At 36.0% G+C, this 115,473-nt stretch overlaps 4 protein-coding genes and 1 long non-coding RNA gene across 8 annotated transcripts in view; 2 read left to right on the forward strand and 3 right to left on the reverse strand.

Annotated features, from left to right (window-relative positions):
• Positions 1-13,687: 13,687 nt before the first annotated feature.
• On the reverse strand, positions 13,688-36,672 carry LOC140153066 (leptin receptor overlapping transcript-like 1). Of its 2 annotated transcripts, none has more exons than XM_072175681.1 (5): positions 36,586-36,670; positions 21,170-21,246; positions 19,453-19,645; positions 18,622-18,734; positions 13,688-14,627 (listed from the first exon to the last, which is right to left on the reverse strand). In XM_072175681.1, exons 1-5 carry the CDS (start codon positions 36,601-36,603, stop codon positions 14,621-14,623), a joined length of 408 nt encoding a protein of 135 aa, XP_072031782.1. In that variant the 5' UTR covers positions 36,604-36,670; the 3' UTR covers positions 13,688-14,620. The 2 variants fall into 2 exon arrangements, with proteins under 2 accessions (XP_072031782.1, XP_072031773.1); XM_072175672.1 differs by lacking the exon at positions 13,688-14,627 and adding an exon at positions 15,150-15,197 and having other exon boundaries at positions 36,586-36,672.
• On the reverse strand, positions 28,570-35,800 carry LOC140153056 (uncharacterized). Of its 2 annotated transcripts, none has more exons than XR_011859062.1 (5): positions 35,670-35,800; positions 32,588-32,719; positions 31,721-31,830; positions 31,246-31,344; positions 28,570-30,195 (listed from the first exon to the last, which is right to left on the reverse strand). It is a non-coding gene; the product is annotated as an uncharacterized lncRNA (long non-coding RNA). The 2 variants fall into 2 exon arrangements; XR_011859065.1 differs by lacking the exon at positions 35,670-35,800 and adding an exon at positions 35,382-35,423.
• A 566-nt stretch (positions 36,673-37,238) lies between the features above and the next one.
• Positions 37,239-63,394, forward strand: LOC140153076 (transitional endoplasmic reticulum ATPase-like). The gene is given in 18 exon segments (XM_072175694.1): positions 37,239-37,361; positions 46,612-46,717; positions 47,041-47,213; positions 47,703-47,783; positions 48,398-48,590; positions 49,658-49,789; positions 51,334-51,436; positions 51,679-51,812; positions 52,143-52,278; positions 53,034-53,146; positions 53,845-54,009; positions 57,660-57,689; positions 57,691-57,996; positions 58,217-58,395; positions 58,622-58,751; positions 59,218-59,376; positions 59,833-59,990; positions 60,732-63,394. Coding segments are annotated over 18 exon segments (2,430 nt in total). The 5' UTR covers positions 37,239-37,347; the 3' UTR covers positions 60,850-63,394.
• Positions 63,395-71,857: 8,463 nt separating this feature from the next.
• Positions 71,858-101,988, reverse strand: LOC140153085 (ceramide glucosyltransferase-like). 2 transcript variants are annotated; one of them, XM_072175706.1, is made up of 10 exons: positions 101,653-101,988; positions 94,986-95,127; positions 94,151-94,253; positions 93,228-93,248; positions 87,642-87,743; positions 81,582-81,694; positions 79,338-79,516; positions 78,712-78,798; positions 77,679-77,868; positions 71,858-76,718 (listed from the first exon to the last, which is right to left on the reverse strand). In XM_072175706.1, the coding sequence occupies exons 1-10, from the start codon at positions 101,766-101,768 to the stop codon at positions 76,554-76,556; spliced, it is 1,218 nt and encodes a 405-aa protein (XP_072031807.1). In that variant the 5' UTR covers positions 101,769-101,988; the 3' UTR covers positions 71,858-76,553. The 2 variants fall into 2 exon arrangements, with proteins under 2 accessions (XP_072031807.1, XP_072031815.1); XM_072175714.1 differs by lacking the exon at positions 93,228-93,248.
• Positions 101,989-110,261: 8,273 nt separating this feature from the next.
• LOC140166926 (ceramide glucosyltransferase-like) overlaps positions 110,262-115,473 on the forward strand; it is a 9,106-nt gene continuing 3,894 nt past the window's right edge. The window contains exons 1-4 of the mRNA XM_072190413.1: positions 110,262-110,752; positions 113,375-113,516; positions 113,863-113,965; positions 115,346-115,447. Coding sequence (XP_072046514.1) covers positions 110,562-110,752; positions 113,375-113,516; positions 113,863-113,965; positions 115,346-115,447 — 538 coding nt within the window. The 5' untranslated portion in view covers positions 110,262-110,561. The remainder of the gene's footprint in view (positions 110,753-113,374; positions 113,517-113,862; positions 113,966-115,345; positions 115,448-115,473) is intronic.

Below are 115,473 nucleotides of genomic sequence, written 5' to 3' on the forward strand. Positions count from 1 at the left end.
GATGGAAAATACGGAGTAAAATCTCACGCATCGTCAAAATAAGTTAAAAGGGCCTCGTACTGCTCTTCGTCCATGGGCCCCAAGGCTTTTGCTACACCCATGTGTGTTTAACAGGTGTACGCACACACAACATGCACTTCAGAACCTCTTTGTGAGATGACCATGCAATTGGTCATTAAAGATGTTACCAAAAATAGTTACCGGTAGTCCAGCCATATTCAAGATCAAAGGTCAACACAGAGACCTAAGTCAAAATTTCAAGCATTCAGAAAAGAAAAGGTATAGTTTGTCCTATCCTATATAGCTGTGATATCCCATTGCCATTCTTGAGTTATTGTAAAAAAGGTCAAAGCTGGGAGAAGGTCAGTTTTTAAGCCACACAGGGGTCACAAATTAAAAATCAAAAATGCTTTGATTTCAACGCAAATTGTCCCAAATTGCTCATGAAAGAAATAAAATTAGAGGCCATTTTGGTTGAAATTGGAGTGTTTTTAATATTTGCCCCCTGTGTGGCCAAAAAAACTGACTACCACCAAGTGAATTTGTTCAATTACTTCATGTAGTTCAGTTGGAAGAAGGGGCTATGGTGCACAATTGGAACTACTTTTAATTGACATCTGTAGATGCATAGAAAATGATAAGCTACGCTTTCCTATAATTATATTCCTTATTTTAGTTTATTTTATGACGAACAATTTGAGACCATTTTCATTGAAATCGAAATACTTTTAGTTTTTGACCCCTGTGTGGCCAAAAAAACTGAGCCCCCTCCCCCATTTTGACCTTTCTGCTTATAACTCAAGAACGGCATGTCGCAGCTGTCAAACTATCTTTTCTGAATCGTTATGACTAGAGAGAGAGGCATACTTTGGCATGGTTTTTGACAACTTGTGATCAACCCTATTGTATGAAAGTTGACCCCTGGGCAGGCCGGGGGGTGGGCAAGCAATTTTTGGCAGATCGAGAGAGTGGAGCAAGCAATTTTTGGTAAGCCGAGGGAGGGAAAGCAATTTTGGCACCCCATTTGAAAATTTTACCGCTCCAGGAGCTCATAATTATTCACAGCCCCTCAGCTAAATTCCCTAAATTATATTAATTCTTTTAAAACCATTTCAGAGGGTATACGGTATCTTAGTTATATAATTATACCCCATAGCTATAAAATTATTAGTGACCCAATTTTACAGGTCTTTTGGGGTAATTTCTGAGAGGGTCTTAGTTGAAATTTATACCTTAAACCCTTAGCTATAAACTAAGGATCCTAATTTTAAACAATTAGAGGTCATTCACATACTACACTCCAGGAAAAAAATAGTTGGCACACTTGCGCTAAACAATGGAAATGTGTGCCCTATCAAAATTGGAGAGGCGAGTGAAACATGCATGCAGAGATATACCGTACCAAAAGACAGGCAAAGTGTGCCAACCTTTTTTTCCTGGATTGTAGTTATACCCCATATAGCTATAAACATAAGACCGATCATCCCCACCCATTGTAGTGTCTTGGGTCTATACTATACTTGACACCCACAGCTAGACACCCAAATAAATGTAGACCTTTATATAGCACTTAATTTACAGTAATTATTTTGCTGTCACTCTGTATGTCACACCAGTTTCATGATTACCCTCAAAATGCCCATTTGTCACCTGGGTGGACAAATGGTGAAGTGGGAAATAAGATCAAGTACCTTGCCCAAGGAAACTATAGATGAATCCAACGAGCCAAGTGATGGTCAGGATTAAGTCGATAGCTGGGGGCCATCCGCACCAAACAAGCTTAATTCGTTTGGATTGCGATCCAAGACCACTTTCGCGAGTGCATCGGAGGATGTAGCACTTGCGCCGCGTCACAGGAGCGGTAAACGCTGCACGCCTGTGATACTGGCGTCGCGTAAAATGGATGGAAGGCCCCAGCTATGGCCGCCAGTGAGGTGTACGAACGTGTCAAGTTGGATTTGTGTATACATTGGCACCGACAGGGTTCAAACCCACAACCTTATGATCAATAAAACTTGCTGGAACCATAAAGCCACCATGCAAACTCTTCACCCAATATATTTAAATCGTTTTAAAGCCATAATGTATGATTTCGGTCAAAATGTTGTTATTATTTGCCAAAATATAATATACTAGATTTCGTGGTTCTCGGGTTGTGCGGTTCTCGTAATAGGCCTATCTCTAATTGCCCAACACCCGTTACCCATATAGCTGCCCTGACCTATTAAACCACTATTATAGGCCTCGCCGTCTCTCAATGATCAAGATCCAACTTGACACAACTCTGTTTTGTAGCTGTTACGCTTACTTCGATACCATAATCTGGAAACCCATCGTTCGCCTCTTCCAAGCTCTGAGTGTCCTGCTACTACGTTGGAGGACCACGAAAATACTCCGAAATTAATATTTAGATTGGATGTAGGCCGTTACTAAAGTAATAAAATCAATCGGGAGAAATGTCAACCCAATAAGGCCTAATATTACGGGTTATAGGCCTTACCTGATTATCTTATTAACAGATTATTTTTATCATAATGTTAAGTTCGTAGAAAGAGGACTAGCTTTATTTTACTATCTCACTCTTGAACATGGTCACTGCAAACCTTCATGCACCAGTCACAATTTTTCTTGATACCTTTTATGTCAACAAAATTAAAGTCTTCCGATTGCTCCATGAGCCACTCTTCAGTGAAGGCTCACCAGCAAACCTGATATTATGAAGGTAGGACTTAAAATTCTAAAAGAGGTTTTACTAACTGGAGGTCATGCCTGGACCGTCGTGAATTGCAGCTTGACAAAATGAGAAAAGGGTACAAGATACAATCAGAGAACAGTCCCATTCCTACCACCAATGCAACCTTCTTTACTTGATGGCTTGCATCAATTTTGCTATCAAAATTGTATGATATATGCCTATGATTGTACTTTCATTTGGCAAATGATCTGTCATCAAGACTCTCCCTGAATCTCAGAAAACAGCGATGAAGTACTTCCACTATGAAGATCGAGTAATGATCTTCTTAGGGTGGGAGATCCAGGTGCTTCCACCGAATGGACTCATATTTCCAGTGATTAATGTATGTCATCACCTTTAGCCAAATATAGGTGAAACTGGTCTCGGTCTTCATTCTAAGTTTATAGAAGGTGTGGACCTGATTATGTCAACTGGTATCAATTGTGTGCATGAATATTCTGGAACTCCATGTAGAAGACACCCTGGAATACCCAAATGTTAATGGATTTATGTTGAAAACACTTTCATCAGAGATGTCATATTTTGTGGCTATCTCATTTTTCTTGTTTGGTTCTTTATTCATTATCAATGCCACTGTACTAGCACATATATCATTAGTAGTGACATCAGCAGGTCTTTTGAACCTGGGATGATCTTCAAGGATGCTCATTCCATGCTCGAAGAACCATTTTGTTGCTGTTGAATACCGTGGACTTCATTACCATTTACAGCAACTGTACATTGTTAAATTTCATTTGAGTATTCACCACCGTCGGGAGGAATTTCCATGATGACCCTGTATTCACATCTGGTAGCAACTGTGAATTCATGGAGGTTGGCTTCCTCTGACGAGTGTCCTGCCCATATACAGTGATGCAAAAATCTAATATCTTTGCAGTAATGTTTTGAAGGAACAAGCTTTCAAATGAGACCAAATTCAATACCGTACGACACAGTAGCATACCGAGTTCTACAAACTTCTTGACCGCCCCTCATATAGTAATTAACTTAATTAAGAACTTCAGGCATTAGTCTTTCACATGGTATTTTAGTACACCACTGGACATCACAATAGTGCATTGCATGGTTATGGAGCAACTCACACGTTTTTGATTTAACACAATTATTTTATTTTATATTATTATATGAAGAGCTTTGTTGCAAAACCCCTTTCATCCACTTGAGCAATTTTGAGAAAACATCAAAAAAGTACTGATATGGGGGTTTGCAACAAAAGCAGTTTTTGGCGGGATGTTTGGGTAGTTCGTCTCAGGGTAGGATGAGCATCCCGCTTTTGTTGAAAACCCCCTTATATCAACGACTTTTTTGATGATTTTTTGATGTATTCTCAAAATTGCTCAAGTGGATGTAAGGGGTTTTGCAACAAAGCTCTTCATATATTCAAATATTATACTCTTATGATTGACAGAAATAAAAACACAACTGATGCCCCCCCCCCCCATTAAAAAACATAGACAAGACTGCATTGACTTTTAACACAAAATCTATGTGCTAAATAATTTATTGTTCATGAGTCTGATGATAGTTTCACATCACTAAATAACATAACATTCAGCTAGGAAGTTTTACATTGCATATTTTATACAGTGTTAATGTTACTTTAAATGAACAATTCAACCACTATCAAAAATTGCACTTTTGAAATGATTATGTTAAAAACAATAATAGTGGTATGGTACTCAGCTACAAGTATTAACAAAAACAAAAGATAGTTTGCTTTTCCTCCACAACTTTTTTAGAATTGGCTTGGTCGGTCAGGATTTTTTTATAAATTGTTTTTAAAGGTCATAGCCAAAACATGACTGTATGCCTTTAATTAGCTTAATAAATCGCCCAAATAGTTGTGAATTAGGATATTTCTCTGATACCACTTCATTCATGTTTAGAAGTGTGTAGAAACTGTAAAAAAGCATTTCAGGATGTCAAAAATGTTGAAAGAAAAAACTATTTTCTGGAATTTCCAAAATTAGGGTTGTATTCATTTGTACTTTAGAACAAAAAAATTCCCGATTTTCCAAATTAGGGTCGGTCGGTGGAAGACAAGCAAACATTTTTTTTTTTTTGGCCTAGCATCATGTGCTTAAAGATGCTGTTTGTTGTATGTGCTCATAATCACCACTTCTGGGGTTTGTGTGTTTTTAACATCCAATCTGGGATACCTATCCGGGATATCCTCAGTTAGCAGAACTCATGCCAAATGTTTGCTAAAGATTTTGTGAGACTGACATTTTGTCCCCGCTTGCATGATTAAAAGACACACACATATCCCCGGTTGACACATAATTTGGGTAGGGGTGTGTGTGTGATGTACTGTACTCTGTGTGGTGTAGATGTGTTGAGAGGGCTGTGTCTGTGAGGGTTGTAGGGGTGGGGTGGGGTACAGGTGGTGATGCTGTTTAATTTGATATTGTTAAAGTTAAAGAATTGTTCCAGAGTCTCGACTTTTTTAGAAAGCACATAATTTCTTTCTGTAAAAAAATGTGTTCCAACATAATGAAGATTTTCAAGATGAACATAATCATTTTGCTACATTCTGTTCTTAACTTAATACTAATTATACAAATACATTGCTTTGTAAATACACAGGGTGGACAATGAACCTATCTTAAACTGTTTGTACATTCTGTACAAGTGTACATAATTAGTTTTATATCTCTCATTAGAAGCAACATTTATTAAATTTTGGCTAACACTTCTGTGTTTTAATGTTAATCATAATATCTTTCTAGCTTTAAAATGAATAAGTCACAGTATTTCATCATCAATACACTTTCAGTTTATTTGTCCATTGTACCACCCTGAATATGCTGATACAAACATATCGATAAATCACACATATTACAAAATTATGATACAATACATATTTATGCATACATTATGTACAAAAAAGATTATATTTCCAAGATAATTATATGTACAAAATGACGATAAGAAATGATTACATGTAGTAGCTGGAAGTGGAGCATGCAATCTAGTTTGGGCTAAATTCTTCACTTTTTAAGATCAATTCCCTTTTCAACACTGCACATCTTATATTTTGCAAAAAATCAGTGGGAACATCATCATTAGGCTAATGAAAGTTGATGTTAAGTTTCCTGTCCCATATGTGACATAATCCAGGGGAATGAGTCACATGTCGGCAAATTTCAATAAGAAGTTTTTTACATCATTTTCTTGCAGTTTATGAATACTTCATTTTGATGCAAACCCCATCAGAATGAATCGGACATCTCGTTACTGAGTTATGAGCAATTTATCAATGGCTGAAAACAATATAAAACAAAAGAATTTGAACACTGTTTTTCTCTAAATCAATATTAGCGACATTCGACTCATTCCCCTTGATCATGTCACATATATTTGCTGAGTAAGGAAGCAACTCTATTGTGTTTTAATGGCAAGTGAGCTACTACTTATCACGCTCCAGTCAGAATATCTTTCACAAGAGTTATCGTCTTGGGAAATGGGTGTTCCAAAGACATTTCTACAATACACATACAACAAATGTTGTCATGTTTAAATTTAGCACTCTGGTACAGGGTGTATCAAAACAATTGGTACCCATTAATTGTGATGTTTATTGAAAAGCATGCCTCTACCACACACAATATTGGATACTCCTGAAATGTCCAGAATGTATAGTTTATGACATGTTTTACAATTAATCTACAAATTATTTGGATCTTATGTTCAGCCCTCGAATTAACCCACGGCACCGACGGCATATTGCCGTGGGTGCCCACCCCATTGCCGCAATGCGCTCAAAATATGTCCTTTACCGACGGAAGTCACTTGCCGTGCCCCTAAATGAAGTTGCCGTGGGTGCCCTAGCCGGCCACACACCGACATCGCCTGGCTAATAATTATTTGGTGCAGCAGAGACATTAAAATGAATACACGGGATCGATACACGTGAATTGCTATGCACGATTTTGATATCAGACGAAAATCTTCGGATACTGGGTTAGAAAATGATGAATATCTCCGTAAATGAATTTTTCTCAAGAAACCAGATGTGGTCTCATACACTTGAAAATACGTGTTGAACAGATATTATAGTCGTTAGCGTGCGCTTTGAAAATTGGCCGTGCGCTTTGAACTCAAAATTTGACCAAAACTCTCAATTTTATATTGCGTTGGTCCTGTAGGCCTATGGACTACAGCGCGCAGCACGCTATAGCGGCACTCACTCAAGTGGAGACAGTATATTAACCATTGACCGCAATGTCGTATACAAGCTTGCTCAGTTACAGCTGTTTCATCGCTGTTTCGAGTCAGTTTTGCAGCTCAGAACTAGGGATCGCAAAATTTAAGTAAATTAAACTGTTGATTTTTGATTGATTTGTATTATTTAATTAGGTTTTTTGAGCAAGCAGGTTAGTTTTATTGTAAAGGTTGAGAGTCGAATTTTACTTTGGTGTCGAATTCAGCTGACAGCAATGCATGATCTATTCGCCCTTCTCAAATTTTCAACAGTTGCCTTGATGCCCTTTTGAAATATTACAAATTGCCGTGCTGCCTTGCCTTTTCAGTGAAAATCCAAGGCAATTATCAACTTGCCCTAAAAAAGTTGCTGTGTATGCCCCTTCAGATCCTTAATTCGAGGGCTGCTTATGTTGAATTTTGATGTATCGGGCTCATCCATTACCAATGAAAACTGATGGGTACCAATCATTTTGATACAGCTTGTATCATCCATTCACTTTGATAAAGATGTCAATTAAACTTCCCACAAAAGGAACTATGTTTAATGATTTATGCAGGACTATAAAACCCAAACCAAATTCACATACCAAACTTGCAGCTCATAACAACATACTATGCATGTAGGTGGGTGCAGTCTCATAGCATGATACTATTATACTTTTTAATTCCATGAGTTGTTTTATAACTTTATAAACATTTTGTGCCCAGTTTAGGCCTTGAAATTAGCCAGAATTACATTTTACATTTCAATGTGATATGGGAGAAGTCAAGGGTACAAGCATCTGCATCTTCTAGACTAATTGTATTTGAACTATTTTAACAGAAAAGTATGAATGACCACCACTGGTCAATTTAAAATGGTGCTGCTTTATGTTTTGAATCCAATTTTGCTGGCAAAATGAATATTGACTGATTAAAGGAGTATTTTGTGATCCTATTATCCTCTTTTTATGACATTTTCCAGAAGATATCAAAGAAAAAAAGAATTTTTGCATTTGGTGTGAAAAAAGCATTGGTATAAATTAAAGTTTGTTCATCTTATATAAGGTGGAAAAAATAAGACTCTTAACGCTGTGTACTGATAAAGAATGGCGCCCGGGAATGGCCTGCACGAAGTTGCTAGTTATGCGTTGGGCAATGTGTGACTGGCGCATGCATATGTGATTTTACGCAAGCGTGAGTTGGGACTTTAAGCTGAATAATTTTCACCTTATATAAGCCGAACTTAAGTTACAAGCAGTCCTTTCCATCCACATAAGTCATGTTCACAGGTGTTTTCCTAACAGAACCATACTGGACTGCAGCAGAAGATGATTAATGTACCTCACTCTCAACATCGGCATAAGTCTAGAATTAGAATTGGGATTGTAGAACACCATTTTCTTACAGGCATATTACAGTGCGGCTCCCCCATTATTTTTATACAGGGGAAAGAAGAATTACGCATCGCACACTAGCACATTTAAACATGAACTTACAAATGGAAACATAACATGCATAGGCAGATATACCAGAGAAAAAACTCCGGACATACCTGCCTGTGCGGGGACTTGAACCCCAGACCTCTCACTTGTCGGGCGAGCGCTCTTACCACTGAGCTACACAGACTGTCCCTGATAAACAGGACTCAAGTCTGGTACTTATGGATATGAGCAGTCAAGGGTGAACAGTACAAACAACACATTACGTACCAGTGTACGAGATGCAGTGTTAAGCATCATTAATTTGATCTTGTGCGCTAGTTGTAATGTTTGAACGTTTCCATGTTCCAGTGTATGATGCGTAAGCCTCTTCCTCTGTTTGCATTATTTTTAGTTTTGATGTTTTCAAACACAAGATTAATGCTTCAATGCATGGATACAAGCTAGGTGATTCAAGGTGAACAATCATAGAAGAATAAAGTACTTGGCATCTTCATAATATGACTTAATGACTTAATTAAAAGTTTCTCAAAACTCTTGTGTATTTCTTTGGAAAAAATATGGACCACCTTTGTACACCAATTCAACAAGTTTGTGTTATGAGTGTAAGTAAAAATTTGTTTTTAATTATGTTCCTATTTGACATGAAATGGTGGGCACACAGTTACAAATAGTTTTGTGTATTTTTTAGGGTTTAGTTTGGAATTTATAGCTATTTATTGACCTCGCTCATATGTGACACGATCAAGGGAAATGAGTCGGATGTCGCTAATATTGATTTTGAGATATTGGGAAAGAAAGTGTTCAAATTCTTTTTTTTTTCTATTGTTTTCAGTGATTGATAAATTGATGTAACTTCGCAACGAAAAGTCATATCAACATGGGGTTTTCAGTTTCTAAAAGCTATAAATGTCCTCTTTAGACACATGTGTAAAACTCATTTTCGACCAGGGTCGACATGTGACTCATTCCCCTTGATCATGTCACATATGTGCAACAACATCAATGAAAATAAATTTTGATTACAACATGGTGAAGAAGTAAACATTTGTCCTGCACACTACAACCAGAAAAAGTAAAAGTAATCAGTTTCACAAAGGTTATTACTCGGTGTTGCATAGTGCTATATGTTCCTTACCTGGGATTTGAACCCTCATTTCTAAATCTCTATGCCGACACTCTACCATCTGAGCTAACAAGAATATGTAAACACTCAAAATTCCAAATGATAGTTATCTTGCTTCTCTGATGGTAAGTGCCAAGAATTGGTTTCTTCGAACAGATTCATCACTATTTCGCGTATTCATTATTAAAGTTTATTCTTGTGTAAAATCTAAACTTACTATTTTTATAGTATTGATTAATCTTTAATTGACAGTAAAGATTTATCATTTGTTTCACTTCCTTGATAGCTCAGTTGCCACAGATCCAGAGGTTCATATACGCTGGTCAACAAAAGCTGTTCAGTCCTTCACCATGTCAAGTGAAATAATGTGATATAATATTTTACAAGATTTCTTTTTAAGCAGTAGTCCTTGTGTGTACACACACAACGTCAAGTGTGTCCACAGGGCCCTTGTGCATATTAATACGTGCTGGGTGGTATGCAGTATGCTTAATATGTAAAAAGAAATAGGCAAAAAATTATAACTCAAACCTTCAGTAAAATTATATACTAATTTACATGAGGGAATAACAACTCAGAATAACACAAGATGGCAAGATTTACAACTCCCAAGTCATAATATGAGGGTCATTCAAAATGTTCTACCTCCACCCTAATCTAAACTTATGCATTAAAAAATCCTTTTTTATTACTGATCATCTTGCTGTTTGGTTACACATTTGATGTTGCTTTAGTTACTATCTGTTAGCATTTATAATCATAACACTTGCATATCAAGCTAATTTCATGGAAGGGATATACACACATTTTTATGTAAATGTTTTAAGATTTTTGACCACTTTTGATGTATCAAATTTTATTTTGGATTCCAAACAAAATCCAAAACAGTGGAAATGATGTAAATTTTAATAAAACATTTGTATAACAGGGAATTAAATGCAAATGTAATATTTCCAAGGGAGTGTGTAAATTTCAAATGGAATACCTCACTGTTGGCAGATTCCTTACCTGGTCCAACACCCCGGCCCCCGCACTCAGGGGGGAAAAAACACCCTTTTTTTAGCGATTTCGCGAATTATTTGCTTTTCGACAATACCCCTATTTTCGCTAAAACGCAAATGATATTTCTAATATACCCTTTTCTGACAGAAACGCGTAGGCTGCTTGATGAAAATTTTTCAATTTCCCGAACACGTGGTTTTGAAAAAACACCCCTTTTTTGTGTCTTTCGCGAATCGTGTTTCTTCATCTGAAAACGCCCCTTATTTCGCGAAATATTCGACGAGCATGAACACCCGCGGATGCACAGAGTGCGTCTTCTTGCCCTAGATCCCAAACCATACACATAAATATTATACAACTTCCCACCACAATGGCTAGATATATGACACAATTACAAACATGCCCTTGAAGATAACATGATGGATATCAGACAATGAATTGTAAATATCATTGATAATTAAGGTAGGTGTGTCTAGTAGAGTGACTGTTTCCTTGCAGTGCACTGAGACTTTGAATGGTGCTTGCAATATCATACTATTCCAGATCCAAAAATATAAACTTGAAATTGAAAGGGAATTTTGCTTTTCTAAATAACGATACAAAGAAATTTTGGGAAATATTCCTATCTTTATTAAAAATTCTTAAATTTCATTGGAAATAAACATCTTTTCCAGGTCTGCAGGTATATGTCAGTTGCTATGCTTATTAATTGGACTATTATAAAATACAATGAACATTACAAATAATGTTCAAAGTTGACAGTAGATTTCAATATGTGGAACTAGAGCTGTGCATTACGCACCCATCTCAAATAAACACACAGCCAAATGTAGCAACATGCATTAGATAGAAAATCAACACAGAAGATAACACCACCACTTGAAACGTTTCAATATATGAGTTAGAGCGTAAATTGTCATCAGAGAAAAATGTTCCTCTTCATCTTAGAGAACAAACCAAATGGCAGACAAAGCCCTATCAGGATTACTATTGCAATTTTGTTATATGGCTGACACCCTCCCTCCCAGTCAAAAAATTACATGGTTTTATTAAAGTAACTTAATATTCAACTGCTTCTCCCTGACCAAACTAGTTTCAATCACTGGGCTCCGTCAACCTTTTGGTTTGTTCTCTTACAAGTACCCATTTTAAGGTGCATATCAACCTTTTTTTTAATAACATAACAGAAAACATCCCCACAGTGAAGATAGGTACATGATAATTATCCAAACATTATTTTAAGAATAATACAAGACAAGTATAAGATTGTCTGTAATCCAAATATGAATCAATACATGCAACTCCATACAAAATTAATACAAAACATTGCATTAAAAGAATACAAACACAGGTTTGTGATTTATCGTTTAAAAGTAAATAAAACATCTTTTCAATTAACTCTGAACAGAACCTCACATAATCCAACAAAATCCAAAATAAGATTGTGTGATATCATTACAGGGTGCACTTAAATAACTTTAATAGAAGAATCACCAGCAATGAGCTATTGATCATCACCAACCAATAGATTCTTTTTTTTTTGTGACCAAATGTACGAACCAGTTAATTGGTTAAAATGATTGCTCATTACTAGAAATTTTGCCCAAGCAAGAAGTACCTGACATGTTCATTTTTGTCAATATCTCAAGGAATCCAGCATACCAATCAGGCTTTTGATTCATGAGATGAAATACACAAACTCATTTTCTGTTTTAATTCATAGCTTCATGAACCAAAAGCCATAGAATTTTCACTTGTATATTGATTATATTCTATGTTGTATGCATGTGTCACAAAAACTTATTTATTTGACACCACTAAACCATTCAGCAGTTCACTATATTGAACAACACATATTTATCCTCAATATCATATTGACATGATTTTTTTATTTTTGTAAGGTAATGTGGGGTCCAAAACATTCAAAAGTTTTCAATTATGAATATGAATTGTTAAAAAACAATCAGGTCTGCTCTTAATTGAAGTCCTTGGAATATTTATCATTACATGCATGTCACTTTTCACAAATGCTGTGAAGTTTAAAACATAAATTGCCAGTGCCCCTTTAACACACGGTACCTTGCAAATGTTACTGATGTATTTTCAAAAGGATTCATAACCTGTAAAACTGTTAAAAGTGAAGAGATAAAAAGAACATTGCTTAAATAACATTGTCTGTACTTCAACATCATCGTAGTCAATCACTATAAAACAATATCGGTTTACAGATTGTAGCAAATAATAATAAATGGTACTTCCATTTAAAAATGCTCTGACAAAAGTAACTACAAACCATATTCCTTAAATTGCACAGAATCAACGAGGTCTGCTCTTTAAGTACCATGCCTGTTTTCTAAAGTTGTGGTTTTAGATTTTACAATTGACAGAAGTAGGTCTGATATTACTCAAGACAAAGAACATGTCATTCAAGTTTGAAAGTTTAGCATTCTGTTTGAGAAAGAGAAGTAGATTTTCAACAAGAAATTTGAAATATTGTATATAGGCCTGGTATTACCTGTTATGTTACGTCAGTGTATACCTGTTGTGTTAATAAGGAAAACAGACAAAATATTGCTATTAAGGATTAATTTTCAGATTTAAAAATCTAAAATAGGTATGTCCATTGAAGAAACAGCTTAAGTATATGTATAGAAATATTTACATGGCAAGTTGATGAGGCAAATGATCCAGAAATATCTATTGCAATGGCGTGCCGACTGAGGGGAGGAAGCAAGTTCTTCCCTGGCTCAAAATACCGGGACAAAATTGACCAAAATTTGTGATGTGCATCTTTTTTTTGGCCTGGTTTAGAACACAATATCTTCATGTTGGCACATTTTAGCATTAAAATTGCAATCTCAGTCAGGTCATTTTGCTACAGGGTCCATGGGAAGATTTTGCAATTTTGCATCCCTTGGTAATTTTGCCTGGCACGCCACTGATCTACTGTTTGAAAAAGACATTAGATTTATAAAATGGACAAATGGGCAAAAATTGTAATTCAAGGACCTAAATTTAACCTTGAAGAATTCAGTTGTTAGGAGTGTATAATTTAGAGTTACTATAGACTGTATCAAGACATTATTTTGGTCACTTCATGATATATCAACCATGCAAACATTTACTGATATCATTCAACCCAGACAAACCATACACAATTATTTTACCTGTTTTGCCTTAGTAACACAACAGAATATTTTGATCTCTACAAAAAAACAACAACATTTCATTGATCAACAAGTGCATTCTGAGTTATGGCCAGACACAATATATGTTATGGACTTTCAGGCAATTGTGTTCTTCAGTTTTATCAACATCTTTGGGCCAAACAGGTGATCCACTGATGCTGTAAAGGATTTTCTTGTAACATAAAGAGCCTCTGTTAACTCAAAACTCATTATGCACGGCAAGGAACCTCTAACTTGAATCATTAACACCTACCGTTTCCCTCACATAATAATTATTATATTAATATCTGTACATGCATTTGATGCAAAATCGTTCATAATATTTGGAACATGCAAATTTATAGAACCTCACACAGTGGGTGATAGGTTTAAAAATAATCCCAGGTGGAAACACGTAAGTCTTCAAATGACCATGCTCAAGCTCCTGTAGGCAAATGTTATATAGTTGCACCTGACTTGAACACAAGTTGAGTTGGGTGAGTCCTGCTGAATTTCACATAATGCTAGTAAATTACATCCGAATCACATAGTACAGTCGAACACTTACAGAGTCACATGCAATGACTCAAGAAAGTGGATAAGTTCAGGATGAGTTTCATACCAGGCTTGGCAGTGAGTCACATCACAAAGTCAATTTACAATTTACAAAGTGAGTCACAATGGGCCACTCAGGTACAATCTCACATTGAGCGAAAGATAGGTCAGAGATACTATTCACTTAATCCACAGCCACCAAAATAAATGTGAAAATGACAGATGCTTTACAAAAAGTATATAGTTAGCCCATGTAAAATCCAAGTTATTTGCACAAAATGTGTCCTTCATGCTCAACGTGCTGGGTACACTAGCCTAGCGTTGAAGTCTTGGCATGGAAAAATACAAGTGTGTATTACACTACTGGATGCTGGAGATGTGGCAGAGACTAGCTCCTACAAATTGGAGATACAAAATTGTTGTGTAATCAGGTTTAAGTAGTTTGCATAGTGAATGCACAATTGACAACATCCGTCTAATCAAAATAAGCAACTAATGATTGGATGAGTTAGTGCCGCACTGAGTTATTAAGTTGCAGTGGATTTGAGCAGCCATGCTAGTTGGCAAACATGATGATGGTTAGTAGTGAGATGATGCTGATGTGAGTTTTACGGAGTTTTCTGTTCATCATTATAGCTATGTTAGCAAACCTATAATGATATTATTTTTATTTACTTTACAATGTTGTTGGCAGCAATTAAGTAGTTATAGAAGTTATCAGTTACTGGTGATGAGATGAAAGTGCTGCTGATCGATGACCTACTTCTGAATCACTCACAGATATACTGTGAAAGCTTCACCTCCAGTCAGTGTTATCGTTTTATTTAATTGCTATACTTTATCCCTTGGTGTATTTTATGATCCATGCTGATATATGTTATATACACCCATGCTCCAATTAATGTACCATTGGTCCCATTAATGTTAGTCAGGTTAGAAAGCCAGTTGAACTTTATCATAACTCCCTGTTATAACAAATTGAGATTTGTTTCTTTATTCTTTACAATATCATAAGCAGTAAAGTATTATTGCAACAGGCCATGCATATAATAGTGCACTGCAGTGCAGGCAAAACATGCGCAAAATAGACACACATTCTTGGCAAATCATAATCAAATAAGAAATATGAAAATAAATAAAAACACTCCCAGAATTTTGACAATTTGTATACAGGTACATCAAGAATAGTATGTTATAGAATACCAGTTCAACTGTGTACAGTGTACAGATCTTTTCAATGTTCTTCAATAGGCAATAAAAAAGGAAACATTGTTCTCATGGCTGTTCTCAAATCACTCAACTCTTTTTAAATTTGTAGCCTGAGCAGTAATACTTGAAAAATAAGTCAAAAGTCACTTATTGCAATCCAACTTGCAGTTCAATAGTGTAATACAATTGATTTTAATCACCAAATTACATTTCAAGTGTTTTTCTTGAACAGATCACTGCAGATGGTATTAAATCAAACTTAAATTATTTTAATGCAGTTGCAACATATTTGTGTATCCCAAACTAAGTCAGAGTACAGTTAGATGATGCTATATCATGCAAGAAAAACTAAAAACCAAAACCCAAATGGCAGAGAGATTCAATGTCACAGGAATACTCAAACAGTGGGAGGAATTCAAGAAAACATAAAAGAGGCACCACACTTTAAAATACACATGCATACATGTATGCAGGCCATGCAGGGAGTTTTAGGGTATATTTAGATCAATAACAGTATAATTTAGGATTTCAATTTGATGCGATAAGTAACTTAGAATAATAACACAATACTATATACTTTACTATTATAATGTCAGAAAAGTTCAGCCTTAAGGGTACTACACCCCCTGATAAATTGTGTGACTAACTTTGCATTTTTCTCAAAAAATAACTACACACTGGTAACAAAAGTTATGTATATTATATAGGCAAGGAATCAAATTACTTTGCTGAAATTTCAGCGATTCAAGACAAGTGGTTCATAAATGTTAAGAGATGAGGTACATTCTAGCGGTACCTCTTTTCTTATCATAAATAATGTACCGCTTGTCTTGAGTCACTGAAATTCCAGTGTAGTAACTGGATTCCTTGCCCTTATAATATACATAACTTTTGTTACCAGTGTGTTATTATTTTTTGAGAAAATGCAAAAATAGTCATAAATTTATCAAGGGGTGTAGTATTACCACCTTATTGAAGACTATGTCCAAATTAGTAGTGATCAAATTATATGAATGGTAAAACAGCCAATTATGATACAATTCAGAAAAAAAAAATTTGTCGTGTTACAAATGTCTTGTGATATTGATGTGATTTTTGATGTTACAATGTTAGCATTTTCTGTTCCACTCATACATGTATACAGTATTGTCAGCTCATCTTCAAAAAGCATATGATAAATGTACCATATGTTTATATCCATCTGATTTTCTTTTAACTTCCACAAACTCATAAAAATAAAAAGTAATGTGCATTTTATAAACTAGTACGCGGAGCAAAATAGTAGCTAAAGAATTGACACTCAACAAGTAAAACATCAACATAAAATTATGTGATATACTTAATAAGTAATTATTTGCCAAAATGTTTTTTAATCTTTACTTGAGCACTACATCTTTTATGGGTTTTTTTTCCTGAATTAATGAATATGTGTTTTAAATACATGTATGACAACAAAATAATTATAAAAGGTAAATGCATATATACAAGTTGCCATGAAATAAATATTTTTTATATGTAACATGATCTGGTCCTTGGAAGCCAAAGAAGGCATTTTTGAAAATTGAGTTACTATAATTATCACCTTATACAAACATTAGGCTATCATATACTGAAAATACCAAAGGTATAGAGCATACCTGGTTCTAAAGTTACGAAATTTTGTGATGTCTATTTCTTATGTATTTTATTGTTTTTTACTCCATATTTTTGCCTCTATCTTAATTTCAAATTTGCTGCTTTTGGCCTCCATGGAGATCATGTCAGACATGATTTATGTACACAATATTGTGATTTGCAGTATTATTTAGATGATGTATATGTACAGTATATAATACAAAGTTGGAAAATGTCTCTAATCAGGGATGCCAATAAAAAAAATTACAAGGTCAACCAGATTTGCTTTAATGCAGTCAAAGGGACATAGGCCCCTTAAACGTAACTCATAATGTCAGAATTACACCCAACTGAAACTAATTTTTGAAATACCATGTTTTCAAAATTTTGGAAACTGATTGTCACAAATAGATAGCATGAATCAAAATTGATTCATGTAAATGTTATCAGTTGCTAAAGCAGTAAATTTGCAAATATCACATGATTTTCAACAAGTTTATTCAAGCACTCTGTGACAAACTGAGATCATTGTTAAATTCTGGTTCTCTTTTGGGCTGTTGGACAATTTTCTTATTTTAATATCTAAGTGAAGTTTGTAACAATATTAATTTCTTTAGGTTATTGGTATACTCTCCATTTTATTCTTTCCATCAAGTCGGTCTAGGAAGAAAATCTTTCATCCAAGCAAAGATGATAATTTTATTCCTTACCGGACTCAAGGGAAGGAATAAAATTGCTATCACTAGAAACAATATGTGACCATTTCTATATGTTTTTTGTTTTGAAACAAGCTGGCTGATGTTGTAAAGATAAAGACTAGTAATGACATAGTAGTGCCTTTCTCTTTACTTTATTATGTTTAAGTTCTTGTTATGTGAACTACACTAAGGCACTGTACAGTACAAATTAGCATATTTGTTGAATATATTAAGAAGAGTCCTTTAATATAGTTACATGACTGAATATCGCCATAAAATACATCATGGGCATTTTCCTTGATGCTACAATTTGTTTGACAGCATTAAAATAATTGGCTTTAATGTTAAATTTACTCCAAACTGAATTTGGTGGGGGATAAAAATATCATCAACCCAATTTTAAGTAATCATGTTTACGAGTTGGTTTAATCAATATAGGATTTGTGACACTATCATGCACCTATCACAGTATCTTTGGAACACTATGCCCATTAAAATGTTAAAAATCTACATATTGGCCAAATTATTCAATTTATTTTTAAATTTTGGTCCTCTTACTTTCATCCTTCCCCTGCTTGCCAACTACTGGTGCCGATAATGCTATGTGTACAAATGTACTTATTTAGCAACAAATTGAATATTTCTGAGGTTTCAATAATTCAGCTGTTGGGATTCAATGGACGGTAAAAGTGGCATGAATTTAGGATGGCTGTTTAGTAAACAGTCATCATTATATCAGCTGCATACTTCAATAGAATGCCTGATTTTAAGTAATTTTAGTACTGAAACAAATTATAACATACATTATTTAATAGATTTATATTCCAACTTAAATCAAACAAGTACATCTTCTTTCTATTTTCCTCACCAGACTTGGAATTCAAAATCATCATTTCTGTTGAAGATCATAAAGAATATCAGGATTGTTATGAAACACCATGTGTTGCCAGCTAAAACTAACACACACGCTCCCCATTGAATCTGAAATGAAGAAAACAAAAGCAATGATTGTAATAAATACAAACACAAAAGTGTAGTACTTGTATTACTAAATCGATCTTATAAGATATATTTAATGTCTCAGAAAACATCTAGTAAGCCATTAAATAAGTAACACTCAGGGCTTCAAGCCACCCTTTGCAAAAAATATAGGAAGAATATAGGAACATTTTGAAAATACAGGACAAATATATAGGACAATGGAAGTCAAATACAGAGGGTTTTAGAGACCAATAAGTATTGTTAAGGGGGGAAAAGTCCAAAAGATAAAGAAGTTAAATTTTTCATGCTGGCACATTCCCTTGCCAAATTTTTCAGCACAAAATCAATTGAAAGAACATTTTAAGACCGATATTCAACATCAAAATTTATTAGTGGTAGGCCTTATTTGTCCAAAACTCCGCCCGCAATTGTTTCAACCATTGGGGGCGGGGCCATTATGTATCCTTAGCACTGGGCGCCACAACCCCTATGCCACTGCCCACGTCTAAGACATTCTCTGGGGGGGTAGGGTGCCAAGTTTTTGAGATTGCTCATTTTATCACCATTGTCGTTTATCGCAATAATTTTTGCTGACGGTAAATGATAAATATTTGCAATACACATGCCTGTAAGGAAGACAAGGTGGTGCACAGACCACTTGAGTGTTTTTCAAAAGCTGTCCAAGTCATAACAAAAACTTGATTCAACCAGTACTTACTGTGCCTGTGTGAACAAGAACAAGCGGTAGTCCATACGCCGATGTTACAATACCAGTTGTTATAAATAAGCAGAGTTCTTGTAACGCACTGCTTGCTGCTCCCAGGCTATCTGAACCAGCAATTCTTTGTGCTATCAGCAAGGGGATTGGTGATAAAACATAAAATACTAACACAAATAGAGGCCACCAAATTCTGTATGAAGAAAAATAATTGGAAAAACATTGAAATATTTTGACCTAATAGTCAAAATAAAATAGATGATCAAATGGAGGCAACCAGAGGCCACCTGATTACATACACTGGGAAACTGAATTCAGTGACTATTTCTAACACACACATATTTATAAAGGGGGGTTCTTGCCCCTACATGTATATTGAAATGAAACATGTATTCCCATCCCAGTTGGGTCTCATAAAGGGTTTATAATCCAGGTCTGTTGCAAATTCTATTCTATCGTATTTTTTTTTTTCTTTATTCAGAAAAATTATGTATTTTAGAATGGAGATTCACCCTCTTCTTACTATGGGGATGGTTGTTAGCACCCCTGTGGATTCTGCTGTGCATTCAAAAGTAAAACACTAAAACAAGCAACGTTGGAAATAGCTTGTATCGCGTGCTATGTACAATTTTATCAATTTGCTATACAATTTTATCAATTTGCTACACAATTTTGGAGTTGTGTAGCATTTTTATGCCATAGACTTACACACTGAAGTATGTGAATGTACTAAGTGAAAAGTAACGAAAGCACAGTTTTTGTATAGCGCAAACACATCAGATGATACCTCACTGCGCTGCCCCCCTAAATCTAAAAATTATTAATTTGTCACCCTCCATATATTGGGAATGTGTAAGCTCGGGGCTGAACTCTGACCCTCTACTTTTGGACCTTACTCCTACCCCTGACTACACTGCAAATTATTTTTCACCCCCGAGATTTAATTTTCACCCCATGTATTTGGATTTTCTGCAAGCTCGGGAGTGAAAAACACGGGAAAACAACCCCCGACTTTCGGGCTTTAATGCTACCCCTGATTACCATTAGTATTACTAAACACAGCCAAAAAAGAAAGTCTCCAGTAGTTCCATCCCCATTTAATCAGATTCGGATGAGTTTATGGCAAAATAATTTATATAATAATTTTCTATACACTTTCCTGCGAAGATTGATACCAAATTTGATATCAAAAGTTTGATCATCATGAGCAAAGGAGCCGTTGCTTGGAAATTCGTGCAATTTTAAAAATGACAAATTACGAATTGACCACGGAAAAATCAATGCATGGTATCAGTTTATTATGTGGCCTGAAGCATGCCCGTACAGGAATCATTGTACACTTGCCTGCGCACAATTGAAAGAGCGGGGTATTTGATTTGCATTTTGACATGCATGGGCAAACCTTTAACCTGCCGGCCTATTCAGGCGACGTAATTCTTGGCACTGATACAATTCCCTATGTCATTTTTAAAATTGCACGAATTTCCAAACAAATGTTTTTATGCTCACGATGATTAAACTTTTGATATCAAATTTGGTATCAATCTTCGAAGGAGAGTGTATAGAAAATTAATATATAAATTATTTTGCCATAAACTCATCAGAATCTGATTAAATGGGGATTAAACTACTGGAGACTTTCTTTTTTGGCTGTGTTTATTAGAGAAACTTATTGTAGTTACTGCATACCAAATGTACATCCAAGCATGGTACTTACTGATGAAATATAGGTAGTGCACAAGCCAATACCACCAGAAGTAACCCTATTGATGCTGAGAATGCTAGACCAACCAAACTGTGAAGCAAAAAAAATCATAGCAAAATACAAATTACATACATGTATAATGTGACCAGCTTCAACAAAAGTTGGAGGCATGTTTTTGAGTGATAGGTCTTTAAAGATGACATTCGCATAAACAAAAATCAAATTTTGGAATTCTTAAGGGATCTAAAATGAGCGTTTATTGCGTTTCGACAGTATTTTTTGTGGCACATGAGAGCACCTCAGACCTATCGAATTGTATTCTGAATCTGAAGCATGTCTTTCTGATATCAAATAATTTTCATTTTTGAAAATCACAATATAATACAAATTTTATGACAAATTATAAAAATTTGATATTTTTGAATTTTGATATATAACAGTCCTCATAAAGTAAATTATATAAATCTAATGATATATTCTTAAAGTGTATGTAGCAGGGAGGAAAAGCCGACGGTCAATTGAAAATTTTGACCTTTCATATTGAAGATATGGATTTTTTTCCCAAAAGACCAAATTTTTTTCGGTGTTTTGGGAAAAAATCCATATCTTCAATACTGAAAGGTCAAAATTTTCAATTGATCGTCGGCTTTTTCAACCCACCTACATACACTTTAAGTATAAATCATCAGATTTATAAAGTTTACTTCAAGTACTGTTAAATATCAAAAATATCAATTTTAATTATTTGCCATAAAATTTGTATTAAATTGCGAATTTCAAAATTCAAAATTATTTGATATCAGAATGACATTCTTCGTATTCAAAATGCAATTCGATATGTCTGATGTGCTCTAATGTCCCAAAATAAATACTGTCCAAACGGTCATACCCCAGCCCTTAATTTCATGGTATTTGACTGTAGGACTAAGTGGACTTTCAAATCCTTGAAAGTACTTATTAAAACAAGGTTTATTTAATCAATAACGTTAATTAACAATTGAACTATGATAATCTCTATTCAATCCTGTGAGGCAGGAAACTAATTAACCCAAAAATATCAAGGTTTCATAATTTACAAAATTATCCATATCTTGAAAAGTATTAACTTTATACATACAAATAATTTTGGTATCATTTCAAAGCTTATTGTCCCATGCTGTCATTTTTATTCAAATCATGAAATGTCAAAAATGCGACTTGTTCCTGGTTTTGTCAGAATGGGTCACATTTATGTGACACAATCTGGTCCTGTCCATGGGGTCTTAAGGCGGGACATTTGAAATTGAAATACAGGCATAAATTTAAGGCAAAAAAGAAAACAATAAAATATATTTTTTAAGAAGATACAAATCACAAAAATTGCAAGTTGCCATGTTTTATCAGTATTTTACTTTTAAATTGCATAAAATATAGTAAAAAGTTCAATATTTTAAATTCTAAGCACTTACCCTGTCCAAGGAAAATGGAAGGCATCCATGTGATTGTCGATTTAAAAAAGAAAAGAAAGAAATAAATGAGAGAAATACAAATTCTGTTTTTTGGGGGTATAGGAGGGTTAAATGTGACTTTCACTTTGACAAACAGGGGGATTATGTGATTTTATTTCTCCTGATAGGGGTGGCAATGTGAAATTCAGAAATTTAATAATTATTCACAAACCAAATATCCTGGAAGGTCTTGTGTAGACAATAACAATGTCAACCATATATTGTACATAATGTTGTGATGATAGGTCTTGTGTAGACAATTTAACAATATCAACCATACATGTTGTGATGATAATTTGTACGCCATATATTTCTTATGACTTGATACTTGATCTTCTTGAAAATGTATCACAATGAGAATTTAAAATGTCATAAACACACAAACTCAAACTCCGTATTTGACTATGACTAAACTCAAGGCTAGCAAGTTGTAGACAGTAATATCATATTCGCTATGTAACAGCATGCATGATTGGTTGGTGGCCCGGATGTGCGATCGTGTGGTTGAGAAATTGAAGGAAAATCATGTTTTTACTGTTGCTTCTAATTTGTTATTTTGATGAAATAACAATCACAAAATGTTCTGGTATGTATGAACGGGGTTCGTTCATAAATTATATTTTCATGACTAAACGATGGCTGTTTAATAAATGGCCATGTCAAAAGTTGGTATGAAAAAAGGTTACATATATGCACTTTGCAAGTTGCAAGAAAAGTCACCAAATCTGATTCAAATGAATACAACTTTTATTCTACACATCCGATTGACATGAAGCAATGAAAATGTACGGTACTGGAATTACATGATTTTTACTCCGAAATCTCAGCTTCACAGAATTTTTTTCCTGTGAAAATGATATAATTTATGATCACATTTTTAACATGTGAGCCTGTGGGGCGGGCTTCATTAAGCTTCTTGTGCACCAAGATCCTGTCTTAACTGTGTAATCCAACAGGAAAATGAAGAAAATTTGGATTTTGACCCTGATCAAAATCCATTCTAACATGAATTTTAGTAAAACTGCATTGGAATACTATTTGATACTATCAAGTAGTGAAAGTCACATTTTATGAAGCATTAGCACATTTTTGTAAAATGGCCCTTCATGCTCAAAAATTAAGCCATAAAATACATACACACATGTTAAGGTCATATCATGCCATTGATAATGCTGGGACACAAAATTTGGGACATTCAGCTCAGGCGAGCATACTTTTCCTCATGACATTGCCAATTGTAGGCCTACATACATGATTTAAGTTAAATGATTCTCTTTTTAATGAAAGCAATTTTTGATGAATTTATTAAATTTCAAAATTTTATGAACATGCCTATAATCAGGCCTTCATTTATGAAAATAGCAGGAGCTCAGTTAGTCACTCTCCTATGTGTACTGAGGAGCTTGACAAGGAGCTCAATTATGTAATATCAATATTAAACCATAGGATTTTCAAGAGGTGAGGAGCTCAATAAATTGAGCTCCTGAAATACTGTTCAGGAGAGCTGTAGGAGCTCCGGCTCAATTGAGCTCCTCAAAAATGAAGGTCTGTATAATTAAAAGATAAAAAGTTTATCCCATTCTGGATCTGGATTGGTTACTCCGTATATAAGCAGGTATCTGCATCTCAACAGAGGTTTTGACCTTTGCATTCCTAAGTGCGGTAAGGGTGTGAGCGAGTCCCGGGAATTCGAGTCCCGCCCGATAATCCTATTCCCTGCCCGGGTACCCGAAATTTAAAAAAAAAAAAAAATTCAAAGTTTTTTTCGGTTTTGTAGTGTCTCTGGACCTAGACCTAAATGCTAGGATCATGGTTGACCTAAAAAAAAAAATTGAATTTTGCACATTGTTTTGTGTTTTTAATATGAAAATTGATACATAGTTTTCATGTCATACTCTATTTTATGATATCAAAATGCATGCATTTTGATATCATTAATGATATCATTAATAGCTGCTGCTGTGAACTTCGTCCCTTTGGCTTTGCGTGATAGCCTACAGAGGCGTTTGCAGAGAAACTAACCAGAACTAAGTAAAGTGGGTCTGGATGGTAGTCTTGAAGGCCTCAGTGAAGTCAGTAATGTCAAGTATGCTGTGAGGGAGGCTGTTCCAGCTTTTTCTACTGTTTTCGTAGCTGGTTGCTTTAACTTGAATTTGTAGGTATGCTAGGTGTCAGGTGAATTCAAATTTGCCATCAAACTGCATCATTTTACATCAAATTAAAGCCCTTGAGTAAAGAAAGCCAAAACTGAAAACATTTTTGTCATAGCACTTTCCGTAGTCAAAGATTGACTTTCATCAAAAAGATTCTGCTAGCAAAATTCCCCAAAACGGCATTTAGGGGTGTTTTTAGATCTTAGTCTCATGAGAATCAACTTTGATTCACACAAATCTGTTTACGAGAATCTTTGCGAGAATCGATTCTCTGATTCACGCCAAAATTCTGACCCTTGTCTGGTTGGTTTGGTCAGATGCCGACAGACATGACGCATGTCAGATCATGCAGATGAGATTGTCAGACTCGACTTCGCGTCACACGTCAGTCACTGTGCATCATCATCATCATTCCACATGTATGTTCTATGGCATATGTTTAATAACAATTTACTTAAAAGGGAAAGGAAGCTCAGAATGCGAATGATTTTGAATTTTTGGGGTCATGTTCTTGCCCGGTGTCCTTGACCTTGTTGCCGTGGAATCATCCATCTGATTCATGTTTATAGGCCAGGCATTTGTTGGTATTTTTTTGTTTTCTAGTTTTTTATTTATTTGTTTGCATGCCTGTGTGTGTCCGGAGGGGGGAGGGGCATTTCAATATGCAATGAATAAAACAGTCGGGAAGCCAGTTGCCGTTTGACCCGTGACCTTACGATTTTGTCACGTGACATACTCGCCAGAAATGGCGGCAAATTCAAGTGAAAGTGACCTCTTCAATAATGCATCGAGTGCTTCAATTACTAGATAATTCTCTGAAATTCAGTGAAATTATTGTGTAAGGGACATTTGAATGATGATATTTCAAGAATTAGATTGAAGGAATTCAATGGCGTTTTTGTAAAAATGCTCGATTTACTATGCCAAAATCTGCCGTTTTCGGCAGTGAGTGACGCAAAAAACACAGGAAAATCCTTGTAATAAGTTGTCGGTTAACACGTCCATCACTAATTTGTTCATCAAAATGTAGTTTTATACAGTACTTAACTTGTGTGTGAAGGAAAATGCGCAAAAACACGCTATACGACCTGTGGCAGATTTAATATCCGACAAAATATATCGCCGTCGTCTGCAGCCGCGTAAACAAAATGGCGGAACGGCGAAGCTTGTTTTTTTCAGTACATTACGGGCGCACAGCACCAAATATAAACGGCCTCTCTGGCCTTGCGTAAAAGTACGTTGAAAACTCGATTTTAGCCCCGACGCGCGTGTATGAGTTGGAGTAGGTTGTATGAATTTCATAAATTTACTTTTTACTAAGATACGACCACGTAGGTTGGTCTATATGCCTACTGGGCTATTCAAGGTAGGCTTAGGGCTAACTGTTTTCATGGCCGCTATAGCCTAATAATACTAATAGGCCTACAACTTTCAAGTAAACGGCACCGGGAGGGGTTAATATTAGTAGGCCTGTATTTTTGATTTGTTCATGTCACTTTGACTATACAAATGTAGGCCTACCCTAAAAGTGAGAATATTAGGTCAACTGTTTATAGGCTATAGGCCTATTACCCCTCATAGTATTTTTGTCTTTGTCAAAAATATATATGAAATAATACTACTAAATTTGCTGTCAGGAAAATATTCTGATCCTTTTAAACTGGTGCTGGATTCACACTTTAGAAGAAATTAATTCACCCCCATCCACTACCCGGTAATATCTAGTCAAAAAAGAAAATGAAGCCACTGCTCTCTCCCGACTTCTTCAAATTTGTAAATGGTTAAGCAGGCTCGTAACCAGGATTTTTTTTTTGGGGGGGGGGGGGGGGGTGATTTTGAAAAAGTTGACCGGGGGAGAATTTTGAAAAGGTGGACTTTTTGTTCAAAATTTTGACCTTTTTGACCAAAAAGGCACAAAGAAACTTATTTTTTGCCTCGCAAATCAACTGTGTGGGTAAATATAGGCCTATGCGACGTTTTTTGGCATTTGCACTTTGGGAGGGTTAGGCTAGGCCTATACGGGCGTGTGGTGCAAATGGACTGTTTGGGTAAAATATAGGCCTATGCGACGCTTTTTTTTGGCATTTGCACTTTGGGAGGGTTAGGCTAGGCTCACGGGCGTGTGGTGCAAATGGACTGTTTGGGTAAAATATAGTCCTATCACGACGTTTTTGGCATTTGCACTTTGGGAGGGTTAGGCTAGCCTCACGGGCGTGTGGTGCAAATGGACTGTTTGGGTAAAATATAGGCCTATGCAACGTTTTGGCATTTGCACTTTGGGAGGGTTAGGCTAGGCCTACGCGCACGTGGTGCAAATGGACTGTTTGGGTAAAATATAGGCCTATGCTACGTTTTTGGCATTTGCACTTTGGGAGGGTTAGGCTAGGCCTACGCACATGTGGTGCAAATGGACTGTTTGGGTAAAATATAGGCCTATGCAACGTTTTTGGCATTTGCAATTTGGGAGGGCTAGGCTAGGCCTGCGGTGCAAATGGACTGTTTGGGTAAAATATTGGCCTATCGCGACGTTTTTGGCATTTGCACTTTGGGAGGGCTAGGCTAAGCCCTCACGGGCCTGTGGTTAAGCTAGGTTCAAGGTCCACCCTTGTTTCTTTGACAGATTTATGAATTATCGTTGGGGGGCACAATAATTTTTGAGGCAACCCAAAAGAGGCAAACAAATTTTGGCAGGTCAAAAGGAGCTCAAACGGGAAGTGCAAGCAATTTTTGGCTCACATTTGGCACCTTTATACTCTAACACCACATTTGACCACAAACAGATTCTGAAAACATAATGATAAAATTGTATGTTTTTTCACCCAATACAAAATTTACCAAGTTTTAAAATATTAGACTAGATGTCTCATCCAATATTTTAAAAAGACCAATAAATTTGTGTATTCGGCGCAAACCAATCCAATTTTATATCAAAATAGGATCATTTACTCATTTCCCCATATCATGTTATTCCTTTACCCTTTGACTTCATTGTAGTCAAATTTGACTTCAGCAGTAAATCTGACTGCTTGCAAATGAAATGTACATTTTAATGAAACACAATGACTACAGTTTAGTAATACAACTTACAAGGCATTTATTTGTAGGGCATTTTTTTTTTATACAATATTGCACTGAGGTCAATTCAGTCCAACAGCTTTAACAGAGTTAATTTACAACATTTTACTTTTTAGGACACTGAAAATTATAGTATTGGGATTAATTCTGTGACAGCCATTTGCAACCTGGTTAGGATTACGTTTGGGGTGCTGATTTTGAAAAAGTGGGCTTTTTTTCAATGGGGGGGGGGGGTGCGATTTTGTGAAAAGTGGACTTTCTTCCCAAAATTTGGACCTTTTTGTAAAAAGTAAAAATCCTTATACTTTTTTTTTGCTTGCTGCGCTCTCAAATTCTGAAATTTTGGGACTTCTGGTATATTTTTCCAAAATTAGGGAAGCACCCCCTCCGTCAATGCGTCTGGGCTTGCCTGGTGGACACAATTGCCTGCACAGATGTCCATCTGTTTATTTTGTAGTACCGGTATAATCATGTAATATAGTTCTGTTAATTAGAACATGCAATGTGTACTGCAATTATAAAATTGTATTTTATAATTGGAAATTGCATTATTATAATTCCAACATTTTATTGTTTAGAAGAGGCAATTTATCAAAATACGAACACACAACTATATTTTTTACACCTTACGCGTGATACACAAAGATATTGTGCGAGGCGATAGCGCAGCATACGATATCTTTAAACCAGGCATGGGACTACGCATTTATAAATAAAGTCTGGAAAAGCGCGTAAAATTGGACAAGAACACCTGAAAATGGGCTGAAAATAAATAAAACTGTGGGAATTTTTACATCAAAAAGACTGGTTCCAGTATTTCCACTGGAAAATCCATGCCTGTAAACTCACAGCGAGACCAATATCTTTGTGTATCGTGTGAAAGGATCCATACAATTTAACATTATTATGCTTTGAGAATCAGATTTTTATAAAAAAAATTAATTTTTGGTCAAAAACATGATTTTTGGTCAAAAATGTGATTTTTTTTGTCACAAATGTGATTTATGATCAAAAATATAATTTTTCTTCAAAAGTGTGATTTTTTGGTCAAAAATATGATTTTTGGTCAAAAATGTGATTTTTTGGTCACAAATGTTATTTTTGATCAAAAATATAATTTTTCTTCAAAAATGTGATTTTTTGGTCAAAAATGTGATTTTTGGTCAAAATTTTAACTTTCTCAATTACATTCTGTAACCGCTTAAAAGTGGGGTCGCTAAATGGTATTTCAATATCTATACGCTACATGTATGGTGATCGTGGACTGCAAGCTGATGCAGAGACCTCCATGTTCAGGTGTAGGGCCTAATTGGTCGCCAATTTCAGTTTGAGGGCAGATATCCAGAATAATTGGTTTTTAAAAATGTGTATTTTTAAAGTATAGGATGGAAGATTCTAAAAGCATAATAATGATTGCAATAGGATAATCATAGGATTTGAACTGTTCATACATGTATGAGACCAAATTGTGACGTACACACAATTGCTGACAGACACACACGACTTGTGATGCCATAAGACCTAATACCAGATCCAGAAACACTAGGGAGTTTTTTTTCACAGAAATCCCATAAAATGTGATTTTATGCTTCCGTCAATTGCAAGCCCGGCTACCAGGGACCCGGGCACTGTAGACACAATACCCGGGACTGTCACCTTGAAATTACCAGAAAGTACATCCCCGGTACCCGGGACTGTACCCGGGATGTACAATCAGTCGTCCCAGTAGCGGGGCCATGAAAATACTTAAATTTTGGATTTGCTGATTAAAAACATTCAAAATTAATACAGCACTTTGAAACCCGGCTGGCATGGGCGGGGACAGTACCGGGGGTTTCACCCACAATTTGTGCCCCGGTACCCAGGAAAATACCCGGGGCATAGCGTGGATTATTACAATTGCCTTTGGTAATCTCCCCCGCTACGTCCCGGGTCCCTGGTAGCCGGGCTTGTAATTGACGGAAGCATTACAGTTTTTGTACAGTGAGATTACAGGCTCTACCTATGACAAAATCTGTAAAATGATGGTGAGGTAACTCCATTTGAAATTAACACTCCCTGTGTGGGAGATTACGGTCATATCTTCCAAAAACTTTCTGTATGAATTCCCATGTGGTAAAACATGTGGCAACCTCTTGGTCTAGCACGTGAAAAACCTGAAAACACACGTCCAATGCCCTCTGCAATCTCTCCTGGATTAGGGCACAACCGGCCCCTTCACCCCCTTCAACAATGGCGACGGTAGATCCTGTGGGTCGAGTATGAGAACAAATGGCAGTCGTCTCTTCCGCGAGAGAGCATCCAAGTATTGTGGTAGGTTTGCCTGTAAAAAATGATAAATATACCCCAGTAAATAAAATGATGCAGTATTTGAGACCCGAAAAGCGGTAGGGGTAGTATCATTACTGGGACTAATCACTAACACTGAGTGGGAGGGAGTAGGCAGGGAGCACAACAAGCACTGTACACAACACAAATAGTTTGCACAGCAAGCCAATTGTTTTTCACTTTATCACTCTTAATCGTGGCTTAAGTTACCATCACTCCCTTGCCCCTTCCCCTCTTTTCCATGCTAGTTTTAAAATTATTATTTTTGCTGCATTTATATCCATGACAATATGGAAAAATTAATATCCATGCTTTGTGAACAGGCCTCAAAAGTGTGTGTCTGTCAAGGATTTAACAATCAACAAGTATGCGGTAATGCCTAGATCGATTCTACAAATGGTCCATTCTGGGTCACAGCCTTTTTTGTGTCGCAGACCATTTGAAAATGGGTCGCGAACAAAAACCTTAGATAGAAAAAACATTCAAGTAAGATTATAAACATAAAACATCAAAAATAAAACAAAAGTGACTGGAAATTCTTGTTTATCAAACTGTCATTTTGCAGGGCAACTGCACCTTCATAGTGTGTAATTCACTGATTTCTCACACTTGTACCAGTAAATAGTCAATGGAACAACTCATACTTGTACCTCTACCCAGTCCTGAATATTTATTCCACAGTATGTTTTGGGTTGCACCACACTGATGTAGAAATAAGGGCCCCTTGTCAAAAAGTTAGGGAAAATCTGCCTGTTATTTTTCAATTAAATTTCATTTCAGTTATAGTAAATCAGGGTTAATAATTTCAGAGAGAATCCTAGAAACCATGAAATTCTTTGCAGGGATTTTCTTCAATAGATGTACGAGAATTCAAAGAGATTCTTGTCAACATTACAGATTCTGGTAAAATTTCAGAATCCAATGGATTCTCACAAGATTAAAATAAATTCTACCTGTGGTAATTTCTGACATTAAAGTACAGAGGAAGTCAATGTGTTATTTTACGTACTGCTCCTTTTAATACACATAATTGAATAAAACTTACTGGCTGAAAATCAATGAAAGATGCCATTCCTTTCTTCACTGTAGCAATATGAAAGGCAGTGCTATCAGAACCACATTTTTACACTTTGTTCATCCACATCTGAAAAAAGAGATGACAAAAAAAATTTAATAATTAACCTTGTTTTTAATAGTGGGAGAAAGAAATTAATTCTCTTTTGGCTGGCAGACAGGAAAAACAGCATGGAGCATGTAGGTAATGATGGTCAGGTCAACCACCTAGTTAACCAGCATCTAGCATTCTGACCAGGCTTAATCATACAATTACTTAGGAAATAAAATTCCATACATATACATGTCTCAAAGCTTATGAAGATTTTAAATCCAATGTGGAAACAAACAAAAAAGTGAATGTGCACCGCAAAATGAACGAACGTGACAGCTTTGAGACATATTGAAATATCTGGAAACACCTTACTTAGTTTGGTGTTACTTTTTTTTGCATATTATTTTCTTACCTGTTTCCATATTTCTTGATTAGAATGTGCACCATTTTGCTGTAGTGAGCTGCATGCAATGATCCTCCTTCTTTAAGTTCATCCACAATAGCCAGAATGCCAGATATGTCCTAAGTTTAATTTAAAAAAAAAAGTAGACTGTAAGGTGAAGCGGAGGAATGGTACGGAAAATAATTGTGCATTGAAGTTTTTGTTTTTTTCAATGACAACCAATTGTATCACAAAATGCTTATAAATTTCAAATATCCTGCACTTCGAAACCGGCACATGCAAAAACAATTCAATGGATCTACATGTAGCCTGCCTTTGATTGCAATTGTGGATAGGTATTGATTGATATGAATGAATTTGGATGCCTCATACTAGTTAGCAGTCATCTACATGACAGCATGTTATCCTCTTTACACAAGTTTACAGCAGCTCTTTACCACATGTGGTGTGCTCATAGCAACCAACTAGCTAGACTGCACAGTGCACATGTAGACATTGGAGTTCGGTAGTTGTTAAAATTCTACAGCCCATGACGCTGATTTATACTGGACGAGATTGGATGACTCACAAATATTCAAGGAAACAAAATGAAAAATGATAACAGACATGTATCTACCACCCCCCCCACGGTGGGGGTGGGCTTGGGTCCAAAATTTGTTGTAAACTTCCACTTTTCACAAAATTGCCTCACCCTGGAAAATGTCCACTTTCCTGCAATTCAGCACCCTAAGATAATCCTACACCTCTGTGGCTTATCATCATAGGGGCATACTGGAAGGGGGAAATCTCACAGGAATATTGCCAAAAATGGCTTGTGTACCCCCAATCATGGTTGGTGCCCTCCATAGGATCACTACACCACTGCTGCATACTTACAAACTGTGTGTCAGGCATTTCCACATCTATTATCCTGTCCTTTGCTTCACTCACTGTTGTCTTCTTTGCTTGTGTATCATCAGGTTCCATGATCGAGCGACTCAAGTCAGTATATCAGACAATACCTTCTCCCTGAAATGTCAAGGCAATAATGTGTGTCAATGTCACTTACTTCTATTGTCTTCAGAAATTAGAGCCAATGTAGAGAAGGAAAAAAAGGCCTACTGAATTTTAGCACAAGTTCAGGAGCACTATCTTTTAGAAACGCTGGGGATCAGGGAATAGGCTATGACGGTATCAACCCCTCCCTCCCCTTTTTTTTGTTGCTCTTTTTAATTTTATGGTGAAATATCATCATCCAGTCCACTTCCAGAAATGTTATTTAAAAAAAAATTTCCCCTGGAAAAATCCGGATTAAGAAAAAAACCGAAATCTGGCAAAAACCGGAAAACTTGCAACACTGAAACAAGCTTTGGAGCTTGACAACAAAAAGCGTCTGATAAGGTGCCACACATGAGAATGCTTTTAAGGGGGTACTACACCCCTGGCCAATTTTGTGCTTATTTTTGCATTTTCTCAAAAATTATAGCACATTGGTGACAAGTCAAGATATGCATATTATAGGGGCAAGGACTACAACTACTGTACTGAAAATTCAGTAACTCAAAGCAGGTAATTAATGATTATTGATCAAATATTGGTTTTCCATCATTTTTGAGTGTAACTCCACAACGGTTGTCTATGCTGACATAAAATTTCCAGTGCAGTAGTTGCAGTCCTTGCCCCTATAATATATCTTACTTGTCCCCAATGCACTATAATTTTTGAGAAAAACAAAAATATTGAGTTGTTTCTCACGCAAAGAAAATGCATAGCGTGTTGTGATCGACGGAGAGTGCTCAAAATGGGTTGAAGGGGAATCTAGTGTGCCACAAGGCACGGTCACTGGACCATTAGATTTGATAATCAAATTCTAAAAGTATAATAAACCGGATATAATAACTAATCATATTTTATATGGTAAGCTTACGGTACATTTACTGCTGTGCATGTGCGAATGCAATGTCAAATGAGAGCGAGAAATACATCAAAAATGTCTTGGCAAAGTAAATAATTCTTGATCATCATGAGAGAATGTGCAAACTTTCTTCTGCGTACCATTGCATCACCGTACTTTTCGTGGAACAACACGATCGCTCAACTAAGGACGGTGATTGGTCAAGATATTTTGCCTATAGCATGCACGCTAGCATCTATTTCAATTCTTTTTGATTACATTTTGTAGGCCTGCAAATAAGGCCGAATTGGTCAAGCTGGGAGATTCATTGCAGAGTGTCATTGCACACTCTGCTTGTTGATCGAAAGACAGCCTAGGCTAATAGAAATTGGCACCACTTTCGTGGCGGGTTGTTGCCTTTAATTCTGTGGTTGTGGACCAAATAATAATAAAGTATCCATAAAACATGTATATGTCCGCCACTTCGACAGGGTGATCCTTTGTTGGATTATTTGATCCTATGACATCTCATAATTTATTCAGTCTGAAAACATAGTCATAGAGCGCTGTATGGGCTGGCAAACTATGTAGGCCTAAGCTTAAGCTTATCGTGTGTGTACACGTTGACGCAAATTCAAGAAAGTAGAAAACTTGGAAGTATGACTATATATCTGCTTAAATTACCTCTGTATTTTGCAAACTAAAACAAGAATACTTTAATAAATACGAATATGAGAGTAGGCCTATGACTGTGAATTAATTTGGATGCCAAGTGACAAACCATATTGTAGTCATCGGTGCTTGCAAAATTTATGAATGAATGCTGTACAATCAATGATTTATACTCGTCACATGTGTATCGCCATGGTCGGATCCCGTAGGCCTAATTACATTCTTGTCGTGGGTCGACCTGGCTAAAAATCCTGGGCGTTTGTGGGCCGAATGTAGCATTGCCATTGTGGCAACCAAAATTTTACGGTCTACCTGGGAGAAACCGATTTACGATAACTTAGATGGTCTATCGTGTGTGATACGATATTTTGGGTCCACCTGGGATATTTTTCTCCCAGCTTGACCCAAAACGTGCAAATAAGCAACATTCAATTCCATCCAGGGCTGTCAACTTTTGGAATTGCTTGGCGTGAGACAGAGGCGATGCGGGATTTGCCGGCGCCGATGTTCATTTTGTACCATGATTATTTGAGCCACGGGCTCGAGAATGTGAAAAGGGGGGGTAGGAGTAAGAAATTATTCATGACGATGCGTGAGAGTTTACTAATTTTGCGTGAGATTTACTACCTAGGCGTGAGATTAATACCTTGGCGTGAGACCATGAGACCGTGAGAAAGTGACCCAATGCGTGAGACTCACGGCCAATGCGTGAGAGTTGACAGCCCTGATTCCATCCATTATTCATATTTATGCTTGCAAGTCATGCACATTGTGCAACTTGCAAGTCACTGAAAACGAATAATTCATCGACGTTCATCGCAAATTTATATTCACGATCGAGGATAATTTATAAAAGCACAAGCTGAATTCAGTATTCCATACAAACTGGATGCATTTCATGTTTTTATACGCACATTAAAATTTGTTTGTGCGGCGCAGTGGTGCAAAATTCGTCACCCCTAGTCATTGCTAGTCATTTCACGGTAGCCACAGACAAGCCTCAGTAACAGCCAATTATTTCATTTTTCGCGAGGCGTCCGGCGAATTTGTTTTAACAATTCGTAAATTAAGACATGTTTCAATCAAAATTTCTATAAATCATAGTACTGACACAAGCTAAACGACCTGTGGCAGATTAGGAAAAAGTTTCATCATGTTCATGTTTTTATCGCAAAGTATAATTTGCGTCTCATGCAGTGGTGCAAAATTCGTCACCCTAGTCATTTCACAGATAAGCCTCAGTAACAGCCAATTATTTCATTTTTCGCGAGGCGTCCGCGAAATTTTTTAAGAATTAAGTAAATTAAGACATGTTTCAATCAAAATTTCAATAAATCATAGTACTGACACACGCTATACGACCTGTGGCAGATTAGGAAAAAGGTAAATAAAAGAGACAAATCAAAAACTCACCTGCGATGCGGGCCACTAATCAGTGCTCGAGGGATGCGGTTACTGCCTTAGAAATGAACTATAATTATTCATAAGCTGTATCCTTATATGGCGATCCGATTCTGAAAGTTCCGCGTCGATTGGTTATTTTTGACCTCAACTATAATAGTAAAACTACCGCCCTCTATTTAAGGCGCCAAAACAGCCTCGACTCTGAACAAAGGGGCGAAGTTCGGCAAGGGGCTACGTCCATGTTTAAGATTTGGTCGAAATCGTGAACTGGCTTCCCGACTGAAAAGGTGTATGGCGGGCACTTTCACAGACACAGTAAGAGCCATTCGGTGACAGCCAAATATAAAAAATATTGGGTCATTCACTGGGTGAGAGCATGATTTTTTAGCATTCGGAATAACAGGGAATTTTTGATTTCCACGACAGATGGTTCTGCGACGGTGAAACACCAAACATTGTCATCGTCGCCACAATGCCGACGGACATGACGGATGTCATATCATGCAGATGAGATTGTCGACTCGACTTCGTCTTCGGTCTTGACTTTGTCCTTTGCATCACTGCGCATCATCATGATGTACTGGTCATGCTTGTTGTAGAATTTGTAAAACGCATTGGATTGCAAAGTCGACTACGACAACATTTGGTGTTTAACCGTCGCAGAAATCGAAAACTCCCTAAATGTACAATTTGTCACAACAAAGTAAAATGCATGATGATTATTGAATGACGTTTGTCAAACACCAAAACTGAATTGAAGTCCCTGACCGACGATGTTAACCTTCAAAATAAACTTCAAGTGAGGCATAAGGGAATAAACTGAAGTTAAGTTGACATCGGCCAATTCCCCTTTATTGAAATATTTAACTAAAATCAATTCAGATTTTACCTATTGCATGAAATTCGTTATTTTTAGATATTACTCACTTGTGATTCCGGCCATCTTTTCCAAATTTTTGTCAACATGAAAATCCCGGAAATGAACTTTGACCTATGAATATGTTTCCACCAATTTAATCTCATACCCACTCAAAGCTAATTATAGCCACAATGGAGTTATTAGTGAATCCTCTTACCATACTGTCTGTCTGTTACCTATACCCTTTAAAACTTTATATCTGAGTTTAATTAAAAACCAAAGGCCGTGAACTTCGTTTTTGATTATATAGTGGTGCACAAAAGAAAATGTACCATATTTTCATTCATATTACGGTTAAACAAGGAAAAAGCTTTGTGATGTGCGTCAGTTTCATCGTATTACAGATCCAACAGACATACGTAATCATGAATATTCTAGAAAAATATCGTCTGCAAATTCCCCTCTTTCTCATGAGTCATACATGTCTTCATTTATTTTAGTTGCTGAAACATTTAGAAAAAAACAACTTTCAAATGTTTTTTAAAATTAAATTTGTATTATTTATAGCATACAAATTTGTTTCTATTTGAGTATTTAAAGTTAAATACGTGTGTTTAATTTGTTTTAGTGACTTATTTCATAAAAAAAGTAATTAAATTTATGAATATTTTTATGTAAACTAAATTATTACTATTTTCGCCTACTACGTCACACGTGTACCAATCAGCGATCGGCGACGGCCATTATTCAACACAAAACAGCTGAGTGGAGTGGACGTGATATTTTGTTCTCTCCGAAAATTACTAAATTACAAGAAGATTTATCACAATGGCAGATAAAGAGTAAGGAAGTATACTTGCACATATAAAAAATTGTTGTAGCTAGATTACATTTACGTATTTTGCTTGTCTTAAATTGCTTATTTATTTATCGGGTATCGTACATTTTTTTCTTCAATTTTACAAAGTCATTGTTCGTCATTGCATCAACGTCAACAATAAAACATGGAAAATGAAGTTGAGACTGAAATCCTGGCTAAAATGTTGATGAAACTGGTTTGTCGCCAGTTTTCAAAGGTTCATCTTAAGATTAATTATCATTTATATTTTTATGTTCATTTGTTTATAGCATGATGAATTGGGAATATAGTGAAAACGATTCATTTTTGTAAACAAATTGTTTTTGTTTCAACATGTAGGTATACTAGGTGAATTCAAATTTGACATCAAATTGCATCGTTTTATATATCAAATTAAAGCCCTTGAGTAAACTAAGCCAAAACTAAAACCTTTTTTTCATAGCACTTTCCGTAGCAAAGTTACATCTTGTCAAAGATTGACTTTCATCAAAAGATTCAGCTAGCAAAATTCCCCAAAGCGGCATTTCGGGGTGTTTCTAGATCTTAGTCTCATGGCGATAGCAGCTTTTTTAATGGAACTGCTATCAAAATCCTCTAAAATTCCATATGCGACTTGATTATCACCATAAAAAATCATATATTTGGGTCAAGTGAAGTATAAAAAACATATTTATGTAGCAGCATGGATACTGATATTGGACTCTGTCATTCTTGACATTTGCTTAAAAAGTTACCTTTTTCAGAGTCTTGGTTAGCAGCGACGTAGCTTGCGACACCATCACGGCGTCTTCATTCAGCGTAGTGTTTACAATCCTCCGGTCACATGGACAAAAGCTGATATCGTATGATGTCTCTGCCCTGTTCACAAGTATACCCGTACCGGACGCGATTGAAGCAGTAAAGGATAAGCTGGAGAAGGACGCCACGCTAAAGGATCGCACTCCTCTCAAAATCAACCATATCCTGGAACTCCTCACTTTTTGCCTCAATACCACTTACGCCCATTATACAAAGGACAATACTACAAACAAACCCATGGTGCGGCGATGGGTTCCCAGTCTCCCCATTGTAGCCAATCTGTACATGGAGCGTTTCGAGACCAAGGCAAGGCTCTTGCTACGGCCCCTCGCCCCCCGTCGAAATGGTTTCGTTATGTCGATGACACGTTCGTCCTTATCCATGAATATGACATTGATGGTTTTACAACGCACATCAATAGTCTCGACAAGAACATTAATTTCACCAACGAACCTGAACAAGAGGGTAAACTCCCTTCCTAGACACTTGTATCCACGTTGAGGATGACGGTAGCACCAAAGTCACCATATACCGTAAACCAACGCACACCGACCAATATTTGAACCACCATCTGGAGCATAAAAGGTCGGTGGTCAGAACGCTGATGGATAGAGTGGATAAGTTGGTCACCACAGACGAGGACAAACAACAGGAAACGAGCCACGTTAAAACTGCACTTAAGGCAAGCGGCTACAAGTCTTGGATGTTCAAAACCCCAAAACCAAAGAAAAAGAAAGATCGCAAGGAAACAACTGGACAGTATGAGCGTAAAATCAACGCCCCTTGCCATACATCAAAGGACTTTCTGAGAAGTTATCCTACATTTTCCGTGACCACGGGTCAACGCTTATCACAAACCGGTCAATACCATCAGATCCTTTTAGTACACCGAAGGACAAGACCCCTAACACCAACAAATGTGGTGTAATTTACAGAATCAGCTGCCCCGAATGTGAGAACACTTATGTTGGCGAGACAAGTAGAAATCTTGGCACCGGTTCAAAGAACATACTAGAACCACCACCCCGAACAGCAGTCGGTGACCACAAAGCTGATCATAAACATGACATCAGCATGGATGGCGTGGAAGTCATCGGCAGGGAGGATCGGTTCTGGAACAGAAAGATCAGGGAAGCCATCGAGATAAAGACACTAAAATCTACACTCAACAGGGACGCCGGATACGACCTGCCCGCCATCTACAATGATCTGCTGACACTTGACCACCCATCGGGTGGTCATGTGACCGGAGGATTGTAAACACTACGCTGAATGAAGACGCCGTGATGGTGTCGCAAGCTACGTCGCTGCTAACCAAGACTCTGAAAAAGGTAACTTTTTAAGCAAATATTTATGTAGGTTTCCTTCACCCACCTATTCTCGAAAAAAATTCAAATTTCTATGTAAATATGCATTGTGTTGGGGCCCCGGTCTCGGCGAATTCGCTGACTAGTAAATGTGTTAACTAAGGTTTGCCTAGGTTACCTACAACATGAACACAAGATGATCATGATCAATTGAAGATGTAAAATTGTAACTCATGCTAGACTCGCTCGCCAGTCCTACTATACGCTGTACATAGCCGATTTCGCCAAAGGTTTGACAAATATTAAAGCGATCACAAACGTTTGCTTTAAACGTTTACGAAAATGTTTAACAAACGTTTGGCTCCTAAATCCGTTTATTATATTATGAACAGTTTGTTGACTATAATATAAATGTTCAGTGTGTTTGACAAACATTGTGATCGGCAATTGTTTGACAAACATATTTATTAGCAATGTGTATTAAATGAATTAAATAAATGTTTGGCAAACAATTAATAAATACGTTTTGTTAATAAAAATTTGTAGAAATTGTTTTCAGTAACTTTTTTAAACATTTATCTGACGTTTTGTCAAGAAAATCATTTAATAAATTGACATAGGGGAGATTGGGGTTAGTTGAAACATTTTTCACAAAATCATCTTTTTAACGCAAAACCGATTTAGTTTCAAGAAACACTAACCATATCAGTATAAACATATGTATACATGCTACAAATACAGCCTTAAACTTTATTGGACCTGCTTATGATTATTCATATAATCCAATTTGAAAATTTGAAAAAAAGTGTTTCAACTAACCCCACCCCTGGCCTGGGGTTAGTTGAAACATGGCTTGTAAAAATTTCAAAATAATTATTATTGTATTGTTAGGGTTATACTTCCCTTGAAGGCACCCTTTAACATACAATCAGTGTGAAAAAATGATTAAAATAAATATATGTGGGAGTGCGGGTCAATACATTGGACACAAGGTGACGAGTGTCACCATGGACCAAAATATGAGGAGCCTAAAATATTATAAAACATACTTTCTGTGTGCACTTTTTGCTTGTATTATTGCTTTTTAACCATATAAAAGCAATATTGAAGAAATGGAAAACATGTTGCAAATTTTGAAAAAGTCAAATTTTTAACCCATCTTTTTCTATGCGATTTTCATGTGTCAACTAACCCCGCCTCAAAAGTTTCAACTAACCCCGATGCCTATTTTTACATTTCAAAGTTTATTACACAAAATAAGAAATACAATAAAACTTTTATTTAACATTATTCTGGGACTTACTACTAGTGCTTATGTCAATGATACTCAAAAAATAATCCCCTGAATCTTCAAACAACATGGAGATAACGCATCTTTTCTGAGGGGTATAAAAATTAGTCAGTAAGTCAAAAAACAGATATTCCTTTCCCAAGCCAACACTGGTGGGGCATCAGTGCTGTTGCTAATTTGGTGGATGACCCTTACTAATACCTATTACTAGGTGCCAGTATTTTACCAAATTAATTTTTTGTGTCAGAAAAAAATGCAATGTAAAAGTTTCAACTCCCCTGGCCTTATGTCATGCAGATTTTTTCTACCCAGTCTTAAAATGTTCCATTGGGCTAGAAAACACCCTGTGTAAAATTTGAAAAAAATTGAAGGTGGTCTAGGGTGGCCTCGGTGGCGTTGAAGTTGCGAGGTATAGAAAATGCCTTCTTACATACGGCAGCTATTCAGAAACACCTTTGTTACCACAGGATAAAATAGCTAATGCCTACAGTGATACTGAGTGATCATACTGGATATCAAAAAGTTCCAAAATGAAAACAATAATCATGCATACAAGGTTTAGAATCCTCACTTATCAACTAAGAAAGGAATAGCTGCCACGTGTGCTATATTTAATGACTGTATGTTGTTTATCCTCCTAGTTCCGTAATATATGTTGGTTTCTTGACAATGCTTAAATGATATTTGTTTCTTCAAAAACACATAAATAAGCTAGGTATTCCTAATACTCAGAACCATTCATTTCTAAAATAATAACACCAATGCAGGGACTGCCATTTGAAAATGAGAAAAGAGCTGTAGAAAGCTCTTCTGGTCTCTTCAAAAAGAGCTGTTTGCACCTGTGGCCATTAAAGCATAAAGAATTTAACAAGTCATCTAGAGGAGCTACAAATCGCTCTTGCAAATGCAACTTAAGAAGAGCTGTAGAGGAGTGATTGATCTAGCTCCTCTCAAATGGCAGTCCCTGCAATGCCTATCATTCATAGAAGTTGGGAATGATGCAGATTTGAGAAATTTTGAGATGTAATTAAATTCAAATGACCTGGGCACTGCATAAGTCTAGATGGATGGCAAAAGTCTTGTATAATCTGTCTCCTGGAAGAATCCATTGTGCAACTTTCTGCAGGATCGATCACCAAGAAGCAGCAGTTATCAAAGTTGCAAGACTTTGTGACTTTTGTAACACTAATCTCTAGCCCTTGGTGGAGTACTTGATGTTGATCAGGGGTAGCACTAGGTTTTAAAACCAGGGGTTCTCAGAACCCCTGAACCCCCTGAAAGTGTTAAAAATATGCGCTCAAATCCTAAAATGATGGGTTCTCTAGTCAAGTATTGAATGCCCGTTTCAATATATCAGTATCAGATTTTGTGATTTTGGTTATGATGTGTAAATAGTTAAGGCCTGGCAAAAACGCGATCTCCCTTTCACACTGCGATTCTCGCTATTAACCAACTATCTGGCTTTAAAGAAAGTTCCCACGCAGTATACTTGCTATAAAAGTGTTGCTTTATGCCATAAAAGTTCGCCGAATTCTATAAAATGCAGTTCAACTTCGGCAAAGTGCAGAATTCAACAGCATTGCAAGTCACATGGACGAGGGAAAAAGCAATGATTTACTCAATAAAAAATGACATTTCATTGCAAATGAGTTCAAGTTTAGGCCAAATATCATGATATTTATTGAATTACTGTGTATTTTGACTATAAAACATAATTCAAGGGCAAATTTTTGTCACTTTTTTCTTCTACGGCCTCGTATATCACCGCTGGCATATCTCTACACACCACTCTTGAAGCATTTCTTACCGATCCCTAGAATTAGAAATTACCAACTCACGTACGTGTCGTCATTCAGTACTGCAATAAAACTCATCAGTGATTCTAGACAATATCACAATCTGTGTTAAATTACGCTGGCGGTGTGTATTTTATTTTTATTTTTAAATATGTTACAATGCTACTGACTTCACTTCAACATTTATGTTATTGCATTTTATGTTACATAATTTCTGGACAGGTCAGTAAATATTGGAGATCGAAGCTTTTATTTTTCTTTCACATGTTTTCATTTTTCTGCGCGCATGAAAACCCCCGAACTGGTATGCAAAAATGAATAGATGCGCTCAAACTTAAAAAATATGCGCTGTACGCGCAGAAACGCAGGTTAGCGCGACCCCTGATGTTGATGCTCCTTGGAACGATCTGCAGCTCTTTCACAGTCTACTGTATTTCTATGCTGTGAACCCGGATGTCTCCAGCGGCGCTGCCAAAGCCTTTAAGCAATACACCTGAAATGGTACCACTCTCCTCTTTAGCAGCAAGATACCTGAGGATCAGGAACAATGGTTGGCTGAGACTCCTTATAAGCTTCAACCAAGTGAAGAAATACAAGCACCAAGAGACGAATTAGGTACAGGGTTTGGGAAACCAAAGTTCCCAGAAGATATCAATGAGTCCACTACATAAAGTTATTATTTAGTGTCACAAGACTTCTGGTTTACAATTCAGCATCTCAACATCAACTCACTTGGGCCACTTGTTAAACAGTTTCTGTGAGGAATTCCAGGATGTTAACTGCCGCTTCTTGGCGATTGTTCCTGCAGAAAGTTGCCTAATGGATTCTTCTAGGAGACAGATCTTCATAATACATGTACGAGAAATTTGCATCCAGACTTATGCAGTGCCCCAGATCGTTTGAACTTAATTATAGTTCAAAATTTCCCAGATGTTAAAATCTGCAGCATTCTCAACTTCTATGATTGATAGGCATTGGTGTTATACTATGTTATTATCTATTCCAAATTTGATGACATCTCTGTCACTTTCAAAGAGGTATTAGAGGAATTTGATGAGACAGTTGCCCTGTTCAATTCTAAGCAAACTAATGCTGTATTGATTTCAGATTTATTTGCTCCATTGCATCACAGATATACTTAAATTTAAGTATCTGTGATTGCATTCACATTCACGAACAGCCCTCGAATTAACCCACGGCACCGACGGCATATTGCCGTGGGTGCCCACCCCAATTGCCGCAATGCCCTCAAAATATGTCCTTTACCGACGGCAGTCACTTGCCGTGCCCTAAATGAAGTTGCCGTGGGTGCCCTAGCCGCCAGCCCTGCCCCTTCATTATAAAATCATTAACAAGTACTGGTTAAATCCCAGCAAAATTGTGGAAAATTAAATCGAAAATCTTGAACACGATCGCTATTTTGAGCATCGTAACCCAGCTATCAATCACAGTATACACAATAGTTTGTTGTGAATTAATATTCATTACCCCACGTAAGCTTACATATTCAGCCAATCACATCGGCTTATACATTATCTGGTTACTAGAAATCTGATTTCATTTTCTCGATTGGTCAGAGAAATACCTTCAACGTACTATCGACCAATCAGAAACGCTGTTAGTAACTATAGCGTCCTTGACCTCGTGTCGTGAACAAAATCTGAGCGCTGGGCAAATCAATTGTTCTCTCGATTATCAAACATTGACTTCTTATTGCAAACCGATGGCGATACCCTTCCGGTATCGTCTTATCTTGTACATGTGAGCCCATCTCTAGATATGTTTTGCACGTAAATAGTTTTTATCCCGCGAATTTGATCAATATTATTACCAAAGTTACAGCTGTTTCATCGCTACATTTCGAGTCAGTTTTGCAGCTCAGAACTAGGGATCGCAAAATTTAAGTAAATTAAACTGTATTATAAAGCAGGTTTTTTAAGCAATCAGGTTAGTTTTAGTGTGAAGTTGAGAGTCGAATTTTACTTTGGTGTCGAATTCAGCTGACGGTAATGCATCTATTCGCTTTTGAAAAATTGCCTTGGTGCCCTTCTCAAATTTTCAACAGTTGCCTTGATGCCCTTTTGAAATATTACAAATTGCCGTGCTGCCTTGTCTTTTCAGTGAAAATCCACGGCAATTATCAACTTGCCCTAAAAAAGTTGCCGTGCCCCTTCAGATCCTTAATTCGAGGGCTGTTCACGAACCTCCGCACAGTGAATAGAATTTATCCAGTGTGACGTCACCAGGTGTCACCATTATGTGACCATAGCTGGAACATATATAAAAATGAATGGTTCTTAGCAATAGGAATACCTTATTTATGTGTATTTGTAGAAACAAATATCATTTAAACCTGTAGCATTGTCAAGAAACCAACAAATAGTACGCAACTAGGAGGATAAACAACATGTACAGTCATTATTGGAAAATAGCACATATGGCAGCTATTCCTTTGTAAGTTGATAAGTGAGGATTCTAAAGCTTACGCATGATTATTGTTTTCATTTTGGAACTTTTTGATATCCATTATGATCACTCAGTATCACTGTAAGCAATAAAACAAATAGCAGCTATTTTATCCTGTGGTAACAAAGGTGTTTCTAAATAGCTGCCGTTTGTAAGAAGGCAATTTCAATACCTCGCAACTTCGAGGCCACCCTAGACCACCTTCATTTTTTTTTCAAATTTTACACATGGTGTTTTCTAGCCCAATGGAACATTTTAAGACTAGGTAGAAAAAATCTGCATGACATGAGGGGCATTTGATGCACCCTAGGGGAGGGGCATTTCAATATGCAATGAATAAAAGGTGTATGGCGGGCATTCTCACAGTAAGAGCCATTTGGTGACAGCCAATTTGGCTGAATGTTTGGCATCAGTAGGCCCCTATACATGCTAAATTCAAGAACTGGATGTTGAACCACAAGGCTCTTTTTTGTTTTAAATGTAGAGCCTGGTTCACAGGATTTTGGTGTGAACCCAGAGCCAAAATGTTAAGACCATTGGGTAAATGGCTCCTGGGTGCCTTTGGTTTGTTTTCATGGCCTTTTCAAAATTACAATTCAATAATATCACATTTTCGAAATGTCTTAACTATACACAGCAAAACACAAGTCCTGACATAGATGACATGCAGAGGCTTTATAATTCAACACATGCAATATATTGACATGATGCAAGAGTATAGAATTTGGTACTTACTGACGTTAAGCCTATGGTTTTCATCATCACTATTATCCATACCAGATGTGCATGTATTGAAGTTCTTGAAAATTGCAAAACAAATTTTTTGGGAGAAATTCTGTAGATAGATTGTCAGTTGTTTAGAATAAAAGATTGCATACAATATGCCATACAGTGCACTATATACATGTTCATCCTACTAGCAGTATCAATAAGCAGAACATCAGCATATATGAATGATATACATTTCAAAATATGCAAATTTAATGGTAATTGTTAACATCTGCAGGTTGAGCTGTGGTTTATTGAGAATTTTATTGTTTGCATAAATATTGGCAATATGGTTTTGTTGTCAGTCAGTTCAATCATGCTACTTTGCTGCTTGTAAATTTGTGATTTTATAAACCAGATGACCTAAAATCAATCAAAATTCCAATTTTGAGCATTTTTGGAACTCATAAATGGTAATGTGGTATAGATGGCAAATGTTAAGAATCTAATCATGAAGATTTAATCGGATATTTAGTAAGAAGAGGGGTTAAATTTTTTCTTCTTTACATTGTAAATGAATGTAGAATTCGGAAACAATTGTTAGCATACAAACGCGAGCATGTGCTTCTGGGAATAGCCATTGACGCGTACAAAACATACTATTTGCAATATTTTGTGAAGTAAACATAAAAAAGTATCAAAGTAGAGCGGTTGAATTGTTTGGCTACCATGGAATTCAAATGAACAAAGAACTACTGTTGCTGCATTTAATTCTCAGATACATGTTCATTTGAAAGCAATGTATAATTATTCCACGTCTTGTTCTTTGATTGCTTACGATATGTAGTGAATGTTTTATCTTTGCAGAAATGATGATTTGGGAACAGCGATATTGCGAGAAAAGGCCAAGCCTAACAGGCTTATCACAGAGGAAGCCATCAATGAAGATAACTCTGTGGTATCCCTCTCACAGGTAAAACTTAATAAATATTTGTATTATGTAAAAGAATTGTTAAAACAAATCAACAGTGCAATATGGTTATGCTATTGCTACATCAGGAAAGTAATTTTGTGGACCAATGAAGAAATTCAAATAGAAAAACAAATCTCTCAAATGGTTTGATTAATCCTTGTTCTAACCCAGTCAAGATCTTGGATTAGGACTGCTGTTTCGTTCTACAGTGCTTATAATCTAGTCTTGCATCACATGGAATACTGATATATTACAACCAAAATGTAAACCTGATTTGTTATTCAACAGTTTCATGGCTTAATGATACCTTTTTCCTCTTCCAGGCTAAAATGGATGAGCTTCAGCTTTTCAGAGGTGACACAGTATTACTGAAGGGTAAGAAAAGGAAGGACACAGTGTGCATAGTTCTAGCGGATGATACGGTATCAGATGATAAGATTCGCATCAATCGCGTCGTCAGGAACAATCTTCGTGTTCGTCTTGGAGACATTGTCAGGTGAGCAACTAAATTGAATCCACCTAGCTCAACATTAATGAATCAATGATATGTGGCAAATACACCTATGGTTTGAAGCATGTAACTTGGAAGGAAAACCCAGCAGCTGTAAATAGCTAGCTGTCAATGGAAGCATGCAAGTACAAAACCAATGAATTATGATCATATGTATGGATAATAGGATTCAATGTGTTGATACAAGTGTTTTGAGAAGCACCATTTCACCACATACTTCTTACTGAACATTTCCTCCTAGTTTACCACCTGAGATTGGTATCTTAGTCTTTCTTGGGTTAAAACCTAGGAGGTATAGTATCTTGTTTCATTCATACCTCAGTGGATCCCATACACTTGTAAACTGGTCCTCTGGTTTAAAAATGAAATACAGGTATAGCAAATTGTATTTTTTTAAGATTTGTGCTGTAGTATAAGTTTGCAGGATGGAATTATTGGACATGTTGTAAGTAATCCATTCATTTATAATTTCAGCGTACAAGCCTGCCCAGATGTCAAATATGGTAAACGTATCCATGTCCTGCCTATTGATGACACAGTTGAAGGAATCACAGGGTAAGTACATCGTATGCCCATAGTTTTTAGCACAACTATTATCATTTATATTATATGGAAATATTTAACTGCCCAGAACAAGCATTACACTGTGTGTGTTGGGGGTGTATTAAACAGTTTGTAATTTATTAGCAACCAAACATTACTCATCTTAGTTGTAGTAATGTGCATTTTCAAAGAAATTGAAAAATGGAAGCTGTTGAAATGCATATTTTGGAAGGTAGTATTAATGAACGCTGATAGTTTGCAGTTGACGTTGATGTTTTCTATCCACATTGGCAACTTTTGTTATTCTTAATGATACTACAGGTAAATTAAGTATTTCTTGGCCAAACTGGAACATGCGTATTACGTCCATGTAGCGTACTAAGTGTGTACGCAATGTAAGACGAGTGTTCGCTTTCTTCTGCACCTCGTTATCTGTGCATGTGTTTATTGCAGTGCCACTAGCGTTCAAAACATTTTGAGTTTGGCCAACAATTACTTAATTTGCCTGTAGTCTGTTGCAATCCCTGACAAGGCATAGCTGCACACTTGAACTTACCTTTGATTTATAATATGCAGTAAGCTGTAAATAGTGGAAAAATCTGACTTAATCTATTTGACATTTTCAGGAATTTGTTTGAAGTCTACTTGAAGCCCTATTTCCAGGAAGCATACAGGCCTGTTCGCAAAGGGGACATTTTCCTGATACGTGGTGGTATGAGAGCCGTAGAATTCAAAGTAGTGGAAACAGAACCAGGACCATACTGCATAGTTGCACCAGATACTATGATACATTGTGAGGGAGAACCAATTAAGAGAGAGGTAAGTGTGAACTGCATAGTTGGTACATTTTTTTCTGAAATCACCTGCTTCGTTTGACCTCAAGTTGTTGCGGTTGAAGCTTTGTGTGCATAACCATGCACCAGAGTGTTGTCTAAATTGAAACATACAGAATTTAACAGGAAAGTGTCTTTAGGAAAAGAGAAGCTCTAGTGTTAAGAGAAATGTGGCATACAAAAAAAATTCCACATGTGGGACTGACTTGGGAGTCTTAGAATTTGTTTTCACTATTGGCTCGAGAACTTCAGACAATGTTTTAAAAACATTTTTGCTTGTTTATGTATTAAGTGGAAGGGGTGCTAGTTAATATACAAAGAGAAAGGAGATTGATAACATCTTGATGACAGTTATGTGATAGGACTGACAATTTGTCTATATTGACCTTAAATATGTCCATCAATGTCTGTTTAGTACTGCAGAGATGCCAACCCTCCCTATTTTAGAGCGAGACTCCCTGTTTTTGTAAACATTTTTGTCCATTTTAACACACCCAATTTGGCCACTTCCATTAAAAGTCCTCCCCATTCTTACCCCAGTGAATGTTTCATAACTCTACATTCATTGGCATGATTTTGGGGAATAGTTAACCATCCCTGACACAACTGGTTTCTTTGTTGAATCGTTTCAATCATGACAGATTAAAAGGGTATACAACAGTGTCACTTTGACAAGGATAACATCTCATCATGATGCAGCGATCAAGTGGGGGAAGTAAACATGTGTGACCGCCTCCCACAAAATGAGCAAAAAGTTACCAGGCACTTTAGATGCAGTTCATTTTAAACAATATCAAAATATAATAAAAAACACAAAAATTCAAGGCATTCCCTTGCATGTTTGGTGTGCTTAAAACTAGAAATAATGAATTCAGATCTGGATATCTTGTTATGCTGTCAACTCTGCTCATTTTGTCAGAGCAGGTCACATATGATATTGATGAAAAACTAGAAAATCTGTTGATGCTATGTTGAAATTTCTGCAGCCAGAAAAATTGTGATGAGACCAAACCTGTTTATAACATTTGATAATTTTGTGTGTACTTCTTACAGGAAGAAGAGGAATCTTTGAATGAGATTGGTTATGATGATATTGGCGGTTGCCGTAAACAGTTAGCACAGATCAAGGAAATGGTGGAACTCCCATTACGCCACCCACAACTATTCAAAGCAATTGGTGTGAAGGTGAGTTTGAATTCAAAGAGTAACCCAAAATTAATCGGACTCAAAGTGTGTACGACCACCATTTTCTCTATCCTTGGACCAGACTCTATCTTGCACACATCCTTCTTAATGTTCATCAGTTGCTTAGCAAAGCCCATATTCTGTTTTTTTTTTAAATGTATGTGCTCTCCTCCTACACCACATTCTTGTGAGCCCAAGGTGCACATGTAGCATTATGTGCCCCACCACAACACAATGGTTTTGACTAAGATACCAGTCACGTATGAAATACCAAAGTGAATGAATTTGGTTTTGATAATCAAGAAAGTACTGTAATGATTTACTCAGGGTGTGATATGGATGATGCGTGATTTCCTGATAAATAACTCAGAGAACGTAAAACATGGAGCAAAACGACAATGGAAGTACAATCACAAAATAACACGATTTATTAATAAAACTAACGGATCCTAACCATACAGAGACTGCCGCTTATATTGAAAGTCATGTCTCTAAACAAATGGTCAAGCCGTCTTTGCACAGAAACAAATGTAGGCCTACGTGTTAACTCAACAAGCTCCAAATCATAAGTGAAGGTGCATCGGATGACTGGCCCACGCGCACGCTCATGGCACGCTCCTCTCACATGCCAGTCGACCCAGCAACAGCACCAACCAATCAGGGAACGGCGACGTAAAAGTGCGTCGACATAGTCGCCGCATCTCTCCGTCCCCATTGCAGAAATGCGTCTACCTTCCGCTGCATAATGCATACCACAAATGCAGACGCATCCACAATGACGAGGAAGAGAAGTAATGGGACAATTAATATGCAATTAGCGTCAATTAATTAACAAAAGGAATAATTTGGGTTTCATTTATGAAAGTCCGAAAATACATAAACAATCAGGAATGTGCGCCTTGTGCAAATACAGCAAGTAAACAAGTCAACAAACTCTCCTGGGTCAATGTCCGTTAGTCAGTCGAAGGCTGACACGCAAAATTACATCGCCAAAGTCATTATATTTGATGAAAGTTTCATACACAAGAAAAAGGTAAAGCCTGAAAAAGATAGGGAGACACCCGTAGGCTCAGGGCATTTCAGTACTATACTGGTAGTTATTGGTATTAAAAAACATTTGTGATAACATCTTTTTATAATGTGATAAGACTGTTGATTTGTTTTATATTGACCCTGAATATGTGCATTTAATATGCATGTAGTATTGTCTCTCCTCTCCCCCATTCTTACCCCAATGAATGTTTCATAACTCTACATTCATTGGCATGATTTTGGGGAATAGTATATCATCCCTGCCACAACTGGTATCTTTATTGGATCATTTCAATCATGACAGTTTGGAAGGGTATAAAACAGTGTAACTTTGGCAAGGACAGCATCTCAAAATTGTGGGGGAAATACACAGATGATGACCACCCCCAATTTTTCTAACAAATTTGTAACATTTGAATTGCTAGAAATTAGCTGTCAAAATCTGGCTCCATAAAATCTGTTATATCTATAATGAACTTATCATGACTGTTTCCCCTTCTTCACTCCGCTAGCCACCCCGAGGTATCTTGCTGTATGGACCACCTGGTGTTGGTAAAACATTAATTGCAAGAGCAGTGGCCAATGAGACAGGAGCTTTCTTCTTCCTTATCAATGGTAAGACTGAGGCTAATTAATGTGATCTCTGATTTGTTTTTTGTTTTTATATATTAAGTATTAACCACTTCATGGGGATACATGCTATATAATTTAAATATTTCTCTGAAATTACTCTGTACTTGGTAAGTATAAACATGAAAAGTACCCATTGATGTAGTAACCTGTAGCATGGAGGTGTTATGCAATGTTTGGCATACATGTACTACAGATTAACTATTTTCTATTTTACTGTTTTCCAGGTCCTGAGATCATGAGCAAACTTGCCGGTGATTCCGAGTCAAATCTGCGTAAAGCTTTTGAAGAAGCTGAAAAGAATGCTCCCGCTATCATCTTCATTGATGAACTCGACTCAATAGCTCCAAAGAGGGAAAAGGTATGTAGGACTTTATATAATAGTAAAATAAAAGACAGTAATTGGACAGGATGAATGCAACAAAATGCAACAAGGATATGATATATATTGTGTGTGAAATTACTTAAAACTGTGCAGCAGCAGGTGCTTTATTGTGATTCTTTACTCACTACATTTTCTCAAAAACCATTTGGTATCGTCCCAGAAAAAGAATATATTAACATGGTATTTGAAGCAGGGAGTTTTCCATGATATTACATAATACAAAAAAAGACCAAGTATGCAATAAACGGAAGGTTAAATCCATTGAGCACATAAGATGACAGTTATGCATTTTATCTGTTTGTTTAGACTCATGGTGAAGTGGAGCGTCGTATTGTGTCACAATTACTTACCCTTATGGATGGGTTGAAACAGAGAGCTCATGTCATTGTAATGGCAGCTACCAACAGACCAAACAGCATCGATTCAGCACTGCGTCGATTCGGTAAGTTGTCATGTGGTTGTGTGTAAACATGAAAGGATGTCTGATGAGATTTCAAAAGTCTTCTTGCAAAATTCAATGAATTTGGTATAAATGCATCCATTCAATTCAATTGAAAGTGTTTAAGAACTTATCCATTTTATGCAGTAGCTCACCATCAATATCATTTGTGATCCTTCCCTTTATGATTTCTTGTCTCTTTGCCTCTTTGAATTGTTTTTGCACAAAAAGATCCTCCATTTCATACCCCGATAGAGTTTATATTCCCTCTATTGGAATTTAGTTGGAGGTACAGTAATGTCCTTTCACCAGACTCTAGTCGGGCTTACAATAAGATAACGGCTTGTTTGGTATCACTTGAAAGGAGACAAGACTGTGCAAACAAACTGCAATAAATTGTTTCTCTGTTGAGTGGGTTTCCTTCTAAAACTAAGTAACATATATACAATGTCAAGTTTGTCTTGATTAACCATGTACATGGGTATGAAATGTTGACGCAGAATATCTATGAGTATGACTGCACTTTAACATCAATATCGCAAACGGCAAATTTAATTAGAGCAGATGTTCAGAGATATTTATTATTTTCCACATAGAATTCAGTATACAACATTCATTTTTGTTTAAACTTTGAACATTAAAACTGATTATGTAAGAGTAATGACCTCAGTTTGTATGTGCACAGATAATGTTGATGGGTTAAATATTTAATACTGCTAATCTTACAATATGATTTTTGGAATTTCCCTTATACATAGGTCGTTTTGATCGTGAAATAGACATAGGCATTCCAGATGCTACTGGACGTCTTGAGATCTTAAGAATTCACACCAAGAACATGAAGCTGGGAGATGATGTAGATTTAGAACAGGTAAGTGAACACTTAGCTCTCCCTGTCTGTCTAATAATACAGTACTATCAGAGATGTATACAGCCATCCTGCGAGGGTAAAGATGAGCTACTCAAAGGTTTTTTTATTTTTGAATGGTCTTTGTGCAATAAAGATCCTCCATTTCATACCCCGATAGAGTTTATATGCCCTCTATTGGAATTTAGTTGGAGGTACAGTAATGTCCTTTCACCAGACTCTAGTCGGGCTTACAATAAGATAACGGCTTGTTTGGTATCACTTGAAAGGAGACAAGACTGTGTAAACAAACTGCAATAAATTGTTTCTCAGTTGAGTGGGTTTCCTTCTAAAACTAAGTATCATGCAATGTACGATATTCACAGATTGGTCAGACAAGATGTCACTTGTCAGGTTCTTATTCTATTTCAACATTGCTTCTTCTATTTAACTTTTTCTCTATTATGAGGACCCTATTTCCAACTCAAGACTTGTTGATGTAATGATGTTTACACTTTTCAACTCAACCACTTTGCATTAGTAGTGTACTTTACTAAGTGACATGGTTCTCAACAATTGAAACTTAAAAAACTTCCACATATTTTTTGTGATATCCTTTACCGACTATAGTTTTGTTCTGATCGTTCAATAGCCATCGGCATATTAAATGAAGACAGTGTAGTTAGTTATTTTGTCATTTTTGTCATTTCTATCATTTGCAGATTGCCAATGAAACCCATGGTCATGTAGGCTCTGACTTGGCTGCCCTTTGTTCAGAGGCTGCTTTGCAACAGATCCGTAAGAAGATGGATTTAATAGACCTTGATGAAGATACCATTGATGCTGAGGTTATGGACTCACTTGCTGTCAGCATGGATGACTTCAGGGTAAATCAATCAATACATTAACTCTTTATCATGTTACTTGTATATTTAACTTTGGTGCGTGTGATGCAATAGATATGTCAAAATAAGAATAATTAAAATGTGGAAGATATAAGCAATGTTTCCATATGTACCTACAATCAGCGAAAAAAGTCTTGGAACGCTTGCGTGTAAATAACGGAAAACTGTTACCCCTCTCCCCGTGCAATGTTGAGAAATGCCAATGTCTTCAGCGGTTCCCCAATGTGTTCCAACATTGCTTGATGGGGAGAGGGAAGGGCAAATCATTGTTGTAGATGTCATGTTTCTTCCCAAACACAATGTAGGTCATTTCCATGAACATAAGAAATTCTGCACGGAATTACGACAGAGTGTGCCAAGCGTTCCAAGGACTTTTTTCGTTGATTGTCTCTACCGAATGCAAAATATTTCATCTAAATTTCGTTTTTGTCTCATAACTCAAAAACGGAATGTCGTATGAGCTTCAAATTTCACACGATTTGAGAGTGGATTATATACTTTGCAATCATAATAAAATTGTTGATAAAGAATTTGGTTTATTTAGGGAGTGGTCATTGGAAACACCCCATATGCTAAATTACACACGTTTCACAATTATGGCTCTAAACTGCTCTAAAATGTCGTTTTTGTCCATAACTCAAAAACAGAACGTTGTATGAGCTTCATATTGCACACGACTTGAGAGGGGATTATATGCTTTGCAATCATAATAAAATTGTTGATAAAGAATTTGGTTTAGTTAAGGAGTGGTCACTGAAAACACCCCATATGCTAAATTACACACGTTTCATAATTATGGCTCTAAACTGCTCTAAAATGTCGCTTTTTGTCCATAACTCAAAAACAGAATGTTGTATGAGCTTCATATTGCACACGATTAGAGAGTAGATAATATCCTTTTGAATCATAGTAAAATTGTTGATAAAATGTTGAGTTATTTAGGGAGTGGTCACTGACAACACCTCCTATGCTAAATGACACAAGTTTTGTAATTATGGCCCTCTTCTGTATGATACTGTGTCATTTTTCTTTTTTGTCTCATAACTCAAAAACACTACAAATACATTTTTCGTACAATATCACAATGTTTTGCAGCATGTTTTCCAAAATGTTTTTTTGAATGTTATTAAAACGTTTTGTACCCTTTATGATATAACCTAACGTATAAAATTTATGTTTTCTCTAAAACTTGTGTTTGCTGAGTATAGGCACATCCGAGCGAATCAGAAAGATTATGATGTAACAATTTGAAACAACTCATTTCTGAATATTATTTATAACAAAATACGCTTTTTGCGATGAGAAAAAAAAAAGAAAAAAAAACACAATTTGATACACTTAAAGAAAAATATAGACCACCATTGGGACTCGAACCATGCACATCAGTCAATAGCCAAAAGGTTAACAGTCGGAGGACTAATCCACTACAGCGCTACCATTGCACAAGCGAAGTAACAAGTTTCATTCTTTTATAGTAGTCAGGTATCGGGAAAGTGTAACTTGTATAGTAGAAATGGCAAAGTGTATCACTTTACCATAATGAAAAAATGGTCTCAAAAACATTTTATGTCGATTTTGGACGCATTTTCTCATTATGCGTCACGTTGTTTACACTTTGCTATACCAATTGAGAATGTTTTAATGCAAAAGAAATAATCTTGATCTACTATAAAAGTTAAAACTTTACCATTTTGAATTGAAATAAATATATGTAGCGGATTTCTTTCAGACTGATAACCTTTTGACTATTGACCGATGTGGTAACAAAGTCCCATTGGTGGTCGATTTTTTTTTAAAAGTATATTCAATTGTTGTTTTTTGTTTTCTTTTCTTGTTTTTTTTTCATCGCAAAAGCGTATTTTAATATAAATAATATTCAGAAATGAGTTGTTTATGCGTATTTATTTCAATTTAAATTGGTAAACTTAACTGTTAACAAATTTCATATATGAAACGAATGTTTCATTCCTTTTGCAATAAAACATTTTCAATTGGTATAGCAAATGTAAACCGAACGTGACGCTTCGTGAGATGCGGCCTAAGAACATAAAATGTCGATTTTGGACAATTTTGTCATTATGGTAAACTGATACATTTTGCCGTTTCTACTATAGGGTGCTTGCATGGAAGATCATAAAGTTCAAACCATCCTAAAGACACGCTCCAGAGGTCATGCAAATGCACGGAGTACAATACCAATCACCTGTTTAACTGGTTTTGATCAAAGTAATTCTTTGTACTCCATGCATTAGCATATCTAATGGAGCGTGTCTGGAGGATGATCTGAACTCATGACCTTTCGTGCAAGTACTCTATACAAGTTTACACTTTCCCCGATACCTGACTACTATAAAAAGAACAAAACTTGTTACTTCGATTGCGAAATGGCAGCGTGGCGTAGCGGATTAGTCCTCAGACTGATAACCTTTTGACTATTGACCGATGTGAATGGTTCGAGTCCCAGTGGTGGTATTTTTTGTAAAGTATATTAAATTGTGTTTTTTTTTCTTTTCTTGTTTTTTCTCATCGCAAAAGCGTGTTTTAATATAAATAATATTCAGAAATGAGTTGTTTCAAATTGTTACATCATAATCTTTCTGATTCGCTAGGATATGCCTATACTCAGCATACACAAGTTTTCCAGAAGACATTTATATGCCTATACTCAGCAAACACAAGTTTTAGAGAAAACATTTACATGTTGGGTTATATCATAAAGGGTACAAAATGTTTTAAGTTTTAATAACATTGAAAATATTTTGGAAACATGCTGCAAAACATTGTGATATTGTAAAAAAAATGTATTTGTAGTGTTTTTGAGTTACGAGACAAAAACGAAATTTGACTACAGTAGAGGGCATACTTACGAAACTTGTGTAATTTAGCATAGGAGGTGTTTTCAGTGACCACTCCCTAAATAACCCAACATTTTTATCAACAATTTTATTATGATTCAAAAGGATATTATCTACTCTCAAATCTGGTGCAATATGAAAGTCATACAACATTCTGTTTTTGAGTTATGGACAAAAACGACATTTTAGAGCATTTTAGAGCCATAATTGAGAAACGTGAGTAATTTAGCATAGGGGTGTTTCCAATGACCACTCCCTAAATAAACCAAATTCTTTAGCAACAATTTTATTATGATTACAAAGCATATAATCCACTCTCAAATCGTGTGCAATTTGAAGCTCATATTCGACATTCCGTTTTTGAGTTATGAGACAAAAACGAAATTTAGATGAAATATTTTGCATTCGGTAGAGACAATCAGCGAAAAAAGTCTTGGAACGCTTGCGTGTAAATAACGGAAAACTGTTACCCCTCTCCCCGTGCAATGTTGAGAAATGCCAATGTCTTCAGCGGTTCCCCAATGTGTTCCAACATTGCTTGAGGGGGAGAGGGGAAGGGGAAATCATTGGTGTAGATGTCATGTTTCTTCCCAAACACAATGTAGGTCATTTCCATGAACATAAGAAATTCTGCACGGAATTACGACAGAGTGTGCCAAGCGTTCCAAGGACTTTTTTCGTTGATTGTAGCTTAAATATTGATATGCATGCATGTTGGCTTCCTAAAGACAACTAAAGCCTAATCAGTGCATTTATTTTATCCCGTTTGTTTTTCAGTTTGCATTAGGTAAGAGCAGTCCCAGCGCCCCTTCGTGAAACTGTTGTTGAGGTACCCACAGTCACCTGGGAAGACATCGGAGGTCTGGAAAGTGTCAAGCGCGAGTTACAAGAATTGGTACAGTACCCTGTGGAACATCCTGACAAATTCCTCAAATTTGGCATGACGCCGAGTCGTGGTGTGCTATTCTATGGACCACCAGGTTGCGGTAAGACGCTGCTGGCCAAAGCCATCGCCAATGAATGCCAGGCTAACTTCATCTCCATCAAAGGACCTGAGCTGCTGACTATGTGGTTTGGTGAATCAGAGGCTAATGTCAGAGATGTGTTTGATAAGGTAAGGTTATCTCAGATATTAGTATTCAGACAGTTGTGATTACCAATAATAGTGGATAACAAAACGCTGATTAATTGAATGATAAAATTATGAAAAACAAAATATTAGGCAAAATATTTGCTGAATGTTAAGCAGCATATGTATTCGCCACTTGAATACTTAATAACCTATGGTGTCTGTAGCTTTAACAACACATAACAATTTGTATTCCTGCCTGTAGGCCAGACAAGCTGCTCCATGTGTGTTGTTCTTTGATGAATTGGATTCTATAGCCAAGTCTCGAGGTGGCAACATCGGTGATGCTGGTGGTGCATCAGACAGAGTCATTAACCAAGTCCTCACAGAAATGGATGGTATGAGCTCCAAGAAGAATGTTTTCATCATTGGTGCAACAAATAGGTAAGTAGATAAACAGACCTAAACATGTATCAATTTGGGGAAAGGTATCAACCCATATGGTCCGTAGAGAAAGCCATTGAAGGTAATTGTAGCATCAATATTGGAAAATAAAAGGTCAAAGCAGAACTTGAAGCAACAAATGTTATTATTGTTTATGTATCAGTTGTGTGATCGTCAAACCCCAATCCTGATAATCTGACATTTTATCTTGTATTGTACCTTACAGGCCAGATATTGTAGACCCTGCCATCCTTCGTCCAGGTCGTCTAGATCAGCTCATCTACATTCCACTACCAGATGAACTCTCCCGTATCTCAATCTTAAAGGCTAACCTCAGAAAATCGCCTATATCAAAGGTAATATATGAATGAGTGAATTAACTGTAATTTTAGAAATTAAAACATGTGCCTTGACCAACAGATCTTCATTTTGGCTGGAATCGCACACAAAAGAATTGGACTGCATATTTGGTAATTGTGGTTTACTTCAGGGGATATCGGTGATTTGCTAAATCAGACCTCAATTCCTAAACTTCTTACCAAGTGCAATTAATAGCACACCTGACAGCCCGCCGTAACATTTCCAGAAATGTGATTTGTAGCACATCTGTAATTTTCAAAACTCAATCCCTGCTGAAAGACCTTACCGAATACTAAAACAAAACCGAAATGCAGATTCTACACATTAAAAAAGCAGCCCAATTATGTGGGAGAGCCAATGTTCTACCCATTGCTGGTGGTTTTGGCTAGCAAAAACAAACTGTTAAGCTGTATAGCAATATCCTGGTGTTAATATCCATCATTTAATGCTTTATGTTTGCAGGATATTGATTTACTCTACTTGGCCAAGGTGACACATGGTTTCAGCGGTGCTGACCTGACAGAAATCTGCCAACGAGCCTGTAAGCTTGCCATCAGGGAAAGCATTGAGACAGATATCCGCAAAACAAGGGAACGACAAGCCAATCCAGACCTTGATATGGTAAGTAGTACATTCAATGTAATATTAACTTGGTGTCCCAACCATCTCAAATGACACATTAACTAATTGTAAATACTTGACCATCCAGGATTTTAACTTCGACTCCTTAACCAATTAGGTCAAGATCTTCCCAGGGCCAGGGATTATTTTGGTAGAAGAAAATTCAGGAATTGCATTCTTTGTCAGTGAAAACCTATATAAACAAGTTCAAAACTTGATCAGTTTGAAGGTCTTGTTTTCTCTTATTTAGGCGATATTCTTATAATATTATTAGCATATGTTTACATTGTATAAAATGCTATACAAGCTGAAATTTGTGTAGCAGGTTGTCGCATTTTGCTCCACGACACAAGTTAAATCGAACCCTGCGTGTATTCCTGTGACTCCATTTGCAGCTATTTATATCACCTTTTGTGAAAATTAATGCGGAGTTCCATATTTCTATTCTGTATTTAGGAAACGGATGAAGACGACCCAGTACCAGAGATCTCAAGGAATCACTTTGAGGAGGCCATGAAGTTTGCTCGCCGTTCAGTCAGTGACAATGACATCAGGAAGTATGAGATGTTTGCACAAACTCTACAGCAAAGCCGTGGCTTCGGTGGCAATTTCAGGTAAGCTTTTTTGTTTTTAATGTGTTTGTGCTTTCAGTAGAGGTGAAGTAGTATCAACATAAGATACCCTACAATAAAATTGGAATTTTGCTGAAAGTGACACTTTTTTTTTTTTTTGATTCATCATTGGTATAATCGACTTATGATGACCCACAATTAACTTTAAAAAGAATGCTTTACACAGTTAGGTTTATTTGTTTTGTGTGTATTGTATACCTCGACTGCTTACATTGGACCCAGTTTTAACCACCGTTCCTCGTATTCAGAATGCAATTTGATATGTCTGATGTGCTCTTATTTGAAATGCACCGGTATCCGTCTAAAAGAAGACTTAATCAAATGCAATTTACCTTTTGTAAATACATCTACAATGTATGAATACACAGTTAAACGCAAATTAAAAGCAACAGTTTTGAAGCAACCGTATAAGTTTGCTTTTGGAAACAACTATAATCTATTCCAGCTCCAGTGACACCTCATTAATTTCACTGGACCTTTGGATGCATTGTAATAGGTATTAGCATTTTACTTTGTAAATCAATATAAACGGGCTGTAATGCTAGTTTCCATGCCCCTCCAGTGAACATTATATGACTAATCATACCCAGGCAAATATGCATGAGGTGTCACTGGATTTGGAACGGATAATAATAATGGCAATTACACTATTGATCCTATCACCATACAATCAATTGTCACAGAACAGGCTAAATATTGTATATTCTCTTGTGTCCATAACAGATTCCCAGATCAGGGTGGTACAGGCGGTGGTACAGGCGCACCTGGAAGAGGCGGCTCTAACGAAGACTCCGATCTCTACGGTGATGGCGACGCTGGTGATGAGAATCTGTACGATTAAATTGAAAAAGAAACCTGTTATGGGTCAAGACTTAGATGCCTAACAAAGACATCATGGATGACTGATGGGTATTTAGTCGGACTACATTACAATTTATTAGCCATGTGTATGTTGATACAGAAATCTTGTTCATGTCAATTTCCAGACTACATCCAGCATAAATTATGAAGAGCTCTACATTGACACTGCTGTTTTGATGACAGTTTCAAAATGTTTTGGGGTATTCATATTTTAGATTGGGTGGAGTGTAATAAACATGGTGCAATGAGCGAGTTATTGTTTCATTTAACAAGATTTTTGTATTTCGTTTAAATGTTATAATTGTATGAAGAACATGTCAATGAAAGGTCAAGAGGTAACATGAAAGTGTATGTGTATATGAAACATTTTAAAACCAAATTGACAACTTATTTAAAAATGATAAAAACAAAAGATGCCTGTTTGTTGAAAAATAATTGAAACCTAGAACCGGATATCCAGGTTTTAAAAATTTATTTATGAAGTTTGTTTAGAATATGTATTTATATAGTAAGGGGTAAAACATAGGTAGCTATGGTCTTTATGTTAGAATTTTATAAGTTTCATGAAAAGAAATTACAACGTTTCTTGTCTCCATTTATGTATGTTCTTTGTTCGCTGGGGTTGATAAACTCTGTTGGGAGAAAATTAAGAAATATAATATTTTCTATAGTTCAACTTTACTTTTGAACATACATCAGTTATTTCTGAATAAGCTATCTATAACATTAGTGTATTTGTAAATAAGGTTGAATTGCATGTCATGATCATCATTGTCCAAGACATTTTAAATGTCACCCCAGACTGAGGTAGAACTGACATTTGAGAATGGCCCATGAAGATTATACAAAGTCAACTTTGTGAGTATTGGGAGCATATACTATATAATTTTAAAGTGTATGTATCTATTATTGACTCTATGTACAGTCATGTCAAAAGGAGGTTCCACCCCAAAGTGTGTGTTGAATATGCGGAGGTTGCGTACATGCTTCCATACACATGCTTTAATTACCATGTGCGCCATGCAATGTTTCTGGCATGTTGCTACGAAAGCGTGGAAAAGTAAAAATGCGCTCTTTGTATGTAGGGAGAACCTTGTTTTGATAGCAAGATGGAGGATCTGTGCAAAGTGTGAATTTGGCAGTTAATATGAAGCTGATTAATATGCATCATGTTGAGGGAAGGGTTTACAAGGTACTGCTATCAAAATGTAGTTGTACCTTAAATATGTTAGTTTTCAGATAAATTTAAAATCGGTTTTCACCGTATTAAAGAATGGATTGAAAATATGCAGATGAGTTTCTTAACATTTGTAAATGACAAACAATTATGAAATTGTGAAGTGTAATTAAAAATGTTAATACTGCAAAAATGTTATAGACATTGTTGTTGCAAAATTAAAATATCTGTTAAGAATCTCATTTATGTATTGAGATGCATGTGACAGGGTCCCAATCATATTGTATTTTATATTACACAGTTATATGATGCAATAACTGTGTTTACTGTACTGCTAGCTGATGTTCATTCATGATGCTCTTCTGTGAGCAGTATATTCAAAGTGTCAGATTACCGCTTGATAACTTAACACATCCTGTAAACCTGCAAACCATAATAGTTGCATTTTGCTTGAAATCATCCTTTTGAAGATACAGCCTTTTTTGCATAAACTGTGTTGAAAATTTCATACTCAAATAATCTTTGAATACACTTGTTCATACTATAATATTCTACAGAGATTTTTTTGTTTTTGACTTTATGCCTCGTATATTTGTAATACTCATTAAAACATAGCCAAGTCTGTGACAATGGGTGCTTTACTCACTGCACTCAGTGTATTGAAAGTCGGAATGAGTTCTCACATGATTCTCACAAAATGAGTGGAAAATCGCCAGGAAAAAAAGAGATGTGGATCATGAAACATGCCAGAAAACAATTCTTTGAAATATTGCCTTTTGAATACCAAAATGAGAGAGCAGTCTTGGAAAGTATTTTTAAAGCTTGCCAGAAATAACTCAAAAATGAAGATATGCATTTTTCCTCTTATTTTGTGGGCATGGGTCTCATGTTTTTAATGGGTTATCTCATACGGCAAAGTACTATAAATGAAAGTAAAGGTTACGGAATTAAGTTTTTCTATGTATTTTGCTATCTTTTGTTCATAACAGGACCGATTGTTACCCAGCTTATGCATGCTAGATCTAATGTAGTGTAAAAGGAAAGAGGATACCTAAACTATGTGATGTCCTCCAAAACATTACTGTCAGTTTTAATGAACTGAAAAGACAAACAAAGACAATCGTCGATTAAAGAAAATCAAGGTTTTACCATCTGTTACGCCAAAGCATGTGATAATATGTATACTAGTAATATGGAGCTGAGCTCACAGGAATTTCCATCTCATTTTAAATACAGCTTATATTTGTAATCAGTTAGATATGATGGTACATGTACATATATGTGGCACAATGTCAAATGATAAGTGATGAATAAATACAACTACATCATAAAATTGATGTGAATAGCATTTGTCTGGTTTACTTCTAAACTGAAAGTGTGTGAGGATTGTTGACTTGTATATTATTTCAATTTAGCATACCCCACATTCAAATTATAGCAATTCATGAAAAGAAGTGCCATGTGAGTTGATATACAAAGAAAATGTTGCATAAGAAAAAAATAGGTACACAATTTATTCACATGATACTTCATGTGAGCTGCTTGTACTTGCTCATGCCAAACCACAATGTAATGGGTCTTTTCAAGTTTCCAGTTTACTTTCATTAAATCCTTTGTCCTGATTGAAGATCTCAAGTGTATGTGGATGCTGGGTTTCTCTACCGGAAGTTGGTTTGACCGAAATGACCATCATTGCGTATCCTGGAACAACCTGTAGCATCAGTTGCATTGGAACATGTTCTGCACTCGCTACTGATGACGTATGTTGGGTGCTTAATGGATGTGCTGTTGGCACCCCGCATATTGTATTATGGGAAGAAATTTTGATTTAAGGTGGCTGTGTACTCTCAGACATGCATGTAGTAAAAGTGCAATAACTTTGTAATTATTCGCGCAAAACATATAAAGGTATACATTTTTATGAAGGCAAGNCATCAATAAATCTTAATATAAATNCAGATTTGGGGTAAAAACAACAATTTTGAAGAAAATCACAAAAAGTGAGTTTTTGGCAATATTTTTAGGTACATCATAACAAAAAAACACTCTTTCCAAAATATTTTATTTTGTATTTAGCTCAATCTTGAGGCTCCATTCCAAAAACGGTTTTTTTATTTTTTTGATATTGGCCTTATTTTTTGAGATATTGACCATATAAGGCATCAAAATGAACTTTTTAAAATTCAAACACGCCTATTTGCACAAAATGATGCCCCAAATCGGAAATAGACCAAAATATAAAAAAATGAGAAAACCGTTTCTTGAGTCGATCATGCTTTTTACGATGATCATATTTGCTTACCTATAGATGCTGTATTTATTGAGTTATCGTGTACCTAAATCGTCATTTTACCGAGAAAATGAACATTGAAATAATGGCCGTTGAAGTTTAAAGTGGTCACATTTTGCACTTTCATCGAATCTTACAGGAGAATGCGACAGTTTTCGTTTTTGTAACTTATATTACGTGAACATCGGGTAAATCCACAGCCCCTTGAGAAGTTTGAGCGACATCCATTCCTAACTTGATATTTAAATCGGGGGAAAGAACTTGAAAAAACCCACATTTTATCAGCTAAAACGGAGCCATTTGACCACTAGGTTTTTGTGAAATCAGTGCTTCCGTGGTGTTTCCATAAGATGCGCCGCGCATGCAGATAAGCGTCGGCGTATGCGTCAGCGTATTTGTGCGTTAACAAATTGCGCGATCACGCAACGCGATGAGTTGTTGCTTGTGCGTGTACCTTGCTGGTACAACAAAGATTTTCTTTCCTTTTCAATTTCAAACACGAGTGGAATAGTGAAATAAAATCCTTAAAATATTGCAGTTGGAGTTTACAAATCTGGATTTTCATTCCTTGTATTTATAAAAAACATAACAAGGTACAAACATATCATAAAAACTCAATGTTGAGAAAGAAACAATGGCTAGAGTACACAGCCGCGTTAAACTGAATTTTGGTAAAGAAACCACATTCAGATTTCATTAGGGAACAACCCACAGCAGAAAAACGTACCTTCCCATGCAGCCTATGTGCGTAGATCCCGCATGGAACCCGCCATTGAAGACCTACACGAGTTGCCCATATTTTAGAGACTTCGTACTGTAACGTGCTCACTTAGTTTTTTCTTCACATTATTGATCCTCATATTAAACTGGGTACCATAACGCTTTTCAATGTAAAAGAGCACCATATTAAAGCATTATTAGACCCAAAAAAAGTCCACGGATACCAGCTAAATATTATAACGGGTTTTTCCAACGTTGGGTCTCTTCCGCAGTCAGTTTGATCTGCTCACTGTGGTTTGTGCGGTGTGAGCGGAATCAAGCCAGCAGTAGAAGAGATCGAATTTCGAAGCACATGGCATCGACGCTGGACAGCCAGCTGTGGAAGTTTGGCTGGAATAACATACGGAATATACATGTATCACAGTAAATATCAATGTGAAATTAAATGGAAACAGCCAATACCGTAAATCTCAATCAATTTACTTGGATTTTCTTTGAAATCGATATCACTGCCGGTGTACACGTACGTACCCACACACACATATTATTAACTACATGAATTATGAAAAATGAAAATTCCAACCAGTTTTCATAGGATACACGGCCATCGCTATGGTGGATGAGGTTGTGGAGAGGGCGTGACAATGCTCATGATGCTAGGATATTGATCACGTTCGTGGAAGAAACATTTTATTTTAAAATATTTTTCTTCATACTTTTTGGAATGAAGAAAATATGACTTGCTGGATTTTCAAATAAAAAAGAATCAAAGTGCGATACAGCTGCTTTAAAAATGAACTTACAAGTTGAGCCTACATGTTTGCATATAGTGAGAGACTCTAGATAATGCCAACATAAATCGTCAAAGAACGTTATATTACGAATTATTACAAAAAGTGTACGGTGAACACATTCCAGAAAAAAGTTCAATTTGTTTCTTTTAGCATTCTGTATCTCCACAAATTTATCACATTTTGTCCCCCAAATCCTATGTTAATGATTCTCCATGCTACACAGAAATTATGTTCGAGAAATGATAGACATTTTACATTTTTTACTGGAATATTTTTATGCTTTTTTTAGTATTTTGTAGGGCAACATGAGTAAATAATAAGAAATCAAACATCGCTCCCTCTGAGCAACTCGCATGTTATTGAGGATCGTAAAAGGTAATCTTATAACAATAGCTATCAATAATCTGTTTCCAGTCCCTTCATACAGTCCCTGGTGAAATGGACCCCAGAAGTATTAACTCGATCTTTTGTGCGTAATTATAGAGGGCCAGGGGATTCACTCTATCATTAAAAAAATCATTTGAAGAAGAATAAAAACTGTAGTGTAATTCACGCCAGACACAATTTCTTTATATGACACAAATTAATTTTTGTACTCGATCAAAAAACAAACGTTTTATATCAATTTTAAATTTAGCCTGAATCCGTAAATATGGTACCTCTCACCCTTTTTTAGGTCAAGGCTGTTTTTACCATTATGCAGCGATCTATTGTTGAAGCTATTTCACATACATGTATAAAACATTCTTACATGTATAAAACATTCTAGAGAAAGAATGATGCCATATACTGTTGAAATATCTTTTGTTGATTTCGAATGTAATGAAGTCGTAAATTTTAAGGTCAAATTCCTAAAACCAAAACAAAACATTGCGACGCAGATATTTCCCGACTTACGCAATTTCATCATCACATCCGTGTCTTTATTATTTGTTTGAAACCTTTCCCAAACGTTCATGCTCTTTATGCATAAAACGGCTAATATATCTTTACAAAACGCGTCTTTTTTTACATTACACTCCTCCACTCGACTGCCACTGTGGCCGAACGGTAGAGCGCTAGACGCGTAATCGAAGGAAGTTTCGAATCGCTGGTTCGAATCCCAACGAAGCCTGTGGAAACTTTTTTTTCTTCAAAATTCATGATCGCATTCCGAAATGAGTCACTTGTCGGTAAATCATGTATCGTATCCTTAAATTATCCTATGGGCCATTGTTATACCACAGGCCTTTTGCTTATGTCAAAATGCAACTCAAAAGTTGGAAACACTTTATAACGGCTGAGAATTTAATCTGGGATTTCATGCATCAGAGGCAAGTACACTGAACATTAAGCCCCTCTCTCCCATTTGTAATTCGCTGTCGTAGTGCACGTTAGTAACCATTGGTTACTATATACTGCTCAAAGCCTGTACTCCTACACCTGTTCGAATTTTGATATGCCATAGGCTTTGTGTTGTGATCATTTCGATCAGTGGTTCGTGTAAAGAAAGCGTGATCCAGTTGACCTAGCAACGGTCATATTATAACGTGCACTACGACAGCGAATATACTTTATTCATGCAATGGGGTATTTTATTCATGATTCAATGCACAGTATTTTCTGCATTGCTTGTTTTTAAGGTATTGTGTCTAGAACTCTTGGCTGTTCAGGTATATTGTTGCTGGTGTACAGTGAATAATGTGCTGCAAATTATACAGCGAAATGGGGGGATCAGCAAATACACATTTGCAGTAGGGCCAAAAATATTTTGTTTGCAAGAGCATTACTTGTACTTCCCATTACCACCCCCTATTCAGAAAATTCAAAAAGATTTCCAATGTGGTCACTTGAGGGAATCAACATGGATACCTGTACAGTATACCGTAGAATTCCGTCTAGAAGCATATATGCCTCTAAACGAGGTTTTTTTAACGAAAGATATGAAAGGCCAATACCCTTCTCAAAAACATTGCGATAGATTGGTCTTACAAATATACATGTTTGTACAGCCGCCTTTATCAGTAATATAGTTGTTCAAACTCCAAATAACGTTTTTGTTGAGAGTGTCTGCCTCTTGTCTCTTGTGTCAAAAAAACCTCGTTTAGAGGCATATATATGCTTGTAGACGGAATTTTACAGTATACATTTACAGGCCTTGACTCATTCACTGGGTGGAATTAATGCTGGCAAAATACCATTTGCTCTGTTATTCATGTATGTTGCAGCAGCAGAACCTAAATTTTGGGAGTTTTTGCACCTGTTGCCGAACCTATTTTGGAGTTACCTCCAATCTCAGAAGTTCAGATTTTGAGGTTCTGCAGCGGGCAGACTTGCAAATCGGGAGATTGTGTGACAGGGTTGCAGAAACTCAAAAATCAAGGTTCTGTTGCTGCTATGTACATAACTTGGCACACGTATGCTTGCTAGAAATCTGAATTAGGTTTCATGGTGTTGTGAGGGAAATCACTGAATGGCTCTCTGAGTAAGTGTAACCCTGTTACAAAACATTAGCCTTTTAGAGGTATGGCAGACACAATAGGATGGCACTGCACAAAATGGGTCAAGGCTTTTGAGTTTGGTGGATTTTACCCATATTGAATACTGCCCTCCTATTGTGTACAGGGATGTAAGTTTTCTGTATTTTTACAGAATTCCTGTTTTTTTGCAGTCCAGATTTACGCAATTTCTTTTATTTTCAGCCTATTTCGGGGCTTTTTCCGTATTTTTTCTTCAGGGTTACTTACATCCCTGTGTGTACGCCATGCTTCGAAAAGGCTAATGTTTATGACTTATTTTAACAGAAGTCTAGTCATTCATATCCAAATACATAATGATAAACACAAGACAAAAGAATAGTGCATTTCTTCCAACATTTATTTCATATTTCTTTGGTATAATATAGAAAATTCCCACACCAAAATTGTTGAGCCAAATGACAAAATTTGCCAATTGTACATCATTGATGTATGAAAATACAAGTAAAACCAGTTTTCACTTCCAAAAACGCATATATGGCGACACATTTGAGTTTTTAAACTCAAATGTCTTATCATACTGTACTTAAAAAATCTTCAAACTCTTATTTCCCTTTATTTCACAAAATATTACATGAGGAGATGAATATCATTTATTTGAGTTGGATATGTACATGCATACTACTTTGATCTTTTGCTTGCGGACTCTAGTACCAAATATGCAGCAATTACGACTCTTCGTTTGAAGTAGACCCACTTTTTGTGCATATCTGCCCATTTTTGTTCAAAAGAAAGAATGAATATGAATTTATAGTAATCAAAGTGTGACATCAAATGGGACTTCTTGCTTGACACTCACACAAAACTTTGTCAAAGGAGAAAGAAATTCAACAGAACCTAAGATAGCAAGTAAAATCATTGAAAATTCCAATTTCTACAAATTCTGTGATTTGGGTTTTGTTTATGAATCAATGTTTTGGTCATTAATTATGAGTTAGGCAGTGAACAGGACAAACTCATCAATAGGTCCTGTAAGACTAGAAAGGGGCCAATTAGTAGTGGGCGGCAACATCCCCGAGGGCAGCATGTACATTTTAAACCAATATAACAAGAACCCCTGGCATGAAACATACAATTATTATAACAAATTGATCAATATAAACATGATAAAATACAAGCCATGTGCATTCAATGTATTAAATACTTATGTATCTGCAAGACCAAGGCATTTCAACATTCTATTTTACACAAATTAAACTTCTTATTGAAGTTAATAGTACATAATAGTCATACATTCATAATAAAAATGCTGGTCAATTATAACCAGCAACTTAAAGAGGACCTGATTTCACAAAGACTGCATCCCAAGTGCCCCAAATCAATCTTGAAGACGACTAGGGTGAAAATTCACCCCAATCACCACAGAACGCTAATGAACCCAAGACACTTCAAACAAATGTTTTTTGTGACTGCCATTTGTGTACATTTTGCACATTTAATCATGCTCATTTGCCTGTCCAAATTGGCAAGTGTCCTGGAATATCAGAAATATTGAGTAGGCTAATTGCCTGTACAAAATGCTACACGTGTGGTGGTCTGGGGCACTCAATATGTGGTTGCAAGTCCCAGTCAAATCAAAGCCTAAAATATCCTCATCTACAAAGTTATTATTACTAACTCTATTGTATGTAATTATATTTCAACTCTGAATACACCTGTAATTCAGTGTTTCATTCATAATTTATTCCAATCAAATGCACACACAAAAATGATGGTACATAAGTGCATTGCTAAGTACCGTTAAACAGGTTGCAATGGACTGTAATACGGACGTACCGCTTTGGCAAGCTTTTGTCTCCCAAACCTTGACAAGGCACTTTCAACCTTGCTCCAAGTCACCTTGATATGTATACCATGAAAAGTGGTTTAAACAAATTCAGATTAAGCAACTATGACATTTCAGCAGGGCAGCTGGAGTTATTTGGATGCCAGAAGATGTACAATACTGGCTCATTTCCCCAGGCCTTGGGACAATTTTTACCAGCCTTTTTTTATAAGTTCCGTAAGTTGCTTACCCCTTTCAAATGGATTGTGATATACAACTTTATCAACTTGTCTTAAAGCTGAGCACTCGCAATTGGTGCTAAATTGAATGCCCTCTAGTATGCAGTCAATTACTTTTCATGTTTGGCAAAACAAACGCAACAACACTTCCATTACATCAAACGAAAGACAGTCATATGCCCTAACTTGGCATCATGTCCTTCCATATACATAGCAAATCAAATATGAAGGATTTGATTTTTTGTTGTGTACCTGCCAGTTGTATGGATGATAACAACTTGTCATTAGTCATATGGGTAATTAACATCATACTACTGTCACATACAAAACCTTATCCTTTATTTTCACTTAAAACACCGTATGTCCACATTAAACATACGCTCCTTACCGATTTTGGCATTTCCAACAAGAATTACCAATCAAAATGCTGCTTTGATAAGTCTAATGATGAACATATAATCATGGGAAATTTACACTATGTCTTATTCTTACTCTTTCCCTGCAATTCATAATTATGGTAATCAAAATATACAAAGGAGCATAAAGAAAAAATGCAAACAAATCTGTGAGTTTTCTCTTGCAAGAAGTATATCAACAACTCTGTGTTTCAGAAAATGAATATCAAGTTTAAAACCTGAAAAAGAATGCAAAACCCAAGTGTGAGGAACATTATACAAAAGAGTGTATCTTATTAACATGATGTATGTGACCCATCACATCAAAACACAGCAGTTGTCTTTGAAAAAATGAATTGAAATTACTTGCCCAAGTTGAAGAACTGTTTTTTTATCTATAAATTGACATCTCACACATTGTCAGATACAAATATTGATTTTATGTGACAAATATAATGCAAATTCATTAATTTTCTTTCTTTTTTCATACAAAAATGTTCTTAATTATCTTTAAAATTAGGTTTCTGACACAACTGCTGTGTTTCAATGTGATGGGTCACATATGCATTATTCAATCTTTGAAATCAAGAGCGTATTCAGCAAAACATAAAAACATATTATAATTATGTTAACGGGACTGGGCCGACTGGCTATGATTGTTTGATACAAACTGATAACAACAGCATTATATACACAAAATTTTAAATAATTGGTAGGTTAAATAAATTGCATAGTAAATATTGCTTGAAGTTTTCAAATAAATGGTGCCTATAATGGCGAGAGCTGAGGGCATAAAAGCACTACCTGCAGAGTCCAACATAATTTTGTCCAGATATTTTGGGGTAAAAACTTAATTATGTTATGTGACCTAGCACACATAAATGAGGCACTTTGAGGGAAATATCAAAATTTGCATTGATTTGACATTTTGATACCACAATTGTGATCTTCCAAACAATGAATGACTGAAGGTCATACTTCCTGTCTATTTCAAATACAATTTTTTGGCTTTCAAAATTCTGAATTAATTAGCAAAATAAATAAAAATTGATTTACTTCAAAATTTCATACCAGTGAGTCTTAGGATGAGACATGAAGCATATGGTAGAGACATGCTAGTATATGTAACAGAAATTAAGTGCATTCTTGAATATTTGACCTATTTTGAAATTTTTCCACATTTTTGTTAATTTAACAAAATGTTTTCTCACTGTAAAGTGCCTTATTTGGTGATGCTGGGCCACATGTAACATGTTTGTGATCGCATGACTATACCGAACAAATATACAGCTCCTTCATACAACTCCATTATAGCTAGCAATTTCAAAAATAATAGAAAATAACAATTATATTACACTAACAAATATATTTTGCCAAGATATATCAAAACAATCGAGTTGTTATGTTCCTTGAATAGTTGTTCAGACACAAATTATGCTTGAAGATTTGATACGATGAAATACAAAACACAAACCTAAGATGCGAAATCAATGTACATTGCTGCATAAGACAACCATATTCCAAATTAGATAACTTTTTCCATTCAATACACTGCGAGTTGCAACAAAAGCAAACTTATTCTAGTCAAAAAGCAAACTTATTAAAGCAAAATAAAGTCAACTTAAAGCAAACTTATATTAGATTTGTCACAAATCTAAGAGACTTATTTTGTGTCCTTTTTCTGACTAAAACATCTCTCCAAATGGTCATTTTATAGCCCATATAGAAATACTATACTGATAATTGCCACTAGCAAGGTGGGTCTTAAGGAATGTTTATGGGTTATTAAATAACATGATAAAGGACTTGCTATATATCAAATACTTATACCAACAATTAAGAACAGTCTTACTTAAAATTAAAAAACATAATGAAGACATAAAAAAGATGACCAAGTTATGTACAGCTTATGATGAAAGTATTACAAAGCCTCAGTTATCAAGTATACTTAAGGCACAACATTACTTTTCAAGTAAGATTTGGCATATAGTATTAATCCTGTTTGTCATAATCATTTCAAAGACTGATTCATTTAGTTTAGAGACTAGGCATCAAATGGCAAAATCAATTATATAATTAATGTAATGCCTCTATCCCTGCCTTCACTACTAATTAACCCATTACATCACCCTTGTTAAGGGATCATTAAATTGATAAGAACAGGGAAGTACTAATTGACCATATGCCAAATCCATGATATTTGATATATATATATAAATTATATACATTAAAATATGTTTGTTTTGATCTAGTTTGGTTTTATACAATACCCATTGTCTTTACAAGGTTCTGGTAGGAATAGGTGACAAGCACGGTCACAAATGGAACCATTACATCAGAATACTTAATGAAAGATACATTTTTTACAAAAACACTGTCAATATACATAATAGAAACACAACTACAACCATTTACTACAACCATGTTCAAATTTCAGAATAGCAATGCTCTCACTAATATCTGTACAAATTGGAGATACATTTCTCTCTGAAAGGTAATTGTTTCATTTAGAAATGTATGGTACATCTATATGAGGGTACCTACAATCTTAGAAAAAATATCTCCTAACTCTTACTCTAATTCCCATAGTATGCATAACATATGAGTCACTGGAAACTAAGAATTATGAAAGTGTTGCCCCAATGTTCATCTTCCACATAGCCTCCCCTGTCCTCACCAATCAATGTTGGGAGAAGATGAAGATGAGCATAATGTCCATAACAACATTGTACAGGGGTAGAAGGGAGTCCATTTGCAATTTCACCATTAAAACTGTTCGAACAATTTTTTCTAATATTGTAGATTCCTTAAGTATTTTGAAATGTCCAATGAAGTTGAGGGCTCTTTATAATATGCTAATACACAGGAAGGTACCTGGACTACCTGCTCCCTTCTGGGGTGAGAACTCTTCTGCTCATGGCATGGACAAATCCTGCATGAGTAAGACTCCAGTTCAATGCTTACACAGAGACAGGTGCAAGGAATCCCCATGCTATCCTCTAGAAGATGGTAAGTGGGATGATTCCTTGCTCTATTCTGTCTCTGCTGTGAGTCAGCAATTTCAGAAAGAACTATTGATTTAATATATTAACTTCCAAATGAAATCATTATTCAATTCATTTTAAAGAAAAGGCACAGTGTGAGACATAAAACATGTATGTTAAAGCCATGTCTTATGTCTCCATTCTAACCAAACCAGTTATAAGGTACAAGCATGCTAGGAACAAAAGGGCTCACATACGCTATCAGCTATCAAGGGTGACAAATTCTATAGCTTTTCATCTCTTTTCGTTCTCAGTTTCTTTCACCTTTACCTATCGATCGCTATCAGCGAAATACCTTATGTAGATACAATCTATTAAACCACAACCAAAATGCCAGGTTCTGCTTAGCAAGTCATAAGTGTAAGCTTGCTTGGATGCCAATCAAGTAATGACTCATGAAATTAGATGCAAGCAAAACACTAGCAACAAGTATAATATAAGCAGGTGCACTGAAAAGATTGTGTCAATTACACCAGGACCTACCAGCCAATATTCATGTAGATATCTGCCATTTTAGTTTCTATATCCTTTATCAGCTCAGCTGTCCATGTGTCTGTCAGTGTGGCAAGCAAATACTTCATTATGTTTGTGATAAGAACCATACTATTCTGACATCACTGATCTTTGATCAGAGAGCATGACAAATATTTTACAGAAATGCTTCTTGAATTACTGTATTCGATCCAATTAGCGCCCACCATAATAAGCACCCCCTGTAGTGACAACTGTCTAAGCCCCCTTTTTACAATACACCTGTATAACTAAATTCCATCAAATATCTGAATAAAATTACTTTCTAAAACATTCAGTGTAGGATTATGATGAATTGGGCCTCAGATACATGTGAGTATTTATGCACATAAATTCCCCTTTGTGCCTTTCATTTTATAATAAGTGCACCCTAAAAATGACTTGACTTAAGCACCTGGGTGCTAATTAGATCAAATACAATAACACTTTTAATTTCACAATGTAAGCAATTTGGAGATGACAAATTTTATTCATCTCATATTCTCATTAATAACTTAAATAATCTGGCAGGAAATAATTTCATTTACTCATTTTAACTTCCCTGATCATGAAGCAAAGATACACTGAACTCATCAACTACCAATGGCAGTAAATTCAAGTCCATGTATGATACTTCTTCACCAGTTCCACCAATTTGTACTGTAATTCTTTTAATAAAACATCAAATGAGTTCCACCTTGGAAGGGTCTATTAGTGTTCCTGAAGCATAAATCAAAATAAGTTCATAGAATCCTATATCCCAGCAACATTTGTCTTACCAGACACAAATATATACACAATGGTCTATTCCGTTTGATATCCACCTCCTTGCACAAAATATTACATCCAGCTGGGAATTATACCTAGTTTTAAATTAAAAATTAAATATCAAACTGTTCATCTGGACTTACTGTTTTGAGTACAGTATCACGTCTCATACGAGACGCATAGTCAGGCCTAATGGGCTGGTGCTGAAATGTTGACCTGTGACTTGGCTGGAGTGACGTCACAGGAGAGTCATCGAGGAACCCGCTTGATGACTGCATCGTAGGCCCTTGACAGGTTGTGGCGTAGTCCCCCTCCTTGGTTGAGTGAAGGCTCCTCACCGCCGTGACGTCACTCCAACAGAGTCACAGGTCAACATTTCAGCACCAGCCCATTAGGCCTGACTATGCGTCTCGGATGAGACGTGATACTGTACCCAAAACAGTAAGTCCAGATGATCAGTTTGATATTTAATTTTTAATTTATCTATATACCTGGATGATTCAGAATATTCACAAATATATGTACCTAGTTTTAAAATTCCAGGTGAAATTTGTGCAAAAATTTTTCAAACCTGGTTGTATGTTTACAAAATCCCTCCCTGCATGAAAAGTTTTATTTAGAATTCAAATTGTCCCCTGTTTTTACAATGTAATTTTTCTATGAACAATGAGTAATTTATTAAACCTGCTCACTTTGATTGGAATTTCAACGTTTTGTGGATGTGTGGATTTCATGGAATAGTGCAATTCATAATCAAAGATTGGGCAACATCTTCAAATAGGAAACAAAATAGCTACTTATTACTTAAGTTTCATACATGTATGGGTCCTTAATTTAGCTTCCCAGTATCTGAATAGTAATGTGAAATAATATCCTATTACTAGATTTACATGTTATCAGAGAAGTTCAGCACTTGTTAATACTTTAGCATGTGCACAGTGTAAACAAGGAAGTGTGTTCTGATTGGCTAATTGACTCACATCATGAATAGCTGCAAAACATCAACACCTCACTCGCTAACCAAGCCACGTAGCATTGTATCCCGGCACGGACCTGTTCTTTTTACACGATAAACAGGGTTTGCGCATCAGCCAGTGCCTAACTTTCCTGGAGGCAATTTTGTTACTTCACAATCTTTATGTGGCTCAGTTCACAGAATTAAATTCTATAAATGTGTTCTTACAACTACATGTAGACTATGGCAGAAAGATTACATTTGTGATCTGAATTTCAGCCCTTTGTCATCTTTATGGTACAATGTCAGCCAAATGAATATCATGGCTAGCATTGTCAGCCCAGTAACAAACCTATTTGAAGATATTGCCAAATTGAATAAATATCTACTTCAATACCCCATAAAAAATACATGTTATGTAAATTAAAGCTATCATAAAATACATCTTATACACTGTACAATACTGTAATTTGTATATTTTTAAAAAAGGAGAAGAAAAGGAAATTGCCTGCTACCGAATTTCTTCTAAATAACCACCGTAGCGGACTCTGTAAGAACCAGTTCTCCACGCAACAGATCTTGAGAACATGCCCTCAAGGAAGTAAAACATAAACATTATCTCACGGAATGCCCACGCCACTGCATAGTCAAACTTGGAGAAGTTGACAGGTTCTCGCTGTGAAGGAAATGAGAAAAGAATTGACACATATTAAGTGTATTTTGTTTTACAGCATGATGGCAACACAGGGATATGAGTGAAACCAAAAACGAGCAAGATCAAACGCGATCCTATGGAGCCTAGTGACAGGAGCATCATGTGTCTTGGCCCCTGGTGTGGTCCACTGGGTCCTAACAGGCTTTTAGCAGTTTTAAGGCCCTTAGGAACTCCACCTGAAACACCAATTTGTTAATTTGACTAACAGATCTTTCCGATCTTCTTCAAGGATTCTGAATCCATCTTTTTCCCCGTAAATTGGCGGTCCATAGATGCCATATACCTTCCTTTTTCACATTAGCTATGTTCAGTACAAAAATTCTCCACAGTCAAGAGATTCTATGCAGAGGGGCGTACAATGTATTACCTTCATTACACGGCAGAAACACAGATGTAAGGTCTGGGACAATCATTGTGCTTTACAGAAATTTGCTGACCACTGTGTTCCAAGGCACACCTTATAAACCATTTTAGCATCATTTGGTGATGCAGCTCTACAGCTTAATGAATGCAGAATAAGCATCACAGCCTGAATCATCTCCTTGAGTTTTGTACCAGTAAATCATTACAATTATCATCAATTTTTTTTAATATATAAAATGCTAGAGTGAACAATAACCCATGAGGAGTGACACAAGTCAAGAACTTATATAGGCACCTAGGCACTATAAAAGACAACCACATAGGCCAATTTGTGGTTCACAGCAGCTTAGATTCACAGCAATTTCAAGCTACCTCAATGTTCTGTGAGAACAGAAACACGACAAAGTGTGGAATCAAATTCATACTGTCACACACCAGAATCTAGCGCTTTACCGACTGAGTTAACTGGACAATAGATGTGCAACATCTAAGTAGGTAATGAAAGAGGAACCTACCTATATGCCTGCAACCAATTAACATGCATGCGCAAACACTCACCTGTAACGCCATGAGTTGAAGATAGTCTAGAAGAAACCATTGTAATATATGACACATGAAGAATAATACTGGGTCTAAGTTGAACACATACCATCCTGCCCACGACACAAAGAAACCAAGAGGAATACATTCTGATAATGGTTCCAGAACTAAAGTGGTTGGGATGGTTGCCAGACGTACAATGGTCCACCTAGAATCAAAGAGAATAACACAACAACATAATATTATATTGGGTCATTTAACAGTTACAGACTACAGCTGTTACTCTAATTTGAATTAAGGAATACATTTTTAAGTGCAAAAATGGCTCACAGTTAAAAGTTTGTTTAAAATTTTAACCAAAATTTCTAAAATTTTAACCAAAATCTTTAAAATTTTAACCAAAATCTTTAAAATTTTGACCAAATTTTTTTAATTTAACCAAAATTTTTAAAATTCTAACCAAAACTTCCAAAATTTTGACCAAATTTGAACTACAATTGTGTGCAAATTTGTTACATCTGTATTTCTAACAATGATCAATATCTACATAAGCAAGTGTTCGCATTTCATAAGTCACAATCAACAAGTCACAAACACCCACATAATGTAACAGGCTAGTCAGTGTTCGATTTACCACCTGCACCATATGCAGTTGACTTTAATTCTGTGCAGGTAACTTTTCAAATATACCTGCACAAGTGCATGTAGAATTTTAGTCGTAAATTACACAGTTGGAATCGGAAACATACAATGTGCCTCTAAATCAAAGAAGTAATATAAATATCCCTTACGAAACGACACCAATTTTTACTTTTCATCGGTAAAAAAGATGATTAGTTTCATGGCACAAACTTCTTATTTTATATGGTATAATTGTGTGCAAGTTACTTTCACTTTGTGCAGGTAGATTTTCTATGTTACCTGCACAAATGCAAGTAACTTTTTTTCTGGTAAATCGAACACTGAGGCCGTTTTGCTCTAATTGCTAATAGTGGATGCAAAGCATTAAAATCACATCTTCATATATTCATAACTGTATAACTTGACTTACCTAACCATTCGTTTTCTGAAAGACTTTAATGATGGATTGCCAGCGTTCTGCATAGCTGGAAAGTAACTCAGCCTCTGAACATAGCCACTATAAAAGTAATAAATAAAAGCAATTGTAAATTGGCATCAAGAATGTCAAACTCACATGCAGGCTTTAGTAAAATATACTCCATTCAGAAACAGCACAGCTCCATTTTATATCCAATGTGGAATCAATTGATTTTATGCTAGGTTTCAAAGATACAATTTTCATATTAAGCACAGGTAGGTGGGGAAAACAAACAGACTGTCATTTAAAAAACTTTGGCTAGGTACAAGTGACCTGGTGAAGGGAGTCTCCTTGGATAGCTGGTCAGTCGGGTCAAGCGTAGCCAACAGTCGGGCTTATTACCCTTATCGTAACCAATGTAAGTCATTTATCATGGGTCACTTGCCCCGCCTTTACCAGATGAGCCACGAGGGAGAGTGGATTAGATTTTTTGCCCTGCAGGGAATTGAACCCAGGACCTCGTGCACCAAATGCAAAGACCTTAACCAGTGTGCCATGCTGCTCCCTGTTTTACTGATTTCTTCTCTTTAAAAAAATTTCTACAGCAAACCTGTTATTATAATTCATATAGATCTTACCTTCTAAAGCAAGCTATGCCCATATAATAATCTTCAGATATGTATTTCCCAAACTCTGCAAGACCTCCAGCCTCCTCTAAGATGCACTTACGGATCATGTTTGACATGCCGGACACACAGTTGACACCAAGTACACACAGGGTGAGATACATACGAGCGTGAGCACCACCAAAATATACCTGTTGTTGGAGCAAAAGGAGGATTTTCTTGGGTTAGATACGCTACTGAGTACTGATAGTGAGAATGAATAGACGGATATAAAGCCTGATTTTAAAAAAAGTCTTCCTAGACCCAAAGCAACCACACATGAGAAATGAAGTGATGACAGGTTCAAACTATAACACTTCATCCTGATGTGGCAGTTAATTCAATGCATTGAGGCAACATCTATGCGGTACCTTTAAGCGCAAGCGTGTGTACGCCAGCATCTTGAGCAAACACAAGCGATTTGTAGCTGCACCCAATGAAATGGGCACTCACGTCACAATTGAAAATGGTATCTATAGCTGTACATTATTCATACAGAAGATAATAGCATATTTGACATGGTACATTTTGTGTACATGGACTTAATAAAGCTCATGTAAAACTCCCAAATTTCATTAACATTATTTGATAATTATGAAATATTACATTTGATCACATGTGGCTACTTGTTTATCTAGACTCATGTGGTGGTAACACAAAATGCTTAGCTGAGGCCTGGAATAGGGCAAGTGACAAGTTCTGTCAAGTTTAGTTGAAATATGTTGGATGGAAGGTGCTTAATTTTTGTAAGTTGCACTGATCCTTAAACAGAATATGTGATTTATCTTTGTTTTGGGCCTTGGCCATTGACAGACTGAAGGCCAAACAATAATTCATAATAAAAATTCCCTTTAAAAGGGAAGGCCAGCGTCAATGCAGAAGAGGTCTTGTAAATAGTTTGGGTCACCGTGAAAGGCATTTTTAGGATCACGCTTACATCCATGTTACATGACAGTTCACCAAACCATCAATGGTGAGAACATGCACACTGAAACAGCAAAACACATTAACTCCTATACTCCTGTCAACTCTTTAATTCATTACTCCAAATTGTTCTGTATTTTTGTCTTTACTGCTTTTTACCCATGCTTATTATAAAAATCAAGAAATACACTGCAGTTGTTAGCTAATTCGCTATGTTAACTCAACTTACATGCACATTTTATTTTAAAATAATTTTATATTATTTCGCAATGTATAGTTTACTATAAAGTAGATAGTGGCAAGCACATGATAAAGGACTGATCATTCACTACAATCTTCACTTTTAAACTGTATTTTTTAATGTGTTGATTGTTAGTCCGAAACTCCTGCAAAGCTATGGACATGGCATCTGTGTTTTCTCAGTCTTCAATCATTTTGTTGAATGTCATTTTATGAATCAAATAAAAAAGATAGAAATTGGCCTCACTTTAGTTATGTGTCATTTTACAGTATTTATCATTTATAAAGTAAGACAATAATTTATTTATTTTCTATAAATGCATGTCAAAATATGGGATATATTGTTCAATATTATAGCTAGCCCCTAAAAACTTTATTTTCAATCGGATTTTTCCAGTTGAAAAGACAAAACTGATGTTAAAGATAGCAATAATATCATCAATAACATTTTGAGTCAATTTTATCCATAAAACGATACAGGATAGGATAGATAATTACTTTGACTTCAATGTGGTCCATATAATGAAGATTTTGATTCCACAACATTATTAGATCTGTTATCAACATATCAATTATGCACTCACAGGCAACCAAACATCAGTAGTCCACTGATATGACCTCGTAATCATTCCCCGCTTTGACCATGTCATTTTTTTTGATATGCTGATTGCTGAACAAGTTTATGTTTATATGTGTAGGCCTAACCTATGATAACTTTTTAAGTCATAATTAATTCAAACATAACTTTGGCAATACTCAATCGTTTTCGTTCGTTGAAACGGCAAAACATACTTTCTTTTCCTTGCAAATCGAATTAGCAGACATCAAAAACATTTCCACCACGAGAAGTAAAAAAAATAATTCATACCAATAGAAGAAGGTTATAATCTTAGCTAATCTTTAGTGTACACAAACCCCATCTCAGAATTAGGTACCAGCGCCCTATGCGCTGGCGAAAACTAACTAAATTTTGGAAACTGTCCAATGCTACATGTAAGTACATGATTTCTGTCATCAAAATGACAGCATCAAAGCTCCAAATTTTAAAGTTACCTTATCTAAAACAGCTGGGAATCCTTTCCTGTCTGTACAAAATGGAAGACCTTGGACCAAGCCAACCTTTGGCCCCAGACGTGACACCATGTCCATCAGTATATCTGGATAAGCTGTAAGAGATTACAAAATATTGATTGTGTTACATTCATTCTAGTCACATACTTCATTTTTTTAAATAAAATATAAACTTAGCCCCAACATTGTTCCATTCCATAAAAATGATTCATTTAAAATTTCATTGAAATCATTTGCAAATAGACAAATTAAGGATATTGATATTCAATAGCAGTGTCCTTAAATTGTCCTTTGAATATATACCAATATATTCAATGGCTGCATTAATTGTATTCCAAAAATAACGGCCATCTAACAGCTAATGTAAAGCAAACATTTCTCAGAAAAACAATCTCTCCTGATAATTGAGAAGTACATTTGTATATCCATGTAACAATTGTCATATACATGTACTTGCACATCTTCAGTTCCCTCCCCTAATTAGAAATCTAATAATAGCTGCCTTGTATTACTCTAATAATGTATGGCTGCTATGATGTCAATACATTGTATCAAGCAATTTCAAATTCAACATGTGGCAGCCATTGTATAAACTACTTGGCCAAAAATTTCAAACATGTTCATTCACTATTATTTCACTCATTTCACCCTATTTAAGTTAGGCGTGCAGCCTAACTTATTTCTTTCTTGCCATTTCTTTCTTCTTTCTTTCTTCTTCTTCTCACAATTTGCTACTACTTCCACATCCTGGATCGGATTTCGACCAAACTCGGTCACAAGCAGTATTGGGTAGCTGGCTACAAACATCATGGGTTGTTTAACGTCAGAGGTCATCCAAGGGGTCACAAAAAAAAAAAAGGTCATTTTAATCGAAAATGCTCCGATTGAGCTGAAATTTAAATGCAATGATCCTTATGACATTCTAAACATGTTTAAAATATTTTAAAAATTTATTTAAGGTCATTAAGGGGCCCATAAAGGGGTCAAAGGTCAAGTTTTTCAAAATGCTCCAATTGAGCTTAAATTTAAATGCAATGATCCTTATGATATTTGAAACATTAAAAAAATATTTTGAAATTCATTTAAGGTCATTAAGGATGCACACAGGATCACTGAAGTGTTACATGGCCAAAATTGAGTTTTCTTCACTAATGTCATCTTCAAACCGTATTTTATCTTGTCATTAATAGATTTTAAAGAAATCTTAAAATTTGAACCATAAGAAAAGCTATTTTAAAGACCCTTTTTCATTAAAAATTGTCAAAATGCAAAAGCAAATAAATCATTGTTTTCCCGCAATAGATCGCGTTCTCGAACGCAGCATCTGCGCGTACAGCTAGCAAAGACACGCACACATGGTAAACTGGATGGGCGAGGTGATTACTGATTGAGGCGCTGGAGTCGCCAATCGCGATCTACCGTATTTTATCGTATTGATCTCTTCCAAGGTAGGTAAAGCTTGCACCATTGCATTGTGAAACTGAGGGCCGACAGACCACCACCGTCCCCGTCCCAGAATCAGTAGGCCTACTCGATAAATTTCGCCAAAAAAGTGCTGATATAGTGGTATAAATTTTGGGTTTTTTTTTTTATATGAACATAATAGTGAATTTTTTGTTTGTTTTTGTTTTGAAAAGTGAAAAGATGAAATTTATCTGTAAGAAGTAGTTACCCGTAAGAAGCCCTGTAATGATTACGCAATCTGGTAGATACGATAGAAAGTAGGCCCTAAATATTTTGCTAGTAGGCTAGACTTAGCCCGTATAGTACATCATTAGGCTTATTATTTTATGTTTAAAAATTTGTTTTGTTATTTCATTCATTCATTCATTCATTCATTCATTCATTCATTCATTTCATTGTTATTATTTGATTTACCAATAAGTGTAGTTGGACAAGAATATAGGCCTATTATATTAGCACATATTTAATGCAGTCCCAGCCTTGGTTCGGGAGCCTCTGCGGTCGTTCAGTCTCGTCTTCATTTTGAAGTCCATAAAAATAGGCAAGCAGTTACTATACCGGTAGGCCTATAATTAAAAAAAATAATATTAGATACCTAAGGCCCTGAATAATGTTTCAAAGTGTTATTAAAACACGGATTTAAGATTCGTTTTCATACGTTCTCTACTCCCGATTGACCGTTAACGCAATGATGTCAAAAACGGTGACATTTCAATACAGCATATCGACCATCTAGGCATAGGCCTACAACTCTAAGTCAAAATGTCGATATTTGAAATCGGCATAGCGAGCATGCGTTTATGAAAGCATTTTCATGAATGTTTTAATGCTAAATAATAATTTCAAACGAGAAATATAATCGAAAACGCAAATTGCGTGCTTTTTTCATAACCTATTTTAACTACATTTCCATTAGTAGGCCTATTAGGTCTACCATATACCATGATTGCGATAAAAGCCTTTGGTTTTACAACACTTTTTGTAATGTTTTGGCGAATGCCTTTTTATTTGCAATGTTTGTCTGGCTTTCAACTTTCACGCTTATAATGTTTTCTGCATACTTTAAAAGGTAAACTGCTTTAAAGCATGCACTGTTTTAAAACGCTCTTTATAGCATGATGCCTATATACGGTATATAGGCCTACTGCATAAACCACAATCTATAATTTAAAGCCATAAGTGTTCCGTTTTCTACTTTTGAAATTCGGTTTTGTTAGGCTATGTAAATATCCGTGGTTTTTTTTCAGTTTTCTTGTGACCTCTCCGTGTTTTGCCCATTTAACATATATAAAGGCCTACTTTTTGTCCGTTTTACAAGAAGTTTATTCAAGACATATTACAACTTTTACCCCACTTTTTACACGCTTATTTGATTGAAAACAACAACAGGTTTTTTTAATTTTTGTTGTTGTAGTTTTATTCACTTTTTATGCGGTACAAAATATTTTACAACCTATAATAGGCCTATGACTTTTGTACGTGTTTGATATTCCGTAAAAAGTTAAAAATAAAATATGATAACAACAAACAATTACAATAACAAAAACCGAATATTGAGTATAAATGCGACACATCAGAATCCTTTAAAATTTTACTTGGGATTCCTGTGGTGTAGGCCAAGCTATATTCAAACGGGTGTTAAAATGCCTATCTTTGGCGCGGGCGGACCGCTGTGGTGCCTCTCAAGCACCAACTAAAAAGAAAAAGCAACAGTAGTAACAACATCATGTTTGCGGTTCAGAAAAGGACAATGAACATAAAAATGCAATATTTGTCAACACCAAAACAAAAAAAAAGAAAAAAGAAAATCACCAAAAACGATAAATTAAAAACATTGCATTTTTAAAGCAATATTATGAAAATTAGTACAAAACAGAAATCTCAATTATCATGATTATGTCTCAATTTATTCATACAACTTCCTGATTATCTGCTAAAATAATTGCTTGTCAGTTATTCTATGCTAATTTTAATGTTCTGGTGTCCGCAAATTTTGATACAGAGCATGATCTTTTTTTTATCCTGAACAGGACAAAATTGTGCTTAAACAATCATGGTTTCGATTCGCGGCAACACGACCATGCACTGTGCAACTTATTCACAGTAACCTGTCTGTCTGTCCGCATACGCCCTGTCGCAAGCTCCTCAAACGCCGACGCGACGCCGCGACCTTGCCGGAAGCTCTGCTGCACCATGGAAACAAGACTGCAGTAAATAAAATGGCTGCACCATGTGGATAAACATCTGCCGAATGTGCACGGATAATTTTGTCATATTGTATTTTTTACCTTCTAAATCACCAAAAAAATGCCAATCTGCTGCAGTTGAACGCCCTTCTCATTTTCTAACTTGACCAAACGTCACAAGTCACCGGATTATATCTTTATGGAATAATCTTCAAAATGGACCTAAAATCCGCTGTATTTTTCTAAATCGCGATTTTCGGCAAGTTCACTTTTGACCACTTTTAACCATTTTTGGTCCGCCATAGCGTCTAAATGAAGCATCACTGAGGTAAGTTTTTAAGTCAAACGTTTAGATATGGCCAAAATCTAGATAGTGTTTTTTAATTTTTTTAAATTAGGCCTAGAACTTTTTTATCACCCATGATTCACAAATTTGAACACGGGTCACACGTTTTTACTGATTTTTGCCTATATTTTAAAAACTAAGCAAAATTTGAAAAAATAAAAAACACTTTCTAGATTTATTTGTCTAAATTAATAAAATTCATGTTTTACAGTTTTTGATTTTCAAATTTTTTTTATGGCGGACCAAATATTTTTGGTCAAAAAATCCGTTTTTTTTTTTTTTTTGAAAATTGTAGTTTTTGACCCAAAACTGACATTTTAAATGGATTTATGAGCTCATTTCCATTCAAAAAATGTATACTTTTATATACTTTACATAAATAGTTTTCGAGTTATGAGGTGAATAATAATGGATAATTAGTGACCCTGTGTGCCTCCTTAAGGGGTAATAAAGGGGTCAAAGGTCAAGTTTTTAAAAATGTTCCAATTGAGCTGAAATTTCAATGCAATGATCCTTATGACATTCTAAACATTTTTAAAACATTTTAAAATTCATTTTAGGTCATTAAGGGGTCATAAAGGGGTCAAAGGTCAAGTGTTCCAAAATGCTCCAATTGAGCTGAAATTTGAATGCAATGATCCTTATGACATTTTCAACATGTTGAAAATATTTCAAAATTCATTTAAGGTCATTAAGGGGCAATAAAGGGGTCAAAGGTCAAGTTTTCAAAATGCTTCAATTGAGCTGAAATTTGAATGCAATGATCCTTATGACATTCTTAACATGTTTTAAATATTTTAAAATTCATTTCAGGTCATTAAGGGGCCATACAGAGGTCACAGGTCAAGTTTTCAAAATGCCAGCTTTCCACGATTAAGGTTTATTAAAACGGCAATTAATGAAACAATCTTATTAAAATTAATACTATCCAACACAGCACTGAGTGTTGCTGCTTGATCAGATCATCACAGTCATCCGCCTAACTTACCTCGTGCCCTTGCAAAGGGCACAGTTGCTCTAGTTCTACATTTGTTTTATATACAAATGTAGTCCCTCCACAACAGTTATTGAAAGGGCAATATTTCTACTAACTTTTGATGGTACCGGACTATAAAAGATATCCCAGATAAGCAGTCTACATTATATGGAAATAGATATTTGTCATATGCATATCAGTATCAGCAATACAGATGCTTAACAGATTACACAATGATCATGTACTCCAACCACTCAGCTTTGTTCAAGGTACACATTGAATGATATCAAAGACTATATATTCAGGTACATGTATGCAGTAACACAGGAAAGCATCCAATTATTAATCTTTAAATTGTATACATGTCTAATTATGTCAGGACTCAAAATACTTTTTGATTACAAGGACTATTTTTAACAGATCCTACTAAAAATGGCAATCTTGTGTGTACCATTGACAAATATTTGTTACAGGGCTATATTGTGAAATGTGGGGGTGAATGCCCTTTTTTAGACCTGCATATTTTGAGCTCTGAATTATGTTATGTAAATATTGTTAATGTTTCTTTTCAATAAACTCAATGTAAAATTCGCACTTTGAACTTTATAAAGGCAACCAAATTTCCCAAACCGGACTTTACAGAGTAACAGAGATTACATGAGTTAGACCAACATTGAAAACCTACTTACATTGAACATGACAAGATAAGTTTTAACCAAATATGCAAGCCTTGAAATAAGCAGACTGGAACCAGGAGCAATTTGTTTTGAACATTGCTCCTGGTTCACTGGGATTTTACAAGAACCAGGAGCAATTTCTGAAGAAATCGGAGCAATTTTCAATATTAAATCCTTTTCTGCATATATACAATACAGCATACCAGCACGACTGCATCAGTGCAAAACTGTAACCAGGAGCAATTTATTTTAGAAAATTGCTCCTGGTTCATGTGAATTTTACAAGGACCGGGAGCAATTGGTGGCTTTACGAGGGTAAATTTGCTCCCCGCGCCCGCTTATTTCAAGGCTTGCAAATATGCTGTCAACATGAGCTAGCTTGCAAGTCTTTACCTTGTATACCACTATCACTGATCATGACAATATCATATTTAGATGCTTTATAACCAGGCATTACATTGTTCATTTTGGGGTTCTCTCCTATCTTACATCCACCTGTTAAAAAGACACAAAAGTAAAGCAATTAAGTATGTATGTGATTATTATGTGCTTTATTTCCAGTTAGAATGTTGAAATACTGATCACCAAACCAACCAATCACTAAATTGCTAGAATCAGAAAGAAAATATCATCAAGCCCCATAATTAGAATAAAGGTTGCATGCTGCACTATTTATCCATTGTGTTGCTTAATTTCCCCTTGAACAGTCAATGACATATTGTAAAATTAAATGATTGTGAAACGCCATGCACCGCATAATTAACATACAGCTATGGAAGTACAGATGCCCTGATGAACCGTCAGTTTTTGCACTTGTTCATATAGTCTATAAACAGGTGCACTATATGCATAAATTGCAGCATAGGTATCTACAATGTATATTACTTGCAAGGGTTGAAAATCTATATAATATACGCTATTCTCTGTCTCTCTGTCTGTAGATCTGTCTGTCTGTCTGTCTGTGACTGCTAATGTGAGGCCACCGTAGGTCATACGGGGCTCAAACTTGGTGGGTGGGTGCAGCTTGGTATGAGGAAGAACGAGTTTATATTTTTTAAGGTCAAAGGTCAAGGACGGGTCAAGTTCAATTGAAGTCTAATTTCAAATACTTTAAATGGCAAATCTAGCCATGCCATTGTGTTGACCTTGGACTATCAAACAAAAGTTTCTACGGTGACCTTTTTGTCAGACCAACGGTTAAGAGGTCAAAGGTCAAGAAAGGTAAAAATTTCAAACTGCCCCTATGGAGCTCAAACTTGGTGGGTGGGTGGACCTTGGACTAACAAACAAAAGTTTCCACAGTGACCTTTTCATCATACCTACGGTTAAGAGGTTATAGGTCAAGAAAGGTAACAAATTCAAATTGCTCCTATGGAGCTCAAACTTGGTGGGTGGGTGGACCTTGGACTAACAAACAAAAGTTTCTACAGTGACCTTTTTCATCATACCCTACGGTTAAGAGGTCATAGGTCAAGAAAGGTAAAATTTCAAATTGCCCCTATGGAACTCAAACTTGGTAGGTGGGTGGACCTTGGACTAACAAACAAAAGTTTCCACGGTGACCTTTTCATCATACCTACAGTTAAGAGGTCATAGGTCAAGAAAGGTAACAATTTCAAATTGCTCCTATGGCGCTCAAACTTGGTGGGTGGGTTGACCTTGGACTAACAAACAAAAGTTTCCACGGTGACCTTTTCATCATACCTACGGTTAAGAGGTCATAGGTCAAGAAAGGTAACAATTTCAAATTGCTCCCATTGAGCTCAAACTTGGTGGGTGGGTGGACCTTGGACTAACAAACAAAAGTTTCCACAGTGATCTTTTCATCAGACCCACGGTTAAGAGGTCATAGGTCAAGAAATGTCAAAATTTTCAATTGTCCCTATGGATCTCAAACTTGGTAGGTGGGTGGACCTTGGACTAACAAACAAAAGTTTCCACGGTGACCTTTTCTTCAGACCTGCGGTTAAGAGGTCAAAGGTCAAAAAGGTAAAAATTTCAAATTGCCTATGGAGCTCATACTTGGTGGGTAGGTGGAAATTGGACTCACAAACAAAAGTTCCATCGTGACCTTTTTTGTCAGACCTACGGTTGAGAGGTCATAGGTCAAAAAACAAAGATTACAAATTGCTCATGGAGCTCAAACTTGATCGGTGGGTGTAACTTTGGCCAAGGAAGCCCACGTTTGAGATCTGCAAAAGCCAATAACTATGACAGCCGAGAACCGCGAAATACGGGTAACCGCCTAGTAATAAAGAAGCCTCCAGGCCTAGCGGGACATGGCCATTGGTAAGAGGGTATCTTCTGCATCCTTGCAGCCCCTTGTAAGCCTAAAAATAAGTACATGTACCTATATGTGCATATTCATTTTTAATCAGATGCATTTATGAAGTTCTTAAAAATACATGCCAAATATATCTCTGATGTGCTCTAAAAGGCAATATTTGCAATGACTTTGTCACCCTGTTCTTGTATTATCTCAAATCCTGTCATCTCTTTGATGTGAATCTTTAGCTGAAGATGATACCCACTCATCAATGACCAATACCCTCTCATATATTCATATGTATAAATAAGCATAACTTAAATGAGGTTTATTGAATAGTATAGTATAAAAGCATGGTCCCATTTTTTTCAGGATAAAATATGCAGGTATTATAAAGATAATTTCACAGATAAAGCTGTATTCATACCCAGAATCCCTTAAAACTACACATATTTGCATTTATTACCAAGCCTAGGATTGAAGTCATGGAAGAAAAGGACACACAGACATTAAGCTGAAAACACTACAATACATGAACACAAAACTGTTTGTAAAGTGGCCATCAATGGTAATTTTTTTCCATGCTTCAACTGCTGCATAATTTTTGTTGATTTGTTGTTGCATACAGATAATTTAACATAATTATTGAGCTCCCAAAGACAATTGAAGCCTGTTTTTAAGGTCAATTTTTGGATATTTATTATTTAAATGACAAAAGCTAAATTTCTACAAGATGCTGCTTGGTATTCTGGATTTCTGTGTGTTTTTAAGTCACAAATTATGCCTCAAAGTGTCCAAGGTTGCACAATTAACTTTTGATTGGATATTCATTCATTCAAATTCAAGAGAACACAGGTTGGTTGGGTTTTTCAACCATGACATATATGGTATTTAAATGCACTGCTTTCATTGTTTAAATTGAATGGATAATCCCAGTTCAAGATTAATGCATTTTATGTTGCATTGAGAAAAATACACTTGAAGTCAAGGCTAGCCCAAATTGAAGACAAAAACTGCCCTTTTCAAAGTCACAAAGTACTAGGCCTACATGTATGCTTGTCACAAAAGTTGATTCATGTCTTGTTACTAATGGAAAAACCCATGTAGTTGAGTGCAGTTTAAAATCCTCACCAAGTGTACATTTACTCTAATGTGTATCGATTCTTGATCATTCATCCATGCAAATCCCCTTCTTGGTGCAGAGCTCAGCACAGTGAGTTGTAAGATGGCCAGTCCCATTCCTTGTCCCAATACACCTTGCAGTTAACAAGCATCTGGCGGGCCTACTTTGTGACTTTTGGAAAGGGCATTTTGTCTTTAATTTGGACTCATTCAGCCATGAAGTCATGGACATCTTTCATTTTCACACAACACTTAGTAAACAGTCATATAATTATTTCAAAGTAGTTTTATTGGTTCAAAGTTTTATTTTACGATGTTATGACAAAATTTTGAGAGGGGACTTATTTCTTGTGATGTGTTTATTATAATATTATAACTTGTTTTAAAATATTCTAAGCTGAAAATGAAAAGGCACTTCTTATCTTGTCCTCCAAATTTGCATAAACATGGAAATTACATCTCATCCAACAGTACAAATGAACATAATAGCCACTTACAATTAGCCCAACCTTGAAAGGTGGTCATGTTTTCTGAGGTCATTTTGTTGATCAATTCATGATTTAATAAAATGCTTTTAAAGGTTATCCTGTTTGTACTAGGAAAAGTTGAGATTCAATTTCAACCTGGAATTTAATTGAAATGATTACCATAATTAATTAATTAATTGCTTTTGTATGTGGATGTTCCCCGGGATGTTCATATACTAAAAGTAGATTGGCACCAGTTGTGTTGTCTGCAGAGAAATCTGAATTGAACTACTTGGACCATGTTTATACAGTGATATACAAATCACAAATTCAATTGTACCAACTGTTTATTAGCAAAAGACGCAATTCGAGAGCAACTTTTAGAGGTAAAATTGAACTAAGACTATTTGGTGCTCCTAAGCAACATTGTATGTTGGACCTTGTTAGTGAATAAGTCAAACCTATTAAACTATTGACAACTCTTTATTCTACAAATGTATGAAAATGAAATGATGTGAAATTGAATTGCAACTTTTCCAAGTGTCAACAGAGTTGTACATAATAAGCACATAGTTGATGAGATGGTGGTGAGGTGGTGATGTCAACATAACACTGCAAATCAAACATGACCCAGCTGGGTGCTTTGTCAGTAAGGAAGTTACATAAAGTTGAAACAGAAGATGAAAATAGTACATTGAAGGAGTTATTTTTTTAATTGTAGAACTGTGGCTTTGTTGACATAGTAAATAATATAACAAACAAGGATGAGTCAAAATACAGACAAATAGAAGCATTTTTCAGATGTTAGGTGATATACTCTGGCAAAAACCTAAAATAAACAACTATATCTCCCCCAAAACACAAATTAAAACACACAGAAAGGAAAAGCTCAAGATATTGAAGCACAATTTGCTGAGGGAACAAGCCACCAGCCAAAGTTGTGCACCATATGAAGTCAGATGATAACAAGATATATACTGGTTTAAAAGCTAACCATACGCTACAAGTTGAATAAAGCTTTCAGATGAATCTATGGGTGTAGAAGTGTTAAGAAAATGATAAACATGTGCATCAAATTCTCAAGCGGTGCATTGAGATAAAACACCTCTATTGCTATAATTCTCGGACACCGGTGTACGTGACTGGCATCATGTTGATGTGTGAGCGTACCTTATTACAGAAGCTCATACCTTAGCAACCGGCTGTTTAGTAACAACATTGTGTAGCGTTGTTGTCTCAATACATAAATTTCACAATCCCGTAAATTGGGGAATTAATTTTTCCAAATACTTTCATGTAAGTGCAGAGATGCCCACTTGTAAATAAATTCTGAAACGCCAGAAAAAATTCCTGAAAATGTACTTATTTCCTTAAATTTTCACACAAAATAATCACAGTAAGAGTGAACAATCACATTAATTTGGAGCAGCCTTAAACTGTATTTTATGAAAATCTAAATAAGATATTGAGATTAACATGATTATGCATCTCACCAAATTTGCTAACATGTAACATTTTTGAATTCGGAAAAATTAATCCCATACATTTCTGGAACTGGAAATAGCACACATTAATTTCAAAGTAAAAGATCTTGGGCTGTTTAAGATGATTTGTTGAAACACATGTTTGTACTGCACGTTTGAAATCAATTGTGCTGACAAGAAACTATTCACTGTGATGCATATTCATCACAAAGAGGTAAGACTGCACAGTCTGGACTCCAAATATCCCCATATGTTTCGCTCTGGCACTTATTAGCAAAGGCCCATAATAGAACGACAATTGGTGTCTTGACAAGCTTGAAAATTACAAAGGTGTACAGTACATCGTGTATGTACATGTAGCACTTTAATAGCGCATGCATGATCACATGACACATCCGGTGCAGAACATGCACTTTATTCACACTGCCGAATCATAATACATGGCATGGTGAAACTATTTTGCCCTTTATAAGCCACACACAAACAGGGTGGAGTTGGGACGCTCTGGTCTAACCTCTTTGCATTGTGAATACACCTCTTTGTTTTTGTGAAGTTTGTACTGATGAAATGTGCCAAACTGCCAAGGTCTTAAACTCTGACATTACAATCTTATCTAGTGACTGATATGACAAAAGCTTACCTTCATGCATGCATTTTTCACCTGTGAGATGTTTATAATGTGTTAGAAAAAATTATCATAAATTGAGCGGAGTATATCTCACAATGAACATGAAATGTGCCATGGTTATTGGTTAGAGTCCAGGGTCCATTTCACTAAACTTTACAAAGCTTTGAAAGTCTCCAAATCCAATGTACAAGTAACTTTACAACACATCGTAAAATCCATTTCACCAAAATGATTTACCATCGTAAGTAATTTAAGGAATTACTACAGGGACCCTTCGTAAAGTTGCTACTAGTAAAACTAGGTATTCGTAAGAGTTACTTGAGTTTATGAAGGATTTAAAGTTTAGTGAAATACACACAGGGATTCACAATCAAAATAAGACTTTCTTTCTTTGCTTTCAATGGTTTTCCCCAGTCTCAAAATCCAACGAAACTTTACACGCATTGTAAAATCCATTTCACTCAATAATTTACGTTCAGTACCTTTTGTAACTTATAGGGATTTACTAGGACCCTTCATAAACAACTACTAAAACTGGGTAAAAATATCCGAACTTATCAATTTATTATAATATCCACACCATTTACAACTTAATTTTTATCTTCACACCAATTAAAAAAATGTATCTTAAAAAAAAGGATCGGGTACAATTTAGGCAGCATACAGCCATATAACAAAAAGTTGATTGAATAAACAATATTTTGAAGGTGTTTTTTAACTTTATGAAGACAAACCTAGTCTGATGACATTGAATACCGGTACTGTATGTTGATAAATAACCCCGGGTAAATAACTCATTCATGAGCATGTTAATTGTTCTGGTATAAATACAGTCACATGATTTTAGTTATAAATGCCTGAGAAGTTAGTTTTGATTAGGATTGATAGATGACTTGCAAGTGAATCATGATTTGTTATCCCGTAGGAAAACTTACCTATAAATAAATGTGCATCTACTTGTGGATAACTCTCCATAAGAGGTTTGACTATTTGTAAACACGGGTCTCCTTCTTCTTGCACACATAGTAGCAACTCATACTGCAAAATAGGTCAAATGGTGGTGGACTGATTAGGCACATGATGGACTACTACTCAATGTCAAAACAAAACCTAAATATACTGATTCAATTTTTGAGCATAAAGTGTCATCATGTTTATATTGAGAAGTTAAGTAAAGTCTTACATTGTAACTTTTAAACAGTTAAAGTCAGAAAACGGATTATCAAGTACATGGCATTTTCCCACACCCATACCCATGCTTACTTGACTAAACTACTAAAAATACTCCAAGAAGTTCTTATAATCATTCTCAATTTTGAAGATAGTGTCAGATTTGGTTAGAATTGTGATTTGTAGATCCCTATTTTGAAGGGACAAGGGAGTAATGATCACTCTCCAGTTGTCTACCATGCATGTCTGGTACATGATAGCTCTGATGGCAGAGATAGGTAAATGATTCTCAAGAGTTCTGATGTCCAGAAGTACCCAGAGCTGGTGCTACAATGGATGACAGAGGAATCATTACCCCTCTGTACAATTTTGACAAGAAAAATGTTGGTACATGTATATCTATTTTTGCAGACAAAACCTGACATGAAACAGGCATAAATTTTGTAAACTTATTTGTTTTTTGTTTACTGATGAATGTTTAAAGCTTGTCCCTTGTGGTTCATCTTCTGACCACAATCATGCAAGGATTCCACTACCACCAAATTAATTTTGGACACTCTATGAGTTGCAAATTACAGGACAAGACAGAAATGTACTTACTTTGGGATAATCAATCTTGAAGTAACTTTCTAAGTTTTCCTGTAGATGTGGATCAACTCCAACCATGGGTTTTAGAATAGAAACACCAGGTAGTTCTTCTCTGGCTATATTGACACTTGGTTTTCGGTACATCACACATTTTCTAAAGTCAGAGTACAAATCAAATTAAAAAGTTCAGTTAGCATTTCCAGTAAAATTTATATTCAGTAAAATGTTCAACAGGCATGTAAAGATAACGATACCCATTTAAAACACAGAGTGAAGTCAAATTCAAATTGGGAATAATGAGTCATTAATTTTTTCAACAAAATGTGTACAAACTTGAGCAACCAATCACAGATATTCTTAGTTAGCAGGCTAGGCCTGAGCCCACCAGGCACATTGAGAATTTCAATTGACTGAACAGTGTGCCATTTTTAGACACACACACAACTATGTGTGCAACTGTATGTCCAGTAGCCTCCCTGTGAACATGTTGTCATGGTTGAGTGGCAGGAACGTGTTCATTCATTGTGGTATGTTCATTCATAAATTTGATATTCTCACCTGTCCTGGCTTACTCATTTGACCTTGACATAATACCGTCATAATTCATAGGCCTTTCTATTTGTGACATGACCTATCTTCGTGTACTCATGGGCAGTGTCCGAAATAAGGAAAATATGGAGGTTATCCTGGGGACAACTAAAGCATAAATTCTGCTTGTCCTCAAAACATTTTGGTTGTCCCCAAAATGTGTCATATTTAAGAGGTAAAATATAGTGGTTGTCCAGAGGATAAGTACATATCTCAATATGGTTGTCCCCAGTGGTTTTTGGACAAGAGGACAAGAGGATAAGTGCTTATTTCGAACACTGCTCATGGGACGTGGTCATGCATGCTCAAGTGATCATGAAAGACTCAAAAGATAACCTCTGGCTATCCTTGTACTGCTACACAGTCATTTTATTCAAACTCAAATGAACCTGACAATTAAGGTATTTGGTACCATTCATAGTGATCCTGACTGTCTTAGACCAACCGTTTTTACATGTATGCTTGTTTTGATGGTAATTTTAGCTAGCGTAGCTTTGCATTTCTTAAAACGTGTTTACTGCATGACGCAATTCTGATAGATGTACCGTATTCAATACATGGTGAATTTCACAAATAATGTGAATATATGATGTATTTTTCAGAGAAAATTTTTCCCACTTTCCACTCATTTGATATATCTTAACATGTGAAGGAAGTGATGCTGATTTTATGAATAGTATGTTTCTTGCGGTTCCGATTATTTTAATTTGCTTTTCGACAATAAAAGCTCCTAGAAAAATAGACATTTTCACTTACTTTCAAAAAATTGTTTTGACCATGTTTACACCAGTTTTCATCATTTTTGAAGCCCTGCACGTGCCTTAATTCATAACTCTATTTAAAATGTTTGGCAATGGTTTATAGTATACTTGATGCAAAACTTAACATTGATCGGAAAGTAATAATTTAGTCCTTTATTAAAGAACTATAACTGTGAATTTGCTCTCCGATAGCTTCACACCCGGGGCTTCACATTCAACTTTTTGAGTTTCAGTGTCCTTTGCTATCAAAATCTAGCATGTCTGGTACTGTCTGTTCAATTAGCTTAGATTCTTGAATTTTTAAGATATTTGAAAAAATACAAAATTGCGGTCAAAGTCATCAAAGAAAAGTGTTAGCACAGCCTTAGACCTAACGTGATTTATACTTTTCAAATTCTAAAGTTCAATTTAAAACCCCATTTCTTTTCAATTTTGGTCTTTTCCCGCGATATTTTCAAAACAAGCCGTAGAACGTCGGGTACCATAAACTTTTTTGAATCAATCCATTTAGAGCAATGGGGACGCCGGACGATATGTCACAATGCGCTGAGATAGTATTTATTCGACCATCCGCATCAAGAATTGTCCAGCAAAATAGCTATATTTGTCAGTAGGCCTATTTCAGATTTGTGTTGAAATCCTACTGTTGAAACATTACCTTATTATTTATGAACTACATGTAAGTTTTCTAAAATAGACCCAGCATATATAAATACATGCCTTGCGTATTTATTTATTTATTTATTTATTTATTTATTTATTTATTTATTTATTTATTTATTTATTTATTTATTTATTTATTTATTTATTTATTTATTTATTTATTTATTTATTTATTTACTTTATGAATTTATTTTGCGAATGGATCTGAGAAGGTGTAGGCATTTAGGCCTATTATAAAACTACACATTTATTTTCAATTAGTTATTACTTTTTGTTTGTTGAATACAAACTATGAGAAGGACAAAAGAACTTTTGTACAAGAAAATATTATTCAAAATAATCAGGTTACAGAAAGCAATTTTTGAAAAGTCACTGTATCTGAAAATGTCAAGCTTAATGCTGATATTCTTGGGAAGGAATGATGGTATTAAACAAAACTCAATTTACATTGTAAACCAGTTGAAATAAGATGGGAAAAAATGTTTAGGAAAAAATAATGCTCAGAATAATGTTATGGTCATGTTTTTTATGTTGGGACCCCAAATATGGTGGATTTGTGACATGCAAGACAAAATTTCTCACTTTAGATGCTGATATTTTTCTAGTGCTACATCACAGAGACCTGGCTTTGGTCTTATTTTGTAAGCAATTTAGTAGGCTAAAAGAATCAGAAGAGGAAACTAAAACAATTCATTTCGACTAATTAGTAAAGCTCGTTAAGTGGAATTAGGCAGGGGTGGATGAGGTGGCGGAGCAGGAGGTGGCGGAGCAGGACAATGATGTACAATGGTGATTTTGTACACATTGTCTCAATAAACATTATTGATGGGTTTCTACTTGTTTCTGTACTTGATATAAGCCAAGTGATACCAATTTTAGCATTCACTGCCTCAGAATTTGTTAATTGGACAATTGAAAATTACTAATTACTTGTTGCTACATGAATAAAGTTCATTGACCTGTGTGTAATTTAAATAGGGATTTCATGTAGGGAATATTGAAATGGGTGCTACGGTTGAACGAAACATGATAAAAGCCTCAAATTTTGTAAGCAGACCTTGGTTGTAATCCTTGTTACTTTGGTAAACTAATATTTATTAAAACATACAAAGCTTGTGACAAATCTGAAAGAGCGCCCTCATGCTCTAATTTGATCTGAAAAGTCATTTTTTACGAAAAATGCTTTGTCAAATTTTCTTTTACCTTTCAAAATTGGATTGTTGAGCTTATTTTACATCTAATTACACACATCAATCATGAAAATTTGCATCTCCAGTGCCAGATAGGGGGTGTTTTGAAGAAATTCATATAAATATTGATAGATTTTTGACCACCCTGTATTTACATAATCGAAGTACTTGACCGGTAAAAGTTCTGTATGGCTGGGTGGGCAATTAAGTTAAATATATCAAACATGTGTCAAAACTTTACATTATCAATGTATGTTCAGGTGTGACCCCATAACTGAATTAACATTTTGACCTAATGTTGTTTGTTACACCCTGTATTATTATGAGTCACCCTGTATAATGACTCTCATTGTATCGTTTCTGAAATCATCCGAGTATATGCTCTCAGAATATATATACTTTTATTGGGTTCTAGTGTAAACTTATCGAGTTATAGCACCAAACCTGTAAAAGCATGTGATTTGTTTGAAAAATCATATGTCACGCAATTGGTACCCAGTATAAAAAACATGACCTTATGCATAAAACGTAATCGCGCCATATAATTTCGTGTAACAAAAAACGGTGGACCATCATCACCTATAGAACCTATCCAATAACCGGAACGGTATAACAATAGAGGCCCTGCATCATTTTATCGACTGGCTCCAAACAAAGGATTTGAACCGGTGTCCTTCACCGTAGTTATGGCGGAGTGCAGTTCATTCAATCTATTGAAATGACAGGACAGATTGGTGAACAGGTTGTTTTGCTATATTGGATAGGGTCTATGCCCTAAGTTGAGAATGGACCGTCCCACTCGATTTGTAAAATGTCGCGAACCCTTTGGGTGGACCCAAGTAACTGCCTAAAATGAGGCAAAATTGAAAAGAAATCGTGTTTTAAATTGAACTTGGGAATTTGAAAAGTATAAATCACGTTGGGTCTAAGGCTGTGCTAACACTTTTCTTTGATGACTTTGGCAGCATTTTTTATTTTTTCAAATATCTTAAAAATTCAAGAATCTAAGCTAATTGAACAGACAGTAGTACATAATAGTATTGATAAAGCACGACACTGTCTGAAAAGCTAAAAAGCAATGAAAGGAAGTTCGGAAGTAAACACAACCGATCACAACAACTGCAACAGGCGATCACATCTAAAATAAATAAAATGTTGTTAGGCTGTAATTACTGTTCTGTTCAAAATAGGCAACCATCTTTGCTCTAAAAAAGTTGACTTATCTATTCAGCTCCAGTGACGCCTTTTAATTTCCATGGGCCTTCCATGTCCCTCCAGTGAACATTGGCCTTTATCCTACCAAAATGGTAAGGAAAATGCACGAGGTGTCACTGAAGTTGGAACAGTTAAAACGGATACCGTAATAACTATCATCCAAATTGAGTGGCCCAGTATAAAAACGGCCCATGGCACATTTTTCGTCATTGGGAGAAATCAGGCACTGTAAATGTACGAATGTTCAATAAAATACATTTGATGCTTAACGCGGCTGTGTACTCTAGCCATTGTTTCTTTCTCAAAATTGAGTTTTTATGATATGTTTGTACCTTGTTATGTTTTTATAAATACAAGGAATGAAAATCCAGATTTGTAAACTCCAACTGCAATATTTTAAGGATTTTATTTCACTATTCCACTCGTGTTTGAAATTGAAAAGGAAAGAAAATCTTTGTTGTACCAGCAAGGTACACGCGCAACAACTCATCGCGTTGCGTGATCGCGCAATTTGTTAACGCACAAATACGCTGACGATACGCTGACGCTTATCTGCATCTGTGGCGCATCTTATGGAAACACCACGGAAGCACTGATTTCACAAAAACCTAGTGGTCAAATGGCTCCGCGTTTTAGCTGATAAAATGTGGGTTTTTTCAAGTTCTTTCCCCGATTTAAATATCAAGTTATGAATGGATTTCGCTCAAACTTCTCAAGGGGCTGTGGATTTACCCGATGTTCACGTAATATAAGTTACAAAAACGAAAACTGTCGCATTCTCCTGTGAGATTCGATGAAAGTGCAAAATGTGACCACTTTAAACTTCAACGGCCATTATTTCAATGTTCATTTTCTCGGTAAAATGACGATTTAGGTACTACGATAACTCAATAAATACAGCATCTATAGGTAAGCAAATATGATCATCGTAAAAAGCATGATCGACTCAAGAAACGGTTTTCTCATTTTTTTATATTTTGATCTATTTCTGATTTTGGGCCTCATTTTGTGCAAATAGGCGTTTTTGAATTTTAAAAGTTCATTTTGATGCCTTATATGGTCAATATCTCAAAAAATAAGGCCAATATCAAAAAAATAAAAAAAAAGTTTTTGGAATGGAGCCTCAAGATTGAGCTGAAAACAAAATAAAATATTTTGGAAAGAGTGTTTTTTGTTATGATGTACCTAACAAATATTGCCAAAAACTCACTTTTTGTGATTTTCTTCAAAATTGTTGTTTTTACCCCAAATCTGTATTTATATTAAGATTTATTGATGTCTTGCCTTCATAAAAATGTATACTTTTATATGTTTTATGCGAATAATTACAAAGTTATTGCACTTTTACTACATGCATGTCTGAGAGTACACAGCCACCTTAAAAGATTAAATTGACAACATTCCCGAGTTACATTTATGATGTGTTATGTTTGTATGGATGACCTTTGACATTTCTCAACAGCGCCCTCTATTTTTCAAAAATGTGCCATGGGCCGTTTTTATACTGGGCCACTCAATTTAAACATCAGAAAAATGATAGCAAAGGACTCTAGGCTAGCCAAATCATGAAATCTGGATTCACAGTTGTCAGTTACAGTCATGACAGTTCTACTTCAACACTGTGGGGAAAGACGAATGTGTATTAAAGCACTGGTAACTAAATTGTGTGCAAATTTGAGGGTAGAGTTCTCGAGAGAGACATCATCATCATCATCATCAGTCAGCTGTGGAGCAGGCGACTACAAGCTTTCTCCAACTATTGCGATCTTGGGCAAGCGAAACTATTTTGTTTGGCTGCAGCATCCCTTCAGTATCTCCCAGGAGGTGCTGGACAGACTGTAAGCACATGTGTGAGGCCGTCCTGGCTTCCCCTTCCCATGACGTGGTGGAATATTTAAAAAAGGGTATATTCTTTCACAGGCTCGCCATCTTCAAGACGCACTATATCATGGCAGGGAAATTTGAATTGATGAATCTTGACTCTAGTCTATAGCAACCAGTGGAATGGTGTTAGTCGGTCATTTTGCTTAAAATAATTGGAATACTTCAATTCACCTGGTGTAGCAGAGTAAAATGCTCTCCATTTTGGACAACTTGCTACATATATTTAAGCTTGTATAGCAATTTTTACAATCAATGTAAAGTTGTAAACATGCTATATAATTAATTAAGAACATTGATTTTGATTTTCCTAAAAATTGCTATGCAAATATTTCAAAGTAAATCGAACCCTGAGTATACTAGCTTATGTTATATACTTACGCATAAAGTATACCAATGAAATGAAATAAAACTAAAGCCGCTTCTAGACCAAAGGCAAAAAGGGAGAGTCCCAAGAAAACCTGTGCTGTTAAACCCAGTTCCCAGATAGCAAGCATTCTGCACTGTTGATGTACACAGAATGTTGGCTGGATGGGCGTTGCCAAGCTAACGATGATCTTACTCCAATGCCGATCACTTCCACCGTTTTCGCTTCCTACATCAACTCATAAAGTAACATTATACTATAAAAAATCATTTTAATAATTGCTCATGTCCATCAGTGCACAAAAACCGTGAAACAAACTCGCACAAATTACTCCATTCGTCGTTTTTCAGCGCAAGCTCTTGCCAAATAGCAGATGAGGTCAAAGGTTACAACGGGAATTTGTCATAACGCCCTCAATATTTCCCAAAGTGTGACAGGTATCTGACAAATATGCAATAATGGTTTTCGTCATCAAATAATTGGAATTCCATGAAGTCACGTCCTTTGTGTGTTGGTATTGTTGGCATGAATCATTCTGATTTGATGAATTTGCTGTGGCAACGAACTTTGTTGCTAAGTAGCTCTTGCCAGATTACTTATTATGTTTTAAATATGCGATGTTAGATCAAGTAAAATCTTTTTTTTTCAACTATATTTATTTATATAGGGCCTAGGCCTATTTGCTGGGATTTGAAAAGACGCTTTTTTCAACTAGGGGTAGGGCTTTGGAGAAGTAACAGAAATAATATTTTTGTTAAAATGTTACTAGGGGCCTCTACGTTTTTATGATGTGTTAACAAAGCCTTTGCAATTACAATTCCACACTGAACTAATAAATTAAGGGCCGGGCATCCCTCTTTTTGATAACATTAAATATCGGGTTATATAAAGGTCAGGTCATGAAAACGTTTTTTTAAAGCACAACTTTAAAAAAAACCGTTTTGTATCAAAACACACTGCAACAATATTTGTTAAATGTTTTCAAAATATTATTATAAACTATTTTTTTGCAAACACTGATTTTGGCCAAATATTTTGTCAAGCTCCCTCCACCTCATTCCACTCATCTTCGCGGTTCATCTTTATCATGAGCAATATGCTAAATAGCTATGGTCTTGTGGCTAACAAGAATGTGTCTTTAAAAAGTCACGGATCAGGTGTATAGTACATGTACTTTGAGCTACTTTGGTCTAACATTCAATATTCATATCTAACCTACTCTGCACTTATTCGACAATAAATAAGTGATATGAGGCTTAATAATGATACCTGCGTCTTGACTCTGGAAAACAATTTTTTTTTTAAACTCATTTTGCATTTAGTTTTTAAGCCACCTCGGGAGCCACCTACAGGATCTCGTTTTGCATGTAGGTTTTTATTGCGTTGCAAAGTAGCAAAACTTTCTTTATATAGGCCTATGGCCCAATTCGTGCCTGGAAAGGGCTATCCCCTTTTACAACCTATCGACAGGTCTGATTTCTATAATGAGGTGTCACCGGGTTTGCAAGAGATAATAATACCAAATCTAAACACCATGAAATTTACCACATCACGACCAAGCTCACATTGGGCGCCCATTCCTTTTTAAAGGAATTTTATTAAGTCACCTACTAGGAAACAAATTTGGCTATAACTACGAAGAAAATTGTATCTTAAGTCTATCTTATCACAAGTAAACAAAATAATTACACAGCTTGCTCTTGCTAGCTTTTGTCAGGGTCAGGGATATGTATGAACACCAATATTATACAGGTTTATAGGCCTACACATGGGTTATTACAAGAGTCAATAAACATTAGCTAACATTCAATTAACTATAGAGTATAGATAATGGACTTAGTTTTGTGCAATGTAGTAATTTTCTGAAGTAAATCGCTTGCTGCACAGTTTTCTATACAGAATGATAATTATGTTTACTTTGTAATCAGGCCTGGCCATGACCCTGCTAGTTTTGATTAACCAATCAGTTATGTGTATTGTCAGCATGTGATGGCTATAAGCCAATTGCAAACATGTTTCTAAAAAAGGCTAAAAAATTCCTACTCCTGGACAGACTCTTTTCCGGGTTAGGGCTAATTAGTAAGTTGTCATGTGTGGCAAGATTAGATAAAGGCATACAAACTAGGGTATGAGATATTAGGAATTATTTCCTAGACTCTTAACCACCGGCTTGGGGGGCAACAATACCTATTCATGACACAGGATATGTAAGGGATAAACTGTGCATATGAGATGTGGGGAAATCATTTCACTGCCGTGGAAAAAAAAATAATCACGTCCTATACTCGTCGACTACTGTGGCATCCGCACTACTCTGTAGTCCAGTCCCGGGAGTCCAGTCCCGGGAGTCCAGTCCAGTCCAGCTACCCAGAATACCAGCTATAATACCATGTGTATATACAGTACGAACAAAAATGTTATGCATATTAAATTATATCTATATCCATAATTTATATCTAGGCCTTACAAGCTTTGCTTATGATGTCCAAACCAATATCCACCCTGCCCAAACCCGGCCTTTTTTTTACCGTACTCGAAGAAAATGGCATGATGTTTTCCAATCAGTGACCGATACACTTTCATTCAGATACGAGGGGTGGTCAATAAATTCGTAGAACAGGATAAGGCTTCTTGAAAAAGTACCAGCAAAATTCTCACAATTTTTCTTGAAAACTTTTTTGTCAACAAAATGGAAGTCTTCCGATTGCTCCATGTGACTCTTCAATGAAGGTTCATCAGCATTAACAATTGATATTATGGGTAGGACATAATATTCTAACATTCTAGGTTTCACTAACTCAACTGGAAGCCATGCGACTCCCATCACGACTCTCCCTGAATCGCATAAAACAGCGACGAACTTCTTACTCTTAGGGGTAGGATATCCAGGTGATTTCACTGAGTGGACTCATAATTGCTGTGAATATTCATATTGTACATGTATGTCTTATCTCCTTTACGCGCGGGAGCGATCGTTATTTATGGCAGGGGGGGAATGGGTAAATTTAGGGGGGAACACGAAATTTTGTTGTGGTCTTGAGGGGGGAACCTGAAATTTTTAGTTAAACCAGGAGGGGGGATTGTTAAATTTTAAATGGAGAAAATTGGGAAAACTTTTTGAGCGGACGCGAGGGGGGAACGCGAAATTTTTTGTCGATATATTTGCCAAAACACCCATTCCCCCCTGCCGTAAATAACGATCGGTCCCTTAGCATGTTTAGCCAAATATGAATAAAACTTGTCTTGGCGTTCATTCTTTAAGTGTGTAGGAGAAGTGGACTTGATTCTGTCAACTGGTAGGCCTATCAATTTTGTGCATGAAAACTCTGGGACCCCATCCAAATTTTAATGGAATTATGTTGAAAACATTTCCATATATGTAGTTGTCATATTTTTTGCTATCTTATTTTTCTTGTTTTTGTTCTTTATCATAATCAATACCTTTGTATTAGCACGTATGTCATTAGTACTATAGTGGGGACGTCAGCAAGTCTTGTGGACCAATTGATGATCTTCAAGGACCCTCATTCCATCATTCATGGGGTATCATAGTTTCGAGAAACCGCGTGCAGTTCGTATTGTTCTTCCGAGTTCAAATTTAAAATCGTGAAGTTAATAGGCCTATCTCTTGAACTCGAAGGACCACTGAGTGATATCAAGAACTTTGCGGCTTTCGCCACTGTACATTGATAAATTTCATTCAAAGTTTTCACTTTCATCGGCAACAAAATAATACCATGGTAATCATGTGTTCCAGTGAATTCAAGGAGGTATATACAGTGATGCAAAATATTTTTGCAGTAATGCTGTGAAGGAACAAGCTTTCAAATGAGACCAAATCCCGGGAACCAAATTCATACCCTGTGACAAAGTAACATCCCGGAGTAACATACTTTGTTCTACGAACTTATTGACCGCCCCTCGTGTAAAAGTAACCAATGACCGTACAATGTACGAAGTCCAAAGATTATATTTGCTTTTTGCTTGTCTTGTGTCCCTGACGTAATCATGAATAGCTATAGCTGCCGTATTTTATTTACAAAAGTGACAAATCTTGTGCGGACTGTAACCTATATAGGCCTAGGCCTCCCAGTGGGCACAATTGGTTGCTACTATGTTGTGTCAACGTCAATATCTAACGTTGGACGACGGTTGCCTGGAGGATGGATATGAAAGTTTTTTTGACGCCAAAATAGAACGTTGGTGCGACGTCCACATTCAGCGTTGTGCAGACGTTAGCCAACGTCGATCCAACATTGACCCAACCCTAATAAAGATGTAATTTGTGACGTTGGGCTAACATAATATCGTTGATGTTGGGCCAATGTTATTAATCCATCCATTGACCAACGTTAAACCAACGTTGATCCAACCATTGGCAAGTAACCCCAAAGAGACGAAAAATCATGAAAAAAAGAAAGAAGAATATTATTTAGTAGCATATACTCTGCTTACACAGAGCCTTACACTTAATACTGTCTATATTACAACGGAAGCAAATTTCCTAGCTTAATTTTATACATAACACTTACCTTGATGTACCTTCCGGGATTCGAACCCATGACCTTTGGATTATGAGACTGATGCCCTACCGACTGAGCTAACGGGGTTTACATATTCGATGAAGTGTTTTAAGTTAATATAAGCAATATTTTGATGGCTAAACCTGCTAAAGTGAATTATTTAAAGGATATTGATCAAATTTACTGTAAATATTGATAACATTTAATAAATTTGTTGATTTTTTGCCTTTCTTTTTTTTAAATAAAAAATCTTACTGACGATTGAATTCCAAAGTTTTATTGTTATTATAAATATAATTATATATTTATTAGGTTTATATATTACATTATCACTAAGCATTATATTCATCACCATCATCATCATCATCATCATCATCATCACCATCATCATCAACATCATCATCATCCAACCCATTCTCATTCTTATTTTGTACATATGATACAAATGGTCAAAGCAGTTAAAATGTATATATGATACAAATTAGACCATGCGCAAGAATGGATGCGCAGTAGTCAAGGATCATCATCATCATCATCATCAAATTATACAGCAGTAAATAGCGCCCTCTGTTGATCAAAATTCACTTTAGTAAGTACTTTTTAAGAGAGTTAATTAATATTTGAGTTAATAAGTAACACTATAAAATGTAAAAAGCAGAATTTTGTTAATTTAAAAACTGAAATGAGGTATGGGGCTGGCTGGGGGTGGCCACGGGGCGTTAGCTCAAGCTCAAGGACAATATTGTTCAAGGTTGCGCCGCAGGCCTATAAAGAAACAATGTTGCTCCCAATACAATAGCAAACAAGCTTAAACTGTAAATTAGCCACCGATAGAGGGCAGGGCCTGAAGAATGAGGGAAATTACGGGGTAAAAATGTAAAATAAGTAGAAAGTGTGAAATGGGTGACGGGCTGTCTCTAAGTATGGATATGGGTGACGAGCTGTCGATAACATAATCACAGCCCGTCACCCTTAAGGTTACCCTAACACTAACCCTAATCCTAATCCCCTAACCCTAACCCTAATCCTAACCATAATCCTAACCCTAATCCTAACCCTGACCCACTAACCCTAACCCCTAACCCTAACCCTAACCCTAACCTAACCCTAACCCTAACCCTAACCCTAACCATAACCCTAACCCTAACCCTAAACCCTAACCCTAACCCTAACCCTAACCCTAACCCTAACCCTAACCCTAACCCCCTAACCCTAACCCTAACCCCTAACCCCTAACCCTAACCCCCTAACCCTAACCCTAACCCTAACCCTAACACTAACCCCTAACCCTAACCCTAACCCTAAACCCCTAACCCTAACCCTAACCCTAACCCACTAATCCTAACCCTAATCCACTATCCCTAACCCTAACCTTAATGTAACATTGACCAACAGTAACCTTAATGTATAAAATTGGCCAACAGCACCATTAATGTAACACAGAGGGCGCTAATTACAGCCGTGCTAAATATACAAAATAAGCATCATCATCACTTCAGTGAAATGCGCAGAAGTCGGATTTTTCTTAAAATGTAATATATTTACATTTTAATCTTTCTATTGCGCATGCCTTAAAATGTATCATATAAACAAAATTAGGTGTTCACGATTTGTAACATATATACAATTTAGCTAGAGAATGTCTTGCATCATCATCATCATGAGTTGCAACATCATCATCATCCTCATCATTATTATTATTAGTTTATCTAGTGGGCTTTTATAGTCTTTATTTAATGTTACACTCTAATACGCCTAGTAAATAGAAAATTTTGGACCAACTTGACCATTCCGATGACTTGGAAACAGTAGGCCTGTCAACTGTCATGGTGTTTACCAACGTTGGTCCGATATCGCGGACGGCATTCTGACCGTCATATTAAGGTTTGTGCGACGACGTGTCGTCGCACAAACCTTAATTTTTCCCCAACGTTTCCCCAATCTCGGCGTAAGAAACTGTCATTTTAAGACAATATAAGCCAAATGCAACATATTTATCGTCGGTCGTACCGATCATACTGCAGTTACTGTCCGTTTTCCTATACACAATACACAGTGCTCTCACCATTGACGCGTGACCCCTACAAATGATGTATGTTGGGAGAATGGACACTTGCCTAGTTAACATCACTGTGTGAAAAATAACCAGCCAATATTTTATTTATTCTCCAAAACTTCTAGCAAATATATTTCTCTAACATGACCTAAAATTACAGCTAGGTTAGATGTTCAGAAATGGTCGTACTTTTGTAAAATATGAGTGAGGGCAAGGCATAGCTAGCCAACTCCCCGTGTTATTTGAATGGAGATTTGACCGAAAATATTGGTATCGGACCGCTCACTTCTGAAGGATGCCACAAAAAACCCGGTAAAAGCTACATTTAAATTATTCTAAATAGGTTCTAGAAAATAAAGTTTTGTAACATGTCCTAAATTTTTAGCTAATTTAGGTGTTTGGAGAGGGTCGTACTTTTGTGTTTTAGGAAGGACATGTAAACGACAGATAACACCAAAAATATGAAGAAATTATTTCTAAACCGTGTTAAGTCAAAAATCATTATGTTGCTCATTTTCAAGAATGCTGGTTTACAAAAAGCACGACATTGTCTGATTTCGTGAACAAAGCCACACATAACATTGTTTCCTTTCGTTTCCTTTATAATCGGTTACCCAACTGAAGCTATGAATACCAGTTTTATTGCGATATCGCACATGAAAACAGTCACTTGTGCACAACCAGAGAAGATCCGATTTAATCAGTTGAGCTGTTTCAATGAGTGTTATCTTGGTTTAATAGCTTTTAATGGGGTTAAGTCCTGCAAAGGTCGAGATGAATTCTACTGTAGACATGACTGCATCATGTGTCGTCAATGAAGTGTTACCGTACTTCAACGTTAGTAGGCCTATTGAGGTCATACGACAACCAGCGTATGGCAGACGATGTCGTCAAAGAAGTGTTACCTCAACGTTATATTGAGATCGTACAACAACCATTGCACGGCAGTCATTATGTGACCTTAATACAACGTCTTTATCGCAGTTGTACCGATGTCGTCAATAAAGTGCTGCTTCAACGTTAGTATTGAGGTCATACGACAACCATCGTACGGCAGACGTTGTTGCGACGTCTTCAATCATTGGTGTACCGATGTCGTCAATGAAGTGTTACCTCAACGTTATATTGAAGTCGTACGACAACTGTCGCAGGGTAGTCAACAGGTGACGTTAATGCAACATCTTTATTGTCAGTTGTACTGATGTCGGCAATGAAGTATTGCCTCAACGTTATATTGAAGTCGTACGACAACTGTCGCAGGGTAGTCAACAGGTGACGTTAATGCAACATCTTTATTGTCAGTTGTACTGATGTCGGCAATGAAGTGTTGCCTCAACGTTGTATTGAAGTCGTACGACGATCGTCTTACGGCCGACATTACCACAACGTTTGTGCGACGTCGTCACTAATAGGTGCACTGACGTCCTAGATTATTACTTGCGTTAACGTTGGAATTTGGTTGCCCGACGTCCGATCTTATTACAACGTCCATACAACGTAGTTTTTCCCGATTGTGCCCACTGGGCTGGCTTATTGTTCTCCCGGATTGTTCTTATTGGTGCTCCTTTGAAAAAGCAGTAAATCCATGTCATTTATTTCATGTCGTTTTTTTAAGAAGCGGTTCGAGTCCATGGATGAAACGACCGAGTTTTTTGTGCCAATGCGAGATTTAATTCCTTTTTTTTTTACTTCTGGCAGCAATAAGTTTATTTTGCAGATACGCCTCTTTCTCGAGGTTTTCAAAAAATGACAGTCGCGTGTGACGGCGAGATTGTCATGCTCAGACGAATTTAACCCGTTGTCTACCGACGTGGCACCATGTACCAGCAGAAGGCTTACAAACCCAGGATTACAAATTTAAGAAATATAAAACTTCGTTTGATTTTACTGAAGTAATTTCCTGTTAACCAGGTTTAAGTACTGCAAAGGTCGAATCATGTTTGCTGTGCAGAATAACTGAATATGTTATTTCACTGACTTTCGTGTACTTTTTATAGGCCTGTGAACATAGTGAAGATTTTATTCATACACCGTCGCATGGAAGTATAAATATAACAAGAATCATCCGGTTGACTAATTTTTGCCGGCACGATATCGCGATACTCGTGATACCGAGCTAGTTAATATGAGGATTGGTATCAAATTGTGATATCACCCTGGTCATGATGCATGGATTACGAATTATTTGAAATTTCATCGTTTTGATTCAACTGTTGGACCATCTCGATATGGAATCATATCGCAAGTAAAATTGGAAAAGAAACACCGTGCCAGACTATATAGCTAATCACCGGAGAAACTACTAGAGGCTGAGGATACCCCGGGAGGATACCGAACCACATCAATGATGATATCGGGATTATACCCGGATCCGTATCCCTGTAATTATACAACTTTTAGCAGCAAGAAGATGCATGATATATTAGACTGGGATATTGGAATACCATCAAGTGAAATTGTATTTTCACTATGTGTAATTGCATTTGCATTGGAAATTATGTTACTTCTATTTCATTTTATTGGAATTATTTATGCGTAAGTTATCATATAATATAAAATCCCAAACCACATAAAAAAAATCAAAATATCATTGGTTCAATTGTGTTATATAAGATATTGACACATCTCGCAATTATACTCGCACAAAATATATGTGTAAACCCTTTTGTAATTTTCTTTCAAATTGAAGTAAAATGAAAAAAAAAAGCTTGAAAGGAGGCTATTGGGCTGTCACGTTCGTCAGGTTGAGGCTCAAATATTGCTGATCATAATATAATAAGAAATCGAAAACACGAGTTCTTTGAGAGTGCAAGTGCATGTATTCTTGATGGCAAGTTGATGCTGGTATAAATAAACGCCCTTTTTACTTTTTGCACAAGTAGGGGCCTACTCGTTAAAATAAGCTAAAATACGATTTTGTTTTTCATATCACAAAAGAACGAGTTTTAAAACAACATTTTACATGTTTAAATTGACAATCAGGACTGGTTTAATAATTTGTTGTTTTTAGTACATTTTAGCAGAGTAGGCCCCCGGTATAAACGCCTGAAATTATAGAGAAAGATGTTTAGAATGTGGGATGGACGTTGGAATATCCCTATCTTATCTGATATATACACATTATACACATCCAATAAGAATATTATGTAACAAATATTTGTCATGAGTCAACTGGTATGAATATCGTGACCTTTGCGTGTTGCATCATATCAGTCCATTTGACTATCATGCCATTTATTTATTTCAAGGTTTATTCTCACATGATGTTGTATATTTATATCAAAGATACTCTTGCAAGGTCCGGATTGTAAATTGATTAAAGTGTTTCAATCTTTTCGGTTGATGATCATGATGATAGGTCAATACAGATTGTAAAATAGCTTAAAATGGAATTTTAGATTAACTCGAACGTTTTTTGTAGACTGATTTCATCTTCCAACATGTCCAATCAACGTAGGCATACTGCCAAATGGCATGCATTACATTGGTTGAAATGAGATTTCAATCTTTTTAGAGTCAATATTTTCAATCTTTACATTTTTTTTTCAATTAGAAAGAATTTGGCCCTTACTTCTGTCGGTAAAAGATTGAAAAACAATGAATACCAATCATTTCGATTGAATAATCAATTGGAAAAGATTCCTATAAACTTCAATCACGAAAATTTAGATTTAATTAGAATTAATCTAATTAAATAGATTGAAAATTCCAATAATTCGATGGAATATTCGATCGACTTGCACGGCAAGAGATTGCAAGTTTAGATTGAATATTCAAGGGAGTGGTACACGTTCACGTCAATGGGGGAGAGTTTAGGACACCAATAAAAGCCCGGGAAGAAAGTCATATTTTTCTCCAGTAAAATTTAACCTCTGTCCTATGTTTCGTTTTATGCATGGGCATTTGTTTTATACATATTTTGCTTCTCATATGAAAACCGCTGGAGCAAACTCAGAATTTGGAAACAATTTTTTAACATTCATGGTAGGCATATCACCACGCCCCTTTAAAGGCCCACTGGCTTTTATTGGTGTCCTAAACTTCACAAAATATGCAAGAAACTAAGATCAACAGTAGCACATAGTTTCTTTTTATTTAGTTTTTATATATACCTCAAATTGAGATTAGTGAATATCTTGTTTTACAGAAATGACAAACACGCGAAGATATAAAAGACATGCAGTGTGTACGTCAGTGATTAGAATCTTTGTCCAAAAATGTTGGAAGTCCTATAAATATGTGACCTGACCTCTATGCTATAAATGTAAATATATACATGATATTTTTGATTCATGAATGTGTAATACCGGATCTCGTATTATGCACATTTTGCCCTCTGAATGATTTAGAATAATACTATACATGTATACTGAATTATACATTTCATTTCGTAACTAAGTTTCCGTTCTGGCCAGTTCAAATAAACACTATTTACTCAATTGGCCACAACATATTTATAGCATCAAATGCGTATATTTTTGGATATCTTTATGGGGCGATGTTATAATAAGATTATTGTTTGGACAACTTATTCCTTTGTTTACTTATTACCATCCGTAACAATATTAATTGTGATAAAATTAAGAACCTGGGTATCGAAGTCACCGTATTTGAGAGCACACGATCTCCATGGGGATTTTATTTTCATAATTTTACCTAGTAATATCAATATTATTATGCCATTATTGCCATGTTGATCTCCAAGTCTGACATGTAGGCTTGGGCAAATTACGTTTTAGTAAAGTTTCACGTTTCTCAATAATAGGCGATTATAACCGGTATATTGGTATATATGGTTAGTAAATAGAAACTTATAATTGGGCCTCTATTGCTATTCTCAACATTTCCTACCGAAATATAGAATTAATAGGATGAAATATGTAATAGATGGTGCAAGTACAAGGTTCTTTTCCAAGGTTCTTTCTGGGAAAAATAAAAATCAACACAAATATTTCAGGTCATTGATTATGGCTAGAGTATAGTATAGGCTATACTTTTGATCAATACCGTTTGATGAAAAATCATGCATGCTGGGATCGAAAACTTAGGTCGGTAACCAAAAGTTTCATTTTAAAACACTGCCGACTAATTTTCAATAGACGATATAACAATTGATTGTTTTTTTTGTTTTTTTTTTGTTTTTTTCGTTTTCCGCAGCAAGTATGTCTTATATCAAAAGCCAAGTGTGAATATGTCAAGAGAAGAGCTACCTGGTGTTTCTATTTTAAAACCTCTTGTTGGTGTTGATCCACATTTACAAGACAATTTGGAAACATATTTTAATATTAATTACCCTAAGGTAAGATATAATACATAATATGATAACCCTTCCCCAACCCCACCCCTAAAAAAAAACCGAGAAAAATATAAATAAAACGGCAGCAACCGCGTATAACAAACCCAAAAATGTCAAAACTTACGTTGCATGTCTTTTGTGATATATTATATGATTATGATAACTCGCCAAGTATGGAAGAAGGTAACGGAAGCAACATGCAGGAAAGTACTATGATACAAAAATGAAATGTTCATTCGGAGAATTTCCTAGCAATATTTTAGGAATATAACTATATAGAAGTAGGCCTAAACATAATCAATTTATAAAATGTAATCTCATATCCATTTTTTCCTTGCACCATATACAGTACGAATTATTACTATGTGTTCAATTAGAAGGAGACCCATGCCTTCAAGTAGTAGAATTACTCATGACAAAATACCCAGATATAGACGCACAGTTATTCATAGGTAAGTACGAGTAGGCATACTGGTTTACTAGTCCTAGGCCTACTAGTATTATAACCCATTCATAATGGATACGATATGACAGCTCACTGCGTGGCGTGGGTCCCACGCCATTTTCCATATTAGTTGGGCAACCCTTTACCTGGTCCATCCGTGCCAGAATTTCTACCCACCACATACCCCGGGCCACAGACACTCCCATGCACCCGCAATAAGCCATCTTACAAGCCGGGCTTACAACATTAGTTATCAACGTGCTCCTACCAGTAATAGGGGACACACGCAAAACAAAATAACATGCAGCAAAGATAGACAAACAGGCACATACACCCCCCCCCCACACACACACAAATACCCCACCCCGCAATCCTCTAACACTCCCGCAAACTCACATATATAGGAATAATATAGTGTTACTCTCCCAATCAAGAACACCACCTTCCCACGCGAATAGGAGGATGTTATAAACCATCAAACATTGTTATCAACGTGCGCTTACAGGAGACACATGCACACAAAACAAATAATTATTATTATAACAACCAGAAAGATAGACAGAGGATAGACACATACACACAAACACACCCCACGCCCACATTCATGACACACCACCCTCCCACCCACACCCCCACACGCTCAGCCATCGTAATTATGAATTAAATGTTGGTCAGTAAGTACAACCTGTCGTCTCAGGTACAACATTGTTATCAACGTATAATACGCTTACCAGTAACAGGGGACACACACAGAACAAATCTTATAGGCAGTCAATGTACGCCCACACACCCCTACACCACTCCACCCCTCGACGCACACTGGGAACAAATTTAAAAAAATGTATTTGTTCAACATTTGCCCTTTGAGTTATCTTCTTGAGACATTTTTAGAAAATCTGCCTTCTTTTTATTGACCAAATTAATTATTGATTTTAAAGGCAAAATATACTTTTTTATTCAAAAAGTTTATGTTTGCCTAAAAACGTAAGACCGATATTTCCAAAATAAAATATTAACACGTGCGTTTATAACGGTGGCAGAAGACTCGCGTAAAATGAGTGCTAATATTAAGGAAAAACTTCAATATCTTCCCGAAAATGTGGTGTATTGTTTGTGTGTGCACACGTACACAATGTTCTGCTATATAGATACATACAACGTGCGCTTTTTACCTGTGCCGGGGGATCCACGCAAAACGTACTTTTGAGCCTGTGTGTGACGTATAACCTGAAATACATTTTGACGAATCAGGACATCAGTCGACCTACCTATTCATACCTTGATTCGTTAAACAGATATTTTCCCCTATCTTCGCATAAAAACATGGCATTAACTATTATTATATATATTTTATCATTATTAAAATGTTCTCTTTCTTGATTTTCAGGAGGAAATAAAATAGGTGAAAATCCCAAAATGAACAACATAATGCCTGGTTACAAGGCTAGCAAATATGAAATCGTACTAATTAGCGATAGTGGCATACAAGGTAAGGGATTTAAAACGATACTTTAG

This window comes from Amphiura filiformis, chromosome 1 (genome assembly GCF_039555335.1).
Source record: "Amphiura filiformis chromosome 1, Afil_fr2py, whole genome shotgun sequence".
Lineage (NCBI taxonomy): Eukaryota > Metazoa > Echinodermata > Ophiuroidea > Amphilepidida > Amphiuridae > Amphiura > Amphiura filiformis.

Excerpts from the sequence above, each read along its gene's own strand:
- LOC140153066 (XM_072175672.1), bottom strand. Across the intron at positions 19,646-21,169 it reads GCACTACCTATATTTCATCA|AATTTGGTGGCCTCTATTTG; the intron begins GTAAGTACCATG and ends TTCTTCATACAG. Across the intron at positions 18,735-19,452 it reads TTCTTGTTCACACAGGCACA|ATTCAATGGGGAGCGTGTGT; the intron begins GTAAGTACTGGT and ends TCTTCATTTCAG.
- LOC140153085 (XM_072175706.1), bottom strand. The coding sequence starts at position 101,768 with ATGCTTGCTATCTGGGAACTGGGTTTAACAGCACAGGTTTTCTTGGGA. Across the intron at positions 94,254-94,985 it reads TCAAGATTGATTATCCCAAA|TATGAGTTGCTACTATGTGT; the intron begins GTAAGTACATTT and ends CCTATTTTGCAG. Across the intron at positions 76,719-77,678 it reads TTCAACTCATGGCGTTACAG|CGAGAACCTGTCAACTTCTC; the intron begins GTGAGTGTTTGC and ends TTTCCTTCACAG.